Genomic DNA, 144,179 nt, shown 5'->3' with positions numbered 1-144,179 from the left:
TCGACACCTGTAACCTCGAAAACAAACTCTGACCAAGGACTTTCGTTTCATGAAACAAACAAAGAACTGCCTCTAAATCAGACATCGACACCTGTACACAAAAGACTATGTGATGGAAATTTGACACGAAATGACATAACATATGAACAAGGGTTACAGAATCAAATGCTGTTGAAGGAAATAAAAAGTCAAATTCATTTGTTGCAGCAAGTGAGTTTAAACCTACAGGGACAAGTGGAACAATGCAACTTGAAAATAGACTCTTTGATCGAGAAATCTGCTACTATGCCTCAAATTGGATGTGCTCACAATATATCGGATACGACAGAAGGAGAAAACTCCGAACTTGGAAAAAAAACAAAACTTATAGTCAGATCTTGACAGGGAACGAAACCTGCTTGCAAAATAACCAACAGCAAAACACAACTCAGCGAAAGAATAATGGAAGCAAAACTGTTAAATTGACACAGAAAATACAAACGGCGGAAAAACCGTCTTTGAAAATGGCCACTAATCACAATCAGGCACGCAAAATTGAAGTGGTGATTAATAGACCAAGCTCCGACCCTGGAACATGTTACCATGACCTGCCGCCTGTGTGTGATGAAACCGCACCTACAAGACGACACGACCAATTCAGAAGTCCTACACGAGACCACTCTCAATCACCAAATAAAAAGATTCTTTTAATGGGTGATTCAATTTTCAACAGAATAAATATGAAGGGTTTACATTCCTACGTACACAAACATTCTGTTTCAGGAGCCACTGTGAAAACATTACTTAGAGATATTGAATTATTCGATATTATGAACTTTGAATGCATTCTCATTTACATCGGAGGAAACGATATATCTGGAAATGCGGATCACGATCTTCTAGAAGAACAGTATGATCAACTGATAGCCATGATTAAATCTCGAAATCCAAATATCAAAGTTATTCTTTCAAAGTTGGCACCGCGAGGGGATGTTGACGTTACAGCTGTCAACATGACCATCGAACGGTTAACATTACATCATGGAATCGAATATGTGGATAATTTTAGGTCGTTTTACGATAGAAACGGACAACTCATTATGCGTTTCTATAATTTCACTGACCATATTCTTCCGTCAAATTCGGGGATCAAACGGATTCTGGGAACAATCAATGAAGTCATTAACATAGTTTATGACTTTACGAAATGTGTATATCCACCACGTGCGGCAAATAACTACCGTGGTAATCGAAATGTTAGGCGAACTGGCAGTACAAGAATGGACGATGATCGATGTTTAAATTGTTTTGAAAGCAACCACCAGACTCACGAATGCAGACACAAACAACCAATAACGTGCTGGTATTGCGGTCTGATTGGCCATAAATCTGACAAATGTTGGAATTAGGAATTCGGCAAAGAAGCCGTTTCCTGTGGCATAGAAAGTGCAAATTATTTCGCAACTCTGCAAAACATTTGTGACACATGCAATGGAAATAACTGTAACTGTGACTTATTTTCCCAGAGTAAAAGCTGTTTAAATGATAATATGAATACATGTATATATAATATAAACGATGACAATGACGTTCAAAACTCTAACGCTACTATCTTAAATATTTCGGAACACATAAATTTAACTAATTTAGGATTAAATAATAAAAAAGGTTTAACCATCGGTCATTTAAACGTAGCTGGACTGTCTTCTAAATTTGATGAATTACAATTAATGCTAACATCTAAGAAAAACAAAATAGATATAATGGGTATAAGTGAAACGAAATTCAATGAAAACCATAAAACTGAAACATTTCATATAGATGGATATCAAGTACCTTTTCGTCGCGACCGTTTATTCAATGGCGGTGGAGGTTTGGCAGTATATGTAAAACAAAACGTAAATTGCATACGACGATTAGATTTAGAAGGAGATGATATAGAAATAATTTGGTTAGAAATTATGCCAACAAAATGTAAATCTTTTTAATTGGTTCACTTTATAGGCATCCAGAATCTAAAGTTGCATGGAAAGAAATATTTGACACTCATATAGAAAATGTTCAACTTGAAGAAAAAGAAATTATAATTTTAGGCGATATAAATCGAGATTTATTAAATTCCAAAATAAATGATGAATGGTCTAGCTATATTTTATCACTAGGATTAAAACAGTTAATTAAGCAGCCGACGCGTGAATGTTCAACTTCAAAAACTTTAATTGACCACATTTATACTAATTGTGATCAAAATATATGTAATGTAAGCGTGCCCAAAATAGGAATTAGCGATCATTATCCGATCCTATGTACAAGAAAGTTAAATTATAAAGAAAAAATCAATTCACATAATTTTATAAAATACAGATCATTTAGGTCATTTTCAGAGGAGTCATTTTTATCAGATCTTATCAGAATCCCCTGGGGTAATCTAAACAACACTGATACTAATGAAGTACTTCACACTTGGGTATCTAAATTTTCAAGTGTTGTAGATAATCACGTCCCAATTAGAATTCACAGAGTTAAACACATAAAACAACCAGATTGGTTTACACCTGATATTTTAGATGAAATTAAAAAACGTGATAAATTTAAGGCTAAAAATGATATGGATAACTACAGAGTTTCAAGAAATAAAGTTTGTACATTGATAGATAATTCTAAAAAAGAATCTTATAAAAGAAAAATTGAGGAAGGAAAATCAGACCCTAAAACAGTTTGGAAAATATTTAAAGAACATGGTGCGTCTACAAAAAAGACAAACAACTGTAATTTAATAAAAAACATTCATAAAGATGGAATAGATATTACTGATAACCAAGATATTGCAAATACTTTTAATAACTTTTTTGTAAACGTAGCAGCTAACTTAAAAGAACCTATTCCAACTTCAAATTTTAATAAAGTAAATGATTTTGTAAAAACAAAAGTTCCTGATCATATATATTTTCACATTCCTCTGATTACGGAATCCCAAACGCGTAAAATGTTAAATAATTTAGATGTATCCAAAGCTACAGGACTTGACCAAATAGGGCCAACACTTTTAAAATTATCAGCCGATGTTATATCAAATAGTCTTACGTACGTTATAAATTGTAGTATAAAACAAGGTGTTTTCCCAGATGAATGGAAATGCGCCAAAGTTAATCCTTTATTTAAAAAAGGTTCATTAAATGATGTAAATAACTATAGGCCAATATCAATTTTACCTACTCTTTCAAAATTGATTGAAAAACATGTGCATGATTCATTTGTTAATTACCTTAATCATTATAAATTATTATGTAAATCCCAAAGTGGATTTAGAAAAAAACATAGCTGCGAAACCGCATTAGTATGTATGATAGATAAATGGTTAACAGCTTTAAATGATGGAGAATTTGTAGGCGTTGTTATGTTAGATTTTTCTAAAGCATTCGATTTATGTTCCCACGAAATACTATTAAAAAAATTACAAATTTACAAATGTGGAGATAATACTATTAAATGGTTCAAGTCTTATCTTACAAATAGAACTCAAGCGGTGAACTTAAACGGTGTTCTCTCTGATAAGCAAATTACGACATGCGGGGTCCCGCAAGGGTCTATTCTAGGGCCTCTTTTATTTATTTTATTCATAAATGACTTGCCTATGTATGTACAGGATAATGTTTCAAACGTTGATATGTATGCAGATGATACTACAATATATGACACAAATAAATCTAAATTTGAAGTTGAAATGAATTTACAAGCTGCTTTGAATAACGTCAGTACATGGTGTCTAAACAATGGTATGGTATTAAATGCTTCAAAAACAAAAGTAATATTGATAACGACACCCCAAAAGCGGACAAAATTAGTTAATCAACCTCTATATTTGAAATATAAAGACTTAAATCTGGAAATCACAACAGGTGATAAAATTCTTGGCATATATATAAATGAAAACCTTAAATGGGATACGCATATAAAATTTCTTAGGAAGAAAATATCTAGTAATTTGTGGCTATTATCAAGAATTAAAGTATTTATTCCTGTTAATTATAGAATAATGTTTTACAAAGCCTATGTCCAACCACATCTTGACTATTGTAGTATCATTTGGGGTAGTACAAAACAATCAAATATCCAGGTTTTAGTGCGATTACAACGAAGAGCATGTCGTATCATTCTAGGTGAACAATATACCACTTTAAGCGAGGCTTTGAATATAATTAATTCTCTTAATATTGAACAGAGGGTTTCACTTCATAAAGCCAAATTTATGTACAGGGTATCGCAAAATGCAGTCCCGTCATATATTCTAAATATGTTCAATTACAATGTCAGGCGTCCAAATCATTTACGTTCTTCAAATAAATCGGATTTTTTAATACCCAAACCAAATATAGAACTTTTTAAAGGGAGTATGTCGTACTCTGGGGTAAAAGTATGGAATAACATTCCAAATGAAATAAGACAGAGCGAAAGTATTAAAAGTTTTACAGTAAATTATACTAAGTGGATAAATTCGAATCAACAGTCATAAAGCTAAAATTGTAAATATGGCCATATGTAAGTCTGTAAGTTAAACCTCTGCCGCCATATGTATGTATTATGTTGTTGTGTAACATTGTTATCATGTTGATCATGTTTATGAATAATGCTAACTTTGAATTTGTTATGCTGATTGTTATATTGCTATATAATTATGTATTTGTATGTATGTAAATATTGCTTTAGAGGGCCCCAAGGAAGATTAGTTTACACTAATTGGGTTACCCTCTGTAAATAAAGACTTTCATTCATTCATTCATTCATTCATTCATTCATTCATTCATTCATTCATTCATTCATCATTCATTCATTCATTCATTCATTCATTCATTCATTCATTCATTTATTCATTCATTCATTCATTCATATTCATTCATTCATTCATTCATTCATTCATTCATTCATTCATTCATTCATTCATTCATTCATTCATTCATTCATTCATTCATTCATTCATTCATTCATTCATTCATTCATTCATTCATTCATTCATTCATTCATTCATTCATTCATTCATTCATTCATTCATTCATTCATTCATTCATTCATTCATTCATTCATTCATTCATTCATTCATTCATTCATTCATTCATTCATTCATTCATTCATTCATTCATTCATTCATTCATTCATTCATTCATTCATTCATTCATTCATTCATTCATTCATTCATTCATTCATTCATTCATTCATTCATTCATTCATTCATTCATTCATTCATTCATTCATTCATTCATTCATTCATTCATTCATTCATTCATTCATTCATTCATTCATTCATTCATTCATTCATTCATTCATTCATTCATTCATTCATTCATTCATTCATTCATTCATTCATTCATTCATTCATTCATTCATTCATTCATTCATTCATTCATTCATTCATTCATTTCATTCATTCATTCATTCATTCATTCATTCATTCATTCATTCATTCATTCATTCATTCATTCATTCATTCATTCATTCATTCATTCATTCATTCATTCATTCATTCATTCATTCATTCATTCATTCATTCATTCATTCATTTTTCATTCTATATTTTTAACTAATAATTGAATCAATGCACAGTACAATCATACTTATTATTCTGTGTCTTGTGTATGAGAAAAAAAAACGTAGAGACATGTACGAATATATGCCATTGTGATGCGCATATCGTCTGTTTGTGTTGTTTGTTTTTGTGTCTAGCTTACTGTTCTTTGAACCGTTACCGTGTGCCTCTTAACAGGGTTATTCTTAATGTTTGAGTACTTGACTTGTCCCTGTATTTTCCATAGCATTATCGAAGAACATTTTAACGGGAGAACAAGGAATATCAAAATGAACGCTTGAAAACGCCAAAAAGAAGATGGGGACTTACAAAATACTTTCTCTTGTGATATCCAGAATGTCAACCCTTTTTGAATATAAAAACCGATAACACTAACCTATAGTTCCTGTCTCTGATGATTATATATCAGTTCGAAGATTATAGTAAGTAGTGAATTCAGCAGCTTAAATACATATGTGGTGTCTGTATTTCATCTAAATAACAATCTTAACCTGCTTAACAAATCAAATATATTCATTTAAGAAGCATGAAGTATTTTCTAAAAGGCGTGTGAAGTGTATTACTGATACTAATAAACTATAAATTCCTTCTGAAATTGTGAGGATCTTATATTTTATATTCGATTTTATTTCATATTTGGTACTTCCTGACCCCATAGTCAGTTTTTAAGGAAAATCATGATAGCATAAATGGCTCTGTTACTTATTTTTATTTCGGTATATAATAATGTATATAGTCCTAACATATTGCATCAAATCCTTATATTTTATTTCCTCGATTGTGTTTTTATCTTCAATATTGCCTAAATCTGTCCCATATTAAAATTTTAAAAATATAATGAAATTATGACCATAAGATGATTTCTCCTTACGAATAGAGCTTTTTTGAAATATGCCTTTAGGGGGTTCCCTTTAAATCAACGTTTGTGGAAAATGAAAAATACAAATCTAACAAGCGTTTCGAGCTGCACTATAAACGAACTTAAAGAATATAAGACTGACTCTACAGTTTTTGTTCTATAAGCTTTGTCTTCCCAATAACCCTTTGAAATGAAAGTTTATTTCAACCCACATACTGATACTGGATTTACAAAGACAATACGTCATGCTTAGGGCAAATATACGTTATAGAATTAGATAAAGTGACACTCTTTTTCAAAATCAATACATACACATGTATAACAAACATCATTTTACACTGATAAACCTTTAACTACTTATTAAATTATGCATTTATAGGAAATATTAATTATTAATAACAAGATTGCTACTGTGTATTTAATAGCAGAAAGCGCAAAAATATTAAATCATTTGTGAATGCTAAAAGCTTTACTGTGGTCTACTATAGTCTCATAAGGTAGAAACACCGTGTTGTATGCTTATTTCCTACAAATTAAACTCGGTATTCTTTATAAGTACCTTTGTTTTCGAAAGTTTTTCATCCTTTTTGGAATATTAAAACAGTATTATTAATTGTGGTAAATCTTATCTGGACGTGCATTTTTTAATTTCTGTTTTTTATTCCAATATAATGAGGCTAGTTATTTCTGTATTATGTTCGTCCACCACCTAGTATTTGGAACTTAGATTTGCATGTAAGTAATAAGCTCTACTAAAAAATGAGAATAGTCCATCGTGTAATGAATGTAAAAGTATGTTAATGCGCAAAAGGTTAATATTATTCTGCATCATGGCAAAGCATACGCTACACTGATCGTTCAGTCGGTCTAAATTCAATTTTAGTTTCAATTCAGTTTCCAAGATCCTCCTAGCTCTTCTGTAACGAATGATGATTACATTAGTTATTATTGAAATCCAATTCAATTTCATGTAGCTGATTTTGAGAGGTTAATAAAAGACATGTGATGTTATTTGATTTGTTTGGAAACGTACTCAGGTGAATTGTATTGATATTATAATTGTTGTACAAATGTATTGCCATGCGAACTAAAAATACACCTGGAAGGAATCGAAGAGGAATGGTACACCATCACTTCACGTTCACTCCTTCATAATCTGTTTCATGTTCTTTATGACATTCCTATTCTGATATTTGTTCGTTGCGTACTTGAAATTAATTAACAATTAATATATATTGTCTGGCTCAGTTAAAACTTACACGTTAAAATATTTTCTTTAAGACAAATATTTAAATACACTGTGCATTTTTTCTCTGTATTGCCTTATGGCATTTTACTGCTCTCCTTAGTGTCGGTTTGGCCTCAATTTAAAAGGCATTGATTTGAACCTACAGTATTTCTCATCTTAGTTTCCATTGCTTCATGTACTTGTATTGTACACTTACCGTTTAAAACTACAATAAATACACGTATGACTCACATAGAACCTCAACCATACTACAAGCTTTCGTAATGTTGAACAAATAAACAACTCGAATAAACATTATACTAGGTGCATAAACAGTTTGTTCTTTAAGCACTTGAAAACTTTTAAAATCAGATCCAATTCCAAATAGCCTATAAACTAGCTTTCCATCTTTAGCATGATGCAATTTGACACGCTGCAAATGCCGCAAACAATGGAATTGATGAAATCATATGCGCCAATAGGGTATCAAACAGAACTGACACATTACTTCTTGACCCGACTATGGACAGCGTATACTAAATTGAGCTGGTTTGTAAGACTTCAGTATCAGAATGTATGTTAGATATACAGTTTAAACACAAAATCAGCTTAGGCACGATATGTGAAATAAATAATCTGACAAGAGAAACAAAGATGTAGGAGCAAAGCTTGGAATTGTTTTTACTTTCTTTCAGAACTTAAATGGCATTTTAAATATACATGAACATTGACAGGCAAACGTAGATTTATGTCAGGAAAATGACAACATAGATCCGATAAATGACGAAATTCACAAACCATTGAATAAGGATAAAAATTTAAATGCTGCCAAGGCGCTTAAATGCAAATAAGAAACTAGTATTGACAGCATTGTCAATGAATATATAAAATGTATTTAAGTATAAATATAAACGGTTAATACTTATCACGAAGAATATCAAATATTAAAAATGAAGTATTTAGCTGGTGAAGCTCCGAAGGCCATTGTTTCTATACTTAGATAGAAAAACAACTTACACTACCAATTGAAATCGATATTGATATCATTTAAATCGAGAAAATGTTTTAAATGAATAAGAAATTAAGTCATTACTGTCTTAGAAAGGGTCTTATTGGTTGTTATTAATGTATATTTTAAACCAAAAAGGACTATGCCATATACATATACATGGTTTACGGAGAAATTGGCATTCAATATTTATTGGTAGATATTAAAACAAGAACCGTTGCCTAAATAGCTCGAATGATTGGAAACAAAGACAATTGTCGAATAATGAAGCTCAATCACTATTATAAAGAAATAGTGAAATAGTTACGCTAATAATTTATATTAAAATCGATATGTTAATAAACGTGTCAACCCCATTCTCTACGGAAACAAGTCCAGTAGTCGAAAGTTTGAAACATTAACAGAAAAAAATCACCAAACCAGAAACATGGATCAAGAACACAAAACTCCGCAAACGAGACACTACATCGATTAAATATTAAACCACGTGTGAACAAATTCACGAACGAAGAATCTTTTGTCATAAAATAATAAACCTTTTTCAAGGAACCATGGTGTAATCCTTAATTGTCTACATTGTGTAACAGAATTATTCAGTTTTAAGTATTAACGATAAAAAAACAAACACTCATCAATCATAATAAACTCTAACACATATGTGAAAAACTACAGAAACAAGCTCAGTAGCCAAACTTTTAAACATTAACCCTGTTTAATGGCACAGGGTAAACGCCAAAGACATAGAACACAAAAACAAAAAATCACAAACAATCAAATAGAACAACAGCACAAAACTCCACAAACAGCACATATTATATATATTATATAAAAAACTAGGTATGTTTATCAAGGATTGTTAAGTACCGCCTTGGAACAGTCAGTCTTAGACTTGATTAATCTACCAATCAATTAAAATAGGTGCGACGATATCATAAATATTAAGAACTTTCAAATTAGCAATTTTCAATATACCATTGCTATGAACGTTATTTTACCACTCTTAAGTGAATATATTGTTTAAATGTCAACTTTTGTACAATTATATAAATATATTGTGGTACGATTATGTATTTGCTATATAGCTGAAAGTCGATGATACCATCACAGTATTAATTATTTAATCTACGTATGCATGTATTACCTTAAAGACGACAATAATATATATACAATAAAAACAACAAAATGTATAACTAATAGATGTTCATATACAATAAGTAAAATGTATATATGTATTTTTATATGTAAAAAGCAAATGGGTTGGACACAAGTTCTAGCAACATTAGTAACGTTTTCCCCATGAGCACATAAACTCGATAAGTATTAAATATAAATAAGATAAGAAAAAGGTAAGGAAATGAATAAGTGAAAGAAATGTTAGTAAAAGACAGGAAGCAAAAGGAAAAGAAGAATCATTCTGACTCACTGCTACACCGGTGATATGTGGTAAACTGTTCAATAAAACAACCTGGTTCAGTTTTAGTTAAAGAAGGGGCTAATCCTTAAACCGTTTAGAGTGTTTTATAAATAAGTGTACATAATGGAATAATACAATATTTTCATCGTCGAAGAGTAAGGGTTTTCCAAATAATAACGACGTAATGCTAAGTGGATGAAACGCACGTGTTCCACGAAACATGGTAATACGTTCCTGAGTATAAAGATTACACCTAAAGAAATAATGCTCTGCATTTTCAACTGGGTAACCACACTGGCATCTAGTGCTATTAAGCAAATGGTTATTATAGAGGTCACAGTTAAGATTACTACAATGCTTCCTTATACGAGCATGCATTACGGAGTATACAGGTTCTCCTAACAGAAATTACTTGGGAACCACAGGACCTTTGAATTGTTCAATTAAATTTGCTTTAAATGCCGAAATTAAAGGAGAAGCTGTAATGTTATGTTCTAAATTATTATATAAATCTATTGCTGATATAATAAAAGACTTTGAGAATATCTCTGTTCTGCGAGGAATAGTAATGAAATTGCTATTATTTCGGAGATTATAATTTTTTGTTGTAGAGATCACAGGCGGTATTATTTCTTGCAAATAAACTGGTAGTGTGCCACTTTTAGCTTGATACACGAGAGTTAACTTTTGATTTTTCGTCTGTCTGCAAGCGAAACCCAACCTATTTCTTTCATTAGATTATCAATCGATACAGATCGTGTTAAGCCTGTGACTATACGCGCGGCTTCATATTAAAGTTTTTCAAAGTTTTCCTTTTCATACACTGTGCATCAATCCCATACCACAGCGGCATATTCTAGAAGAGGTCGCATATATGAAATATATATATTGTTGAGAGTTTTTCTGCTAACTCTGAATTTGATCATCCTCATTTAGTTCAATACCTTTGATGCTGAATTTGTAATTTGAATGATGTGTTCATGCCATTTGCAATCATCGCTGAGTGTAAGACCTAAGTGCTTGTGGTGCTTAACAAAAGTTATTTCGACGTTGTTGAATTGTATATTTGGTAATCTTTGAAAACGGTTGGAAAATATCATTTCTTCAGTTGTACTTGCATTAAAATTTACAAGCCATTGTTTAGACCAATCTGTTATAACTTCCATATCATTGTTTAGGACACGTTCAATTTCATTTAAATCAGTAGACGTAACTGATAGTGAACTGTCGTCCGCAAATAGACGTGTTATGCTTCCAATATTTTCAGCAATATCATTTACATATATCAAAATAATAAGGTACCCAGTACTGACACTTGAGGTACACCTGCATTTGTTCGCAATAATGACGAAGCGGTATTTCCATCTCTAACTTGTTGTTTTCTATGACTTAGATAATTTTCTAACCACATTAAAGGTGTTTCTGTTATACCACATTGTCGCAATTTGAATACTAGACCAGCGTGCCAAACTCTATCAAATGCTTTAGAATTATCACAGAATATTATACATGTTGTTTCCTTATTGTCAGCTGCATAACAAATTTGGTGATATATGTCTATTAGTTGATACACGGTAGAATGCCCTGGAAGAAATCCCGATTCATTTTTAAATATAAGTTCGTTTCTTACTAAATGGTTATAAATATACTTAAATACTATCCTTTCCAAAACCTTTCCCAAACAGCTTATTAAGGATATTGGTCTGTAGTTAGATGCCTTTGATTTGTCTCCTTTTTTATAAAGTGGAATAATATTTGCTAATTTCCATTTGCTTGGGAACTGACTATTTGACAGTGACTTATTAAAAAGTTGACATAATGGTTTGCAGATTGAACTCGAAGTATTTATATGTATGGAATATATCAAATCCCAAATGATACTTTTGAACACGTGGCGTACTATTATGCAACAGCTTAATCAATCATATACAGTATAAAATTAGTTTGCATTGAAAATGTGTATATATTTTGTGTATAATATTTTTCTTATCCGTTTGATCTCGTTATCACAAAAAGCCAGATGAAAATGGTTATAATTATATCACTGATTTAGAATGATGTATATAATACAATATTAGTGTCACGTATCATAGTTACAAATATAGTTGGTTTTTAATATCAATATGAAAATAGTCTTTCCTTCTCGGTTTCCTTTTCTTATTTGAAATACAATTTAGAAGTATGAATAGTTTATAAATGGAGGTGTGAAGATGACTGTTAACTTTCAGTGACCATCAGTTACGCTGATTACAGGCTATGTTTTTGAGTGTTTTTTAAATCAGCGAATCAGTTAAAATAGAAAATTCCTGTTGATCTGAAGAGCATTCCTTTCTGTACACAAGGTATACCCTACAAAGTGACCAACTTATTATACAAATAAACCTACGCTTTTTATAAAAATGAAGACTACTTTACCTTGATTCTTTTATTGATAATACTGATATAAATAAGTACTTCAATACTTTTCAGCAACTTATGTAAACTAACATTACAAGCTAAGATACAACATTTCACCTATACAAATGTTCGCAACAATTATTAATGACTCGGCGCCCATTTCCTAACTATATTGGAAACTGTATAAAGTTAAACACACAGTGAATACTTTAACCGCACCAATGTGGTTTCCACAACATAACCCAAAGACGAAATTGCGTTATTTTTGTAACGTGTATTGCGTCTTATGGGGTTGTGCGTTTCCTTTTTAGTATTATCTGGTACTTGGTTTAATTGTAGGCCTTTGGGTTTGTCCTTGTAATTTCACTGTTTCCTTATAAGGTCAATAAATTATTTAAGACATTTTAAAACAGTAAATTACTTTAACATGAAAATTAGTATCTTGCATACTAATATTGGTATGATCTATTGTACGATTTTATTGATAGTGTTTTTGTCATGTGACGTATTGGCGATAACGCGGTGTAAGCCGTAACGCAATTTATCATGTTTTTCAAATATCTGTGAAAATGGTTTGTTTTCAAGTGGTTTTGCTGGCCTTGATGAGGATTATGTTTTTAATTTTTAAAATAATGTATAATTGATGGGACAATCCAGAGTGTATGCCAATTTAAACAAGTTAAGGATCCCAGGAGAATCATGTTCCATGAACATGTGTTTCACTAATCGTTCCATGGCGGTTAAGCCATCATTTATCGGTCAATATTGTGATGCGTATCTGTTTTTGGTTTTTGTATTTGTGTATGTGGCGTTAATACGTTTGTGTCTCTATTTCACTGTCGTTAGTCTCAATGCCTTCTGTCTCCAAACAGGTTTTTTTTTATACAGGCATGAATTTGCCAGACAACATCTGCAAGGGGTCACGTTGTTTGCTTCTGTATTATTTATATTTTATTCTATCTCTCAAGAAACAAGTGTGCGCTATGATGGGACGACCTCGTAAATCTAATGAATGACAACAGCAAATTGAAACAATTTGATTGAAAATGTTTAATTGAATTAACGCGAGAGTGAAATGCTCTTCGTCCCTACAACCGGCTTAAAACAACTTTTATGTTCATCAATTTGGAATTGATGTTTCATTAAACACTACGTCATTAAGATAATCGGATCTGCTTCTAGAATTGTAAGACCTAAGGAAAGTCCCTTGAAGAAATGCAGCGACTGATAAATGTACGTATATGACACTTTATGTAAAGCAGAAATATATTGAGAAAACAGAGGGTGAAATTCACTGTGTTTTGTCAGTTTAAACATGAATTTACCGCTGTGCGGTAGTAATACATGAACATAGGGCATCAATATGAACAGTACACAAGTCCCGAACACCTACTATTTACAAATGTAACACCTTTACTTCATGCGGTGAATATTTCGTGTATAAAGTTCAATATAGACAATCGCCTTAACACCTAATGTGTTTCGTCTTGTTTCCTAACACATAAACAGGTATATGTACTTTAACGGGGTTAGCTTCTGGCAGGTCATTACCAATGACGATTAAAAAATAAAACACTAATCTGTGTCTACATCATATTTTAAGAAAGTGTTCGAGATCTGTGCATACATAGCGTAAATAGAAGGGTGATTTTTTGGCCATAATATAAACGACTGTAAATAGTCTCCTGCCAATTTCCCTGAACAATATACAAAGATGTTCAGAGCTTGAGAATCATAACGTTCACCACACGTACTTGTACGAAGGAGAAAAATAGTCAGTTTGGCCATTATGGAGTTGGGTTTAAAATAGTAGTATAAGGACATGTCATGAGTCGTCATTTGAAACAAGAAATATTATTTCGCCAAATGTGGTATTCTAACTTGGTATATGTTCATTGTGTGCAGCGCACAATTTATCTCGTTTTGCCGTTCAATAGTCGTGTTCCTTTTTTACTACCATCATGATTTTAAATAAACCAAGAACTAGTCACAGGATGACCCCAAAAGTTTCATATTGGGTCATTAAATAATATTGTACAAATTTCGGGTCTAGATTCTTAATCTAATTAATAAATGAAACAGTTCCCATAAATTGATCACTGTAAACGGGTGGTCGGCGTGATATATATTTTATTCTCTGCCATTGGCGTTTTCAGTGAACGGGGTTTATGTTGAGAGTTTTGACTTCTGGATATGTTTCTGCAATTTGATATTTATCAGTAATATAAAGTGATGTTTATGCAGGCATTTCGATGAGGTATATTGTCGCTAGTATGTTATGCGAACAAAAATCGAGAAAACACCACATCCCATGATAAAGCCCGTTTTTACTGATCGACACCTGTAAACGGTCCTATGATATAGCCCGTTTTTTACTAATCGACACCAATAAACGGTCCCATGATAAAGCTCGTTTTTACTAATCGACACCGGAAAACGGTCCTAAAGCCCGTTTTTACTGATCGACACCGGTAACCGGTCCTATGATTAAGCCCGTTTTTACTGATCTACACCGGTAAACGGTCCCATGACAAAGACTGTTATTACTGATCGACACCGGTAACCGGTTCTATGATTAAGTCCGTTTTTACTGATCGATACCGATAAACGGTCCCATGGTAAAACCCGTTTTTACTGATCGACACCGGTAACCGGTCCTATGATTAAGCCCGTTATTACTGATCGACACCGGTGAACGGTCCCATGATAAAACCCGTTATTACTGATCGACACCGATAAACGGTCCAATGATATAACTCGTTTTTACTGATCGACACCGGTAACCGATCCTATGATTTAGCCCGTCTTTACTGATCGACACCAATAAACGGTAATATACCGAAGCCGATTACAAAGATCTAGATAACACCGATACTTGTCTCTGCTATTTCGTTCTGATAGTGCTTGTGAAATAGATGGCAGTAAACGTAACCACCTTTTTACCCTCTATTTTCGTTCGCAGCTACCATTGACGTAGTCGTAAACATTATCTCAAGTAAATCTGTCCAAACCAGGCCCTTGGCCAAGTTATAAAATTACAAGTCTGAGATCACACCGCCGGCGGTATAATATCATGAGTGCCAGTATGTTGCTGCCAACACCAACAGACAATTTTAACGTCGGTGAGATTATGGTTGCATCGACAGCGTAATTGTTTCTGACGTTTATTGTCTCATTTGTGAAATCCATTGGTGTTGATGTTGGACACTTGCATGACCCTTTGTAGAAAATGAAAAAGAAGCTGGTGTAATAAAATGATTTATTTACTTAGTTGCAGTAGGACGAAACATATTGCGGTCGTCTTATTTCCTCTACATTGTTTCTATCTCATTTTGTATATTTACACCGGCAATTATTAGCCCGAACAATGAATTTAGACCATACCATTATACTTTTAACTTGGTAATGAAATCCAAACATTATTCGGAATTTTCAGTCGGCCTATTCCAAAAACTGTTACTGTTTTTACTTCCGGTTTTTTCATAAGCATGCACTTAGAACAGTTTGCCATTCATAATTCATATTCAACAAAAACTTCTCTCAAGAACTTCAATTGAAGGAAACACATATCCGATGATCTGATCATTTTTTTATGTTTAAGTGTCTGTAAAATCAAACAAATGCGTTTTTTAAGTTATCGGAAACAGAAATTTATGTTATGTGTTTGTAAACATACTGACACACTTATAGCATGTTTATGTCTTCCTAACAAAATATTCTATTGGATCCTCCGCCAAATGAATATTTTAAAAACTGCCGTCCAGCTCTTGCAAATTTAATTTATATCTTGTGGTAGTAAATAAGCAATAAAGGCATTTAATTTTTGAATGGTCTCAACAATTGGCTATGATATAAACTGACAAACTCTCCCTCCCTTTGTCCTGTTATGAGGCCCGTGTAAGTACAATACTTGAAGAGATTTGTAGATACCGGTGCAATTCATTCGAAGGACGGGCTGACATAAATTTAGACATTAGAGAAAGTTTCAATATCCATTATCCTTGTGAAATACATTTGTTACGTCGAAACAACTGTTTTGAAATCCATAAATCTCTTCATATATCGCTACCTGGAGGAAGTTGGGTGTTTTTAATTGTTTTTATTTCGAAGCAACTCGTAAATTTAACTCCTGTAGGGCATTTGTAAACAAATTTACAAATAACACAATTATTTATGCATTTTGAGGTAGGATTTACAAGGGATAACGTTAAATACTTTGAAACATAAACGTTTGTATCGTTAATAGTTTATGTTTATTGCTTAGCTCGACTGTGACGAAATATGAAACCCTTTACAACCATTTACGAGTCCCTTTCCTAAATAGGAACAAGAACCGGTGTCCAATTTTAGAGGCCATAATAAAGCACCCATAGTTAGGATCGAACCCACAAATTCATGGGTTAGAGATGGTCGTCTATATCACTTAACTAATCTAACATCACGGCATTAGTTTGGTACAAAATACAATGAAATACAAAAAAGTATAAATATGTTTCTAGCTGGATAAACGAATTCGATAGGCTCACAAGTGTTTATTGATTGAATTAAATTGCTTATGTTATGTTTAAGATTTAAAGCGAAAACATATTACAAATTAAAACTAATACCATATCAACTACATTGACAAAAACATAGAAAAACCCATTAGCCTAAATGTTACCAAAGGCACAGTGATCAAGGCAAAATAACGAGGGATAAACAACGTCTCGAGACAACACGCAGTAGGTTCGGGTTCGAGATAATATAAGGAAAGGTAGCGTTAGAGACAGGAAGTGTTAGGGTTAAAGTTAAAGTAATGCTGAAACATGTATGGTCCACCCATTTCGTCACGGTTGCAGATTTTTGTTTGTTACCGTTATTGTTTGATGGATGTGGTAAAAGATGAATGTATGAAGAAGAAGGTTTCAAAATACACTGGAAGTATGGAAAAGGCCAAAGAGAGATAAACGCGAAGAAGCAGGAAGACGAGGCAGGGCATGGTTAGGTCAGATCATTTGTAGAATCAGGTTTGTTCTTATTATCTTAAGGAGATCAAACGCGTTTAGTTTGGCGAATGTAGTGTTGAACGTGATTGAACATCGTTGAGTTGGTCCGTTTTGGGGGCTGTTTTTAATTCAATATAGTACTTGAAATGGCAAAGGCCTGGTTGTTTATGAAGGATAGCAGAGATGTAGACGGAAGAACAGTTTCCGGAAGTGCAAACCATTTTATTTTTATTTCCGATCGTGCCGATAAGAGGGACGAAAAAACACGATGAAATTGAAATCGAATCAGATCAGTTTTTGGTACGACGTTATTCATTGGTCGGTGAAAGGTAATTGATACCAATCATTGACGTCACGTGGAAACGTGACGTCAGTTTGGGATAAGTCTCAATGTTGTACAATCGAGCATCACGTGATCAAAATGGACGAGCCAAATTATTATTGTAGAATTAAACTACAAAATGTGTTTGATAAAAAAACGTTAACAAACAAACAATTGCATAAACTAATTAAAAAAAGAAACATCAAAGTACAAAAAACGTATGTCTTATACCGTTATTACAAACCTTTGGGCACATTAAACGGGTGTTGAATAACTTGCCCCGAAACTCGTAGGCTACGGGTTTTTAACAGCTTGGTTTACGAATCTTCAGTACCGATTCATCAAAGCTCAGAAAAATATTTCGGAGGTTGTTTTGCTTATTTAGAATTATCGGATTTTTAATAAATTGGTTAACTTAAAACGTCAATGACCAAACATTACATATAACACATTTAATGATAAAATGCTGGATGTGTACGTAACTAACAATTACATAGGCTTAAAGATAACCGTCAGTCAATCAAATCGCAAGAATGTCAGTTAAGATACTTCCGGTTTGAGTGTACCCACGAAATAAACGTTGCGTGCGGTTGGTGCGGCTGGGGTTCATACCCTATTGTGTTGGAGGGATGTATAACATATACCAACAAATTAATATTCTTACACAGTGGTAGGTGCTGATATTGCCAGAAAAGTAGCCGGGCAGGGGTTTGGGTAGTTATTTGTGAGTAGGAATTGACCTTATCATTGGAGAAACCATGCTTTTCTACGGTACTGTTTCTGATATTATCAGCAAAATCTAGTATTATTTAGTTACATGATAAATACATTACCTCCTCTTGACCGTACAGCCAGATAAAGAACTAGTTGATGTCATCATTGTGTTCAGTGCTCAATTCCATCTTACTTTTTGTAATTGTATACATAAATATAATAAGGAACTACTTTTGTGAATACTTGCTCCAATATGTGTACCTATTATAAACTATATGCTTTTACTTCCAGGTCATTAGCTCATTGTCCGACTTTATTTTTTGTTATTATCTCTTGTATCTTGTACATTTGTATGTTTGTGAATAAATTGCTCGTAAATCTGATTGATTTGAAGTGATATTTACTAAAAAAAGAGATGTATAGATATGTATACATGTGTGTTTAGTAAAAGTCCATTTAGTCCATTAAATTATCAATGATTTGATTCTTAGATTATTTCTCACATTGGAGTAAAAATATAGATATACATTATTACCCAGTGGCGAGTCGCTGAAAATCCGATTTTGTTCAATAACTGAAGAATGCTTGCATCCACGTACCTCAAACTTTGTATCCTGATTTAATCTATCTGCTTCCTTCTAGTCATATTTCAAAAACATTCGCGACATATTTGATGCTTTGCATCAAAATTAGTCTTGTAAGGCTTCTAGCATACATGATACTTTGCGACAAGATGACTTCCTATTCCTAATGACAGATAGAACATATCATCACTGTACATATTACTGTCAATTATTCGGGTTCTCGTTCGGTGAGCAATTCAATTTTGTGTAATGACTTTTACTGTATGGTACCGTAAGGTAAGTTGAATCGGCATCAATGCTATACATCAGTTATTTATAAATTAAAAAGAACTAAACGATGTAATACACTGACATTTAACTTTAAGATATAATGATAGTGCTCAGATAACCGAAACGGTTGAATATTGCCGAGATTTGAAAACTGAAAAAGTTATAGAACGGTTTATAATAATCATCCGCCATCGAGCAATATACCTACTTGGCCGTTTCACTCCAAGTGAGAAAGTGACTCTATTGGCAAAGTATTGCCGAGATTTGAAGATCGAAAAAAAGTTATACAACTGTCTGTTTATAATGTTCATCGGCAATCGCGCAAAATACCTACTTGCTCGTTTCACTCCAAGTGGGAAAGTCACTCTATTGGCAAAGTATATGTGCAAGAATTGTACGGATAAAGGGCTTTATTCGCCACAACATTAAAGCTGAGCGTAACGATGGGTAGCTGGTTACATATATAATACCCACTGTGCATGGGTACCATTTATGTAAAAAATCGCCTGGCAAGTGACCCTCTTGCAAAGCGTGAAAACGAAGCGGTGCTTGTGCACACGGGATTCACAGCAACAAAGAGAGCCCATGGGGGGGGGGTAACATATTGCAGATTTCCGATGTATGTTTTTCATGAAAAAGCCATTACAATCAATATCGTTACCTATATGTTGTATTCATTCATTTTACCTAGTGGTACATAAAACATGAGTCCATTAAAATAGAGGCTAGTTTAATGTTTGCTTATCGGTATATTTTGTGTGTATGTATATGATGATGTTTTTATACATACGAAGATATACATATATTTAACATATTTCATTATGATGATAGTCAATACAGGCGTTTCATTTTAAAAGCTTACATTTTATGGACTGATCTTCTAAGCCTGTATATATCAATGTTATGATTTAACTGCAAAATTGCCTTTTCTTGGGTCATTTTTAGTCGTTCTGTGTTTTAATTTAATAATGTTCAATATTGAACAGTGTGGGTTAAACTGTGTCCAAAGATGGCTCGGAAATCACGTAGAACAACGAAGAAGGGATTATACCGCAATATGAATATAAGCTTGAATAATAAGGTACTCCAGTGGTTGCAACCCGGATTCATCATGGAGGCGGTCGAACATGTGTGGCCCTCATCAGCAAATAGTATACAATTGTCAAGAAGATTCGAACTGTACCGATCCCAATAGTCATATGTTTAAACTACAAAGTATATTAACAACACCATAACGTCCGGAAGCCCATGGTGTTTATTGAAACCTTTGATGCCAAATGTTTTTGTTTCTTTAAATATTCCGAACCTTTAATGTATGGCATTAAGGATAAACAATTTCGTAAGTGAAAACTGCTGATTATCTGTTTTCTCCAAGGAAGAAACGGACATTTGGAGATCTTTGGAAGCTTTTGGCGGCTTCCATCCGGAATATTTACTAAGGGAATATATGGAACTGACTGAAATATTTAAGAAAAGCAGTTTCCCTTTTAGCATCGTTCATGAAATAATTACAGAAAAAAACATGTTTTGGAGTTAAAGAAGGCCAGCAATTATTACTTTGAACAGGACATGAAAGAGTGTACCCATTTGCTTTGTCACCCAAACTACCGTCATGCGACGGAAAGTCCATCATAGTACATTTATTACGGTATATTCATACGAAATTGTTCAAATGTAACCATTTAACTGTATAAGTAGTGAAATCAAATTATGCCAGTCATCTGAGTAGCGTGACTTACCAAGACCGATTTTACAATGTTCGAGTGCGCAAGGGGTGAGTGAAAATATTAATTAGCGAAAAAAGAAATGTTCAGCCCATCTTCCTTCTTGTTGTTCGCACATATTTATGGACCAATGACCTTCGATTATTAACTCCATTTACTGTAGCTCCATATCATGTAGATCAAATTTGACGGTGAATACGAACATTAACTTTACGTAGGAAGCATGTTGTCGGTTTACATGACTTAGTAAGAAATCTATATGATAACTCCGTCTGTTTTCCATTGTTCGCTGTTCCCTCTGCACATGTGCGAAGTAACTATGATTGACAGCTAAGGGTGCCGTTGTCTGGAGGAAGTTGAAGCTTACGTCACGAACCCGAATTTAAAATAGATGCTACCGAATAGTATTTAAAACTTTTCAGTAAATAAATATAAAATATTTATCTTAAAAAAATCAAAAACAAATTAAGCATTGACATAAGATGTGCCACTTATTTCTTTCTTTCTAATATATAATCAAGCATGCACAAATCAGTAAAACGTGTGTTCACATTAATTTCATGCAAAAATAGAACAAAAAAAAAGAGTAAAAATAGCACAAGATTTTTATGAATGACAAAGTTATCGATGTCTTCCCAGTAAGTGTACTATGCAAACGTACTGGGGTTATTATAATAGATCAAATATCTACAATGTGTTGATTTTTAACGAAAGATACCCTTGAAGTTTATTTTTTCGGTAATTTTACTTTTTTATACACGCAACAATTAATTGTATCAGCTATTATGAAATAAACACAAGGGCGGTGCAAGTAAGTCAAATACGTGTGAACAAAAATACATTTTCCGCTCAAAGATATACTTATTTCTGATATTCAGTTTCATATAATATGTTCATTCAGTAAATGTGGTGTTTAAGCCTAGGCCGTTTTCCGAAATTCTTCCGAAGGAGACTATGTAAAGATAACAGCATAAAAAGCATCAGTCAGAGACGGTGAAAACATGTTTTGATTTAGGAATTAAATTAAAATACTAATTATGTAGTCCCTAAGGCCACACCAAATTGATGTATTGTTCCGCCAATTTACCGCGGTTGTTTTTTGAAAATCTTAAAACGAACGAATGCGCGACCGCACCAATATGAAGCGAACCGTTCAAGGCTCTGTATTGACGTCATTTACTTTGATCACAAAATGGCGTCTCCTGCTAAAAATGTTTTAAAATTTTCGAACTGAGGTGAAATGTTGTTTTCCCATCGAAATGAAAACTTGACTTCGAAGATTTTTTTTCCAAAGGCAACCATTCTTTTAAAAAAATGCATTAAATTTAATTGTGAAATAGTTGTCGCTTATCATTGTATTTGTTTTTTTCGTTTTTAGAGTCTGTTTTGCTCAAAAGGCTATTGTCTGCTTCAAGTCAGATAATTACGGCTAGAAATTAACCCGATGACGTCAGCGATGTAAAACAAAGCCTTAACCCCCAGGAATGTTTCATTGTTTGATCTGAAATAATGATTGAAAGTAATACTCAGACGATCACACCAATTTCGGACAAATATCTGGTCACAAATATCGATTCGTTTAGAAAGGAACACTAGTGTGGACAAACCGAAAATGGGTAAGCCTACTTTGAAATCTTTTTTCTTTGATGGATAAAACTACTCCTTGAAATTGTTGAATTCTGACCTTAATGTTCATTTTGGTAAGCACATCTCATTGTCTTTACACATATTTTCAACATGAAATTAAAGCAAGAAGTGTATGAAGAGTCCAAAATTGTTTGCAGCGACTCTTTAATACATGCTTACCTTTCATGTTAAAAATTCATATCTTAAATATCAATCAAAACAAGTGCCTTGTTATAGTACTAATACTCTCTTAAATAAAGTTAAAGAAACTCAGATAAAAAAAATCAAACCTTTTCCTAAAAGCAAGGTTATTATTTATTATGAATAATATGAACATTTTTCTGAAATTTAGTTATAATTATCTTAGCAAATTAGCCTATCCATTTCTCTGCCAACTAAAAACTATTGAGTATATGGTAAGTATTAAAACTTGTTCCATTTCCCAATAAAGAATTAGTTCAAGAATGTTTTCAAATAGAAAAAAGGGCAGTATGTTGAAAAAACACTTGATTGATTATCAGAACCATTTTTTCGCATTCTGCTCGCTTTCTTGTTCGTTTTTTAAAAAAATGAAAATATTGTGCTTTTTCACTCGTTATCGTCCTATTTTTAGTTATTAATTTATGGAACAAAACAAAGGGCTGTGGTCTAACTGAATGATAAACAGTACATTGAAAGACCATCTATATTGATTGGTATAACTGATTCATAACATTGGAACATCAGCCTGTAATCATGGAATCTGCAAGCATTCGTACTATGGTGTTTAAAGGTTTAGCTTAAGTTTATACGTGAGGCTAACGTATGGCTCGGGGCAACACGCATAGCGATGAACATTGCGAGTGACATTTCCTGACAAAAACTTCCTGCTTGAGAAAGAGCCCTCAAACTCGTAATTGGTGGCCACTTCATCCATTGTGTTTATCAAGTTAAGTTCGAACCCATTGTAAGTCCATGAATAGAATTTAACGTTGCATTCAACATTCGCTGCTGTCTGAAATAAAACATAGGTAATTATGATAAAACTATAAAAAACAGAATGAAATATTCCCGTTAATTTATTTGAAGAACTTAAAAGAAGTGTATTTCTTTATTTAAAATGACAAATTTGTCACAGATACGGATGTCCCCACTTCGGACCAACATAATGATTCAGTGTTGAGCTTTAATATAATAAATGTGGTGCTAAAAACTTAGGTAAAGTTCAATCAGAGAATAATCCATATTTTCACAAACAGCGATTATGGTCAATATCATATAAGGTGATATATACTTTTCATAAACCGGCCGTCATTGAAATAGCCATGGGGTCATTTATAGACAGTAAACGTGTTAATTGACCGTAGGAGATTACGAATACATACCCTACACCCATACGCGTAGATCAGTTTTGACTGGTAGTAAACAATGCTGCCGTCTGCGTTGATTATGACGTTACTTGTTGGTTGTGAAGCCCTCGGGTATTCGGCCGCACTAAATAAAATTAAAAAAACACGGATAAAACGATGATGTTTAGTTCAATGTCCTATAATCTCACGCTTGGCCATTCATTCTGGCATTGTGTAAAGGTAAACTCTTTCGTACATACTTTGCTATAACTTGTTGTGTGTAAAGTGATTGAGCAAATATCACGAAGGAAGAATTAGTTAACATTTTGATAAAATACGCTTGCACCAAATGCAAAAGAGGTACCTCATAATATATAAACTCATAATGCTGAGGGGTTTTTTTGTTGATGATATATTTTCAAATACGTAAGATAATAAAAAGTATAATACCTGTTGACTACAACAATGTCAGGTGTCCATATGACGTCACTAGGCACGTGCAGCAGCGTTACGTTAGAGTAGGCAATTGGATTCCAGACCAAACGATCGTCAGTCCATTCTTGGTTGTCCCAAATGTCCAACCCAACCACATAATTGAACTGATGGATATTTAATTGTAAAACTATCAAATAAATATGATAAGTCAACAATGACAGTTTAAAGAGGTTTGTTTAGTATTTTCTACGCAATGGGTATGGTAAACGGCGTGGAGAACTTACTAAAGGTCGGTCAGTTCGAGGTAGTTTAATTTAGGCGAATATGGCTAGAAATTGGGTACGTTATTATATTGGAGATTACACCATAAGTTATAGTACATTGAAGATCTTTTACAACAAATTTCGATTATCAGTAATTGTGTTATTCATTTTCAGTACATTTTAAAATGCACACAATGCACTGTACAGGTCTGAAGATGATATGCGAAAGTAACATACAATTTCTGTTCATTATTTATTCAGTCATGTAGTGTTCATAACGCATCTCAGTAAACAATATCAGTCATTCTAAATAAAATATTTACACAAAAATGGTGTTGACCACGGCTTTTGGTTGATAATTATCTGAGGGTATTTTTGTTCACTGGGGCAATTTTCAACCGAAAGCCATTTTTGCTTGTCTTTTTAATGACAGTTTCTTACTGTCGATCTATGTGTAAGGCATTCTGATATTAATGGTATTGATTGACGTAAAGCAGAACATTTCAGATCCGTTTAACCCGTACATCAATCACTTTATTCACCAGACCTTAGTAGTTGCATAATGATTTTGGAACCATTCAGGCTTATATTTGCTCAGAGCATGAGATACGAAAACTAAAATATAATGAAATATCTAATTAGTTTTATTAGTGACAATTGTAGGAGTTCTATTTCAACAATGTGTAAAAGAAAATAATAATAAGAAACATTTTTCGCCTTTTTGCATTAAGATGTCAAACATTTCCATTCTTCAACAGTTATATTTCCAATATTTTTTTCATACTCAAACTAGTGTCTCGACTGTCTGCATTCAAGTCCTACCTATGACACTTTGTGTTTAATATGGAATCTTAAGTACAATGCTTAGCAGCTTAACCCACTTAAAGTGTTAAGTTGTGTATTCCGAAGCACTGGGGTCTTTATTCTCATTGACGGAGATGAATGCCACGGCTGTAACTAGCACAGGTCACAGTTGATAAACTCTCCTTGCATGTTAGCTCAATTCCTGGATAAGCTGATTTGCGAGCATGGGTCGCGAGTTCAATACCTGGCCCCAATTTCCCGAAACTTCTTAAGTCCCTTATTTTAGTATTAAGATAAGCTCAATATTTTTGTTTTTCTATAGTATGCGTTATATTTACTTCTTTAAGAGTGTTGAGACTTTTATAGGAAATATCTTTATGATAATCACAATAAACCAATTTTCATTTATCAAAATCGATTTTAAGTATGCATTTTTGCTTACTGAAATAAGCCACTTAACCCTGTTAAGCTTAAGAAGTTTCGTGAAATTAGGGACAGGACTGGTTGCAGTATTTATGATCTTGTGACGCAAGGGAATTCAGTTTTTATTCTTAATTCAGAATCGATATGTCAGTTATAGAAAGTATGGACAATCTTTAACTAATTAAAAAACACAACCATTACCGAATACAATCCGACGATTCTTCTCAACTCGATAAAGTGCGACACATTAAGAGGTGAACCCTGCGGTCGAACCAGCTTGTTGTATCGGTTGAAAAGTTTCTTGAGAAGTTTCTGCTCGCCAGTCAATTTACTAGGCTTTTGAGATTCTTCTCCAAGAGCCGCTGAAGTTAAAATCTCATTGTAAAACAAGAAAAAAAATATTCATACATCAAGTCGGCGCGATTAGAATAGGAAATAGAGCATGCAATAAGACCACAAAACAGTTTTTATTTACTTCAGTCACAACATGTTATATTAACATATGGTCGAAATAAAATTTTGTTGATTGTAGCGTAACAATTGTATTTTTTTGAGCACACTTAACTATTATGAGTAATTTGAACGTGGATAAACAATACTATTTATTATAAGGGATTAATCTAATTAAAAACTCGCTTTGTCGACGCTCGACAATGAACATGCGTAAAAGATTTAGAAACATTCTGGAATGTGTTATAGTATCGTGTAACCATCGTCTATTCGGGGAAAAGTTGCTATTTAAAATCAATATTTCGAACAACAACAAAATTAAATTCGGAACCGTTATAATTTAAGAATTCGTTATCAATTAATGTAAACCTTTTAATAAAGACACTGTACCTCACATTTTATAGTGCAACGTGGAAAATATCAAAAGCTTAGTTCTGCAATTTATGAACTGGCTCCTTAGATACATTTTGGATAATATCAAGTAAAAATGATATAGCCGACTAAAAACTGTGCATCAAAACGCACGTTAACTTTTTTCGGTCAAATGTAGACCTGTTTTTACTTTAAAGCTGCACTCTCACTGATTGAACGATTTGACAACATTTTTTTTTATTTTTTGTCTTGGAACGAGCCACTTTTGCGAAAAGCCATGGAAACCAGTGACTGCTGACAAAAATAGATCGCAGATTTTTATATTTAAGTTCAAAAATTGATGTTTTATGCATTTTCCTTAAACCGTTAGTTTAAGCCCCATAAAGCATTAATTTTCGAACGGAAATATGAAAAACTACGATCTGAGTTTTTGTCAGCAATCTTATAACATTGGTTGGAAGATCTTTACGCAAAAATTTGCTCTTTCCAAGACAAAAAATGAAAAAGTTGTAAAAATGGAATGTCTGTAAGAGTGCAGCTTTAAAACCTGCATCATGCGTTAATGGAAACAACAAACCTTCTTTAAATCGATTACATGTGCTGCAAAGATCACATTAATGAAACCGTATTTTAGATTTAAGTATCAAGTAAAATAAAAATACCTGCCAAGCGCATGAAAGCGAATATGAAAATAGTCCATTTTATATAATCCATAGTAACGTGTGCAATGAAACTTCGATGATAACAATTTTATTCACGTTATATTCATGAAGTTATACGAAACGAATGCTAGGCGGTGTAACGGCCCTGCAAGTAGCTGTTGTTTTGAATGACCCAGTAGACACATATATCCTGAACCACTTAATTATTTTATTGTATTGAAGTTCATGACATGAGGTTCATCTTTTAAGCCCCTTAACAATTACTAATAATATGAAAACAAAGGAAACAAGTCAAGTGGTCGAGAATTTTAACATAAACCCAGTTTAATGGCACAAGGTCAACGATAATAACAGATAACACAAAAACAATCAATCACAAACCAGAAACATGGAACATCAATACAAAACGCATACTTCTTGATCACTTTTTGGATGTTTGCAAACCCTATAAAAGTATGTTATACGTTTAAGAGACCTTACACTGACATGTCCGAGATCTTGCATTCAATCAGATATATTGATTTATTATACCTCAATTGCATTCTCAATGCCCATACCGTATTGGTAAATATAATGTTGTCAAAAATAACTAACATCCGAAATTAGAAATTTTACTGTCAAAACATATTGTCACCATGTCCGGATATACACGGAGATTACCAATGACCGCTTGCATGCGCATTCATTGATATTGTATTTCCGATGTGAATGAACAAAATTATGGCTAGGTCAACGATGTTGCACTGTATATGAAGCCATTTAATTATTCTAGATGACGAAAAACATTCAAATAATATAAAACGTGCAGTACAGTAGGGGGTAAAGCTTTTCAAGGAGGGCTTGGATGAAAACCAGTTGGTGTTAAGTGATATGGTTGAAACTCCGGGCTTTTTTAAAATTGTGAACTGCGATATTTCTGATCTTCTGTAGCAATGGTGAAACGCTGCGGAGAAAACCAATTGAAGGTCTGAAGTATTGAATTTCGAAACAGCTGATGGAAACGTACAAAATTGACATAAGAGAGGATATTGTCATCTAGCAATGTCACTTACACATCGAAGGTTTATTTGCATGTTCTTGAAGTTAGGTGACAAAAGATCTAGTTCACGGTGAAATTCTATCGTTAACAGTGATAACTTGATAATTGAAAGTTTTTCTTGGTTTTAAATTACAACAATCTACTGATACCCTTAAATCGTTCCCGTATAATACAATAAATAATAGACATCTGATGGGGTGATCGTAAAATTGTCAACTTCGGGTTGAATTACCTGATCTTAATGTCAGTATACATTGTTTGAAGACAACTTTAAAAAATGTGCTATTTTAAGTTCTCTACCGCTCGATTGCGAGTTTTATGCTGCGAGAGAGAGAACAGTGCCTTCATAATACAAACTGCAAAGATGTTTAACTTACTTATCAAAACGTTTGCCAAGCATAACATTAGGTTTCATACTCATATCTTCACCGATGAAAACATATTTTGTGAAAATTCAGACTAAACTGATAGTTACTTTGTAACAATATGTCATTTGTTCCTTTCACCAAGGGCTACAACTTGATTTGTTTTGATTTTTTTTAAATGTATCGGTTCAGTCCTCTTTTAATCCGAACAATAGTTCCTATTTAAGGAAAATTGGTATAAGTAAATTTTCGAATGAACTCACTAAAATTAACATAATAAAATTCATCTTAAGTCTTTTTTTAAGTTTCGATATGTTTATATTGCCATCTTGTGCCGTTTTAAAAAATTGTTGACGCTAACTCACGTCACTTTCGTTTCTCACCAGTACAAGTGCATGACATTTTTCGTATGCATTTTGCATTATCATAATGTAATCGGGACCATAGTCTCTTTCCGGCTTTTATAAGCATCTCTTAATTTTCTGTATTACACATGTGATGTATAAATATCACTATGCACGTTTGTAAGCAATTTGATCGGAAAATAACTAGTTATTTGGTTGAATTCCAGCAGGTTGTTTTTTAGTTTATTTCTTATTCTGTTTTATCATCAAAATTTATTTGAATACATAAGTTTGTTTTCCATTTAAATCGTCAGAGGAAAAGTTGATATTTTCATTTTTTATAATAAAAAGCATTCCCAAAACGTTTGTTACTTTCCGTACATAAATCGGAAATGACGTCATGAGCATATGACATAATAATACGTTCTTTTGCCAGGCGTAACGTCACAAATTATAATAAAGGTAATTTTGAGTTGAATATAGTGTTTATATTGTTATTACTGGATATCATCTCAGTATTCATTCTTATTTTGAGCGGAATTAAAACGATTGGATTTATATTTTATTTTTAATCATTCCGGGTACTACATTTCTGCAATGCATGTTGGCTCGGGAAGGTTTGTTGTATTCGGCTCATTAGGTCTTTTAATTTTTTTACCGGAAAAAAACAGAACTAAACACTCGTCGTCATATCATACATAATTTCATTCAACTCGTCCAAGAAAAACATAGTAAGCGAACCTTTTATTTCCTGAACGCGTTGAACGAAATTGTGTACTTAGTGACGCCTCGTAACATATCGTATATATTTAAATCAAAGAAACAATAATAAAGACATATGAAGCTAAACAAACATTTATTCAAACAACGTATATAATCACATCTAGACAGATATGGCACATTATTGCCAGAAGCAATATTTGATATTGGTCTGAGTAACGAAATTTCGAATGAGTAGCTGATAAGAGTACATACTGGTATTTAATATGGTGTTACTCGGCCGTATAATTGAAACAATGTTTTTGTTGAAACACTCGACTCCACCGTATATAAAGTTAAGTGTTATCAATTTACATAGACTAACAAACAAAAAAACACACATACAAAATTGTCTACATAAACTTACAAGCAAGAAAACACACATACAAAATTGCCTACATAAACTTACAAGCATGAAAACCTATATACAAAATTACCTTAAGCCTGACACTTACACGAATAATTATTTGACTTATGATATTAGAATAGTTCAGATACTTAATTGAAGAGGAAAACCTATAGAATCCATTAAAAGTACCACACAAACAGAAACGACAATCTTTTGCGAACAAGTACACAAGCGTATATCAATAATATTATCTAACTAAGTAAGACGTCAATTTATGCTCTGTTAAAACCGATTCTCGTAACCCGTGACGCATTTCTTTGTCCAGATTACTTTGGAGACCCATTTTGTGCAGCAATCCGTCTGGCAACGTCCCCAGAAGTTTCGGCTACAGCAATAGGACGAGGCGCATACAGATGAAACAACACGTTCCCAGCGACAGCATGTTGAATAATTGCTTTGGCGCTTCGTTCGGCCTTTGCCTGTAGTGAGGGGTAATTTAAGCTAGACAACGTTCAAACGGGTATTAATGTTCTATACCGAATACGCGATATAATTAAGCATTTTGAAGACTCTTATACATATTATAAGCATATTAGAATGTTTTAAATAAGAGTGGAGGAGTATTGTTTAAAAAAAATATGCTCAGGAATTCTGTCAATTAAAAAAAGAAAACATTTCATTTCGGCTGTTTTATAGCGTGTTTCAGCGGATTTTTTTGCATTATTTCGATTTATATAGTGCAATTTGATTCCAGAATTTAGATTAACCGTCAAAAATATGAAATGGCCATCATTACCATTGCCTTGGTCGTTTTCCGAGTCATCATCACACTCAGTAGCGTTCAGGAGGAGGATTCCCCGTGTATCGCAATGAGGTTGTATTGCGGGAGGAGGCTCAAAATTCAACAGATGTTCATCGAAGCAAGTGTTTGTATCGTTGATCTGAAATGACCGAGTAACATATATACTCAGGTATTATACGCTCTGGCCTTATATGATAGAATTCAAGAACTTGTCGTCCCTTGGTAATGATAAATAATAATTTATCATTTGCTACAGATAAATTAAACTTCTTACTTCATATAATTAACATGGTTAAATATATGACGCGTAAAGCTGACTTCTTACGATAAAATGTTGTAAAAATGATTTCATATTTATTTCATATTTATGTTTAGCCCCAATCTATATTTCCATCTAGTATTATGTTATAAATGAATATGTCAAAACGACTTTGACTTGACTTGAATGAAAGATACAGGGACATGCGATGGGACTTGTCTAATAATTATTGGAAAAACCTAAACCCAGTTCCTACATGTTTCATATTTCTTATGTTGCCACATTGACTTTGTGCTAATTTACTATACTAGTGAGCTTGCATAGTATAATTAAAACATTCATGCATTTCTTTTCTAAATGAAACCATTACTATAATTACCTTTCTTATCAGACAGACATTTCGTTTCTTTGGCTTCACGACTTCATATCCCTGAAAGGTAACAAACGTGTGATTGATATTGGAAACTGTACTATCAAATCATATACATTAACATAATCTGAATCTTTCAAAAATGATAAGCTAGTTTTTATACAACAGGTAAAAACTAAATACCAACATGTGCCGTGTTTTACATGTTTGATATAATTCTGTTTAGCTATATTAAGAAGGGGCGAAACAAACGCAAAATTGAGTATTGAAAGAAAATACCTTATGCTCAAAAATGATGTTCTCAGACCAAGCATTCCCGCTTTCGTCACTGATTTCCACATCAACTTCATCGTCCGTCTGATTGATAGTTTTCCTCTGCCATTTATCATCCTTGAATGTGATAATATTACTTAACTTAAATTACTAAGCATTCCTTTGTGTTTTTCAATTTGTTTTGTATGTTTTTAAGTACAGATCTACGTTTAGCCTATCATTGTCCTTTAAACTCGCGGTACGTACGAGGCAAAGTGAAGTCAAACCTCTTTCATTCACTCAAACCACTATGCTTGGCAAATGAGTTATACAATACATTTTTCATGGCCAAGCCCTAAATAATGTTTCGGAAAGTGAATATTATACATATTGAAAACAACTTAAAACTTTTATTTCATGTTTCATTTTTCTTCTGATTGTAAGTATATGAACACGGTACGTGAACAAACAAGGCATATTTAAACCAGTCTTACTGTGAACCGGTCATTTATCATATTAAAAGAAAACATTACTCAAGTTAATTGCATAAGTCTTTTCATTATGTACCCAGAGCATAATTCATTTTGACGTGTACAGGTCAACGTTAACAGCAATATCATGTATACATGACATAGCAAAAGCAGTTATAAACATTTCGATACATCATTCTTACAAAAAACGTTTGCTTTGATATCCTGCATGCTGTTATCTTGTTTTGTTTCATTTTATGTTTTTTATACTGTATAGGCAAGATTTACAACTCAAATTGTCTAAAATGTCTTAAAACTGGGTCTGGTTTCATATCGCTAAACAATTTTTTTCACATTGTGATTAAAGGTAGCATTGAACAAAAACTGTTTAACATATTTAATATAATATATTCAAAGTTAATTTAAATTTAAATGATAAGGCGAAATCTTAAAAACCTTATATATACCCGTACACTATATGAATCACAACAACACTGTAGGTTTTGATTATATGCAATATTATGGATAACTATTAATATCATCATAGTTATCGTAAATATTGCTATAAGTATTCATTTATGTTACTTACCTTCAAGCAATGAACCGCTGCAAGTAAGCCTAGAAATATGATCACTTTCATATTCATTGGAACTACGTTGATCTGAAAAGACGATATCAACACAATTTAGAAATTAAATTTTATCAATATGAAAATATTCCAACCTAATACAGAGTATTCACGTACATCAAGAAATGTGAGTTCTTTACCTGTTTAGACGTTAGACAGCCAGGCATTCCTTCACAAGGGTATGGATCACGCAAACGCCGCTTTGTCTTTTATACCTAACTTTTCATTGAAAAGACATGAAGGAAGTTTTTAATGAACCAATCGTCAGCAACCAAGACTGATTTTATTCGGATTTATTCATTGTATTGACTAGTTAACGAGTACTTAACCGAACACTTGTCCCGACATTTATCATTAATATTATAGAACAAGAGCGCCGCAGAAAAAGACTTTTGTGTTTTAACCAAGGTTATTTTTTGCTTTCCGACGCCAACAAAAGGGCCGATATCACCAATGCTATTATCATATCTCGTCTCTTTTCTTAAAGAAAACCATAAGTGCAAACCATAAAAAACCACAACATTTTTTTTGCATTCACGCCAAAAAGTATTCGGTCAATTATTGAAAAGAACCTGTTTTAAGATAACAATGACCCATTCAATGCGGACTTAGCGGATTTTAAGAAGGGAGTATGGAATTTTGTGTTTGTTCTATTTTGTTTAGATATCTCACAAACATTTGTTTTCTTTTAAACGTGCGTAATGAAAAAACACTGTGTCTATAAATTCGTATCAATGGGTTTCTTTTAAATACAAAATTCAATGAGAAAACCATTTAGCCATGCAATAACATTGCTATGATTGATCCTGTTAAGCAGATTTAGCAGTCATGTACCTTCACAAGCCAGGCGCTTTCGTCAGACATGATGTGAGTTTTTATTTTATTTAAAAAAATATTCGATTTGATTTTGTTTTTTATAAACACATTGAATTCTTTTTCCTAACGCCATGATTCGGTTTATATCAAGACTCTGTAATGTTATTTAACATGAAAGTTATCGTTGAAAATCGCTTCATAAATAATAATTAATAGTACAGTTATGTAAAAGCTTTCTGATACTCATCTGATCTAGTATTGGCGCCTTTCTCACTTGTTTTTTTTAGTTTTAATCCGGTTCGGACGTGTGACGTGTGACGTTCCCTGTGACCTTATTTGGCGGACATTCATAAATAAACGTGAAAGAAACACATGCTGTAAAAGATACACAAAAATTGTGAACTTACATTTCAGACGGTGCACCGACGGTACGTTCCTGTTATTTTTCAAACTCGTTATTTTTTAATATCGTTAATTCAGAAAATTTTAATTAGATTTTAATGATTTTCAAATGATTTGGACGGAACATATGTAAAAAGTCCAAGTGATTGTGGATCACCCCCTGTAGATTGTGTTTCAGCCTGGCTTGTAGCAACGAGCAGTTATTTGTTATTTGGCTTTGTATGGTTCGCCTGAGATCCTTTGACCAAGACTTTAAGATCACATGTGTTCTTAGATATAATGAAGGGCCCTTTTTGTGCAGACATGTGGTGTACGAGCGATACAATATCACCAAGTAATCTTCAAGCTGTAAGGTCATAAGGTATTGTTAGATTCTATATCAGGTCGTTTTAGTTGTTTTTCATGACTTGGCTTGCTGTGCAGGGGCGGCTTCTAATTGGTTGCACAGGTCCTCCTCCAAATAAATCACAGGAGTGTTGACATTTTGATCAACTTATATCAGGGATGAAAGTGCTTTCGCACTCGACTTCAAACAGTTTAGATGACGCACCATATCAACAACCTTTTAACCGCCTTTTTATCATAATTTGTGTTATTTTACAAAGGTTCATTAGGACCAAAATGTATGTGGCTCAACTCTATGAGTGAACAGCATCCGGATTAAGTTTGCAAAAATGTTTTTTATTTTTGTATTTTTAAAATGTGTTAGGTAATACTAATTAGAGATATTTTTTGTTTCCTGAAATTTAATTTAGAAATATGTTTTTTTGGCATTTAAAGTCAACTTTTCCAATGGGAAATGTTCTGATTGTTTAAAAATTGTGCCCTGAAGCCTTGCATGTGCCCTTCATGTATATATCGCTATGTTTTGACAGCAAGAAATGAAAAAAAACACGTCAAACTCATAATTATTCGTAGGATATGACATTTTTATGTATGGAACTGATATAAAATAATATATAATATAATCTGGTAATATTTCTTGTTTTATGATATTTTTGAGATGTTAAATGCTTTAACCCGGAATCCCGATCGGAATAACTACCCACTTTTGATACTAAACAATTTGTACGTGAAGGATTTGCCATATCAAAAAACGTAAAAAAAAACGTAAACATACAATTCTTTGGTCTACTAAGATTTAGCTGGGTTGGCTGGACCGAAAGTAAAAGTCCCGGCTATTCCCCGAACCTTGAGGGGGGGGGGGCATGGTTACAATTGACTGGTGCATTATTGTAGCAAGGGGGGATAGAGATGGCGCATTTCCCACTAAAATCGTGTAAGAATTTACTTATTTAATAATTTAATATAGTTGACTAAAGAGTATTAAACTGGTTCAAAATGAGCTATTTCAGACAAAGTCTCTGCTATCCCCCGCACCTAAAACAAGGAAAGCTGTTTTATTTTTTGTTAGGCATTTGTAATAACAGCATTGAGGAACAACGTTTAAGTAATATCTTTACTAAGCTTTTAAGGTTTTTTAAACTGCATGTATATTTAAAGGTAGAATACCCCTTATGGGCATCATTTCAAACTATGACCAGCTTGATAATTTCTTATTATTATGTGTATCATTTCCTGGTTTTAAAATTTAGAAGAATTTTACTGCCAAATCAACAAATATAATCAAACTGTACTTAAATAGTAATTAAAATTTTAAGACAATGTTTTGACAGCATAAAAAATGGGTCCTTGTGAATGTCATTTTACAGCGATATCAACAAGTTCAAAAAGTACTCATGACCTGTTCCTTATCAATATGAAATATCTTTAACCTTTTTGGAACATTATGCAAAAAAAAACAGTATGTTTTACCTTCGGTATAAGAAAATAACTATTTTTTAATAAAACTACTGTTGAAAAATGTAAGCTAATGAAATGGAAAATAAAAAGATGCTTCTGGGTTGCTTTGAAGTTGAACTGCTCACATGAACCCACAAAAGACGTGTAGGTATGTGCTTAACAATTAAGGATAAAGCATTAAAATGAAGCATTTCAAGTGGAGGTTTTCATTAGGGTAGTGCTACCTTAAACACACACTTTACAATTATTTTTTCTCTTTTTTAATCTATTTTCTTTAACCAATGGACTATACAAACAGTAGGGTCAGTCCCGGTATACAGGACAATTATTCAATAAAATGTTTATCCTTTTGATATCATAATTGTTAAAAAAAAATATCAAAATGTAAAGAAAAAATAACAGAGACCGGGTTCAAACTGTGGTCGCCAAAATTGGAGTCCAGTGTTGTATCCACTGCTACGAAAGTTTACACTTGTCTATTTAATTTAATATATACCTAGCTTGGTAACATTAAGTGATAACATCGATAATTTAATGGAAAAAAAATGTGAAAAATCAATTAATTGTAAACTATGTGGTACTTCAGTTAGTTAGTTTCAATGCATTGTACACATTGATACCAAGTTCATGTCAGTTTTCGACAATTTTCTCTTCTTTCGCTATTTCATCATACGGTGTATAGCCCCTGAATAAAGTTTCACTCTGTTTCATTGAGTATATTTCTTAAAAATCCTTTCTTTGTTCTAATCTGCTAAAAGGTCAAAATGTCACAGTCATGTGAGCATCTTTGAGGCCTCTCAGTTACTATAACCAATGCACCAGTCAATTGTAACCACGCCCACCCCCCAGGTCCGGGGGTATACCGGGAATAGTCGGGGAAATGGGCCGTGTTTTTACTTTCTATGTGGCCACGCAGGGCCGGGTGACCGCGGTGGTTTTGTCTTTGAGCCAAATTTAGCCGAGATTGGGCCTTATATAGAGTCTCTGGTATGCGGGGGCATTTGGCGGGGGTTTTACCATCAGTTCGTCCCCGCAGGGGAGGGGGATTAGACCCAGGGTTGGCTGGACCGAAAGTCAAAGTCCCCGCTATTCCCCGGACCTGGGGGCGCTGTGGTTACAATTGACTGGTGCACAACATATAAGATATTTATAAAATAAATACAAGTACAGTTAATCAATATATTTTAATTTTAATGTGGTAAATTAACAAAGAATTATATAGATGCTTTATGCAAAATCTCACAAAGATGTAAAAAAAAATACTAAAGAGTTCGGTTTTGCTAGTTTGTAAAAATATTTCATGGAATCATGGTAAATTGTTATATTATGTCCAATGACAGCCCATACATTTTTAACTACCTGAACCTTTCTTGTTATAATTCTTATTATTTATTTTTTTAGTTGATGTGTGATGCTGATAATACAGAGACAGCTAGAGTGACAGAGTTTGATGAATAAACTTAAATTAAAAAACAGTGAGTACAATAATCCATTTTAACATGTCTTGTGTGTAAAGTGTGATTCCGAAGCAGTAAATATATATATCTTTAAGTTTTGAATCACAAATTTAGATCAAAGATCTATTATCACACAAAACTTAAAGAATATATATGAAAAGTCATGTGAATGGTGCAAGTCATATAATATAAAATTTATATTGATCAAGTCAAGCCATGCCATGTAAAAAAAAACTGACATCATATCAAAGATTGTATGAATCATTCTCAGAGCTATTGAAAATATTTAATTGGTTGTAAGCGGACCATGCACGGTAATTTTGAGTAACCCCATCAGCCAATACAAAATGGCTATTAAGAAAGGCTTTGATAATATGTTTTATCTAATGTTTATCTTTCCTAAAATATTTATATTTATAAATCTATTTACCGGTATAAATCTGTATTTATTTATTAATTAATGCATGTATTTGCTCACTAATATATACAATACACATATCGTTGTATATTGTCTAGCTAATACATGTATACAAATATGCATAATATGCATAATTATGGGAGGGGGGGGGGGTCGTAATTACCTATGGTGTACTGTCTTGTTCTTACGAATATATGATTTTGACTAAAATCCTTACTGAAAAAGCAGTGCAGACTGGCCTGTTTAAATAATTAATTAAATCTTAATGGGTTTAAATGTATTCTATTTTATTTTTAAAGATATTTTAGAGTTTAAAAGGAAGAGAGTCTGTTTTAAAGACTAAATAATTATATAGTCAGGATAAAAAATAATTATTTTTCAAAACCAAGTTCAAATAATTTTCCAATATTTGGCAAATGGAAAAAAGCTTTATATATTAAGAATGTTTTATTCGATAGAAAGTAGGCCCAGTATCTTTTGCATTGCAACACTAAGAAAGTAAATATTTATTTTTTGTCTACCAATTCCATCAAAGTCTGTGAGTGGCTTATGATGCTAGGCCTGCCAATTTAATGGTTTTCGAAATCATAAATTGAGACAACTTATAACTTTTGTATAAAATCTTCAAAGCTTTCAATAACTTAACATGTCATCCACTTTATTGTCTCAATTTTCACTCAACAACTTACTTATAAATCAGGATAATAGTTTGATAATGACTATCACTATTATTCTGTAAGATAATGTACTGGTACATAAATTTAATCCCCAATATATCAGATGAGTGTGATAGTATATGTATATGCTCTTAATAGTTGTAGCCCGGAATTATACTTAGGAAACAATAGAGTCATTGGACTGTTACACGAGTTTCAATGGCTCGAAATTCACCTTTTATTTGTACCGGCATGGGAAAACCCTGTTATATTAATACATATAGCCTGGAATTAACATAACTGGGTTTTCCCATGCCGGTAACAAATGAAAGGTGAATTTCGAGCTATTGAAATTCATGTAACAGTCCAATGACTTTATTGTTTCTGAATTAACGTGCGTATATTACAACGGTTTAATTTTTTTTGTACCGTAGGATTAGGTTGGGAAAACCAGAATAGCTATAATTCCGGGCTACAACTATTCCGGCCTATTTGTATTAATATATATATATATATATAAATGCACGAAATCAATGTGGGATTTTCATTAAGTTTTGGTTAAACCATCTTTGTAACAAATTACAGTTACTTCCAAATTACATCTTATTCTACATAATACAAACTGGAGGACAGTTATTTTTATTTGGTAATGTTAAGAGACATGAAGACAAAAAAAATGTTTAAATTCAGAAAACCTTACACAAAGTAAAAACCTTCTATTAATGTCATTATCTTGAAAAAAAATGAACAATTGCCTTTGAGCAATTGTATCAATCTGTGAAAATCTACATTTTGCCTTCGACATGTTATACAATTTAAGGATATTTACATGGAAATTAAGCTCAATTCTAAATTGACAGTCATGTATTTCTTCCAAAATTTTCATAGTATAAGGAACATGAATTTATTATGAATTTAAGTGCATAACTGCAGATAATGATCATTATCTTAAATCAGTTACAAGCCAATTCATAGTCATGCATATAGCCCCCTTTTCAAAATATGATTGTGATTGTCTCAAATGACCAGTCTTTCTCTGTGGGGGGTGGGGGCTGTCAGTCACAAGGAAACCTTTAAAAGGCATATTCATTCAGCCAATCAGATGTAAGGTTCAGTGAAAGGGGCGATGTCAGGTCAAGTAAAAGGGGTGGAGCTAAAACAAATACTGACATTCAATGTAGGTGGATCCCCCTTTGGCCTCACAAATATGTTTCAGTCACACTAGGGGGGGTGACAGGGTCAAGCCATAATGGAGCCATAGCCAAGCAGACTTTTATTAACCCAACAACAACAACAGGTGTAATTCTTACCAACTGAGGAAAAAACTTTAAAGGTTTTATTATTTCTCATTTTCTTATATATCTAAATTAAATATCTAACAATGACAAATATAAAATATGATAATTCAAGCATAATATTGACACCAAACATGACACATCTTGCAAATGGTCTTGAATAAAATTCCTACACTTCTTATATGATAATACATGGGACCAAGATCAAAACCATTATCCTGTTAAATAGGACAATGGATTTGATATTGGTAATTCGCAGACAATACAATGTAATTAAGTAAAAAAAAATACACAGTATGCACACCTGGCTTCACACAAAAAATTGTTGCTTAGGCCAAAAAAAAGTATTCATAGTTTCCATTTAAATATAAAAGAGGTAGGCATACGGTAACTGGTTTTTTTTTGAGGACCATGTTTCTTAAGCAAACTGACCTATATCAGGGTATTATTAAGGTCTTTACTAAAAAAGCACATATTGATCAAAACACCAAAAACAAAAAAAGGATCAGAAGGATAAAAATAGGGTCAGTTGGGCGGAAACAAAGATTTTTTAATCCTTATTTTGTCAATGATGTCATGTCAGTGATCAAAATGATAACAACCTTTTAACCGCCTTTTTATCATAATTTGTGTTATTTTACAAAGCTTCATTAGGACCAAAATGTATGTGGCTCAACTCTATGAGTCTCTGTAATGAAAAACACAACACACTCAGCAATTAGAGATTTGGCTGTTTCACAAACACAAACAGGTACAAATAGAAGAGAACAACTGCTACAAGTTGAAGACAACGAAAGGTTCTCTACCATATACTAGTAAAGTAAGAAAAGTAATGAAATGTCGCCTGTCAATAGTATGCAATAAGCAAAATATGTGAATTATTATTAAACCCAAATACAGAGAAAATGAATCAATACGATATAACGCTATGTAATGCATCATCCTGTCAAAATCGCATATCTAGTTTTCTTCTCATTTAGTACATTTATTACATTTTTTCATGTATTTTCATTTTAAACAATGACACCGATTTACCGACACAAATTGTTTGTTTTAGGTAATTTTAAAACGTCTTTAAATATCTTGCTCATTATGTATCAATATCTCTTAACGATAAATACAGAAGTTTTTGGTTACTGTTTTTCTAATTGAATTTCAAAATCACATGTTTGAATGGCATACACAAAATTCAGTGTATGTCGTTGTCATCACACCTGAATAGAGAAAACACTTACGCTCCGTTAAGGACTTAACGGACTATTAAAGTAACGTAGCGTTATATTTAACAGAGGTTTTAAGCAAACGGCCCCTGTCATTAATTTCGCCATCATCAAGATGCTGAACATGAGGCGTATGTCTATATATTGACGTTGTTTCCTAACATTTGGTAAAAATATACCTGCCATGATAAATATGCCGTTCACTTTAATCGAGGTTCTTATCTCAATTAACTTTAAACGGTCAGTTTCACTGTTAACTCCATCGTTAAAACTTAACATTTCTTTGAGCAACAGAAAATTAACGCCATGTTGAAATTTTACGGACCGTTTGCTGTTTAACGGTCCATTAAGTCTAACGGAGGTTTTGAGTAACCGGCCCCAGGACGTTATATCGTCTTCAAAACTAAATGGTAGATCATTTATTGTATTTTAAATTGGAAAATATTTCAAATGATTTTACCAGCTGTCCATATACTTCATTATCGGCAGAATTGCTTGCCCAAAAAATGGCTTCGATGGCATGACTCGTTCTTATTCAATGGTTGCTAAACTCTGATTATATGACTCGTTCTTTAATCATTATCGTAATTCTTTCTTACGCCCTTATTCCGTAACGTTGTTCTTAAACTCTAATACCAAAGAGTTTTAACAAACTAAAACAACCCAACTTCATAATTTCTTTACACTTTCCTTCTGGGCAAATATCGTTTAAACGGTTTGGATGACTACATCGTATCTTTGAAAAGTATTTGCATTAGGTGCTCTGAATTGTTTCCCTCCGCCTGCAGATAGAGTTGGGATCTCTAATCATTGAAGCGGCGGATCTTTTTTTTAAAATGTCATTAAAAACTGAAAGCTAAATGCTAAACACATCTTGTCTGAACAGTGTCTTCGTTGGAAATATAGCTTGACCATTATGGCGAATTGATTGTACAGCAAAGAAGTATTAGCCAATAGAAATACAGAATAGCGATAAACAAATTGTGACCTTAACTTGACCCGGGTAAGATCCAACTAATATTCAATCTGCCTATAACGTCGGTTACTCTGGGAGAATAAGCAGTGTTAGGAGTAAAATTTAATATACAATCGTTTATTTAAAGCTGCACTCTCACAGATTGAACGTTTTGATAGCTTTATTTATTGTTCATCTTGGAATGAGCCAATTTATGCGAAAAAGGATGGAAACCAGTGATATAAGACTACTGACAAAAAGTCAGATCGCAGATTTTCATATTAAGGTTCAAAAATTGATGTTATATGCATTTTTCTTGAGTAACGCCTATAGCCATAAAGCATTAATTTTCGAACGGAAATATGACAATCTTCGATCTGATCTTTTGACAGCAGTCTTACATCATTGGTTTGCAGATATTTACGCAAAAATGGCTCATTCCGAGACAAAAAATATTAAAGTTGTCAAAACGGTAAATCTGTGAGAGTGTAACTTTAAAAGCGATTTTGGGGCCGTGGAAATGTTTGGAAAAACAGACCAAGAAGCGGTCGTTCGAAATTCATCAATTAATTTGGGAAGCGAAAACTTTCTTGGATTCTTAAACATGACATTTGTCAACTGGAAAAGATTGCTTCTTTCGATAAGCCCAACTTTGAGCTATATTCCATGCGTTGTTTTGCAAAGGAACTTGCATTGTCTGGGCTTCAAGAGGTTAGTTGAGAGAAAAACTATCCATACCTCATTATACAACAGAGGAAAGAGGGTGGTTGTGTGAATACGAACCTTAAAGAATATGGTCTGGGCTGCATCTGTTATTCTATGGTAGGGATGCCTACCTTTATTGATGAAATTATGAACACTCAGAAATACCTCCAGGCATTAGAAGAATATTTATGGCCATTAGTAGGTAACATTTAGATAATAACTCGTGGATATTCCAAGAATATGGTCTGGGGCTGCATCTGTTATTCTGTGGTAGGGATGCCTACCTTCATTGATGGCAGTATGAATACTCGAAATACATTAAGACTTTAGATGAATATTTATGGCCATCAGAAACATTTCGATAATGATTTGTGGATATTCCAAGGAGACAAAGGTTATTCCAAGAGTATATGTTGCCTTATGTCAATACATTGACGAAATACATTGTTCGCAATTTACTAACTGAATATTTGATAGGTAGAAAGTGTAAACACAACAAATGTGGATCAACACTGGATATAAAACAATATTCAATGTTTTAGAGTTTGTTGCATTGTTATAAATTGTTTTACGCTACATAGATATTAATTCACCTTCACTGTCAGAGATCCTTCTGATTCGCTTACAGACGAGTCGTTCCCAAGATTGAGTGAATACCACTCTTCGTTGTTCAGATTTGACGTGTTGTTGGTTTTTTTAGTGAATCAAGTGCATCAATTTAGTGACAGAATATTTTGATCGTGTTTATAAGAACGCCATTTTCTCATGTTATGTAGGTTAATACCTGTCTAATAGTGTTTCGATTTCGTGACAGGCGTATGTGTCTAAAGTACAATAAAGTACCATTTTATTTGTGTATTTATACCTGATTGATATTTCATTCTTGAAGAGCTATTTTATTTATTTAAAGTACATCCAACAAGTATCGCCAATCTAGAAGTTTAACAATTTTAAAGATATTTAAATTGTTCCCGCCTTTTTAATATTTATGTAAATATTATGCATGCTATTTACCAATCAATAATACGTATATGTGTCCCTGTGCCGTTGAGGCAGTAGCCTGAAACAGGCGTTGGTTTATACAATATCTATTTCAACAAAATACTTTCAAATACAAAGATTGAACACAATCAATAGATTAACAATGGTATTAATAAATGAAAAGGAGACAAGCGATATATGCATAAAAAAAGAATACAGCAGAATATAAACAGAAGGTTTCAAGCTTAACTATGTCTGACTTGTGCCATTATGACAAACTGCTAATAATTTAGTGTAAAGGCTGTTGTGATTTGTCGCATAAGAATATTACTGGTTGATACGTTGACAGTCTAGACTGACTGCCAGTAGGTAAGAATTGATTGAACCACTGGATCATTTACACACACGATCATATCTGCTAACAATAACTGTAAATACATTAAACATGTAGACATTGCATTTTAATAATATATACCAATCGTTTTGTGTTTAAAGACTAATCTTCAGAAGGATAGCAGATCAGTTCAGTTGTTATGAAAACAAAATGGAGTTTATTTACTCAACGAAAATAATATCTTATCGAGACTTGAACGTTGAGCGTTCCCTTCATGAAAGGTATGGCTTTTGCAACGCTGCTTTGTCTTTTATGTAGTATGCACGCAACACAAAAACATAATTAAATTCAACCGACCGTAATCAGCCAAACATGTCTTTAATGCGATCGAAATCATAAAAAATAAAAAGTTAACCAACTTCAAATTACCCCAAAATGTTTGTTGTTAAAATCTGTATTTGGACAAAACATAAAAGTTAAGCGTCCCATAAAATTTTACTTTTTTCGAACAACAATTACACCTTCCAGCTTTTCAATTTAAGGGTCCGCCCGCTTACATTATACATGTATGCAAGAACACTACAAGCCCAAAGTTTCTTTAGATACCCTATTTTATTGATAAATTCATATCTTAAACGAAATAAGACTTATAAACTTATTTCAGAATAATAAGAGAAATGAGCTCCACAAGCGGGCTTGTGAACCAAATACTTTCAACTATTTTCTTAGGTGAGCTAAATTGTCTCACATTATGTTTATGGTGTCTCTGTCAATGATTATTTGAAAAAAACCTTGCTACTTTTATTTGTTTGTATCGTAACGTTGTGACACCTAAGCTGTTCTCTTCACTCATGCATGTTATTTAATTTTCATGGATATAATGATCAGAGAGGTATAAGATGAGAGCCAATTTTAATGCACAGAACCCATTCCCCGCCAACGTGCTATATTTAAATTCACTTTTCCTATAAAATGCACACCCTTTTCTTTGTTATGAAGTTATTACGCCTAATTAAACTGAGATGCTTTGATAAAACTCAAGTTATCACTGAATGTGATTAATACCCCCGAATGCTGCCCTAAAAGGAAATGACAATTAACTATTTTGAAATCCTACCTAAAAATTACAATGCTGTGGAGGGCTTTTTGTTATGATTATGGATTGTGTGTTTTAAAAAAAAATAAGAAAATAAAGTTTTTTAAATATTGTGCATTGCACAAGCTTGCATGGCAATGTATAAATGTTAAAAGTTCTCGTGTTATGCTGAATGTCAAAATTTTGATTGATGAGAAATAAACAAATGTCAATGAAATACAATCAAACGTCATTTACCTGGAACCCTTGTTTCTACCTTTGTGTGGTTGTAATATGGTCGAGAGTCGAATAAAGTTTTATGTTACAGAGACTATCATTACAATCAACCACATGTAATTATTTGATTGTGCAATGAATTTAAACGTTATTAAACGCAAAAACATCGCACCCCGCTGATGCGCACATATTCATACTTTCGATAGTTAGTATTTCTTCATTCATGCAAAAGATCTAGCTGAAGATAGCATTGTTTTCTGGAATATGAAATCCAAAATTTCAAAATTAGTGAACAAACGTATATTCGCCTCAGTAATACCAGAAGGAGCGATAACACAGAACTTATTGCGCAACTTGCACAAGCTTGTTATCGCCCTTTGCTATTGACACAATGCATGTAGCCGTTTATATAGATATATATGGTAATCGATATAAAATCGGAAGTAACCTATTGCTAAAATACTGTTTCCGAACATAAACGTGCAACAAGTATAAATTCTGTAAATTCCTATAATTTGATTAGTTCTTAGCATTATATTCTGATAAAATTCAGTTATTTTACAAAATCATTAAACACGAATGTGCCCCGATCGAACGCTCAGTGTAGACGCCATGCCACGAAATATTATGACGCTTATATACTCTCACAGACACACTGCCTATTCTATGCTTGGCAGACCTCTAGTGCCACTCAAAAGGATGACATTGCCCAGAGAAAAAATGGCAGTGCAAAGCAAATATCACACAACAAGAAGTATACACTTTAGTTAAAATGAGTATTGAATTACTTCTTGAAGTCGTGGAAATTAATAAAGGGCCGAACATTCACTATTTTTTCAGTGCCATGTGGTGTAAAGTCTACAGTAAATTGTACTTTTGGTAAAAATAGTTAAGTGTTAACATTTCTGTATTTAGTTAATACGCTTGTGCAAAGTTGCTTCCAGTATGATTCTGAGTAGATGGAATGAAAAATGACAGATGTTGCCGGCTATGGTATATGCGGCTTCTCATATTGTGAGACAAACCAAAACATGACCATTATTAACTTGGTTGTTTCTTGCGAAAGATCGTTTAACTGTCTGTAAACAAGATTAAACAAGGAAACTCTTGCATACACCTGCCCCACCTGATAGGAAGATTTCGAAAGGTTGGGCTTTTACCAGTGTGAGTAAGTTCAATTGTTGCACAGTGTGCAATAAACCGATGTTATTTATACTGGCGGAAATTCAAGTGCATGATCATATCAATCTGTTTATCATCAACTGTCGAAAACATATCTGTAGTTTCACTGAAATCTATTTTCTTTTTTGTACTAGGATTGTTTGCCTTTTGTACTATTTACCGGTGTTCAACTCTTGTCAGCGAGCTCCTGTGGATATTGTCTTCTGGCAAAACTGTATTTTTTACTTTTACTTAGTCAGGTTGATATTTTCCTGCCCTTGTCCTTGTTGTCTACATTCCAGTTTTCAACTTTTGTAATTAAACTCCCGCGCAATTATGAGGCAACTTCTATTTACCAAACCTGATTGTTTCAGATTCAAAATGTGTCATAACAACTTTTTGTTACCTTCTTCATCACTCTTCCTTTTTGTTTCGGTTTTGGACAAAAGATTCACATGTATTTGGTGACGTGCCATAGCTGATTGGTGAAAGTGTTCTTGTCCCTTAGTAATAGTGTATTTAGCAATAATGTTTCAAATTCGGTTTGTTTGGTCTGATATTTCTTTTGATATAGAGTAAATATTTGAGTTTGATCCATAATAAATCTGAGTAAGTTTCTGAATGTTTCATTTACACTGTGATTTGTACTGAACATTGGAGTGTCAGGAACAGAATGCCACTGATTACTTATTTCTTGGAATATTTGACTTCACCATTTAAGAAAATTTTGTCGTAAGTGTTGTTTGGCCTCTGATATGTCCATAAATTCTGGACCGATACAAAGGTAACAGGAGAAAGCAAAAGACATTACACCGATCCAATGGCACATAATATTGTTAGGCTACTTCACTGTACATAACATAACATATCCCTTTTCTCCATGCACAAATTAAGGCTGTGGAATCAATTGTTTATAATGAACCGGGGACATTTATGACTAATTGGCTTTATTAGATTGTTGATAATAGCAGTAACCCAATGTCCAGGTTAATGGTGAACTTTTATCTAGCAGAGTATGTGTGATTACAGATGATGTCGTCGGGATCCTCAGTAATTCTGTTTCGGACCATATTTGTAATCAGTACAGAGTAATATAGGACAAGATGGATCTATCCCATGCCTGAAAAAAATTATAACAAATATTACTGCTGGGAGGTTTGGTAATCTAATGACTTGTTTAGTTTATCGTGGCACTGTAAAATGTACTGTTATGTATTATGCTTCAAACTGAAGTAATCCAAATGAACATGCATAAACGAGACAAATAGCATGAGAATCTTGTTCAACCTTTGAAATTAAACATTATAAACAAGCATAAGCAACGTTGTAAAGTACATAAACAGTTTTAGATGAAGCATTCTGCAAAAGTGAGACAAAATACATTGTTCACAATCATTATCAGTGATAAAAACTTATTTCAATTGTAGCAAAATACATAAACGACATTTTTTTAAAGCCTGGGCGAAGAGTTTTCATTTTTCATTAATTTTGGTTAACAATAGCTGTACAAATAAACAGCAAGCTCAACTTATCATGGTAAAAACAGGTACCATTGTAAGAAATAAATTTGATGAAGTACATCCTGTGTAATTATTGAGTTTTAATAAGTTAGGTTAGGTGATATCCAGGGATAACCCAGAGAGAGATTTGCAATGAAAAGTTAAAACAAGGCATCGCGGTGATGTCAAAGTGGGTCAATAATTTTTGAAAAGTGGAGAACAAATGTATTAACTATCAATAAAATGTTATAATGAAAGGGAAAATGTTAAAGATGACCAGTAGAATAAATATAAACATGACAAAAGCAGCATAATAATACTATCAAAGTCCTAAAACATTGGTACTACAGTCGATTGGTACTAGGGTTTAATAATGAAAGCATTACTGTTTGCTAGAATAAAATGAACCAATAAGATATTTATAAAATAATATTTATGAAACAAAGAGCATCTCACACAGTCTGCCTTAGCAAATAAAAGGTTTAAGACTATGTGATTATAGAGCTTCATAATAAAAAGCATCATTGTACTAAAACTGTTAACAAACAAAGAAAACATTATTAAAAATAAAAACGACATGTATTGCTAAACTTTTTTTTCCCGAATGCTTACATATTTAAAGTAAAACTTTAAACGAAAGAGACGTCACACGCTGAAACATTCCTAGCCAGCCAGCTGATAAGCACTGATGATGGGGTTGAACGCTTTGCATATGCAGCAAAGTTCCTCCGCGGCCATCTCTTCAGAATCATCACTATCACTTAAAATGACACTCTTATTCAAATCAATACATATACATGTATAACAAGCATCAATTGTGAGTGATAAATCTTTCACAACTTACTAAGAAATGCGTTTATAGAAACTATTAATTACTGATAACAAGATTGTAACCGTGTATTTACTAGCTAAAAACGCAAAAATATTAAATGATTGGTGAGTGCAATAAGATTTACTGTGATCTACTATCGATTCATAAGGTAGAAATGCCGTGTTTTCTTTCAAATTTAACTCGGTATCCTTCATAAGTACCATTGTTTTCGACATTTATTCATCATTTTTGGTACATAAAACAATTGTTTTAATTGTGGTAAATTTGATATGGGAGTAAAAGAGCATTTTTAAAGGTATGGGACAGTTCTCACTAGAAGTACAGAGTATGGGTTCAAATACAGTCCCCTTGGCCTTTTCAGCACGGGGGTATCAGTAACCAGATGTGGAGCTTGAGACAACACTACTTGTTTGCTAGGGGTTTCCTTGGATCGTTGGTGGCGATTTTCTTTTTTTAGCTGAAGCTTGATTAATGGATGTGATTTTTCTTTGATCTAAGAAACGTTCAGATTTTGCAGGTGTATTTTTTATATATTTCTGGTGGTGCTGTTGTTGTTCCTGATTTCTGTGACCGGTTCATGTGATAGATTCCAGCCTTTCTAAAAGATGAGAACATATTATGTGCCGTAACCCCCTTGTCGTAGGCCTTTCCCGATATTGCTGCAACATTAAATCGGTACAGCTGCATCCCAGGATTCTTCCTCATTTATATTTGGCATTTTAAATAATACAAGATTTTTAGCGAGCCAAAGCAGCCATCATCAAGGGGTTGTATGGTACACAGGAATAAGTCAATAGTATTTAAGAGTAAAGTAACGGCGGTTTTCAAACAACAATCGGTTGTTTGATTTACGAGTCGTTACACGCTGCTGATGAATGATTTGTAAATGAATGATGCTATTTAATATAAATATATATGTCTGGCTCCATGGTCCAAGACATGGACAATCTGCTTTTCGGAGCATGTGACATGTGTAAATCAGTTTATTTTCAAATAAAAGAAACGAAAATACATTTTGTTACGAATTAAGATCACATAATCATGACTGAATATGATCTGATCCGACAATTCTTCTCAACTTGAAAGAGTGTGACACATTAAGGGAGTACCCTGAGGTCGAGTCAACTTGTTGTAACGACGGAATAGTTTCTTGCTACTCGCCACTCAAATAGCTAAGCGTGTTGTATAACTCTCCATGGATATGCCCAGGGTATGTTTTTTGGGGGCTAAATGTAGACCTTTGTCTTTTTATGACCAAGTGTATGTATAGTTCCTGGACCAATTGTTGATCTTATGAGGGTCATGTATTTTGTAAACCGTAAATCTGTTCAGACAATAAAGAGTTAATACTTCGTTATCACATTGTGGTTATTAAGCAAGTTTCGTAAACCCCATCAAACGGTGTTATACATTTAAGGGGTATCGCAAAGGTCTGCCCGAGCTCATGCATTCAATCAGAAACATAAGAACAACGCTTACAGTTAGCTTTAAACTTGTCCCGTCTTGATGTTAGAAATCTTTATATTCATTTTTCGAAAACAACTTCAGAGAGATGTGTTTGGATAGGAAATTAGCTTAAAATTAGCAAACAAAAAGGGACTTTACTGCTTGAGTGTGTGATTTTAGGTAATATAGACAGTACCGTGCCTTTATCATGCGACGTTAAAGGTGTTCAACTCATCTACTTGTGAAGTATCACCTTAGTGTAGGTAGCATGTTCATGTCCTCACCGGAGCAAATACATTTTTATAAAAAATAAGACTACTCTGATTTTCTTTCTTTTTAAAGTATGTCATTTGTCTTTTACAAAGGGCTACAAACCTACAATGTTTCGAAACTTTTATATGTTTCGATTCAGCTATTTTTTCATCCGCCCAATGGTTGCTTTTTTGTGGTATTTTGTATAATTAATATTTCTGACTAAGATCATTTAACTGATCAAAATAAAGGGAGCCTCGAATTTTTATTTCAGTTCCGATATGTTTATATTGCACTCTTGTGCCGTTTTAAGTAATTGTTGACGCAGACGCCTGCGCATTATATTCTTACGAGTAAAGATGCATGGCCTTTTTCATACGAATGTTGCGTTATAATAATGTAACCGGGACCATAGAATGAGTTACCAGCGTATTTTCCTGATACTTCCTAATTGTGTATCCCTATCTAATGCATACCGAAGGGTTAAGATGAGAAACTGATAGAGACATTGGTAGATAAGCATTCATTTATTCACACAACGTATAGAAGTACATCTCAAACAAATGCGGCACTTTTTTGTCAGAAACGTTATTTGATATTGGTCTCAGTACCGACATTTCAAAAGAGTAGCTGATTAGCGTTAACAATGGAATTGTTTAATAATTTTAAAATATGATGTAAGTCATATATACCAACAAAATACGATCTCCAGGGTAACAGTCACTCCCAATTTATTTAAAATACTTTTCCGTACTTTCGACCATATTTGAAACAAAGTTATCAATCTGCATACATGTACTCACAGGAAAAACACTCATACAATTGCCTTAATCCTCAAAACTGAAATAAACATATTTTGACTACAACAAGTCTCTGTAAAAGAGACCGGTAAAAAAATTAAGTTATCCTGGACATTTTCAGTCACAAAAAATGCTGCGGGTCGTTGTACGAACCTTCCGTCTATTTGGCTTAAAATATTGTTTTCAACACTACAAAACAGTTTTCTTTATGAGTTTTGTGGAGTATAGCAACAAAAGATAAAAAGAACTGAAAAGGGACAACCGGATATAACAAAGACATATAATGGATCGTAAGTACTAGGGTCAGCCTGGTTAATTGGAACACATCATTTTAGAACGCCTAAGTAGTGTTATGGCCATAATGATATTCAGTTAAAGAATAAAAAATCGAAAAAGTATTAAAAGTATGACACAAATTGAAACGACCTTTTTGCAATTAAGTGTACGCACGTATATAGCTAATGATACCAAACAAACTAAGACCTCAATTCATGCTCTGGTAACTTTGACGTTTAAAACTAATCGCACGAGTTGATTATTTTGTCGACCCAGCGACTGCAGCGTTCCTCCTTGCACTTTCCCCAAATGTTTCGCCGAACGCAGTACTTCCAAGTGCAACCGGAGACTACAATCTTTGAACATTTGGATTTTGAAATGCTTCGTTTGCCCTTCTGTAGCCCTTCGTCTGTAGTAAAATTAGTAGTTTAAGCTTGACAACATCCAACTATTATAAAGAGTACTCGATAAAATTGATAAATATTTAGACTTTTGAATTTTATAAGTGATATTATTTTCATTTGATCGTATTTTATAAGAGTCAATCTAGGGACAAACGCTGTTTTACAAGTAACATGTCGTTACCTATTGTCAACGTGTTCTTTAGTGTTAATGTTACTCGTTTTCGATTATTGAATACGTTTTTTTTTCGAAATTAAGGTTAACCAACATTAATATTAAAAGGCTAGTATTGCTATTGCCTTGGTCGTCGTCTGAGCCATCGTCACACTCAGTAGCTTTCAGGACGATGATTGGTCTCTCATCGCAACGGGTCTGTATTGTGGAGGAAGGCTCAAAGGTCAACGGTTGTTCATCGAAACAAGCATTCGAATCACTGATCTGGAAGAACGAGTTATGTTAAAAACATAATGATAACATAAGGAACAAGCAAAACAAAATTGCCTGGTAATAGGAAGCTATGCATTTGTCATGTTGACAATTTGGCTTTTTGCCATTTTACTATACATCTAATTAAAGTTACCTGTTTTATCAGACAGACATTGCGATTGTTCGGCTTGACCACCTCATATCCCTGAAAGCAAACAGACATGTGATGGATATTTTCATATTATGGTCCTTCAGGTGTACTGAATGTTTTAATATAATAATCTTACTACCATTTGCAACGTTTTTCTAGTTTGATTTAATTTATTTCAGCTGACCCTGGTGTGTTTGAAACAAACGCGAAATGGAGTAATTAAGAATTTACATCTTGCTCAAAGATGGCATTCTCGGACACAGGATATCCGTTTTTGTCACTGATTACCACATCCACTTCATCTTCCGTCTGTAGGACAGTTTTCCTCTGCGATTCACCACCCTTGAATGTGATGATATAACTATTAAAATCAACACTTACATATCTTCCTAGAACCTTCCATTAAAAAACAGAACATGTTTGTACTTTAAACTCGTTATACGTACAAGGCAAAGTCAAGTGAAAAAACGTTTATTCACTCAAACCATTATTCATGGCAAATTAGGTTATATATCATATATTTTCGTGGCGAGAGTCATGCCATACATGACGTTTAGAATTATAAATGTTGAGTATCGAAGAGCCATTCATCATAATTAATATAAATGAATATTATTTATATTGAAGTCCAGTTAAACATTCGAGTCATGGTTCAGTATTATTGTTGAATACCAAACTATCATTCCTCATAAGCAGACAATAAAAGCTTTGTTTTGAATTTTCGAAAAATGGTTCTTGAACTTCATACAAGTTTAAAGTTTGTTTTGCAATCCTACCATTACCTTGTATATATTGGTTAAAATTGTTTTTGGTTTTTGTTTTTGTATTAAAGTTTATACCTCAACGGGATTCATTTTTGCAGACGATGTTACATATATAAAACAAATGAGTTAATGAACACGGTACGTGAAAAAACACAACATACAATTCTTACGGTGACTCAATCATTTATCATAACAAAAGAAAACATAACTTAAGTTTGATTTCATTAGTATTTACAATATATATCCAGAGCATGAATAATTTCAATGTGTACAGGTCATCGTTATATCAATACCATGTAATTATGTTTCTAACCTGGAAGATAAAACAATGAGCCGCTGAGACCAAGCATAGAAAGATGACCACTTTCATTTTCATTCAAAATGTGTGAATCTGAAAAGACAATATAAATACAATTTAAACTATGTCTATATAAGAAATGATTGTTACATATATAAGTATACACGTTACTCAAGAAATGTGAGTTCTTTACCTGTTTGAATGTTGAATATCCAGGTATTCCTTCACAAGGGTATGGATCTCGCAAATGCCGCTTTGTCTTTTATACCTGCCCTTTCATTGAAAAACCATGGAGGAAGTTTTTGATGAACCAATCGTCAGCAACCACGACTGTCTTTATTCGGATTGCATCCATAAACAATTCAATCAATCAAAACGTGTCAAAATGTAGTTCCACCCGTTGTTTTTACACGGAATTTGTGGGGGGGGGGGGCTATTTGAATGCGTCATTGTAGTGACTAGTTTACGAGTACTTAGCCGAACACTTGTTCCGACATGTATCAACAATATAATAGAACAAGAGTGCCGCAGAAAAAAGACTATTGTGTATTAAAAAGGTTAGTTTTTGCATTACGACGCCAACAATGGGGCCGATATCACCAATGTTATTAGGCCTTTTTTTAATAAATTGGTTAACGGATCCGCCGCCCAATTATTTCGAAAACTCTAACAACAAAAAAATGAACAAAAAAGAATTTTTTTTTGGTAATTTGTTGTTGTTTTTTCAATATAGAAAAAAGTAAAACAGCTGTGTTTTTTTTGCCCACACGAAATGATGTAAAACCTGTTGTCTGTTCCTTTGCAACATAAGGATGCAGTTTTAAAAGTTGTTTTCAAAAATGGCGGCCTGAATTGAGCTGAGATTATACAAAAAAAATATTCTCATTTTCAACATACCATCTGCATATTAACTATTTGTTTTGGTATAACTGACATCAAGGCTGATACATCTGTATCAATGGTAACAAATATTTATCACATATAAACCAGAGTAATTGATAAAATATATTGTCCTGTGTTTGTCCCAGGGGGGCATTAATTGTTAAACAAATTATATGGAGACTACTATTCAAGTAATCAAAATCTGGGCTAACTTAAATTTTGTTATAGCTGCAGAGAAATATCTTAACTTCAAAGAATTCATTACTGAATATAAAGTCATTTTTATTATTTACATTTCCATATTCCATTTAAAAAATAACTGAGTCAGTGAAATTTGTTACATTGTGCTTTTTCTGTTGAGAAGAAGTAGTGTCCAGCAATAAGGAGACACAGGCATATTCATTGTAATGTTGATTTGTGAAAATAGTGTTGAAAATAGGATACTCTAGTCAGGATGTGCTTCAAAAAACATCAACTAAAAGTGACATTAAAACTGAAAGTTTGTAATTATATTGACTTAAAGCTGCACTCTCACAGATATACCATTTTTACAACTTTTTTTTTTATTTTTTGTCTTGGAAAAAGCAAATTTTAGCATAAGTATCTGCAAACCAATGATATATGATTGCTGACAAAAAATCAGATCGTAGATTTTCATATTTCCGTTCCAGAAGTAATGTTTTATGGCTTAAACCGTTACTAACGGTTTAGAAAAAATGCATAAAACATCAGTTTTTGAACAGAAATATAAAAATCTGCGATCTATTTTTTTGTCAGCAGTCTTATATAACTGGTTTCCATGGGTTTTCGCAAAAATTGGCTCGTTCCAAGACAAAAAATAAAAAAAATTGTCAAAACGTTCAATCTGTGAGAGTGCAGCTTTAAAATGTGACATTATTTTAAGGTGGAAGTGTATAAAATGATTATTTAATGATTACATTAATTTGAATTTGAAATTGGTAGGAGAGAAAATTGGACTGTAAAGCCAAACATATGTGTATGACAAAGTGAGCATTTGAACATATCAATATTCATTATACTATTGAGGCATTGTGTTGCATAGAAATCAAAACAAACTTAAGCATTTCAAATGCCATTCATATGTATCTATGAACATGTCTTTCCTGTTTGTTGTTATTTTGATCTTTTGGTTTTGGGTTTCGCCACAAACGCTATGAAAAATACATGTATATGTATTGTAAAAAAAATAGAATGAGTATGAAATCCTTTTTCCTTTTTTTTCGCACCACCCGTCCAACATTTTTCCAAAAAAATCCGTTAACCAATTAATAGAAAATAAAATGGCCTTATCATATCTCGTCTCTTTTCTTATACAAAAACAAAAGTGCAACCAATCTTAAACATACATAACATCATATTTACTGTTTTTGTTCGGCTTAGAAATGTTGGCTATTATTTTAAATACTAAAAGTCTGACTTTTGGAGAAATACTTGAGAAGCATATGTCGCACAAGTATCATTCCATGAAAAGTCCATTTATGAATACTCGTACAATGTTTGCATGTGCAGCAAGGAAAGCACATGTTACACTAGTCCAACATCAGAAGGAAGAAGGAAGTTGTGTTTGCAGTTCTAACATTGTACGTCCTAAAAAACGTCTCTAAAATGCACCCTCCGGGAGCCGCCCTCTGTTTCACATAAAAGTTGAACATGTACCGTACAATTGTTCACATTCTTTTGACAAAATCACACCGAACCTAAACAGGAATATAAAGTTGCATTACTGCGGAAGAAAAAAAGCATTTTTTTACGTTCAAGACAAAAAGTATTCGTTCAATGATTGAAAAGAGCCTGTCTTAAGATAACAATGACTCATTCTATGCTGATCAAGCAGATTTTAGAAGGAAGTATGGATTTTTGTGTTTGTTCTATTATGTTTAGATACCTCACTCAATTTTTTTTTTTAAACGCACGTAATGAGTAGACACTGTGTCAATAGATTCGTATCAACGGGTTTCTTTTAAATACGAAATTTAATGAGACAACCATTTAGCCATGCAATGATGATGTTTGCAATATCACATTTATATGATAACGATATTTCACAATTATTTTTCCGTCTCAGATAATATTAAGTGGTATCTTCATACGCATACATTCGATCATTTTAAAAATGGTATTCACAAAACAGTGGCATTATGCATGTTTGGTCTATCTGTGGTTATACGTTGTACGTTCTCGTTTAGTGACAATAACCTTGTGCATTAAAACAGGGTATTTGTTTGGGGGGGGGGGGTTATAGCCAATGACGAGCATTTACATACCCAGGGAAACTTTACCAACTGCATATTTTCAATGTAGAGGAAAAGTTGTTTCTTGTTTGGGTCACAAACCCATGGCCGCCATGGACACTAGCTAAAAAAAATTGCCCGGTGTGCGTCTCGCCATGTCTCTCAAAATTCGTGACTGTCTGGAATCATCGGTTTTCAACCGCTGCATATCTAAATCAAAACCCCCTTACTCTTGGCTAAAAATGTGTATAATATTTGTATATTTTTTTTTACAGTGACATTTCTGCTGGAGGAATCTCAAATATGTCATTTGTTAAAGTCAAATACTAAGACCTTAAAATTCGCCCAGGCATGGAAATAAGGGACATTACACAGTCAACAACAACATGTTACTAAGAATCATTACCTGCATTACATTGCTATGATGGTTCCTGTTCCGGATTTGGCAGTCATGTACCTCCACAAGCCAGGCGCTTTTGTCAAAGATGATGTGAGTTTTTATATTTTTTAAAAAATATTCTATTTTATTTTGGGGGTTTTATAAACACATTTAATTCAGTTACCGTGATTCGGTTTATATAAAGACTGTGTAATTTTATTAAACATGTAAGCTATCATTGAAAATCGCTTCATAAATAATAATTAATAATACAGTTATGTAAAAGCTGAGTCTTTCTGGTACTTATCTGATCTGGTATTGAAGCATCCATCTAGGAGCTGGGTCAGCAACGGGCAGTATCAGAACAAACCCCTTTTGGGGATTGAGCCCCAATACATCTAGTTCGAGGATGGCATTGGGTTTTGACATGTTTCAAATTTAGCCTGACAAGGCGGGGACAAACTTATACTGAATTGTAACTGAGACAGTAGCGGGTCACGGTATGACCTAAGTGTTGGAGCGGGTGTTACTAAGAGTTCGGATCTAGATCAGTTTATCGTTATAAATAGTTTATTGCATCATCGTTCCGAAACTCCAAGTAATTAAGAATATAAGCTCATGGATCGTTCGTTTTAGGGTTAAATTAACCCGGGACCGAGGTTTGATTACTTCTAAGCATTCATACAATCCAGAGGTGCGTCCAGTGCACCATCTTCCCATACATTCCATGGCTATCTGCAACTCAGCATTTTTCACGGATGTGTGACGGAGGTGCAGGGACATCTTGAAAATACAAAAAAAATAGTTATTGGCAGTGCGGACTCTGTGAGGACATGTTGTGAAGGTAATGAGTCCGGACACGGCGGTGCTGTTCTTGGTATACCGGTATGTCTTCTTCGTGCTCATACATCAGGGAAGACCATCACGCATGACTGGGGCTGTTTAATGGGAAAATGGACTAAGTCTAGCCTTTTAGCATATAATGTTGAGACTTGGTGAAAGATAACATAGTAATGTATTTCTATAGACTATTGCACTGTGGACTTTGTCACAACGCAGGTTGGCTTCAGCGGGTCGAAAGACAAATCGTGATAAAAAACGTCCATATTAAGTAAGTGCAAGCTTTAAAGAATTTATCAAACATTTACAGATTTACGCCACAAGAGCTGTAATAAAATATTACGTTTACGAGGGTTCATGTTTATGAAATCATAGTTAAATTATGTCAATTCCTACTGCATTCTCTATATAAGTATGTATATTGGAAAGTAATGTGTGACTTGTTATACGGGTCTAACTGATCCCAATGGAACAAAAGTCGTACAGATCTCACCAAACTATTGGTTGATCAAGAATTACGTCTACCTTTTTAGTAATTCAAATAGTATAGCACAAAGAACATTCAACCTTTACATACAAAACGTATAATATATCTGCTATAATTCCTGTAAATTGCAGAAGAATACATAAAATTTTCGCTCAATTACATTTCAATAAATACATATGGTTGGACCCGACCGGCGTAGTCCAATTACATCAATGACGTTGCGCTAATAAAGCGTCATATTTTTTTTCCAACCAACACTGACTACTTTTTATTTCTCTTAATCCACTTCTTATAAACATCCGAATACCACTAAACACGTGAAGATCGCGTTATGCACTTTTACTTGAAGTCCATGAATAACAATTATCTAACACATTTTTAAAAAATATTGCACACTTCCGACGACGCTAGCTACATCCTAGACTACCAAACGGCAATCACCCTCAATGCCGTTTTTTACCGATGTGACCAACGACGTGCCTCTCCTCGGCTTCCGTCCTCTCCCTTTACCATCTACTATGGATTCCCGCCCTTCTCTAAGACGTTAACGCCAGTAAGATGCTAATGAACGGCACACAGGTTGCTTCATTTTCATCTCGGCCGTCATTTTCATAGCCTGTGTCGGTATTTTTCATAAACATTCACAAACTTGTATCCCCTCTCGTGCTTCATCAAAGTCCGATGACGCCATGTTTTATCCAAGTCTGTGTCTGTGATCAAGTTAAAAAAATAAAGCCTTTTAATCGGAAATGTTACAAATTTTGAGAAAATTTAATAAATATTAAGGGCGGGAACTCTTTCTCATTGCCGAAGGTTCAGTTGTCTGCCCTTATTATTTTGGCGCCTTTCTCACTTGTTTTTTTAAGTTTTAATCCGATTCGGACGTGTGACATATGACGTACCCTGTGACTTTATTTGGCGGGCTTTCATAAATAACCGTGAAAGAAACACATGATGTTAAAGATACACAAACAATTTGTGAACTTATATTTCAGACGGTGCACCGACGGTATTTTCCTGTTATTTTTCAAACTCGTTATTTTTTAATATCGTTAATTCAGAACATTTTTAGTTATATTTTCATGATTTTCAAATGATTTGGACGGAACATATGTAAAAAGTCGGAGCGATTCTGGATCAACCCCTGTTGATTGTGTTTCAGCCTGGCTTGTATCAACGAGCAGTTATTTGTTATTTGGCTTTGTATGGTTCGCCTGAGATCCTTTGACCAAGACTTTAAGATCACATGTGTTCTTAGATATAATGAAAGGCCCTTTTTGTTCAGACATGTGGTGTATGAGCTATACAATTTCATCGATTTAAACGTTATCTTTGAAGCTGTAAGGTCATATGGTCTTGTTAGATTCTATGCCAGGTCATTTGTTTGTTGTTGTTTTTTTATTGTTTGGCTTGCTGTGGAGGGGATGGCTTATTATTTGCTGCAAAAGTCCTCCTCCAAATAACTCACAGGAGAGATGGCAATTTTGGTCAACCAATATTAGGGATAAAAGGAAGCGCAACAAAACACTGAAGGGGCAACACAATTTCATGCATTTCATTAGATGCCCAGCATTGCGTCACATATCTGAAACATGTTCTCATTTTCGGAAGGGTTGTGTTGTAGTATAAGTGTGCTTTCGCACTCGACTTCAAACAGTTTAGATGAAGCACCATTTCCAATATCAACAACCTTTTAACCGCCTTTTAATTATAATTTGTGTTATTTTACAAAGTTTCAGTAGGACCTAAATGTATGTGGCTCAACTCTATGAGTAATGGAAAACACAACACACTCAGCAAATAGAGATTTGGCTGTTTCACAAACACAAACAGGTACGAAAGAGAAGAGAACAAGTGCTACAAATTGAAGACAATGGAAGGTCTTCTACCCTATACTAGTAAAGTAAGAAAAGTAAAGACATGTCGCCTGTCAATAGTATGCAATAAGCAAAATATGTGAATTATTATTAAACCCAAATTCAGAGAAAATGAATCAATACGATATAACGCTATGTAATGCATTATCCTGTCAAAATCGCATATCTACATGTAGTTTACTTCTTACTTAGTACATGTGTTCATGTAATTTCATTTTAAACAATGACACCGATTCACCGACACATTTTTTTTTTTGTTTTAGGTAATTTTAAAACGTCTTTAAATAACTTGCTCATCATGTATGAATATCTATTAACAATAAATACAACAGTTTTGGGTTACTGTTTTACGAATTGTATTTCAAAATCACAGGTGTGCATGGCATACACCTGAATTGAGAAAACGCCAATTATAGAAAATGTCATAATTGTCGATTCATAGAGTAAATATATAATAGTAACGACTAGTGTAAAAGGTGTTATTTATTCTTCCTGTTATCACGAATGTAAATGGGCGCTACCAGGAATAAGGAATTAAAGTTGATAGAGGAAAAACTTAGGAGCACACCTTTTTAACGCGCGCCTTTGAAAGGAAATTAATACGGTTTTATAAATATTGAAAGGGGTTGGCGGGTATTCCACCAAAAAATGTTTAGCTATTTCTGATCTAATGGTGCATTTTTGCGTGTTTTAGTACTTTAATATCCATCGCATTCACAAGGAAATAAACTTAAGACGATTTAAGCCAGCAAACTGGTCGGAAGGCGTGGGCACCGCCCTATGTGCCACCCTTTCCCCCTCCGCTAGCCTTAAAATACAGATTTTCAAAGCTGTTATTCTTATTTCATTTTGTTCGCCGTATCAACCAAGTTAGTTTTCACACAGGGCCGAATTGCCTTAGGTCCATAATGATTCGTGACTTGTCCACCCGCATACATATTGGTTATCGTAAAATTGTATGTCGAGCGTGATAGTTTTATGAAGCTTTGAATCAAGATGAAGCATATTTTGCGTTCCAAATGAAGACAAAATGTAAACAGGTTTAGAGGTACTAAAATACGCCACAATGAACCAAGATCGAAAAGGCTTAAGATAATATGGGGAGTGGGGCTAACCAGCAATCCCCTCGTTCAACGTTTAAAACCAAATGATTTTTTGTGTCAATGGGTACCTAAAAGGTAGGTTAGCAATGTTGTGCCCAGATCTTTGGACACAAGAGACATTAATTTAAAGTTTAAATTGTTATTGTTATTTACATTACTTTATATAATAATCACTCAGCAAACATATAACTTATTTGACTTTGTATACATTAAAGATTTATAAGTATTTTCAGTTCAGTTTTGATAAAATTGATAAAGGCCTACAGTATTGTTCAGAACGTGTATACGTATTGAAGTTATAAAGCACAGACAACTGTACGAATTAAGCAAGTATGGTGATTTTATGTGCGTTATCTCGCTTAGATTGCCATTACCAGAACAATATTAAAATCGCGTTGTACTGCAGAAATCACACCGCTAGATTCATGAATGATATAACAAATAAATGATATTATATGTAAAAGGTATTTTCGGAACGTGCGCACCAGCGAAAACATAGTGACCTTTAATAAATATTATGATTTAAATACATAATATATCCGTATGAACATTTGTACCCAGTTCGAGAGATATTTCACCTTTATAATGCAATAAAACTGTTATAAACTGTTTTCAATACGTGGCTGAAATTGGTACGAACTACAGAATGTCTACGTTGTATCAGAGTTGAGTCGGTCACTTGAGAGCCAGGCTGAGCTTGTTAGCACGGCCCACAAGAAGTTGAGGCGAAGTTGTGATATACATTTGAGTCAAGTACATTCACTAGCGTGAAACTAGGGTGAGCCCCCTACAGTAATGACGAGCAGATGAACTCTATTGATTCTTAGCTCAGAGAACCAATGTAATGCTAACCTATTGCTAAAATGTTTCCGATCAGTAAAGGTCCTTATACCTCAAACTTTATATGCAGTTTGATTAGAACCAGCAGATGAATCCAATGAATATTTTATGCATTAGGTCAAAGATCAAGGTGACCTCGAGTTTAACATAACAAAACATGCGTTTCCGAACGCAGAATATTAATGATTAGCAGCTGAAGGCTAGTTATTTTGAAGTCATGAGTACAATGGTCAGGGGCATGATTTCAAGTTAAACCATCCGTTTTCTTCATAGAAACATAGACCCTTAACTTTGTAGGCAGTTTGGTAATGACCAGCAGATGAGACTTGATTTCGCGATCGCTCTACCTTACAGTGACTAATGAGTTCATTGTATATACTTTGCTCTTGTCACGTTCCTGTGACAACTTTGTTATAATTTTATTATATTTTAGTTGTGTTTTTCATCCTGGTGTGTACAATGATACTTCCATTATATGACTATAAGGTTTTAATCCTTGCTAAGGCAAGCTATGTCACATGGCTCACTTTAAATGTCCCTATAGTACCTTATAAGAGCCAGCACTGTTGGACCGGCTTGAGCCATTCGTTTCCATGTGATGTTTGCATTCGATCGTTAAGAAATTAAAATTACTTAATCAGCGTATGTTATATTTCACTTTTCATCGTTTTGAAGTTGATGCCTGCTCTGATAAGGCTTATTTTATTTTTGATACATGCTTGGATACGTGTGAGGTTATGGTCATGCAAACTAGTTTAAGCCCAAAGCAAATTTTAAGTGTTTTCTTCGACCGTTCCAATGCGGTACTAGATATATGTCAATAAACTACTTCTTTTCTGTTGTATGTGGTTTGTTCTTCTGTCTTCTGTTCTTTGTTTATTGCCATTAACTCGTTCTTGAAATACTTTGTGGATTTATTTTGTTTATGTGTAAGGTTTTTGCCATATAAACTAGTTTAAGCGCCAAGTCAACTTGTGCACCAGTAAACCTTTGTAACACTGAAGTGGTAGTCCTATGATTAATCGGTATTTTGGTGCGTCTGTTAGTGGTGTTTCTATTTGAGTTTGTGCTGCTTATACGTTTGTGTCATTTGTTTATTGCCGTTCGGGCCCTGGCCTTGTGCCTTTTAACAGGGTTTTATTTTGCTGGTTTGCTAGTTTTTTTGACTGGTGGGAATGTTCTTGTAGTTTTCAAGGTAGTATTCAAATAGTAGTACTGTTACAGTCTAGGTTAACATTTTCCTGTGTTCTTTTCTCTTAATGTGTCTTAACCTGTTTATCCATCATTTGAAAGACTGATAAGGAGAAAAAAACAGTGAAAACTATTACTTTTTTCCGTCATAAAGTCAGTTATTCGCCTGGTCTTCTATTAGTTCATGACGATATTGATACGTATACAGCCTAATTCTCAGCGAAAGCATTGTCGTTATGCAAGGAAACGATACCAAATTTACTTGTTACAATATGGACATTTCAGCCTCCATGTATACATAATACCATCAGAAAACTCATCCGCATTCGAAAACAATGACAAAAACATATGACAAAAAAGCTCACTCACACCCAATCAGAATGGAATACATACAGTCACACCCAGAAAATCAAGAAATCCAGCAAAACAGTCAATTTATCCTACACAATCACAACATAAAGAACACATCGTCAATAAAATCAATGACTGTTACACAAATACGTACTCATGGAAATTACTGGAAAAAAATAAAATAAAAATAGGACATTAAACTCTGGCATGACTCATACAAGGCTTATCTTTTAGATAATGATGAAAACAATCAATTTCCAAAAGGATCACAAATAGAAATTTGGGTCACCATAGTTTAGTAACAATTATTTTGTTGAGTTTTTTGTTTATTTATTTGTTAAACATACCTTAAAACTTCCATTAAATCAGACTAATTTTCAGTGTTTAAGAAATAGGTATCTGTAAACACGATTATTTATACTAACACGCATTAAAAACAGAATGTCCGTTATGACATATGCAATAAACAAACATGACGCATGGCAATCAAAATGTTCATACAGCCTTATTTGTTGACATCTTTATAAAATTCAAAAACCTCCTTTGTACGATATTTGGCGTTATTTTTAAAAAGATTTTTTCAATAAAGAAAACTACTGTGACGAACATTAGTCTCAATTTTTATATGACTTTTGTATTTGATCAAAACGAATAATTATAATTTAAGAATATGAAAGAATTGAAAAAAGTAGCAAAACATCTAGTTTTTTTTCAACTCATAAATTTATTAATTCACTGATTCATTCAATCGATCAAGCAATTCATCATTGTATCAACATTCAATCCACTTTCCATATTCATGCAACCAAAATGCAAAAAAGTCAGAATACAGCTTTATATTCAGCTGACATTCACTCCTCGTATACTGCGGTGGAACACATCTTAAATACCTTATTCATTATCCCCAACCAAGCTAGTCCTCGTTCGTACTCAAACATCCCTCATGGTACCACCTCTCACACCCATCACAGCCATACAATGCCATAAGTGCACCTTGCTAAGTTAGACGTCCGTTTCGGCAAGCTCAAACATTTATCATCAAACCTGATGTGAATATTTAAAACACCATAGTGTTCTAGCTGAAATTATATGTTTGTCACGGTGGTTTCACAGAATGTGAGTTATCTATAACTGTTATTTCACATGGCGGCACTGACTTGCTGGCGATCCCAGGTTCAATACTCGGATTGGCTTACCTTTTTTAACCTTTTACATGTAGAAACATATACAGATATAATCTTAGTTATGGAATTTTATGGAAAGATATAAAATCATTCATATACTTGGGCAATTAAACAATTAGTTGTGTGTCACCCTATAAGCCGTTAGTGTCTCCTAAACATTGTTTATTATTTTATATAATGATTTCACTAGATTTCTTAACGTTACGCGCCTAAACCAATGATATTGTTCATAGCTATTCTCATATATTTTTCGGCGTGGTCGATTGCCTCGCCAAACTTCGTAGATTTTTATGAACCTCCTCTTCCTATCCAATGTGATTTTATTATGCAGTATTCTTTTTTCATGTAATTTACATTTTCTTGCTGTTACAGATTTTTACGGTTAACATCTTTGGTATATCTCTTGTCCATATACTTCATACATGGTTGTTAATTCATTTAAAACCATTTTAATGTTCTTTTACAATGTTAAGCTTCTATTTCCTTTATTAATTATATGTAGTTGCCGCTTTTATCCACCCAGATATGATCTCTCGGAAAAAAACTACATGAATATATATAATGGGTTTATTACACTTTTATGGCATTTTGAATAATGGCCCCTAGTTCATTCAATCAACGACTTTGTTTTTCCTTCGTCCAAACTAGTTCGCCTTTGACTGATTTTGTTCTACCTGTCCTTGGACAATATAAAAATATAAGTAATTCGCAATTATAGAATGTTGTATCCGTCACCTTACCCGCACTTTACAGAAATCATATTTAGTTAAAACATATATATTTTACAACGATTGTGAAACAAGTAACTCACATGCGCCTAACACGGGTCGCCTAGGTGAAAAGCGAGTGTGTTAACCACTGCGCTAACCGGACAACCATATGCCTCGTGCCCGCGCGAGAATAAATCTTCCATGTTTAAACATGTCCAGTATTTTGCTTATCAACATTTTTTACTATATGTACATCAGTAGCAATGACCCATCGACCATGTATGCCTTTTGCCTTCTTCTACCACTTACTTCTCTCCCTTACCCGTTTTTATCTATCTTTAGAATACAACCTACATGTTCCGGCTTAATCATTAGGCTCAAGACCACAGTTATCTGCCCCCCGTTGACCAAGATCCGGATGTGAATACAGAAACAAAGAGTGCTTGTGTTCAAGTATCAATATTTTATTAAAATTGAATGAAAAAGAAGCAAAAAATGTTCTTTTTGCAGAGAACTTGACTGAATTTGACACTCTATTGCAGAAATTGATAGTTTTCAATGTAAATATTGGAAAAATCATAGCTTGTGGAAGTCTGAAAATTAGTTGTTTGTAGCCGATTGACTCCCTGGCGGAAGGGTTATGTATTTGAACTCAATTTTGACAGTCGGGTCAATGGTCAACATGGTGTTTTCTTGTGATTATATTTTGTGTCTTGAATTGTTCTAGAGATGCCATGTCCTTGTTTTTCAATTGGGGTGTGTATAAAGTCAAAAGCCAGGTTAGTGTCTATATGAAACATATAGTAAAAATAACTGTGGTCTCACGCCTGATATAGAGGAAGCTTTTGGAGGGGTGGCCTATTTTAAATTGTTATAAATTCTTAATTTATACAGCTATCTGGTTGAAATTTGGCCAGTTGACAGTGCTTAGCCATAGAATATTGGTGTTTGAGTATGAAATGTGAAAATCTTATATTACATAATATAAATTAATAATATATAATTTTCTTATATATTTTTGACATTTTTAAAAAAAACTACTTTCACTTTCAATTTAATGTTTGAAAATAGTTCCAAATGATGGTAACTAATGAATGAAAGCCTCACTTTCAATTCCAAAGTATAAATGGAGGGATTTTTTTAACATAGGAAGCAGACCCAGGAGGAACTGTCTGTTGAAGAACCCCCCCCCCCCCACCACCAAGCTGCCCACCAGAGGCCAAGCTGTACTTGGTGTTTGCCAACATGCTGTAATTTGTAAGTACTTCAAGATAATATATTAGAAAATGGTATCCAAACTGAAGTACAAAGTGAGACAGTTTGGTCATAAAAGCCCACTGAGACTGTTTGTTCCATTCCTAAATGAATTTCTTTCATGTTGTCAATCATTTCTGATGTGGCTTTGATAATAATATTATTTTCTAATGAAACTGCTGACTTGTATCAGTCTTTGGTCTGTATTGTGCATCTATTCACACATTTTGTTTGCTCTTTTAAGCAAACATTACAATAATTGCAAATTCTATAAGCAATTAAACAAAACTTACTGCACATAGGATGCAGAATGATGTTTTATTTAGTGTGCATATGATTATCAGCTTATGGACAAGAAAACATATACTTTAACAATCACAGCAACACAATGAGATCCCAATTTTAAAGAAATAATGCCACCTTTCATTAATTCATTCTATCAATCATTCATATATATTCATTAATTCATTCATTTATTCAGTTTATTCATTGAAAAACTTGACATTTCTCAAGGCAAAATAAATAAAAAGTGAGCAGATTTCATAAAGAATGGAGCCTTTTCCCTTAATGCATTAAAAACACAACCTTAATACAGTATAAATTTTTAAAAACCCTAATTTATTGCTTATTTTAATAGCCAGCCTGGTTGCTGTAGCCACAGAGGAATTTTCAAGGACAAGAACCAGTGCTGGTAAAACTGTGGTCTCGTGTGGTTTTCCATACCGGCTCTCGGCGAGGATTTTTAAGAAAGGAATACCATCTCCAAGTAAGAAGAAATTCTAAGCATGTCTGGTTTGAATGCTTGCAAAATGCATCTGGGTACTCAATAAGATGACATTTACCTTTGAGTTGTTAAAAACTGATTGCAAAATGTCCAAAAGACTATATATTCTATTAAATTTGTCCTGAAAATCTTTGAATTCATGAACTTTTCTGCATATTTATCACATTTATGACTATATTAAAGGTTGTGTATGCCTCAAATGAGTGTTTACAGGTCTTTTTCAAACTTTAACAGTAGTGGCAGATAGTTTTATTTGTGTAAAACATTGCTTTTGTGTCTTGCTTGCAGATCATGATGTGCCAATAAGCTCCAGTTAGCTGCGGCCTTTTCCCCAGGCGGTAGTCCTGCAATCTGAATCCAGGAGATGCAGCTCTGAATCCAATATTTCAGAAGAATGAAGATGTTAGTCAACTCTGTAGTGCTTGTTTGTGTGTAAATGATTCCAATGAGTGAGATTTATAGCAAATCAGGTGTAAATAAGCATCTTATAGACAATAGTGAAGTGCTGTACTCTGAATTTAATGCCAAATCTAGCCTTCAAAACAGATTCTTAAAGTAATTTTTTTTTAAAAATGGGCATAATAATGCTATCTCTGCATTTTCTACATCATGTAGCCACCTCATACATGAAAACACTAGCAGTTGTCATGAATCTTTAAGTTTTGGTGTGTTTTTTGCCATTTCCTTTGTTGCGCCATTTGTCCCGGAAGCCAACAATTTGGCATATAGTGTTGTTTAGACTGTCTATTAACACATTATCACTAAATTTCTTGTGTTAAACTGAACAGTTCTGTTACCTTTGTATATAAGTGGACCAGAAAAGCAAAATTTTGACAAGTTGAGGCATTTCTGTTGGGCTCTGTCATTTTTTATATAAAACACTAAGCCGATGAAGTGGAAAAACCTTATTTTGCTTAGAAAAAAATCTTAAAAGAGTAGGCAGGCCAGTTTTGTGGTGCTGTTCTATAGACACCATTAAAAGCTACAAGGAAAACTTTACTTGGTCAAATTATTCCAATGCATAAGGAAATAATGGCTCTTCAAAGGTTTGCGGCTTAACATTTGAGGGAAATGGCTGTTTCTGCTTTTTATGAAAATACCACAGGTGCTAATACTTGTCTCATTCATTTAGTATTTGATATATCATTGCCAAACTTTCAGTATGTGTTGCATATAGCCTGAAGCTGAACTATAGGAGTTTTGAAGTCTTTTTCTGAAAAAATGTTGCTTAAATAGGCTCAAGACCACAGTTATCTGCCCCCCGTTGACCAAGATCCGGATGTGAATACAGAAACAAAGAGTGCTTGTGTTCAAGTATCAATATTTTATTAAAATTGAATGAAAAAGAAGCAAAAAATGTTCTTTTTGCAGAGAACTTGACTGAATTTGACACTCTATTGCAGAAATTGATAGTTTTCAATGTAAATATTGGAAAAATCATAGCTTGTGGAAGTCTGAAAATTAGTTGTTTGTAGCCGATTGACTCCCTGGCGGAAGGGTTATGTATTTGAACTCAATTTTGACAGTCGGGTCAATGGTCAACATGGTGTTTTCTTGTGATTATATTTTGTGTCTTGAATTGTTCTAGAGATGCCATGTCCTTGTTTTTCAATTGGGGTGTGTATAAAGTCAAAAGCCAGGTTAGTGTCTATATGAAACATATAGTAAAAATAACTGTGGTCTCACGCCTGATATAGAGGAAGCTTTTGGAGGGGTGGCCTATTTTAAATTGTTATAAATTCTTAATTTATACAGCTATCTGGTTGAAATTTGGCCAGTTGACAGTGCTTAGCCATAGAATATTGGTGTTTGAGTATGAAATGTGAAAATCTTATATTACATAATATAAATTAATAATATATAATTTTCTTATATATTTTTGACATTTTTAAAAAAAACTACTTTCACTTTCAATTTAATGTTTGAAAATAGTTCCAAATGATGGTAACTAATGAATGAAAGCCTCACTTTCAATTCCAAAGTATAAATGGAGGGATTTTTTTAACATAGGAAGCAGACCCAGGAGGAACTGTCTGTTGAAGAACCCCCCCCCCCCCCACCACCAAGCTGCCCACCAGAGGCCAAGCTGTACTTGGTGTTTGCCAACATGCTGTAATTTGTAAGTACTTCAAGATAATATATTAGAAAATGGTATCCAAACTGAAGTACAAAGTGAGACAGTTTGGTCATAAAAGCCCACTGAGACTGTTTGTTCCATTCCTAAATGAATTTCTTTCATGTTGTCAATCATTTCTGATGTGGCTTTGATAATAATATTATTTTCTAATGAAACTGCTGACTTGTATCAGTCTTTGGTCTGTATTGTGCATCTATTCACACATTTTGTTTGCTCTTTTAAGCAAACATTACAATAATTGCAAATTCTATAAGCAATTAAACAAAACTTACTGCACATAGGATGCAGAATGATGTTTTATTTAGTGTGCATATGATTATCAGCTTATGGACAAGAAAACATATACTTTAACAATCACAGCAACACAATGAGATCCCAATTTTAAAGAAATAATGCCACCTTTCATTAATTCATTCTATCAATCATTCATATATATTCATTAATTCATTCATTTATTCAGTTTATTCATTGAAAAACTTGACATTTCTCAAGGCAAAATAAATAAAAAGTGAGCAGATTTCATAAAGAATGGAGCCTTTTCCCTTAATGCATTAAAAACACAACCTTAATACAGTATAAATTTTTAAAAACCCTAATTTATTGCTTATTTTAATAGCCAGCCTGGTTGCTGTAGCCACAGAGGAATTTTCAAGGACAAGAACCAGTGCTGGTAAAACTGTGGTCTCGTGTGGTTTTCCATACCGGCTCTCGGCGAGGATTTTTAAGAAAGGAATACCATCTCCAAGTAAGAAGAAATTCTAAGCATGTCTGGTTTGAATGCTTGCAAAATGCATCTGGGTACTCAATAAGATGACATTTACCTTTGAGTTGTTAAAAACTGATTGCAAAATGTCCAAAAGACTATATATTCTATTAAATTTGTCCTGAAAATCTTTGAATTCATGAACTTTTCTGCATATTTATCACATTTATGACTATATTAAAGGTTGTGTATGCCTCAAATGAGTGTTTACAGGTCTTTTTCAAACTTTAACAGTAGTGGCAGATAGTTTTATTTGTGTAAAACATTGCTTTTGTGTCTTGCTTGCAGATCATGATGTGCCAATAAGCTCCAGTTAGCTGCGGCCTTTTCCCCAGGCGGTAGTCCTGCAATCTGAATCCAGGAGATGCAGCTCTGAATCCAATATTTCAGAAGAATGAAGATGTTAGTCAACTCTGTAGTGCTTGTTTGTGTGTAAATGATTCCAATGAGTGAGATTTATAGCAAATCAGGTGTAAATAAGCATCTTATAGACAATAGTGAAGTGCTGTACTCTGAATTTAATGCCAAATCTAGCCTTCAAAACAGATTCTTAAAGTAATTTTTTTTTAAAAATGGGCATAATAATGCTATCTCTGCATTTTCTACATCATGTAGCCACCTCATACATGAAAACACTAGCAGTTGTCATGAATCTTTAAGTTTTGGTGTGTTTTTTGCCATTTCCTTTGTTGCGCCATTTGTCCCGGAAGCCAACAATTTGGCATATAGTGTTGTTTAGACTGTCTATTAACACATTATCACTAAATTTCTTGTGTTAAACTGAACAGTTCTGTTACCTTTGTATATAAGTGGACCAGAAAAGCAAAATTTTGACAAGTTGAGGCATTTCTGTTGGGCTCTGTCATTTTTTATATAAAACACTAAGCCGATGAAGTGGAAAAACCTTATTTTGCTTAGAAAAAAATCTTAAAAGAGTAGGCAGGCCAGTTTTGTGGTGCTGTTCTATAGACACCATTAAAAGCTACAAGGAAAACTTTACTTGGTCAAATTATTCCAATGCATAAGGAAATAATGGCTCTTCAAAGGTTTGCGGCTTAACATTTGAGGGAAATGGCTGTTTCTGCTTTTTATGAAAATACCACAGGTGCTAATACTTGTCTCATTCATTTAGTATTTGATATATCATTGCCAAACTTTCAGTATGTGTTGCATATAGCCTGAAGCTGAACTATAGGAGTTTTGAAGTCTTTTTCTGAAAAAATGTTGCTTAAATAGGCTCAAGACCACAGTTATCTGCCCCCCGTTGACCAAGATCCGGATGTGAATACAGAAACAAAGAGTGCTTGTGTTCAAGTATCAATATTTTATTAAAATTGAATGAAAAAGAAGCAAAAAATGTTCTTTTTGCAGAGAACTTGACTGAATTTGACACTCTATTGCAGAAATTGATAGTTTTCAATGTAAATATTGGGAAAATCATAGCTTGTGGAAGTCTGAAAATTAGTTGTTTGTAGCCGATTGACTCCCTGGCGGAAGGGTTATGTATTTGAACTCAATTTTGACAGTCGGGTCAATGGTCAACATGGTGTTTTCTTGTGATTATATTTTGTGTCTTGAATTGTTCTAGAGATGCCATGTCCTTGTTTTTCAATTGGGGTGTGTATAAAGTCAAAAGCCAGGTTAGTGTCTATATGAAACATATAGTAAAAATAACTGTGGTCTCACGCCATTAAGAATTTTAACCTTCGCTGTTGTTAAAACGTCCGCCTGATTCGATATATACTTCCTGTGTCAGATTCTGCGTTGACAATGCGGTAGCCAATCAGGAAGTATTCCAAGATAAGTTAGATGCCCTTAAGTAACATTTTAAGGATTAAAATAGGCTTAAATGATTAAGATTTAACATCTTGTCATCTAATTATTACTAATTATAAGTTAGATGACATAAAAAGGTATTTTTCATGATTAAGAGTGGACACAGTGAGCGTAGCGAACGAATCCTTCCTATTCATTAAGATATAACCTTAGGTCATCTAATTGACTTCGAAAATAACTACATTGGCTTTCACATTGTCAACGCAAAGTAGACCCAGGGATTGTGTTTTGAATGAGAGACAGTAGGCGGACTTAATGATAAAGCCTAATACTGTACTTAATGTTTGCCTGTTTGCAATTTCATTGGCTAAAATGTAGGTTGAATTTATAAAGTTCTTGCTAACAAACTACATTACACATGCATATTTTTTTTCTGTATAGTAGAACGTCCCTCTTGGAAGACGGTTAGTGTGTTTAGTGGTGAGGCCTGAATACTACCTGTAATTGCCACGTGCCACTAGACCACAGATCCGCCACATTCAGTTAATAGTCGTATGTTTAACATTCATACATTCAAATTCAATCATTCGATAGGCGTTATCAAAACATTTTATTTCCATGCAGAAAAATGTTGAACTTAATAAACATGTATATATTTAAACATCCTTTGTACACATGCTTATAACAATAACAACGTTCTTCGGCATTTTAGTTTTTCTATAGTTTGTAAAATTGGGCTTTGGTGTTGGGGGGAAGGATATATTGTGTAAGCCAAACAATGTCCGCAAAGGAGTCCGCGTCCGCTTCATACGCTTACAATACGAATTAAGTGGACACGGAATGCATGCGGATGTGGGCACATGATATAGACCTAGTTCGGTTTAACCGTATGCGGACAGCGGACGCAGACAGTGCGCACTTATATCGACCCGACACATATATACATGTGTGTTATTTATTCTATTTATGTAATAGGATGCAAAACGAATCAATGTTTTTTTTTACCTTGACATAGTGGTAGATTAAGTGCTTCTTACCTTAAGTGGGTGTATTTTACTGCCTGTCTAGCATACAATATATTTATCGACCTTAGCAACTCAGCATACTATCAAAAAGATGTTTTTGTGCAATGAAATTGTAAACAAATTGTTGTTTTGAAATTAGCATGTGCTTGATGCTGACCTTATCCGACCAAATATAAGGAAATAAACCATTAATCCCTTACGACAATTGTACATACTGAGACTTTAATCTTTTTGATCGCTTAGATAATACGTATACGTTACGGCCTCAAAAATCTTTTTAATGGTAGTTTGACTGAAAATGAAACCCCATCTTTGCAAAAGATATTGTTTTGTTATACTTTATTCATGTCTTACTTAAGGGCATTCTAATATTCTAATAAAGGTTTGGGGGGGGGGCTAGAAGTTATTTAAATAAAACGTGTTTGTGGGATGTTTAATGAATTCGAATAAATAGGGCAAAACTGAATACAAATATATAGGGCAAAACTGAATACAAATATAGATATATATATATATATATATAGGGCAAAACTGAATACAAATATATATATAGAGAGCAAACTGAATACAAATAGATAGGGCAAAACTGAATACAAATATATACAGTTCAGGGCAAAACTGAATACAAATATTTAGGACAAAACTGAATACAAATCTATAAGGCAAAACTGAATACAACGTAAATACTACAAAAAAACAGTTTATTGTGCCAATACAGTTGTACCTGAACTTAATTTCCTTGGGCAACACTCTTATTTGTAGATGGATGATATTCATTGATTTCTATCACTGCGCTATTTTCTTCCTTGTCTATGGTGGCATATAACTTCCGTAAGTTAACCTGTTAACGTTCGCGAATCGTTTCGTGATAACCACTTAATATTCCCCATACTTTTTTGGTAAGATAAATACCATGAGACTAAAAACAGGCTTGTAATTACCAGAACTGCCACCTTATACCTTTTTTAGCTTTACAACACTAACAGGTTAGCTAATTATTATTATTCCACTTAATAAGTAACATAATAACTTGTTAGCTAGATAGGATATGTGTAACAAGTTATCTTAACAATTATATATACAACTGGTTATCTACTTATGATTTGCGAATTTCACTTAGTCAGTTGTCTTATCGAGTTAACCAGTTAGTATGTTACTCATAACGTGTATTTCGAGAACCATAACTAGATAACCTGTAAGCGCCTAAATCTGGAATGCATTAATAGGTTACTGGTAAAATCGCGAATATGAACTAGATAGCTAGATAGAAATCGCGTAAATTAAAGGGGCTGTACTCCGTATGACAAAATAGCGGGAAAAAAGGAAAATTGTCGAAAAATGACATAAACATGGCATCGATGTGTACAAAGCATTGAAACTTACTAACTCAAGTACCACATAGTTTAAAATTTATTTAAGTTTAGCAGTTATTTCGTATTTTTCCATATAAAAAGATTTCTGGGTATGTATACCCTGTAGAATTCATTCCTTATGTGTGATTGGCTAGTGGGTGTCATCACGTGATATTACCGAGGTAGGTGTATAGCTTAATTATGTCAGAGTAAGCCGTCGTAGCTCAATGGATACGACGCTGGACTCCAATTTTGGCGACACGGGTTCGAACCCGGTCTCCGACATTTTTTTAACATTTTGGTACTTTTTTACATTTAGGATATCAAAGCGTAACACAATCTATTAGATAATTGTCCTGAGATTCATTACAGAAAAATAACTTTTTTGATGCCAATCTGGTGTACAGTCCCTGTAAGTGGTTAGCACAAAAAAAATAGCAATCGCCATCAGGTTATCTTTTTTCCCTTTTTCATAAAATTTATTCATATAAAAAAAAATGAGGGTGGGGTGTAAAGAGCCCTACCCAACATGCATCAATGAAATACATTAACAAAACTAACTGAAAACTATATATACAGGTCCAAATATGTTTTAGAAAAGAAAAAACATGAAAGTCACATATTTAAACTGATGACATCAGGTTATCTTACGGCAGTTATATGCCACCATATTTGTCAAACAAACACATGCTGACCTGTCGTGCAAAAGCACATAAACATGCAAGATTAAATTTAAACTTTTTATATCATTTCTGTCCGTCATGTGTCTAGTAGTTTCATAAAGGGGTTCGAACAAAATGCGGATTTATCTATTAATTATAATTTCGCTTTCTTGTGCAAAGGCAGGTAATGTGAATAATTATACCACCGTGCAATTGCACTTCATTACAGTTTATTTGAAACTTTAAGTTAATGCTTTTCGCTTATTTTTGAAACCTTACGTTGGATTATATCGTGGTTTATGCCCCGTTTGATTCAGTAGGTTTGACGCAACATAATTTCACTGTTGTTTTAACCCGTTTCTCTAAACGCAAAACAAATGTAAAGGAACATAGAGCTGGAGATATAAGTATATTATCCTGTATGACGTGTTTTGGCTCAAACATGGCGTGATTTAACAGTCAAATTTCAATTATTTGAAAGTGTGTATATATGACTTTAAAGCATGCAATAAAAATGAAATATGTTTGATTAAGTGAAAGATAGCAATTGGTGTACATATTGCTGTATTACTTTGAATCAAATGCCTTGTATGTTAAGCACATTTCATTTCTGCAAACATATTGTTAACAGGTTATGGAAATTTACCAATACTTTTAAGAGTTCAAATAATCAAAACTTTTCTCCTACCTCAGATTAGTAGATCCAAAAATGTAACCATGCTGGAAATTCTTACCATGCACACGGACAAAGATAAAACATTAATTTGACTTCCAGCGAAAAAAAAAACAGTTTTACTTTATTTTGTTTATCTGAGGTGGAAAAAAAAGCATCTCCCATTGTCAGGAGTGAAAGATGCAAAAATGCAATAGCTAAAATAGGTATAAAAATGTTACACTTTGAGTAAAACACAGTTTCAAGTCCCGCAATTTTCTATTTTCACTTTGTTAACAAGCGATCGTTCAGCTTATACCTTCAATAACATTTTTAAGGCCTCTATTATCATAAGATTAAAAACAATTGAGAGAAGCTAACACTTGTGGCCTAAGGGAAGCGTATTTATACTGCGAGACAACTGATATAACTTACCAGGTCAAAATATCCTCCCAAAACACCAAAATCCTTTCGAAATCGCCATTTTGTTCCGAATCCAACATTTCCCTCACTTAAGTTTCGGCAAACACAAAATACGTTTGACCCCTTGTTTAAAGTCTTATTTGTTTATACTAATCTATTTACCTCGAGTGTGACGAAAGCTGATAAATCACTCTCGAGACCGCGTCCTTGGCCAAACCAGTACTGTGGCATTGAGACGCCATGATAAAGTACCCCTGATTAGATATGGAACCCACAACCTCCTTTGCTGGAGGCGGACGCCTATGCTACAACACCACCCCTACTCAGACTAATTGATAGGCGCACTTATTCGCGATATTGTATCTTAATTTGAAAACAAGATCTGTATTGCTTTTACGGGTGTATGCAGTGTGTTGAATTGTGTGGTAACATGAGATGTGCTAAACATGTATTGTGTATGGTTAAGAGAATACATTTGAATTACAATATGTGATGACCTAAAGATGTATTATCAAATATTAACGATTGTTTTGTTTTGTCAGTGGACATTGGCTCTGCGTGTAATGAAGACGACGAGTGTATTTCTTCTGGCGCCAAATGCACAGGCGGTGTGTGTTCATGTACAAAACTATATGACAGAAAAAGCAACAGATGCGACACAAGTACGATCTAACACAAGTTAAATTGAAACAAAATAAAGATCTTTATCAATGATAAGTGTTATTTACAGCAGTGGAAATTATATGTCCCTTTTACCCAATAACATCTTCAGCCAGAGGTACAAACTCAATCCTACCAAGTGCAACTCCCCTTTCTATATATGAATTTATTTAAGGGTTCATGTTGCTAATGTAAATCGTCTGGAATATAATACTTATTGATTTCCCGTTATTACTTTTATTTTTTAATTTACAGTGTACATGTCAAAGTTTGGTGAAAAAGAAGGCGACACGAAACTGGAGAACAGAGATGATGTTTGCAGTAATGCAGTTGATTTTCCTCTGGGAATACCTATATTCGGGGATATTTACAAGCAAGTATATGTAAGTGACGTTTTATTTATCTGTGTTATGACTAAACCAAGTAAACAAGTCTTGTTCGAAATTTGATGCAAACGTTGTTAAAGATGCACTCTTACTCCCAAGTAAAATGAACCACAATAAATAAAATTGATTTAATTTACCAAAAAGGATAAATAAATATCGCAAACAATGCTTCTTTTGAAGGATTCCGTCTTAATTGAACGATAGGTGCAGAAAACACGGTATTTCTACCTTATGAGACGATCGTCGATCGCTATAAATCTTTTAGGACCCACCAGTCGTTTAGTATTTGTGCGTTTTCAGCTATTAAATACACGGTTATAATCTTCTTAACAGTAATTAATATTCTCTATAAATGCATTATTTTGTAAGTAGTTTTAGGTTTATTTCTCAAAGTTTATGCTTGTCATACATGTGTATGTATTGATTTAACTACGAGTGTCAATTTAAATATCGATTAGGAAATTCTTGACTTAGTTATATACCTTCATTCAGGTATGTTCTAATGGTTTAGTAAGTTTCGGGAAGAAGTACACAAGACCATCGGTTAACACCTCTGATGGAATAAAAGGCCAGTCCTTACTTGCAACTTATTACGGAGACATCAAAGAATTCACAAGGTCCGATGCTGGGATTTATTTTAGAGCGTATGATTTAATTAATGGCTCTTCAGGCATAGCATCGGACACTGTAAAAGACATAGAGCGTCTTGTTGAAAGTGTTAATGGACTGAATCAATTTACCTTTCAAACGAGTTCAATTATTTTTGTTACTTGGTCGAAAGCACAACCTAGGCAACGAGTATTTGATCAAAACAAGGTTTGTCTACATATTCATTATATCAAACTATTTTTTTAGAACTCAGAAGTACAATTGTTGTTTTCTTGTGTGTTTGTTTTTCCTTTTGTTGGTAATAAAATAAGTGAGAGCAACGGAGAAAGGAAACTACTATTTCATAATGTTTTACGCAATTACGTTTTCCAGAAAGCAAGTTTTCAATTAGTTTTGGTATCAAGCGGGACAAAAACCTATGCTTTTAACATTTATGGACATTCTTTAATGCAATGGTCTACAAATGTGATGAATCCAGACATCTTTATAGGATACTCATTTGGCAGCAGACTCCAAACAAATGTTTTATCATTTACACGATTGGCTCTTCGTTTTGATGAATATGCATCGACAGGCGGTAATATCGAATATGTTGTTTATTCCATTTGAAAAACAGATACAGGTCAGTTGGAAACAAATATTTATATAAATGATGGCATTTTAATGGTTGGTTTGCGCATAATTGACATTTCAGGAATCTCTGGACTAATTCTCCAAAAACTATTCGATGATGAAAACCCAGTAGAGAATCCAGCTGTTGAATGCATAAGGTGGTACCAAAAATATGTGCATCTTAAAGACAGATTTTATGACTCGTTTTCTTCAATGCCTCTTTGTCCTTGCGATTTGGCGAGTTTAAAATTCGATCCGCTTTTGAGTCCTAGCGAAACCAAACATAACGGTACAGTGTGTTATGATATGTGGCATAGGGAGGCGCAAGGCGCATATGGCAAAGTAAGACATTCTTAAAACTAGATTAGTTTTGATTAAATAATAATAAGAAGAAGAAGAAGAAGAAGAAGAAGAAGAAGAAGAAGAAGACGAAGAAGAATAATAAGAATGATAATAATAATAATAATAATAATAATAATAATAATAATGATAATAATAATAATATAGATATGCATTTGAAACTACAGGGACAAACCCATTAGCCAACAAATAAAACAACATAAAGTCCAGTACACGTTTCTCTTTCGACTTTGATTGCAGAGTTGCTGTTACAATGAAGAAACAACGTTGTTTAACGAAGATATGCCTACAGCTGGTGGGTTTATGATTTCACACCCGCAAGTCTCAGTGCGCAATTATACAAAGAATGATATCAAACCTAAGGAATGGTGCTGTTCTAAGTCTGATTTCTGTGACAAATACTATGAGCTTCATCCAACGGGGAAATGCAAATTATCACCGGTATATGATCTTGGTAAGACACCATTTCTACTGTTATCTATGACACCCTCGTTAACCTAAATCCGACGTTTAAGGTAGATTCCCATCAGGGGCTCTTTCTTATGACCTCTCGAAATGGACACCAGTATTTCTACCCAGGAAACGTACTCGAGAGAGATTCTAAATGCATTCTTCACAATCGAATTAAAAGAAATAGTCTTATCTAAACCAAATGGTGTTGTGTGAGTTTAAAATTTACGTTTATTGTTTTCATTCACATATTATTTAAGTTGACGGCATAATTTAATGTAATCTTACGCACTCAATTTCAACACAGGGATGTGTTGGGGCGATCCTCACATTAGAACGTTGGACAACTTTAATTTTACATTCAATGGGCTTGGAGAATTTACTCTTTTTCGCCTGAGGACAGAGAATATAACCTTCGATATGCAAGGGAGAACAGCACGACCTGTCAAAGCAGATGGAAAACTTTCCTCAGCAACTGTTTTCACTGCATTTGCTGCATTCGAAAAGGAGACAAACGCAAGCGTTCATGTCGAACTAAACGATGAAAGAGATGGTGTGTTTCTATTTATAAAACTTAAAAATCAGTAAAGTATTTTTTCATTGAAAATGTGCATAAGATGTACAGTTCATTGTATTGATTTTGAACGCATATCATCTATACGCGTTTACGAAATGTCAATTGATTTATTCCCAAACTTAACATGTTAATTTATGGTCAAAGGTTCTTTTTTCTACAAATTACTTTAACCTTTACAAAGGATTGCTTTAAACAGAAAAAATGTATTTGAACATTTAGTTCTGTTAAGAAGTATTGACATACGATGACGCCGCGAACAAAACCTTCCTCTGTCGTTATTACTAATACTGTGCAACTGTGTGCACTGTTACATTTCCTTTCTTATTGTAGGTGTTTCAATTTATGGCAACAAAGAAGACTTAACTAAAAAGTATAAACAACAACCGAACAACTTCACCTATATAGGTGGACATATTATAATTCAAAAAGCGAACTCATCTGTAACTGTTCTTTTCTCGCGGATTGGTATGTTAACCCCTGTACTTATTTGTCTCTGTATGTTTTCAACAGATATGTTATTTCCTGTTTTAATTTATGGACATGTACTTCTTCCTCTAATTGTTTAATTGAATATGCTGTGTAGTTTCAACATCGCAGTCTTTGTGAGGATTTCATGAAACACATCAATTGAGTTTCCAAAAATAATAATATTGTTTACCATGAAGCAATTCTACTCACATTAAATCATATATTTAAATTCAAGGTATATATATGAATATCACAGTCGCTGCTAAATTACTGTCAATAAACGTGATGGTTTCAAAAGTATTGAAAGGTAAGCCGCTCGGTTTGCTTGGAAATTATGACGAGGATCCATACAATGACTTTGTTTATCCAAACGGAACGGGTTTTCCTTTTAACGCAAGTGAACGAGAAATATTTTCGTATTCCAGTCTGTGTAAGTCATGTCACTGTGTATCCTATTAGTTCGTATATAATTGATGTTGATTAGTGTTTCTTTTGTCTTTCCCCTTCGTGTATCCCTCATTTAGTATTTGTTAGGCAGTACCTTTGTTTTAATTCTTGCTCTAGGGATTTGCAATGAAGTTTACATTAATTTGTTATATTTACTAAACTTGTCTAAAATGCAATTAGTTTTATTCCTTGCGATGTACTTGTGACTTCTGTTTCCTACTAAAGTGAATAGGCTAAGGAGACAAAAATGAACTTCTTGTTTACAACTTTATTTAATGTTTGTGAGTGTAGGGGAAATCGACGGGAGCTCTTCTGCTTTTGTGTACAGACTTGGAAAAAAACATTCTGATTTCCACAATGCCATCTATATTCCATCCTTTTTGGATGAATTTCATAATGAAACACTTAAAGCACAAGCTGTAAGTATATGCGGAGGGCATGAAAATGTGCCATGTGTATATGACTTTGTATTTACGGATGAATGGATAGCAAAACAGACTTTAGCTTTCGACAAGGATCAACAGGAACACAAAACAGAAATTGGTAACCTTCTGCCTTATTTATCATTTATTACGATGATGACAAATAGAACAAGTGTTGTCAGATACTCGCTAATACCAATCATTATTGTTTGCTTTTCCGTTCAGCAAAAAAATAACTTGACAATTACTTTGTAAGAACCGGCTGCTTCTTACTTTTGAAACAATTGCTTAGGTCATTTATGACAACTTTAGGTTCGCTATGAATGCATTGGTCAGGAATAAATTAAAACTGAGGTTTCACCCTTTATGTGAAAAAACTACAGAAACAAGCTCAGTGGCAAATCGTTTAAACATAAAGCTGGTTTAATGGCACTGGGTAAACGCCAAACATCACATAGAAGAAACATGGAAGAACAGCACAAAACTCCACAAACAGCACATTGCATACATACTATATATAAAAAAACTAGGTATGTTTATCAAGGATTGTTAGGTACCGCATTGGAACGGTCAGTAAAATGAAAATTTACTGGGGTTTTAAACCAGTTTGTGTGCACAACCTCACTCTTATCCCAACAATCCCGAATAAATCAATAATGTAAACGTTTGAACGTCATCATAATTATTTCAAGGTATTTCATCCAACATTTGTCTCTCAATTTATTGGCATAATATCGTTTAAATAAGTAATTCTTATACTTTCTTTTAAAATATTAATACGCTAGGTGTGTTTATCAAGGATTGTTTGGAACCGCCTTGAAACATTACTTAAAATGTGGTAAACTTAAGTCTTCTTTTTCTTGTAGAAAAAGTGACACCAGAACTGAACGGTTGTTGTGGACTAATATTTGTGACTCTTGGTACACCTGTTACATGTACGGTGGAGGTAAGCGAAGACCCGTCAGTTATAGTTCAATTTGAAGATATTCCCGACTCAGTTTATGCTTCATTGCCGACGACTGGAAGAATAAGAGACGTCGTTCTTATCATAGATGCGCCTGACCCGTTAATTTTGAGGTAAAGCTAATGTTATATTTACAGCTACTAGTATTCAACAAGTTCAGTCATCTGCATAACCTCTTCAACGTTAACGTAAGCGTGCATTTAAAGAAGGTAAATGATAATGAACATTTTATCTTTAGCTAATCAAAATTATTCACGAAATTAGAATTATAGCCACAAACGTCGAAACAAACAAAACGAAGGGTTTAACTGTCACGATACTCCTATGCACAAAATGCCATGGTCATGGCGAATGTATTGAAGAAACGAGGTTCGACGAGAGAGCGACAAGCACATTTAAGTACGCTCAATGCATTTGCGATGATCAGCACGAAGGTACGTACATTATTAGACTGTGGGCCACAAATACCCTCCTCCCACAGGGTGAATTTCGTGAAGTACGATTTTTAAAGACACAAACAAATGATAATAGAAATCATTTACACTGTAGCATATTGTAACGTCCGTTACCTATCGAGTATGGTTGCTGTAATAAAATATGTCATATTCCAATCTGACAATGAAGTAAATAAATTATCCATTAAAAAGGTAATATCAAGTAAAACTTAGCATGAAATATCTTATCCTGATTTATGTTATCTCAAATTGCGCGTTTATTATTAGAAGGAAGATTCTTTTGCGGAAAAGATCTAACTATTGTCTATAAAGACCCGTTTACAGGTTTTACATTGGCAATATCATATATTAGCAAAGAGTCTTATTTTCTCATCTTGTTAGATCTTTTGCTGGGTATTTATTATTGTTACAAGTATTTGATTCACACTTCAAACGAAATTCATTAATTAATGATGATTAACGTTAAATGCTTAAAATATAAAAATGTGTTGTACTATACATTCTAAACGCCTTAACGCCTTAAGTGGCAGAACTGGGTATAAGATTCATTAAAAATAGCATTTTTCAGAAACTATAGGCGTAGTAAATTCCCTCACGGGTGAATTTTCACCATGTGGCATGTAGCCTATACATTTTATATTCAATCAGTTTAAACATAACAGTATTTACGACAAATTGTCATTGGTGTTTGTTTACCTGGCGTGCAGCGTACGATTATTATAGTCACGTAGATAACATGTTAATATCTTTAGATAAGTAACATTTAAAGAATAGTAACACATATAAGTACTATTCTTGTTCTGTTGGTATGCATGCAGATATGGTCATTTTTGTAACAACAATTTTTGCAATGATTCTTATAAATATTTTGTGTATTCTGATATAGGTGCCGATTGTGAGCATGTGAAGGATGGATGCAGTGAAGATCTTTGCCTACGAGGTCAGGAGAGTATCTGTTTAAACGTTTCGGAACAAATAGCACTAAACACGTCATATATGTGTGGTCCATGCCCCGATGGATTTAGCGAAGAGAATGACAAATGTGTTGGTTAGTTTATTTGTTGGCTATAATTAATAAGTACTTCATTATAGTAGTAAGATACAATTGTGCGCTTCACATAGTTCATTCTACCATTTTCATTGTATTACTGTTCATTGCTCAAACTTGCCTTTCGTGTAATACCAGGTTGATCCTGTACACTTATACAAGTTACAAGAACCCAATTTGTTTTGACCTTGTGCCTTTGACTAGGATTATCGATATTTGTTTGGGCTACTGGATGTGTCCCCGTAGTTTGCATAGTAGTGTAAAATAAACCACGTAGACTTAACATTTAAAAATATTTCGGTTGACCAAGATTATTTTTCTAGAACTTTTAAACGCAAACAAATACATATGAAATGAACAAGTTACCATTTTACAAGTCCATACATGGGTAAATATATATACACACTGGTTGTAATAAAATACTGAACAAAAGGTTAGGACTGTTTAATCGTATGTTGTTGTCCTTTTAGATATTGACGAATGCAGCGAGGAAAGCTCATGTCAGGACGCGTGCAACAACGTAGAAGGAAGATTTGTTTGCAGTTGTACCATTGGCTACCGCGTTGACGTATCCGATCAAACTGCTTGTACAGGTGACTTGAATGTTTTGAAAAGCTCATGTAAATTACATAAAAAAACACTTAGCATCGAAATGAAGATGTGATTGATTGGAAAGAATAAATGCATAAGCACTCTCATGACAAAAATGAATGTCAACGATTGAAAATAGACACAATTGTTTTAATTCATTTCAGAAATTTCATGTCCATACATGTTTATTTTTTTTTCAAACAGACATTAACGAGTGTGACGAAGGTCTAGATATCTGTCCACAGCAGTGCATGAACACGGACGGTGGTTACAACTGCTCTTGTTTCCATGGCTTTACGTACAACGATACCATTGACAGTTGTATTGCTGGTACGTCTTATTGGCAATATTTAACATGCTTTATTGCTGTTTACATTACTTTGTTTCTTCTGTATTTCGTACAATAAATTTATAGTGTACGTGTTTACTGACTCATTACAGACGCTGTTCAAGAATGTGAGATGTCGTCTTGTCCGGCCCGGTCTGTGTGTTATTCAAACAAATATGGTAACCCAGATTGTCTTTGTGATAAAGGATTTGATTTCAATAATTCAGCACAGACCTGCGAAGGTAAGTTACATTTAAGAAATGCATTTATATTTTATAACATGTTTTAATTGTTCGTAATGTTTCAAGATTTACTAAATGAGATAAATGACTATAATTTGCATCTATTCTTAGAGTCCAGCTTCAATAATGTTAAAGATTTATTTATAAGAGCTACGATGTCATACGTGCCACAAATAGTAGATGTTTTGGTGCGTTTCGCTATCCATAATTCACTTGATACTAAACCTAACAATCTGTATATTTCTGACACCAATTAGACATAGACGAATGTAAACAAGGAGTCTGTACCCAGATTTGTCGTAATAATAATGGTGGATACGAATGCTCGTGTCATCCTGGATATACACTTCTTGCTGACAGAACTTGTCAAGGTAACGTTCTAGAAAGATAGGTACATATTTTTTGGTTTTGACCTTTTAGTGGATCATATCCTTACACCAATGTTTTGTTGTTGTTGGTTTGTTTGTTTTTATTTTATATTTTTAAGAATGCGCATACGGAACATGGGGAAACAATTGTTCCAAAATGTGTCGTTGTTCGGGTGAAGGAACATACAGATGTGACAGAGTAAAAGGGTGCATTTGCAATGAGGGTTATCAAGGTGATGCTTGTTCAGAGGATATCGACGAGTGTTTTCTGAATCCAACAATTTGCAACGATACAAGAAAAATATGCTTTAATACGATTGGCTCTTATAGGTGTGAATGTCCGGTCGGACTGAAGTTAACGAATGGAATATGCATAGGTAATAATTGTTCATGACTTTTTTCTTTCCTTTTGAGCTTCCTCAACAAGGCGCCAAAGGTAAGATATGTTATCGCCCGTGGGTAATACCAATAATCCTCACCCGCTGTTATCCGTTACCATCTTCAATAATTGTTGTAAACGACTGCCTTTGGATGATAGTTATTTTAAATAATTGTATTGTAAATCACTTAATAGTTTGCTGAGTCAGCAATATACAGTGATTCATTTTGTTTCGTATCCCGAAACATAGTCTCTTTTTTTCTGAGGAACCATCATTCTTAAAACATGCACATCTGCAGAATGCATACTTTTAAAGTAATCTTTGCACGAAACTGTGTCAATGGATTTGAAATAACAGCGTCACGCATATTACTTAAGCAGATTTCCAAATGAGTCACTGAATATATTAATAGCGTTTTGGTTACCATTGCAGACATTGATGAATGTTCCAATCCTTTGAAAAACGACTGTGAACAAACATGTACCAATACTTTCGGCGGTTTTACTTGTTCTTGTCCGGCTGGCTTTACGCAACAGGGAAGAAATTCGTGCCAAGGTAAATATGTGTTTGACTAAATAGGTTGATATTTGGCTATGCAATGTTGACTGTTTACTTTGTTTGCATTTTATATTTTTCTTTCTTATGCATTTATTTTCAGATATAGATGAATGTACAAACGTGCAAGGTGACTGTGCTCATATCTGCGCTAACACGCATGGTTTTTATCAATGCTTTTGCAATTTCGGCTATAAACTTTTGGACGATCGTACCAACTGCGAAGAAAGTTTGTAACGTGAATTTTTTGGCGTTTTCTTTCACTTTTAGAAATAGTTTTGAATTGAAAGACCATGACCGTTGCGATTACCAATAATTAATTAAACATGCAGTCTTGTGTTCCAGTTCAAATCCATTTTTGACACTTTGCGGACCGTATGCTTGTGTTGAATTCCCATTTGAAATAAATGAACATAGTTGGCATTGTTTTCAGTTGAAAACCCATGCAGGCAAATCAGCCATCACAAATGCCAGCACTTCTGCGTCATTGATAGAAGCACAGAAGAAGCGAAGTGTCAGTGTAGAGCCGGGTTTGTGCTTGCAAATGATGGAGAGAGTTGCAACGGTAGGAGAAAGATTTTTCAGGGAATATCCGTTTAGAGTGATAAAGTTATAGTTTGGGATGATGAACAAAGATCTAATGAAAGCAGAAAGTAGTTTGAAAAACTGCATTCTTTGGGTTTTGTTTTTTTGTAATGCTCATGTTTTGTTGTTGTTGTCTGCACTTTGACATCAAACTAGTTTTCATTTAAAGAACAGGCACAACGTTTTGATCTAACTTGTTACCTAGCTTGTCAAGATATTGCGTTAGATCTTTGTTTTGAACATGTCGTTACTAGCAATTGATTAGCTATATCATTGCATTGTAATATACATATATTTATTATATTTTCGTTACAAAATTATTTCATTCCTTTGTGATGTCAGTCACAGAAGTGAATAACTTTCTCCGCATGGAGTCATAATACATAGATCTGTTTTAACTTTAGATATTGATGAATGTTATGACCTTGATTTAAACGACTGCAGCAAATCTTCGGTCTGTTACAATACAAAAGGATCATATCAGTGTAAATGTCCTGAGGGTATGAAGCTAGAAAATGACCTAAGAACATGCTCAGGTAAGTGTTTGCTAAAATATGAAACATAATTTCGATCACGATATATATAAATAAGTCGATACCATACAACGCATGTCAGCTGAATTAACGAGATAAGAGTAGCATGTTCAACGTTATATACTGTAATGAAAGTTTAAAACATATTATTGGACGATTGCATTTTCTAATCTAAAGGCTAATAAGAATAACGTTTTTTATTAAGCATGCGATGAGTACCATTACGGAGCTAATTGCGCAAACCAGTGTCAATGTATTCATGGAAAATGTGATCCAGTCAAAGGTAAACATTTAAATGTTAACAAATATATATAATTAAATAAGCTTAAGTTGATGAAAGACATTACCATGGTCAGATAAAAGCACAAACCGATTTTTAAAGAAATCATCGTGAGGATATTGTAAACATATAACGTTTGTTATAATATTACTATTAAGTTTTGATTCTACAAAATTAACTTTTACAGGATGTATATGTGTGAATGGTTGGTTCGGAGAAGACTGTGACCATGAATTTAATGAATGCGAACAATCTCTGCCTGTATGTCCGGATGAAAACATTACATGTGTAAATACACCTGGAAGCTTTGAATGCAGATGTTCGCCTGGATATTTGAATACATCTGGTGTATGCTTAGGTATATAAAATTCTTTCAGTGTGATACAATAAAACACAATTAAAATGTTTCGTTTCCTTTTGCGTTCTCTCCAGTTTGGGATATAAGAATAGCGGTATTAATATTTGGGGGAGCCAGAGACATGTATTTGTAAACAAACGTGAATTGAAGATTATCAGAAATTACCTGTGAATTGAGTTTTTATTAAATCTTTATAAGTTTATAGAAGTTCGGCTAATAAACGTTGTATTCTATTCATTGGTACTTATTCGTATGCAGACATTGACGAATGTGCTGATAGCAGCAAACCTGTATGTGAACAGATGTGTCGAAATACACCAGGAAGCTACATTTGTGAGTGCAGTGAGGGATTTAAACCTGACAAATCATCATGTGTGGGTATGCCAAACTTTTTTAGGTTTTCTAAACTTTGACCTTTTGCAATGAGACATACAGTTGTTGTGTTTTACTAAAGTGTCAATACATGCTCCTTTTCCTCGTTACTCTCAAATTACTTCAGATGTAAATGAGTGTGCGGCTGTGTCACAATGCGACCATAACTGTATAAACACCATCGGTAGCTACAGGTGTACCTGCAAGTTTGGCTTTCAACTCGATTTGTCGGACAGACGGAAATGTTTGCGTAAGCTTAACAATTGTTGTTGTCCTAAAATGGTGCTAAATATAAGAATAAACACCGTTTTATCCAAACATGTCATGTCTTTCTGGATTAGTGGTAGTCCAGCTACGCAGCTGACTTCGTACACTGGTGTATGTTTAGGACAAATATTACATACACACTCTGTTCACATCCCACCATACATTTCGCAATTATTCCAATAATACAATGAAAAACACATTGTCAAGTCTAGTACTTAAAATAGTAGTATAATGTACATACCTCCTTGAACGGCATATTAAGAAAACATGAGCACACCTAAGATTGTTTTATTCCTCGCAGATTTATCTACTTTAATATAATGAGGCATTCGTAATTATATCGTTAATATTTAATTCTAGTTGACTTTGAAGTTTATCTTTTATCGATGCCAGACAGTTGTTTAGCAATTCTATAATATAAAACGTTTACATGTAATTTAAATACTTGTTTGTTGTTGCTGTTGTTTTTCAAAAAAATGCATACTCGTTTTAACTATTGCTTTTAGCATCCCCTGAGTGTCACCAGTTTAGTATCACCGAATGTGAGAACTTTAACGCAACATGCATGATGTTCAAGGGAGTTGCTAAGTGTCTATGCAGAAAAGGTTTTGAGGAAAACAGAAACAATGTTTGTAAAGGTATGTTGTAGGATGTCCTATAAGCAAAAATGAGGTTTGATAATTGTCGTCTTTGATTTTTTTGTAAAAATGACATTTTCCCAATCTGTTGAAAATTAGATATCGACGAATGCGACAGAAACCCATGTGACCAAGAATGCGAGAATACAAATGGCTCCTTTACCTGCAAATGCGGGGAAGGTTTCTTTCTTGAAAACGACGGTATAAGTTGCTCAGGTATCATTGAACTTGTTGTGTCTTTACTACATGTTAAAAAAATAACTAATTTGCAATGACCATCATGTTTGTTTAAATAGTTTATTTTGTTGGCTCGTCCTTAAATTTTGTATTGGAATAAATTCATACACAGAACTTGCTCCAATATGTACAATTTATTATCTTTTAGATTGCAAAGCCGGTACGTATGGACTGAATTGTGCAGAACAATGCAAATGCATTCCCGAAAACACAGAATTGTGTGACAGATTAAGTGGAACCTGTACATGTATGCGAGGTTGGAAGGGCGACCAATGCTCGGTGGATATAAATGAATGTAAGGTGGTTTCGTGCCCAGCCAATTCCTACTGCGTAAATACGAATGGTTCATACACTTGTGATTGTGACAGGGGGTTTGCAAAGGCCGGACAGACATGCAAGGGTATGTGTAACCTGACAGCCTTTACCGACTGTATAATAATGACGCTGTCCAGCTGTGGACGGTTTTGTAAAATGTGTTTACCGTATGAGGCATGTCTGCGTTTTATTGACAATGTGAAATGATATTTCTTTGTAGCTTGTGAAGTGTTTCAATTTGGTGTGGATTGCACGTCTGCGTGTGACAACTGTAATAAAAGTAATGCCATATCCTGTAACAATGATGATGGTGCCTGCATCTGTTCAGCGGTATGTTATATTAGGTTAAATTTTACACATTGAAATAGTTTCCATTACGGTTTTTATAATTTCGCAATTTGATATGAATACCATGGACGTCTCAAAAGTGCATATATTAAAGTATAAACGATAGTTAATACCGTACTTCTAAAATACTTTATATGAAATGAAATATAACATGTAGCTATTTATACTGTAACACACTTAGGGTTGGATGGGTGAAAACTGTACATCCGATGTAAATGAGTGTACATATGAATCTACATTCTGTTTGGACAAACCAAACACGATGTGTGTAAACAAGCCTGGATCATATGTGTGCCAGTGTCAGACGGGGTATTACGAAGTTGACGGTGTTTGTGAAGGTAACTGATAAATCCGGTTTAATGCCATCATGTGCCTATTACAGGCGTGCACGTTAGTGTCGTATCCCTTAAATATATTCAGTGTTTAATAGATCACAGATTTTGAGAGAGAGATGGGGAGATAGTGCTTGAGCAAGAGAGAGAGAGAGAGAGAGAGAGAGAGAGAGAGAGAGAGAGAGAGAGAGAAAGTGTGTGTGAGAGAGAGAGAGAGAGATGGAGGGAGAGAGAGAGAGGGGAAGGGAGGGTGAGAGAATGCTTTAAAATATGAAATCAGCAATATCGGTATATTTGAGACTGTAAATTAATTGATATTAGTTATAGAACATATTAAATGTGTATGAAATATGTCGTTGTTGTATTGTGAGGTTGTATGTGTCTCATTGTGCCGATAAATAGAATTATTGTTAGATGTTATCACGTGTACTTGGTGTGTCCCTCTTGTTTCAATAGCATTATTGTGGGAAGTAATTAGTTACTCCACAAATACAAAACAGTGTCCACAGGCAAGGTTTTTATTAAGATCAATTATGAATATATTCTTTCAGACATTAACGAGTGCACATTTCTGAAAGATCACGGATGTTTACACTTTTGCATAAACACGGAAGGCTCTTATTACTGTTCATGTAAGGCAGGGCAGTCCGGGGAGGGCAATAACTGTACACGTAAGTTAAGGTTTTATGACTGTCGCTGAATAGAAATTATGAATATAAATACGTTTTCAATTTCAAACGTTAAAAGTATGTGGTATGTTTTCCTTGGTGCCGACCTTCTGTACTGGCACGAATCAATGTTTGTATACGGACCGTTGTTATATTCAACATTTATTTTTTCCGTAATTAGACGAGTATGCCATTATCGTTTATCAATATATATTTCAAATCGTTGACTTACTTTTTACTTTACCTACACATTAGGAAGGTATATTAATAAAAAATGCATATTATATTTATATTATAAATGCATTTCAGATTTAGGCGCTAACAGGTTGTGGTCCGCAAATTCCACTTCATAAGTAACATACCAACTGGTTAACTAGATAAAACTCGTATTATCACTTACTAGAGTCATTCGCACATCATAAGTAGATAACCAGTTGTATAAATATATTAATAAATAACTTGTAACACGAATCTTATTACTTTTTTGGTAAGATAACGACCATAAGACTAAAAACAGGTTTAAAAGCGACCAGAACTGCCACCTGTTACCGTATTTAGCTATACAACACTAACAGGTTTGATAAAAAAAATCCATTTAATAGATAACATAATAACTGGTTTCCCTGATTTGTGTAACAAGTTATCTTTAAATATATTTATACAACTGATTATCTCCTTATGATTTGCGAATTTCACTAAGTAAGTAGTAACACGAATCTTATCTAGTTAACCAGTTAGTGTGTTACTTATAACGTGGATTTCTTAAATCATATCTAGAAATCCTGTAAGCGCCTGAATCTGGAATGCATTTATAGCTAAGTGGTAACACGAATCTTATCCAGCTAACCAGTTAGTATGTTACTCAATACGCGGAATTCGCAAATCATATCTAGAAGATCTGTTAGCGCCTGAATCTCCAATTCTTTATAACTAAGTGGAAAAAATCGCGAATATAAACTAGATAGCTAGATAAATATCGCGTAAATTAAATGGTTAACACGAAGCAATTCTCGATCGCCATCAGGTTATCTTAATTTTTCCTTTTTCATAAAATGTATTCATATAAAACAAACATGAGTGTGGGGTGTAGAGTGCCCAACCAAACATGCATCAAGAAAACACATGAACAAGACTTACTGAAAACTATATTTACAGGTACAAAATATGTTTAAGGAAAGATAAAACATGAAAGTCACAAATTTAAACTGATGTAATCAGGTTATCTTAAGGCAGTTATATGCCACCTTGTAAAACAAACACATGCTGACCTGTCATTCTTAAACGCCCGTAAATATGCAAGATAAAATATAAATACTTTCATATCAATTCATTTCCGTCATGTATCTAGTAGTCTAAGAAAGGTCTTCGAGCAAAATGCGGATTTATCTATTAATTATAATTTCGCTTTCTTGTGCAAAGGCAGGTAATGCGAATTATTATACCACCGTGCAACAGCACTTCATTACGGTATATTTGAAACGTTAATTATTTTCGGTGATTAATTGAAACCTTACGGTGGATTAAATCCTGGATTAAATACCGTTTGACTCAGTGGGTTTGACGAAATATAATTTCATAGTTTCTCTTATTTAAAACCGTTTCTCTAAAAGCAAAACAAAGGTAAAGCAACACAGAGCAGGGAATATAAATTAATAACGTCATATCCTAAATGACGAATTTTGGCTAAAACATGGCGTGATCTAACAATCAAATTTATGTATTAATGAATTTAAAGCATGAAATAAACATGAAATGTGTTTGATTCAGTGTAAGATTGCAATTGGCGAAATATATTGGTAACAGGTTATGCAATTTTAGTAATACCTTTTAAGAGTTCAACTGATCAAAACTTTTCTCCTACCTCAGATAAGTAGATCAAAAAAAATGACCATGCTGGAAATTCTTATCTTGCCCACGGGCAAATATAAAACAAGTACCCGTATGGAACTCCTTTTTATAAACCTCGTTTCCCCCAGACATCCTACGCTCGGGTTGAGATGAACCCATCTTACACTCTCGGCCATGGCAGATACTTATAATCTTCATAGCAAGTAAAAGTTTGCAAAAAGGGGTTTAACATGACGTACAAATACTATACAGTTGCTATTACAAAATGATTCTTAACACTTAAATTTCACGTGCATATTTGCTAGAAGACTGTAACAGTGCTGCTTTTTATCATTACTGTACATTTCCGTACTTCGCATGCACTTGATGATTTTACAGGATTCCTACTCCAGAATGTATTAATAGTAACCATCATTCATTCAAATCTTTAATGCATTTGTAGATTTGCCTCAAACAGACTTTCTTCTTGTTGCTGACATACACGGCTTTAGTGTGATCAATCTCGTGAACGGCGACCTTGGTGACCATGTCTTCCACAATCTTTCCGGCGACGTCAGCAACATCATTGCAATTGATTTTGACGTTGTGAAAAAAAGAGTTTATTTTTCCGATGTAACCACCAAACGTATTCTCAGCTCCACCATAGACGGGGAAGACGTACGTGTTGAAATAATCAACAATGAAATAGGTCAGGAAAAGCATAGAATTATGTCGTAAACACTTGTTTACTTAAGTTCCGTTCTATATTTGGCTGCAATTGTTATTTAAAAAAACATTATTAGACAAATATATTCAGCAGTCTCAGAATTCTCGAAAAATCTTAAGTGTAATGCATTACAGAATATTGTTTCATTTGACCAATACCCTGTTTAAACTACACTTTTATTTTTTATCGTAAATATCCTTATCATAATTTCCGTTTCAAATCCTTCAACTCTTTAAAAGGAAAACATGACTCAATTTATACCGAAACCAAAATAGTTTGCTAAGCTTAATCCTGTTATACTGTGGCCTGTTTCTTTATACGTTTTAGCTACTGTTGATGGCCTTGCAATTGACAGCCACGCACAATTGTTGTTTTATACTGATACTGGAAACGACATCATTAGAAAACTAAACATGATTGACTACGACGATTATGAAGATGTCATCTCAACAAAAATGTCTGACCCTCGAACCATTGTTTTGGATATAACGGAAAGGTACAGTCGCCGATGAGTTGTTTTTTAATAGTATTCTTCGAGGAACTGGTATTTAAAGAATATATCAAGTAAGAACGACAAGACCTACAGCGAATAGTCTAGTACCAAAGTATTACTGTTCACTTGGAGAAAACAAATGCACACATTACGATACTGTCCACAACAATGTCGTTAAAAACCGTTTGCCAATGCTGTTGGGTTTTTTGTTATTATTGAACGGTCTTCAAAAAGAAGATTTCAAATGGACTAATTAAGATTTAATTGCTGTTTGATTAAAAAAACAATTCAGGATGATTTACTGGACTGACTGGGGAGAGATAACCATTGAGAGAGCCACATATGAAGGAACAGAGAGGGAAATCTTATTAACCGAATCACATTTGTTTTTACCAAATGGTCTGGCCATAGACTTCCAAGGTGAGCTTGATAAAAAAAAGGCTGCAACATATAGGGGAGAACTTAAAACAAGGTCAAAATAAGATTAAAATATTAAAATCAGTTTTCGGTTCTTTGAGAAACATGGATAACTATACTTGGATTTCGAAAAGTAGCATACATAATATATTAACATCTTACATACCATATCATATTTATGGGTTTTCATGTTCTAACATATGCCATACTGTCAACTACTCACATTAATCAGCTTTAACTTATGTTGCTCAACTCGAACATATTTTGTAGAAAGACGTCTATACTGGGTGGATGCAGGATATAACCACATAGTTTCCGCAAACTTAGATGGAACGAATGTAACAGAGGTTGCTTCGCTTCGTTATATGCATACTTTTGGCATGGCACTATACAAGGATATGTACATTATATCAGATGTGGATACTAGGTAAGGGCATTTGCATCATAATACTTAGGAGGACATGCCAATGTCTTAATGGGGCCTGCCCTCGGTTAAATTTAGTATTTTCAAAACATTTATAAGTTGTAAATAAAGGGCATGCATCTACAGGCCTTTAAATGTGTAATATGTCATGTCTTATTGACGTATGTATTGCTCAACGCGTTCATTTTGATTATGAAAGCATTTTCTCGATCCAAAGTAGTTGAGTAATTAAATTGGGAATTCCCATCTGGCATATAGCGTATAACCCAAAGCGAAGATTTCAACAAAACCCTGCTCTGAAAAAGCTTATGTTGTTAGGTAAAAAGAGCCCTGCCTTTTTCGCGTAAAGCTTAAACAATGCACGGCATCACTTTAAATAATGCAAAATCAAGACTGCTTAATGAGTTTAACAAATGCACTTTAGGACGGTGTTCCCAATCTGGAAAAATTTATCAGTCGGAAACATTCAGGCTGGGTTTGAAAGACCATGTGATATTCACGTTTATCAAGGTATGTATGTTGCTTATAAAGCAATACATATTTGAAATGATTTTTCGTAAATCTAGTATTAAGTACCACACAATCTTTTGAAAATCCTAACCTAAATACACACCCTTTATCAGGCATTTTCTCTCGACTTTAAATAAATTCAACGGAATCTTAGTGTTTTAGTTTCGAATCGCCGTTCCGCTCATCTATGTCAATTAAATTGTTTTTAATAAGTCATTGAAACTACACTTATGTAAATATGTGTATTATTTACAAAATGTGTAAAGTTGGTGCCGCCTTTGTTTCATTTTAAATACGATTAATTTAAAATTAAAACAGACTATGAGTTGTAAATAACTTCTTATCTGCTTATTACACATCCAGATCATTTACAATATAAATGTCAACATATCGGGGTCGGATTTTACTCCGTGCTCTATAGCCATATTGAATTGCCCTATTGCATGCTTTAAAATGCAAGTCTACACATATATTGTAGCTGCAGTTATAAAAGGAGATACACTCAGACAGAGTTAATATTTAAGACATTATCTATTATTGACTTTTAAGTCAGTCACTATATATTAATGAGCGGAATAAGTTCCATTTGTTTAAGATATAAAAACAACAATATTGTATACACGATTATTTGATATGTGTGCATTATTGTTTCACAATTTCTTTATATTCATTCTTAAAAATTATTTTGAAAAAAAATAGTAAAACAGTGTTTGTTTTAACATCAATTGTCGCTTTTCAGAATGTCCACTTTTGCCCGCTCCAACGAATGGATCAGTCAATTATTCCAATTCGATTCAATATGGCTCAACGGCATATTTTAACTGCGACAACAACTTCTATTTACTTGGAAAAAGGGTATTGATTTGCCAAACAGACGGTTCTTGGAGTGGCCCTTTACCAGAATGCAAGAAAATAGGTAAATAAAATCGTATTCATACCATTTCAGAAGTTTTTCATGCAATCCCAGACCCAGGGATTGTGTTTTGAATGAGAGGCAGTAGGCGGACTTAATGATAAAGCCTAATACTGTATTTAATGGTTGCCTATTTGCAATTCCATTGGCTGAAAATGTTGGTTGGGTTTTATTACGTTCTTGCTGATAAACTACATAACATAAGCATAACTTATTATCTGTATAAAAGAACGTCCCTCTTTGAAGACGGTCATTACATTTACTGGTGAGGCCGAAATACTAACCTGTAATTGCCACGTGCCACTTGTTCACAGAGCCGCCACTTTCAGTAAATAGTCGTGTGTTTTACATTCAATTTCAATCATTCGATAGGCGTTATCAAAATGTTTTATTTTCGTGTAAAAAAATGTTGAAGTTTAAAAACATGTTTATGTTTGAACGTTGTTTTTTTGTACAATAGCAACGTTCTCCTGTATTTTAGGTTATCAATAGTTCGCAAAGTTGGGCTTATGCGGGTTTTTTTTTATATTTTGCAAGCCAACACATTGTCCACTAATGAGTCCGCGTCCGGTTAAAACACTTACTGCATGGAATAAGCGGACACGGTTTGCATGCGTATGTGGACACATGAAATAGAACTAGTTCGGTTGTGAACGCAGACGGTGCGCACATAGAATATTATTTATATTTACAAAAAGCATGTATTTTTACCTTGACTTTACCTTAACATACTGCATAAATTTAGTGCTCCCAACCTTAAATGAGTGTAAATAAAACATATGTGTTTATTTTCCTGTCTAGCAAACATTTTATTTTACCACCGTATTAAGTCAGCATACTATCGTCAAAATGTTTTCGTGCAAAGATCTTGTAAACAAATTGTTTTTTTCAAAACAGCATGTGCTACTTATGCTGACCTTATTCAACAAAGAAGGAAATAAACCCCGACCTTATTCAACAAAGAAGGAAATAAACCCTGACGACCAATGTACAAACTGATAATTTTATCTATTAGATCGCTTTGATAATATACTATCCGTTACAGCCTCAAAATATCGTTTTAATGGTAGTTTGACTGAAAATAAAATATCTTCTTTGCAACAGATATTGTTTTTTTTTACTTTATTCATTTCTTACTTTATAACTGGTAACATTTAAATGGCAGTGCATGCTATTTTTTTGAAACGCTTCGAAATCTAAAATTATTGCATTCACTGCACTAAGAGTATTCTAATAAAGCAATGGTAGTGGGGGGATTGGTGGGGGGCTAAAGGTACGAAATTTAAATATAACGTGTATGTGTGATATTTATTTTTTTCTTTGTAACTATATAAGTTTTAAAAACACAGCGTGTCTGTGTGTTTTATAGATTAAGAATTCTAATATATGGGGCAAAATTGAATACAACTTAAATACTACAAAAACTATTTGTGCCAATACATGTGAACTTTAACTGAGTATAACTGACCTAATTTCGTTGTGCAACATTCGTCCTTGTAGATAGATTGCATTGATTGCTTGCTATTTTTCTTCCTTGTCAAACAAATACATAATGACCTGTTATTTTCAAAAGCCCGTATATATGCAATATAAAATAAATACTTTCATATCAATTCATTTCCGTCATTTCTCTAGTTGTTTAAGAAAGGTCTTCGAGAAAAATGCGGATTTATCTATTAATTATAATTTCGCTTTCTTGTGCAAAGGCAGGTAATGTGAATTATTATTAACATATGCAATTGCACTTAATTACAATATATATGAACGTTTAACTTAATGCTTTTCGGTTGTTAATTAAAACCTTACGGTGGATTATATCCTGGCTTATATATCGCTTGACTCAGTGGGTTTAACGAAATACAATTTCACTATTCCTCTTATTTTAACCCCTTTCTCTAAAAGCCAAACAAACGTGAACAAACACAGAACAGGGAATATAAGTAAATGCCTACAACTCCTGTACGACGTTTTTGGCTTAAATATGGCGTGATTTAGCAATTGAATTTCAATTATTTGAAAGTATTTTTGAATTTAAAGCATAAAATAAAAAAGAAATATGTTTGATTCAGTGTAAGATTGCAATTGTTGTAATATATTGATGTCTTATTTTGAAACAAATACCTTGTATGTTAAGCGCATTTAATTTCTGCAAATATATTGTTAACAGGTTATGCAAATTTAGCAGTACTTTATATGAGTACAACTGATTAAAACGCATCTTCACAAAACGAGTAATATGTATGCAGTATGCACATCATATGCTCTTTTGTTTGTAACATTAAGATTGGGATTTGGATTATCATGCAAAAGCAAGACGGCAAAAGCGGCTAAACATGGCGACCAAATAATATTGAGTTGCTATGACAAAATGTTTCCCAAATATTAGATACCATGTGCACCGTTGCTATGAGACTGCAACAGTGATGATCATATCATTGCTGTAAATGTACGTACTTTGCATGCACTTTATAATTCTACAGGATTCCTACCCCAGAATGTATCAACAGTAACCATCATTCATTTAAATCTTTAATCTTCATTTGTAGATCTGCCCCAAACAGACTTTCTTCTTGTTGCTGACATACATGGCTTTGATGTGATCAATCTCGTGAACGGCGACCTTGGTAATCATGTCTTCCACAACCTATCCGACGACGTCAGCAACATGATTGCAATTGATTTCGACGTTGTGAAAAAAAGAGTTTACTTTTCCGATGTAACCACCAAACGTATTCTCAGCTCCACCATAGACGGGGAAGACGTTCGTATTGAAATAATCAACAATGAAACAGGTAAGGAAATCATAGAAAAATGTCGTGCATTAACACTTGTTTACTAATGCTCCGTTCTCTATTTTGCTGCGATTGCTATTTTTAAAAAACATTATAAGACAAAAATATTCAGCAGATTCAGAATTCCCGAGAATCCGTATTAGAGCGTAATACATTACAATATATTGTTTTATTTGACCAATGACCTGTTTAAACTACACTTTCATTTTATCGTGATTATCCTTATCATAATTAAAATCCTTCAACTCTTTAAAAAACATGACTAAATTTATACCAACATATTTTGCTCAGCTTAATTCTGTTATGCTTAACCAGTTTCTTTATACATTTTAGCAACCGTGGATGGCCTTGCAATTGACAGCCACGCACGATTGCTGTTCTATACCGATACCGGAAATGATATCATTAGAAAACTTAACATGAATGACTACGACGATTATGAAGATGTCATCTCAACAAATATGTCTGAGCCTCGTACCATTGTGTTGGATACAACGGAAAGGTACAGTTGCCGATGAGGGTTTTTTTAATTGCATTCTGCGTGAACTGATATTTATAAAATAAATCACCAATATCAGAAAACATTAGATACGACTACTCCTAGCAAATGTGGGGTTGAAAAATCAGGGAAAAGTCTACAGCTCAAGCCCTACTGTACGCCTCGAGAAAAAAAATGCACGCAATAAGATACTGTCCTCAACAATGTCGTCAAAAACCGTTTGCCAATAGTTGTTGGGGTAATTTTTTATTATACGGTCGACAAAAAGAAGATTGGACGAATTGAAATTTAATTGTTGTTTATTTAAACAAAACTTCAGGATGATTTACTGGACTGACTGGGGACTGAGAACCATTGAGAGAGCCACATACGAAGGAACAGAAAGGGAAACTTTATTTACCGAAAAGCATTTGTATTTCCCAAATGGCCTGGCAATTGACTTCCAAGGTGAGCTTGATAAACATTACAAGGCTACAACATATAGAGGAGAGCTATTTACAACTGCCAAAATAAGGTTAACATTTTTAAAATCAGTTTCAGTTCCTTTGAGAAGCATGGATAATTTTACTTGAATCCCCAAAAGTAGAAAACATAATATATTTACATCAAACATACCAGGATATATTTTAGAGGTTTGTGTTCTCACCTATGCCATACTGTTAACCAATCATATTAAAAAGCTTAATTTCATGCTGTTTAACTCGAACTTATGTTTTAGTTGGTCGTCTATACTGGGTAGATGCAGGATATGACTACATAGGTTCAGCAAACTTAGATGGAACGAATGTAACAGGGGTTGCTACTCTTGGTAGTATGCATACTTTTGGCATTGCACTATACAAGGATATGTACATAATATCAGATTGGGATACCAAGTAAGAACATCTGAGTCATAATACGGAGGAAATACAAGGACACGCCAATAATCTTAAATGGGCTTGCCCTCGTTTTTTAATATTTCAAACAAATATATATAAGTTGTTAATTAAGAACATGCATCCACAGGACATTGACTATGTTATGTATAATTGAAGTACGTATTGCTAACCGCATTCGTTACGATTATGAGAGCATTTCATCAAACCAAAGTAGTTGAATCGGGACTTCCCGACTGGCATATAGCGCATACCGTATAACGAAGGTTTTAACAAAACACTGCGCTCAAAAAGCTAACATTGTGAGGTAAAGGTAGAGCCCAGCCGTTTTCGCGACAAGTTTAAATCCTCCACGGCAACACTTTAAATGACTTCAAGTTTATAACTTGATATATTTTCCTATTTATAATTTATTGATATTTATGTGTTCATATCTAATGTTGTGTTAAGAGTTTTGGATCTCTCGTTTAATTTATGTTTTGCCATAACCTTGTGACCCTCAGCGGTGTCATGGTTACGATGTTCGACTACTGGGCCTGTCCTTGTTGTTTCCATTGTATTATTAGAAAAACCTTACCACTGTTTTACCGTTTCAAAACATAGTTGTTTTGAGAAATGATCATTATTGTTAAGATATGAACAATGATAATATATATATAAAAATTACAGAAATAAGCTCTATAATAAAACCAATTCATGCTACATTTAAATAACTTTAAGTTTAAAGTATTATATTGTTATACGTATGTTTGAATGAACATTGTCTTGAGATGACTTGAATGTATGTGTTCGAAATGCATAATCAAGATTGCTTCATGTTAATGAGTCTACCATATTCACTTCAGGACGGTGATCCCAATCTGGAAGAATTTATCAGTCGGAAACACTCAAACTGGGTTTGAAAGACCATGTGATATTCACGTTTATCTTTGGGAAGGTATGTATACTGCTGATGAGGCATAAGATATTTGAAATGCGTATTTAACAAAATTGATTGATTCCAACTATTTAGTACCACACAATCTTTTGAAAATCCTAAACTAAATGCACACTCCTTATGATGATTTGAGGTTTAGATAAAGAATGTTATTTTCTTCCGACTTCAACGGAATCTTAGTGTTAAAGGTTCGAATCTCTCTTTCGCCCATCTATGTCAACTAAACCATTTTAAATAAGTAAATGAATGAACCGACAACTTTGTCCGTATGTGTATTATTTACAAAATGAGTAAAGTTAAGCCGCCTTTGATTCATTTTAAAACAAACCGAATTATTCAAAATGAAAACAGATATGAGATGTAATTAACTTCTTATCTGCTTATTACATATCCTGATCATTAACAATATAAATGTCAACAGATCGAAGACGGATCTTATCTGGTGCTCTTTAGCCATATTGGAGTGCCTTCTTGATTGCTTTTAAATGCAAGCCTACACATATAGTATAGCTGCAGTTGTGTTCTTATATATAAGCATGCAAAAGGCAAAGGCACTTCACTTTATAATGCAGTGTATTCATAAAACGACACATGTATAAAGGAGACACCCAGCAGAGTTAATATTTTTAGACATAATCTATTATTGACTTTTGAGACAGTCACTGTATATTGATGAGCGAAATAAGTTCCATATGTTACAGATATAAAACAACAATAGTGTAAACACGAGTATTTGATTTTTGTGCATTATTGTTTCACATATTCTTTTATTCATTCTTAAATATCATTTTGAAAATAAAACTAGTAGAATAGAGTTTATTTGACATTAAATTTCGATTTTCAGAATGTCCACTATTGTCCGCTCCAACGAATGGATCAGTCAGTTATTCAAATTCAAATCAAATTGGCTCAACAGCATATTTTAACTGCGACAACAACTACTACTTACTTGGAAATAGTGTATCGATTTGCCAAACAGACGGTTTTTGGAATGGCTCTTTGCCAGAATGCAAGAAAATAGGTAAATAAATTCGTATTTATGCAATTTCAGAAATTGTTCATGCAATATCAGACCCAGGCATTGTGTTTTGAATGAGAGACAGTAGGCGGACTTAAATATAATGCCTAATACTGTACGTACTGATTGCCTGTTTGCAATTCAATTGGCTGAAAATGTAGGTTGATTTCTATAAAGTTCTTGCTGATAAACTACATATCATAAGCATAACTTATTATCTGTATAGTAGAACGTCCCCCTTGGAAGACGATTAGTATGTTAAGTGGTGAGGCCGGAATACTAACCTGCAATTGCCAATTACCACTAGATCACAGATCCGCCTCATTCAGTAAATAGTCGTGTGCTTGACATCAATACCTTCAATTTCAATTATTCAATAGGTGTTATCAAAATCGTTTATTTCTTTAAAGAGAAATGATGAACTTTAGAAACATGTATATATTTAAACGTTCCTTTGTACACATGCTGATAACAATAAAAACGTGTTTCGGCATTAGTTTATATCAATAGTTCGTAAAATTGGGTTTTTGTGTGTGTGGGGGGGGGGGTATATTTTGCAAGCCAAACAATGTCCACTAATGAATACGCGTCCGCTTTAACGCTTACATCACGAATTAAGCGGACACGGAATGCATGCGAATGTGCACACATGAAATAGACCTAGTTCGGTTAAAACGTATACGGACGCACACAGTGCGCACATGGAATATCCGCCTGATTGTACTCTATTGCTTGCTTTTAAATGCAAGTATACACATTTATATTAGCTGCAGTTTTGTTCTTATATACAAGCATGTATGAGGAAAAGGCGCTTAAGAGTAAGTATGTACAAAGGAGACAGAGTCAATATTCTTTTCTTTCTGGACATACTCTATTATTGAAGTATGATTCTGTCACCGTAAATTGGGCGCAATACTTCAATGTGTTAACATTTTGTAAACTATTGTATATACGATGTTTTCATATTTGTTCATTCTTGTTTTACAATTTCTTTCTGTTCATTTTTAAATATTTTTTTGAAAATAAATAGTAGCACAGTGCTTGTTTTTACAGCCATTGTCGATTTTCAGATTGTCCACTATTGCCCGCTCCAACGAATGGATCAGTCAGTTATTCAAATTCAAATCAATATGGCTCAACGGCATATTTTAACTGCGACAACAACTACTACTTACTTGGAAATAGTGTATCGATTTGCCAAACAGACGGTTCTTGGAATGGCTCTTTGCCAGAATGCAAGGAAAAGGGTAAATAAAATCGCACTTATACAATATCAGAAACTGTTCACGTATAATTATGCCCCCCTTCGAAGAAAGGTTTAGTTCACAGTGACCTTGAATGGTAAAAGGTTGTCCGAGTGATAACTCGACAATGCCTACACCCATGGCCCTCATACCTGACTTGGAGGTTGGACCTGACCAGAAGATGACCCCTATTGTTTTTGGGGGGTCATTGGGCCAAAGGTCAAGGTCACAGTGACCTTGAATGGTAAAAGGATGTGCGAGTGATAACTCAACACTGCCTGCACCCATGGCCCTCAAACTTCACTTGAAGGTTGGGCCTGACCAGTAGATGACCCCTCTTGACTTTCGGGGTCACCAGGCCAAGGTTAAGGTCACAGTAACCTTTAACACAAAAAAGTTAACAAATCTTCTCGCAGTGATATCTCAACAATGCCTGAACCTATGATCATCAAACTTGACATGGAAGTTTGGCCTGACCAGTAGGTGACCCTTATTGATCTTAGGAGTCATTGGGTCATAGGTCAAGTTCACAGTGACCTTGAATGCGAAATTGTTTCCACTGATAACTCGACAATGTCTGCACCCATGGTCCTCAAACTTGACTTGGAGTTGCGTCTGACCTGTAGATAGCCCCTTATGGTTTTAGGAGTCATCGGGTCAAAGATCAAGGTCACAGTGACCTTGAACGAAAAAAACTTGTCTGTGTAAAAACTTGTCAATGCCTGCACCCATGGCCCTCAAACTTGACATTTAGATTTTTGGTGACCACCAAATGACTCTTATGGATTTTGAGGTTAAAGGTCATAGTCATAACACACTCTATCCTCACACTTTGAATGGTTATAATCTTAAAACTGCCTCAAAGGCATCCACTGTCAGTGACAAATCACCTGTCATTTCGGTCCATGCATATTTCATTCAACTGTCCATATAATCCTGACAACATGGCGCTCAGGGGGGGGGGGGGTGTTATGTTTGACAAACATCTCTTGTTGAATTTATATCTTAATCAGAAAACTAAATATGTATTGCTTTTACAGAGAAAAGTAGTATATTGAAGTGTGGTGTTACATGAAATGTGCTAACCATTTATAGTATATGGTTAAGCGAATACATTTGAAATTACAATATTTGATGGCATAACATGTATTATTAAATATTAACGATTGTGTTGTTGTTGTTTTTTGTCAGTGGACCTTGGCTCTGCGTGTAATAAAGACGATGAGTGTCTTTCTTCTGGCGCAAAATGCACAGGCGGTGTGTGTTTATGTACAAAACTCTATGACAGTGCAATCGACAGATGCGACACAAGTACGATCTAACACAAAATAAGATTGAAACACAATAAAGATCTTTATCAATAATAAGTGTTATTGATTTAACACATGCATTTACAGCAATGGAAAATATATGTCCCTTTTACCCAATAACATCTTCAGCCAGAATTACAAACTCGATCCTACCAAGTGCAACAACTTTTTAAAGTTGTATTTTCTTAATGGTTCAGGTTGCTAATGTAAATCCTGTGGATTAAAATACTTATTGAGTTCCCATAATTATATTTATTTTCAATTAACAGTGTACATGTCTAAGTTTGGTGAAATAGAAGGCGACACGAAACTGGAGAACAGAGATGATGTTTGCAGTAATGCAGTTGATTTTCCTCTAGGAATACCTATATTTGGGGATATTTACAAGGAAGTATATGTAAGTGACGTTTAATTTATCTTTGTTATGGCTAAACCAGGTAACTATTCTTGTTCAAAATCGATGCACTCATACTCCCAGGTAAAATGTACCACAATTAATACAATTGTTTTAATTTACCGAAAAGGATAAACAAATATCGGAAACAATGTTTTTATGAAGGATTCTGTGTTTAATTTGAACGAAAGGTGACGAAAACACGGTATTTCTACCTTATGAGATAATAGTTGATCGCTATAAATCTTGTAACGGTCCGCTGTAGCGGATATGCGTTCATAGTATAACATTCCGTTATAGACGGAAGTTCGTCCATAGTACGTTGATGTACTTGTTTGGTAATATGCAATTTTGCAAAGCCCGGGCTCCGTGTGAATTGAGAATGTACTGTATATAAAGACCAGTGGATCCAGTCAGAGTCGAGCATGCTTTCTCTGAAGGGATCTGTTGGACTTATTAGTCTCGCACGTTTGAATCTTTTAGGACCCGCCAGTCGTTTTGTTCCTTTTCAGCTTTTTAATACACGGTTACAATCTTATTAACAGTAATTAATATTTACAATAAATGCAAATAGTATGTAGTTTTAGGTTTATCTCTCAAAATGTATGTTTGTTATAAATGTGTATGTATTGATTCTAAATACGAGCGTCATTCTAAAAATCAATACGGAAATAATTGAGATAGTTATATACCTCCATTCAGGTATGTTCTAACGGTTTAGTAAGTTTCGGGAGGAAGTACACAAGGCCATCGGTTCACGCCTCAGATGGAATAAAAGGCCAGTCCTTACTTGCAACTTATTACGGAGACATCAAAGAATTCACAAGGTCCGATGCTGGGATTTATTATAGAGCGTATGATATACTTAATGGCTCTTCAGACATAGCATCGGACACTGTCAAAGACATAGAGCGTCTTGTTGAACGTGTAAATGGACTGGATCAATTTTCTTTTCAAACGAGTTCAATTCTTTTTGTTACTTGGTCGAAAGCACAACCTGGGCAACGAGTATTTGATCAAAACAAGGTTTGTCTACATATTAATTATATCAAACTATTTTCTTAGAACTCAGAAGTACATGTGTTGCTTTCTTGTTTGTTGCTTTCCTTTTGTTGTATTAAAATAAGTGAGAGCAATCGGGAAAAAGAATCTACTGTATAAGAACGTTTTACGAATATTATGTTTTTCAGGAAGCAAGTTTTCAACTAGTGTTGGTATCAAGCGGGACTGAAACCTATGCTTTAAACATTTATGGACATTCTTTAATGCAATGGTCTGCCAATGTGAATCCAGACATTTTTATAGGATACTCATTTGGCAATAGACTCCAAACAAATATTTTATCTTTTACACGATTGGCTCTTCGTATTGACGAATATGCATCGACAAACGGTAATATCGAATATATTGTTTATTCCAATAGAAAATCAGATACAGGTCAGCTGTTAACAAACATTTAAGTATAGGATGGCATTTTAATGGTTGTTTTACGTGTAATGGACATTTCAGGAATCTCTGGATTAGTTCTCCAAAAACTATTTGATGATGAAAAACCAGTAGAGAATCGAGCTGTTGAATGCATAAGATGGTACCAAAAACATGTGCATCATAAAGACAGATTTTATGATTCGTTTTCGTCAATGCCTCTTTGTCCCTGCGATTTGGCGAGTTTAAAAAACGATCCGTTTTTGAGTCCTAGCGAAACAAAACAAAATGGTACTGTGTGTTATGATATGTGGCATAGGGAGGCGCAAGGAACATATGGCAAAGTAGGACATTCTTAAAACTATATAATAATAATAATAATAATAATAATAATAATAATAATAATAATAATAATAATAATAATACATTAGAAACTACAGGGACAAGCCCATAAGCCAAGAACTAAAACCACATAAAGTCCAGTACATGTTTCTCTTTCGTTTTTGATTGCAGAGTTGCTGTTACAATGAAGAAACAACGTTGTTTAACGAAGATATGCCTACAGCTGGCGGTTTTATGATTTCGCACCCGCAAGTCTCAGTGCGCGATAATACAAAGAATGATATCAAACCTAAGGAATGGTGCTGTTCTAAGTCTGATTTCTGTGACAAATACTATGAGCTTCATCCAACGGGGAAATGCAAATTATTACCGGTATTTGATCTTGGTAAGACACCAATTCTAGTGGTAGTCCATGTTCAATTTTTTCATTAATATATTTTTTAGGTTGATGGCATGAATTCAATGTAACCTTACACACCTGCACTCAATTTCATTACAGGCATTTGTTGGGGCGATCCACACATCAGAACGTTGGACAACTTTAATTTCACATTCAATGGGCTGGGAGAGTTTACCCTTTTTCGCCTGAGGACAGAGAATATTACCTTCGATATGCAAGGGAGAACAGCACGACCGGTCAAAGCAGATGGAAAACTTTCCTCAGCAACTGTTTTCACTGCATTTGCTGCATTCGAAAAGGAGACAAACGCAAGCGTTCATGTCGAACTAAATGATGAAAGAGATGGTGTGTTTCTATTAATAAGAAGTTTTTGTTCATTGAAAATCTGCATAAGATGCACAGTTCATTTTATTGATTTTAAACGCATAGCATCTATACGCATGTATGAAATGTCAATTGATTTGTCCCCAAACTTGACATGTTAGTATATGGTCAAAAGTTATTTTTTCTACAAATAACTTTAACTGTTACCTAGAATTGCGCTATGCAGAAAAAAAATCCATTTGAACATCAATTTCTGTTAAAAAAATGTTACACGATGGCCCCGCTAACAAAACCTTCCTCTGCCGCTATGTGCACTGTTAAATTTCCTTTCTTATTGTAGATATTTCAATTTATGGCAACAAAGAAGACTTATCTAAAAAGTTTAAACTGCAACCCAGCAACTTTACCTATAAAGATGGAAATATTATCATTCAAAAAGCGAACACATCTGTAACTGTTCTTTTCTCGCGGATTGGTATGTAAACACCTGTACTTATTTGTCTCTGTATGTTTTCGACTGATAAGTTATTTCTTGTTTTAAATTATAATAACGTATTTCTCTAATTGTTTCATTGAATATGCTGTGTAGTTTCAACATCGCAGTTTGTGTGAGGATTTCATAAAAATATTGTTTATCATGAAGCAATTGCACTCATATTAAATCATATTTAAATTTAAGGTATATTTATGAATATCACAGTCGCTGCTAAATTACTTTCAATAAACGTAATGGTTCCAAAAGTACTGAAAGGTAAGCCGCTCGGTTTGCTTGGAAATTATGACGAGGATCCATACAATGACTTTGTTTATCCAAACGGAACGGGTTTTCCATTTAACGCAAGTGAACGAGAAATATTTTCGTATTCCAGTCTATGTAAGTCATGTAACTGTTTATCATATCATTCGTATATATTTGATATTGATTACTTTTCTTTTTTGTTTTTCCACGTCGTGTTTCCCTCATTTAGTATTTGTTAGGTATGAACCTTGTTTTTATTCTTGCTGTTGGAATTTGCAGTGAAGTTAATTTGTATACTAACTAAATTTGTCTAAAATGCAATTGGTTTTATTCCTTACGATATATATGTGTGTTTTCTGTTTGCTTTAAAGTGAATAGGCTAAGAAGCCCAAAAATGAACTTCTTGTTCACAACTTTAATTTATGTTTGTGCGTGTAGGGGAAATCGACGGGAGCTCTTCTGCATTTGTGTACAGACTTGGAAAAAACCATTCCGATTTCCACAATTCCAGCTATATTCCATACTTTTTGGATGAATTTCATAATGAAACACTTAAAGCACAAGCTGTAAGTACATGCGGTGGCCCTGAAAATGTGCAATGTGTATATGACTTTGTATTTACGGATGAATTGATCGCACAACAAACGTTAGCTGACGACAAGGATCAACAGGAACAAAAAACAGAAATTGGTAACTTTCTGCCTTAATTATCATTTATTACATTGATGACAAATAAAACAAGTGTTTTCGGATACTCGCAAATACCAAGTAGTATAGTTTGCTTTTACTTTGTAAGAACCAGGTGCTTATCGCGTTTAAAACAATTGTTATTTAGGCAATTTATGACAAAGATACTTTAGGTTCGCTTTGAATGCATTGGTCAGAAATAATCTAAAACTGAGGTTGCGCCCTATACTTGAAATGTTGTTTACTAACTTTGAGTCTTGTTGTGTTTTTTTCTCAGAAAAAGTGACACCAGAACTGAACGGTTGTAGTGGACTAATATTTGTGAGTCTTGGTACACCTGCTACATGTACGGTGGAGGTAAGCGAAGATCCGTCAGTGTCAGTTCAATTTAAAGATATTGCCGACTCTGTGTATGCCTCATTGCCGACGACTGGAAGAATAAGAGACGTCGTTCTTACCATAGATGCACCTGACCCGTTTAATTTGAGGTAAAGCAAGTGTCACAATTACAGCTACTATTATTAAACACATTTAGTCATCTGCATAGCCTCTTGAACGTTATTGTAAGCGTGTATGTAAAGAAGATGGGTGATAACGACCATTTTATCTTTTGCTGATCGAAATTGCACTTGTTTACGAATTTAGAATTACAGCAACAAACGTCGAAACAAACAAAACGAAGGGTTTAACGGTCACGATACTCCTATGCACAAAATGCCATGGTCATGGTGAATGTATTGAAGAAACGAGGGTCGACGAGAGAGCGACAAGCACATTTAAGTACGCCCAATGCATTTGCGATGATCAGCACGAAGGTACGTAAATAACTAATCTGTGGGCCAAAAATGCCCACCTCTCCCTGGTGAATTTTCGTGAAGTATGATTTTCTAACGGCACAAAAAAATGATAATTAAATCATTTACGCTGCAGCATAATGTAAGGTCCGGTACATATTGAGTATTCAATGGGTATTGCCATGAAATATGTCATATTCCAATCTGATAATGAAGTAAATAAATGATTTATTACATACTAAAATAATATCAAGTTAAAGAAAGTATGGAATATCAGAAACCTAATGTAAGTTATCTCAAAATGCCCCTTTACTATTAAAAAATGAACAAGATCTAACTGTGCAATTTATGTCTTAAAGAGACCCGTTTACAAAACTCTATATTAGCAATATTAGTTTTTGTTCAAATTGAGATATTTTGCTTAATTTTATGAGAAAAACAAACAAACAACAACTGACAGATGAAGCCCTAAAAAAACGGCACAAAACCTTTCCAGCAGAATAGAACTTTATTCTTTCATCGTATTTGAACTTTTGCTGATGTTTTTACATTGTTACAAGTATTGAATTCACATTTCAAACGAAACTCTTTTTTTCGTTGTCTAAACCTATAAAAGTGAATAAGTTATTAAACGAAGCATCTTTATTTAAAAACATTTACATATTTACACTAAGTACTCTATGATAATGATACCTTCATAATGATGAACGCGAAATGCTTTAATCATCAAAGGTGTTGTATGATACATTCTAAACGCCTTAACGCAGTGATTGGCAGAACTCGGTATAATATTCATTAAAATAGCATTTACAGAAACTATAAGCGTGGTAAATTTCCTCGCGGGTGAATATTCATCTTCTGGCATATAGCCTAAACATTTTATATTCAATCAGTTTAAACATAGCAGTATTTATGACTTATTGTCATTGATGTTTGTTTACCAAGCGTGCAGCGTACGAGTATATGGTCACGTAGATGACATGTTTATATCTTAATATAAGAAACATTTAGCGAATAGTTACACAGAAAAGTACAATTCTTGTTCTGTTGGTATGCATGCAAATAAGCTTATTTTTGAAACAACATATTTGCAATGATTTGTATTAATAATTTTATCTGTATCCCGCTGTAGGTGCCGATTGTGAGCATGTTAAGGATGGATGCAGTGCTGATCCTTGTCTACGAGGTCAGGAGTGTATTCGTTTAAACGTTTCCGAGCAAATAGCATTAAACACGTCATATATGTGTGGTGCATGTCCCGATGGATTTAGCGAAGAGAATGACAAATGTGTTGGTTAGTTTACTTCAGGATAGTATTAAGATATAATTGTGCGCTTCACATAGTTTATTCTATCATATTCATTGTATTCCTCTTCATTGCTCAAACTTGCTTTTCGTGTAATACCAGGTTGATTCTGTACACTTATACAACTTACAAGTGCCCAATTTGTTTTGACCTTGTGCTTTTGACTAGGGTCATCCTTATTTGTTTTGCTACTGGATATGTCCCCGTAGTTTGCTGCATAGTATTGTAAAACAAACATGTAGACTTAACATTTAAAAATATTCCAGTTGACCCAGACTTTTGCTGGCGCTTACGTAACAAAATACATGTGAAATGAACAAGTTAACATTTTACAAATCCATACATATGTATACACACTGGCTGTAATAGAATACTATACAAAAAGTCAGGAATGTATCATCGTGTCTTTATTCAGATATTGACGAATGCAGCGAGGGCAGCCCATGTGAGGACCTGTGCAACAATGTAGAAGGAAGTTTTGTTTGCAGTTGTAACATTGGATACCGCATTGACGTATCAAATCTAACTGCTTGTACAGGTGACTTGAACGTTTTGAAAAAGTTATGTAAATAAAAACACTCAGCATCGAAATGAAGATGTGATTGATTGAAAAGAATAAATGCATAAGCACTCTGACCAAAATGAATGACAACGATTAAAAATAGAAGCAATTGTTTAAATTCATTTCTGAAATTTTATTTCCATACATTTTATTTCAAACAGACATTAACGAGTGTGACGAAGGTCTAGATAACTGTCCACAGCAGTGCATTAACACGGACGGTGGTTACAACTGCTCTTGTTTCCAGGGCTTTACGTACAACGATACCACTGACCGTTGTATTGCTGGTACGTTTTATTGACAATATTTAACATGCTTTATTGCTGTTGTACAATACTTTGTTTCATCTGTATTCCGTACAATATAATTATAGTATACGTGTTTACGGACTCATTACAGACGCTGTTCAAGAATGTGAGAAGTTGGCTTGTCCGGACTCGTCTGTGTGTTATTTAAACAAAGATGGTAACCCAGATTGTCTTTGTGATAAAGGATTTGATTTCAATAATTCATCACATAGCTGCGAAGGCAAGTTTTACTTAAGAAATGCATTTATTACATGGTTGTATTGTTGTTATATTTGTTCTTATCTTTAAGGTTTTTTTTCTTTATGTTTCAAGATTTATGACATAGGTATAATTTGCATCTTTTCTTTGAGTTCAGCTTCGATAAATTGTAGAAGTTTAGGTGCGTTTTGCTATCCCGAGCCATAATTCACTTGATACTAAAGTTAACAATGTGTCTTTTTCTGACACCAATTAGACATAGACGAATGTAAACAAGGGATATGTACCCAGATTTGTCGCAATTATAATGGCGGATACAATTGCTCGTGTCATCCTGGATATTCACTTCTTGCTGACAGAACTTGTCAAGGTAAGACTCTAGAAAGATAGTTTTGGGATTTTTATTTCGTTTTGTCCTTTCAGTGGGTCATACCCTTACACCAATGTTTTGTTGTTGTTGGTTCGTTGTTGTTTTTTATTCTATCTTTTTAAGAATGCGCATACGGAACATGGGGAAACAATTGTTCGGAAATGTGTCGTTGTTCGGGTGAAGGAACATCCGAATGTGACAGAGTGAAAGGGTGCATTTGCAATGAGGGTTACCAAGGTGATGCCTGTTCAGAAGATATCGACGAGTGTATTCTGAATCCAACAATTTGCAACGATGCAAGAAAAATATGCTTTAACACGATTGGCTCTTATAGGTGCGAATGTCCTGTCGGACTGAGGTTAACGAATGGAATATGCGTAGGTAATAATTGTTCATTACGTTATTCTTTTCTTAAGTGCTTCCTGAAGAAGAGGCGCCAAAGGAAATATATGTAAACGCCCGTAGGAATACCAATTATCAATAACTGCTACGACTATTTTGGATGACAAGTTGTTTTAAATAATTGTATTGTAGAACACTTAATAGCTTACTGAGTCAGCAATATACAGTGATTCATTTTATTTTGTATCCTGAAACAAATTCTCTTTTTTGCTGAGGAACATTAATCTTAAAACATGCGCATCTGCAGAATGCATACTTTTTGAGTAATCTTTGCACGAAACTTTGGCTGATTCCATATTTTTTGCAATGGATCAATGGTTTTAATATAACAGAGTCACGATATGACTTTTAAGCAGATTTCCAAATAAGTAACTAAATATAAAAATATCGTTTCGGTTGCCATTGCAGACATTGATGAGTGTTCCAATCCTTTGTATAACGACTGTGAACAAACATGTACCAATACTTTCGGCGGTTTTACTTGTTCTTGTCCGACTGGGTTTACGCAACAAGGAAGAAATTCGTGCCAAGGTAAATATGTGTAAATGCAGTATGACTAAATAGGTTAATATTTGGTTATACAATGTTGACTGTTTACTTTGTCTGCATTTGATATTTTTCTTCCTTATGTCTTTATTTTCAGATATAGATGAATGTACAAACGTGCAAGGTGACTGTGCTCATATCTGCGCTAACACGAATGGTTTCTATCAATGCTTTTGCAATTTCGGCTATAAACTTTTGGACGATCGGACCAACTGCGCAGAAAGTATGTAACGTGAATTTAAGGCGTTTTCTTTCACTTTTATAAATGGTTTTGAATTAAAAGTCCATGACCGTTGCGATTATCAATAATTAATTTAACATGCAGTCTTGTGTTCCAGTTCTAACCCATTTTTGATACTTTTCAGGCCGTATGCTTGTGTTGTATTCCCAAATAAATAAATGAACATTGTTGACATTGTTTCCAGTTGAAAACCCATGCAGGCAAATCAGCCACCTTAAATGCCAGCACTTCTGCGTCATTGATAGAAGCACGGAAGAAGCGAAGTGTCAGTGTAGAGCTGGGTATGTGCTTGCAAATGATGGAGAGAGCTGCGACGGTAGGAGAAACATTTTCAGATAATAACCATTATTTGTGATTACATTATACCTAAATTATACTTTAGGTTTGGGGTTCTAATGAAAGCAAAATATATTTTGAATAACTGCATTTTTGGAGTTTTGTTTTTTGAAACACTGATTGTTTTCTTGTTGTTGCTGTCTGAAACCTGAGCTCGAACTGGTTAAGTTTCCATTTGAAGATCACATGCAACGGTTTGATCTAGTTTGTTACTTAGCGTGTCAAGTTATTGCATTGAATCTTTTTTTGAACATGTCATAATTGTTTAACTCTATCACTGGATTGTAATGCATTGTAATTTACTTAAGAGTATTTGATTTATATATGATGTTGGTCACAAAGGTGTATAACTGTCTTTGCATGGTTATAAAATCATAATACATGGACCTGTTTTAATGGTGGTCACAAAGGTGTATAACTATCTTCACATGGTTATAAAATCATAATACATAGACCTGTTTTGGCTTTAGATATTGATGAATGTTCTGACCCAACCGCAAACGACTGCAGTAAATCTTCGGTCTGTTACAATACCAAAGGATCATATCAGTGTAAATGTCCTGAGGGTATGAAGCTAGAAAATGACCTAAGAACATGCTCAGGTAAGTGTTTGCTTTAAAAGATAAACATTATTTCTATCACAATATATATAATATATTAATCTATTAGTATCAAATAACGCCTTTGACCTCAATTGGCGACACAAGAGTAGCATGTCCAAAGTCATACACTTCTCTGTAAAATCAAAACATATCATTTGGCTACTACATTTGCTAATCCAATGCTTATACGAATAACGTTTCTTATTAAGCATGCGATGAATACCATTACGGAGCTAATTGCGGAAACCAGTGTCAATGTTTTCATGGAAATTGTGATCCAGTTAAAGGTAAACATTAAAATGTGAACAAATAAATAAAATTTAAATTGACTTAAGTTGTTGAAAGACATTTCGATGATCACATAAAAGCACAAACGAAGGTAAAATAAATCATCGTGTGGATTCTTGTTAGCATATGTGTCCAAATTGATGCGCTAACAACGTTTGTTATAATCTTACTTTTAAGTTTTGATTTCACTTAATTAAATTTAACAGGATGTATATGTGAGAACGGTTGGTTCGGAGATGACTGTGACCTTGATCTTAATGAATGCGAACGATCTCTGCCTGTATGTCCCGATGGAAACATTACATGTGTAAATACACCTGGAAGCTTTGAATGCAGATGTTCTCCTGGATATTCGAATACATCTGGTGTATGCTTAGGTATATAACACTCTTTGGGTGTGATACTATATAACACGATTAAAATGTTTCGTTTTCTTTCGCCTTTTCTCTCCTGTTGGGGTATGAGAATAGCAGTATTGATATTTGTGGGAGTCAGAGACCTGCATTTGTAAACAAACGTGTATTGCAGACTATCAGAAATTACTTGTGAATTGTATTTTATTAGATCTTTAGAAGACTATGGCATTTTGGTAAATAAACGTTCTATTCTATACATTGGTACTTATTCGTGTGCAGACATTGACGAATGTGCTGATAGCGGTAAACCTGCATGTGAACAGACGTGTCGAAATACCCCAGGAAGCTACATTTGTGAGTGCAGTGAGGGATTTAAACCTGACAATTCAGCATGTGTTGGTATGCCAATTTCCTCAACTTTGACTTTTTGCAATGATACAGTTTTTGTTATTTTACTAGAGTGTCAGTACATGTTCCTTTTCCTCGTTACTCTCAGTATACGTTTACTAAAACTTGTATTTACTTCAGATGTGGACGAGTGTGCGGCTGTGTCACAATGCGACCATAACTGTATAAACACCATCGGTAGCTACAGGTGTACCTGCAAATTTGGCTTCAAACTGGATTTATCGGACAGACGGAAATGTTTGCGTAAGCTTAACAGTTGTTGTTTTTTTTCTAAATGGTGCCTTAGAATATGAATATACACCGTTTGAACCTACGTACGTCCTCTTATTCTGGAATTTCTGATGTCCAGCTACGCAGCTAATCGTTGGTTGTTTCATGAAACTCCATACAATGATGATATGTTAAGGACAAATATTATAAACACACTTTGTGCACATCCCACCATACCTATCGCAATTATTCCAATAATACAATGAAATCTACATCGCCAAACCCAGTACCTAAAATAGTAGTATAATGTACAAACCACATTCTTGAATGGAATATTAAGAAAACATGAGCACACCTAAGATTGTTTTATTTCTTGAAAATCTATCTATTTTAATATAATATGGCATGCGTAATTGTATCGTAAATACTTACTTTTAGTTCACTTAGACGTTTATCTTTTGATGCCGGTTGTTTGATGTACAGTTGTTTAGTACTTCTTTAAAGTAAAACGTGAATATATGATTTATATACTTGTTTAAAGAAAAATACATAAATATATTGTTGCTTTAAGCATCACCTGAATGTCACGAATTCAATATCACCGAATGTGAGAACTATAACGCAACTTGTATGATGTTCGAGGGAGTTGCTAAGTGTTTATGCAGAAAAGGTTTTGAGGAAGACAGAAACAATATTTGTAAAGGTATGTTGTCGAATGTCCTGTAACCACACGTGAGGTTGAATAAATGTCTTCTTTGATTTTTTTTTAAAAATGAAATTGACCCTCTATGTTTGAAACCAGATATTGACGAATGTGGCAGAAACCCATGTGACCAGGACTGCGAGAATACACATGGCTCTTTTACCTGCATATGCGAGGAAGGTTTCTTTCTTGAAAACGACGGTATAAGTTGCTCAGGTATTAATTAACTTTTGTCTTATTTCATATGTTAAACCAATTTACAATGGCCATCATGTGTGTTTAAATACAATAGTTTATTTCATTGGCTCTTCCTTAATTTTTGTATTAGAATAAATTCATACACAGAGTTTTAGCTCGAAAATGTACAATTTACTATCTTTTAGATTGCAAACCCGGTACGTATGGACTGAATTGTGCAGAACAATGCAAATGTATTTCTGAAAACACGGAATTGTGTGACAGAATAAATGGAACCTGTACATGTATGCGAGGTTGGAAGGGAGACCAATGTTCGGTGGATATAAATGAATGTGAGGTGGTTTCGTGCCCCGTCAATTCCTACTGCGTAAATACGAATGGTTCATACACTTGTGATTGTGACAGGGGGTTTGCAAAGGCCGGACAGACATGCAAAGGTATGCGTAACCTGATAGCCTTTAACGACTGTATAATAATACTGTTGTCCAGCTGTGGACAGTTATACATAATGTGCTTACCGAGGTATGTCTGCGTTTTAATGACAATGTGAAATGATGTTTCTTTGTAGCTTGTGAAGGATTTCAGTTTGGTGTGGATTGCACGTCTGCGTGTGACAACTGTAATAAAAGTAATGCCATATCCTGTAACAATGTTAATGGTGCCTGCATCTGTTCGGCGGTACGTTAACATTTATTATCAAACAAATCTACACATATAAGGTAAAGTTATGCACATTGAAATAGTTTCCATTACAATTTTTATTACTCCGCAATTTGGATTAAATAGTATGGAAGTTACAAAAGTGCATAGAAAAAGGAATAAACGGTAGTTTATACTATACTTCTAAAAAACTTTATATGTAATGAAAGAAACCTGTAGCTAATAATACTGTACCGCTCTTAGGGATGGATGGGTGAAAACTGTACATCCGATGTAAATGAGTGTACAGATGGCAGTACACTCTGCCTGGACAAACCAAATGCGATGTGTGTAAACAAGCCTGGATCATATGTGTGCCAGTGTCCGACGGGGTATTACGAAGTTGACGGTGTTTGTGAAGGTAACTAATAAATCCGGTTTAATTCCATCATGTGCCTATTCCAAGCGTGCGTGTACATTGCTGTCGTATCTCTGTGAGAGAGAGAGGGGGGAGAGAGAGAGAGAGGGGGGGGGGGGGGGGGGGAGAGAGAGAGAGGGGGGGGCTGAGAATACATAAACATATGAAAACAGCAGTATCGTTGTAATTGAGACTATAAATAAATTGGTAATACATATTGAACATATTAAATGTATATGTAACCTGTCACTGTTGTATTGTGAGGTTGCATGTGTCCCATTGTGCAGTTAAATATGATTATCGTGTAATGTTCGACTGCAAGTGTACTGTGTGTGTCCCTTTAGTTTCAATAACATAATTGTGGGAAGTAATTATTCTCTAGCGGATCCAGGGGGGCGCCGGGTTGGTGGAACACCTGGCGTCCCCCTTAGAATTGTCTATGTTTATTTTTAATTTAAATATAGCAGGAAGAAAAGAGAAAATACGCCAAAAGTGTATCATTTCGGACTTAAAAGTTAAGATGTCTCTAAACCCCCGTGTCAACATCTTACACCATATACATTTCGGTTCTGAGCGAGGGGCGCACGTCAAAAGTTTTCTCCCTTAAGATACGCCCCTTTAACATCAGACCCTGTTAGTTACTCCGCAAAAGCAAAATAGTGTTTAAAGGCAATGTTCTTATTCATTATGAATATTTTCTTTCAGACATTAACGAGTGCACGGTTTTAAAAGATCACGGTTGTTTACACATCTGCATGAACACGGAAGGATCGTATTACTGTTCCTGTAAAGCAGGACAGTTCGGGGATGGCAATAACTGTACACGTAAGTTAAAGCTTTATGGCAGCCGTTGAATAGAAATGATGGATATTAATACGGTTTGAATTTTAAACGTTAAAAGTTCATATTTGGCGCTTAATGTTAAATGGTATGTTTTTCTTTAGTGCTGACCTTTTTCTACTGACACAAATGAATGTTTGTATATGGACCGTTGTTATATTAAACATTCAATTTTATCATAATTAGACGAGTACGCCACGATCATTTATCGGTAGATATTTCAAACCATTAATGTAATATTTACCATTCTTTATGTCGCTATATTAATAACCTAATAATATGCAAACCAAACTCCTTTTTATAACATTAGCTTGCAACGATTATACGTATGGTATAAACTGCACAAATGGCTGCCAATGCAACGCAAACAACACCGCTAGACCATGTGACAAAGCTACCGGAGAATGTTCTTGCAAAGAAGGATGGACGGGGGAGACCTGTGATGAAGACATAAATGAATGTAGCCATGGAAACAACTGCAACCTCCGTGCAAACACTGGCTGTCATAATACAGTTGGTTCTTATGAATGCAGTTGTTTTCGAGGCTTTGTACTGGACGGCCAGAATTGTGTTATCGGTAAATTATGTTAAGGTCTATATGTTTAATGAACTCCTTAACAACATCTTGGTGATGAAGATAAGATTCGCTACCATGACAATTAAAGAAATGCTTGTTAATACGAATTTACTGTAAAGTGTAGCTAAATGTTCACAATAGCATATTATTTTTCTTTTTTGTCTGCATAGATTCGTCGGAAACCACAACCAAAGCAGGCTCCCTCGGTAAGCTTAACAATCTGACCAGTTTATGAATGGCATTATGTGACTTGTCCAGATGCTTTGAATGATCCAAATAGTTCTGCTAGATTGGCAGTAACTCTAGATGTATCGTTCCAGATAATATGTCGCAAAGCGGCACGATGAGCGTTACTCTTCAGTTAGAGCTTCCAAATGAAACCAATTTAAACGTCTCTATGACATATAACATTGTTGAAAGAAAGGTGTGGACAGCGGTGAGTACTTTTTATTTGTTTGTTCTTTTTTTTGTAGAACGATACTAAATTATATTATCTATTCTTATTGAAACACTACCCACAAAGTAACTTATGTTAATTTTAGTGTTGAATTCGGACTTTCTTTCCAGCTCACTCTGTTCTATAACGAGTACACATCAAAGAATTTCTCGGTGTATATACAGGATATAAGGTATGACAACAAATATTAAGAAATGGTTAAAGGTTATTAGTATGAAAATTTCCTTAAAGAAATTGGTATGGACTGTCACAGACACCCCGCTTATTACTATGGTAAAAGCATGTTTATAACCTTGTTGGATATCATATTTTGTTACCAGGCCCAGCCTCTGTTTAAATCTCCCAATTCACCTGATAAAAATCAATAACAGCTGACTTCTGATGTACAGAATGTTTGCACAATACTGCCGTTGCATGGGATTGAATATAATTTCGTACACTAAATAATGTTATTAGGCTTTGATATTGATTTCTGGTGTTAAAAGATGCAATATTCATTTACTTGGACAGGATTGGTAGCATCATCTGCGATTATTATCTGCTGTATGATACCATGGATGCGGCCGAGTTCCAAAAAGTAGTTGTGCAATCAACCTTAGATCTTGCAGCGGGTAAAGAAGTTACCTTCGACGGAAACAATATCTCTGCACGTGCAGGTTAGAAGTAGATTTTGATTATTATCAAGGCAAATTTCATTGTATTTCTTGATGTCAATTCAAATTATTTTCTTACAACTGACAAATACCAGAATCGTTTAATGGATGCATTTCGTTTAGATTGTCATACAAACGATTTCGCACCTTGTTTTAGATCTAACGTTATTCAAGTATGTATCACATTCTTTTCCAGACTTTCTCGGAGCAAACCCAACGAGATGTAATGTTTATGAGGCGTTGTACGGCAAGTGTCTACACGGATGTGTCGTCGAAGATGATGATACGTCTTGCAGGTACCTGAGACATTTGGTTTAATTATGGAAGTAAAACACACAAATGTTGGACATAATTTCAATGTCAATGAAATCAACATTACCCGTCATCAAAATCCAGTTGTTTTGTAATGATCTCCATATTACATCGCACGCATACTAGTATTGAACCCTCGACCTTTCCAGTTGCAGAAAATCTGCTGCATATTGTTAATATCGTATGCTTTTATCTAGTGGCTAACGTTAACACATTATTAGCAACCTTATAAGTTCATTATATTGGCGTTTACATAGTAATAGTAATGACATATTTCTTTCTTTTTTTCAGGATGCAGGGTAAGTATCGAATGATTTGATAAGTAACATAACATATGTATAAATGGACATAATGTTTGTAAGTTTTGCGCTATGATATGCTGTGTTTGGTCTTATTAATTCTATTGCAAAATTGTTACACCATACGTTCATGATATTTTGGTGCATTTGATGTGTCTCCCAATATGCTACAGATGAGCCCAACAGCACTACTGGTGTCGTCGTCGGGATAGTGCTCGGGATTTTAGCTCTGCTTGTGGTTGCTGTTGTCATGTGGCGTCTACGAAAACGTAAAAGACAAACGTTTTCAATTCAAAAAGGGTAGGAGGTTTTCTTCTTCCGTTCTTTACTAAACAGACAATTAAGGATTGCACAATACCTTATGTCTTGTGACAAAGATTTTTGATAATTCAGTCAGAAACTTACCAATTAATTCTGTATAAATTATGACAATAAATATATAAAAAAGAAAGCGCTGACACTTAAATCATAGTATCGTTTATATTTAAATCAAATGGCAAACGAGAAGGACTTTAAGCTATGTAGAAGGTATAAACAAACATAACTTGGTAATCCAGTCAATTATCGGTAAATCTATTTTGATAAGTGTGTGGTCAATCTGTTGTGTTTGTGTTTGTGTATCGAGGGGTGAATGCAAAAAGGTTCTAAGTGACATTGAATATAGAAGAAGATAGAACCTTTTCGCTTTCACCCCTCGGTATGTGGAATTTATACATTTGTTTCAAGTTCATTGTCGTTCTTGTCCTTGCTTAGTGTCTCTTAACAGGGTTTATTTTCGAATTATCGTCTGCTGGGCTTGTCCCTGTAGTTTTCATTGTATTATTGGTGTTTTACAGAATACAGAATATTGCGCTCGAAGATAAGGACTATGATTCTTCTAAAGAATCAGACAAACAGTCATGTTTGGAATCTGAACTCGATAGTACATACAACGACCTTGACAAGGGGAAGCTTACGGCGGATACATCGTCCGATGAAGATGGTGAGGCTGCATTTTTGAAGTGCATGTTTTGATAAGTTCATGCAATCCTATGGTCAAGACAATATGTAACAAGTCACTAAAAAAAATGTAAGAAATATTATACAAGCGCTCTCTCAAAGCTACGCTTAACGTAATCGCTACACCATCAGTATTCGTAAAATATATGTATACGTTATCTCGATATCATTTGTATATTATGCATGTATTCTGAATTATATCAGATCGTGTGGGGTTTAATACGTGATAGTATGGTGTTTTTTCTAAGATATAAACCTGCACAACTACACTACAAAGTAGTCCTTTCCATTTATTCGATCCTTATCAATTTTGCAGATGAAAAGCCAAACAAAACAATGCAGCCGCGATACACAAAAATGGTGTTCAACAAATTCGGCTTCGAATCGTTTGAGGTATCTTACCTTATTGTATTCAATTAAGAAACAGGCTTACTTTTTTCAATCTATGCTTGTTATATATAATCAGTCATTGTCATAAAAATATTTAAACTGATTATATCAAATTAATGTATTCCACTTAACCATGGAAACTACAGGAACAAGCCCAGCAGCCTGAACAGATATTACGAGTTTGTTTCCATGTACCTGTGATTAAATACCTAACAAACAGTAAAACACGATTCTGTTTCAATATACAATGTCCAATACCTAACAAACAGTTACCACGATTCTGTTACAATATACAAGAACCAATACCTAACAAACTGTAACCACGATCCTGTTTCAATATACAAGGTCCAATACCTAACAAACTGTAACCACGATCCTGTTTCAATATACAAGGTCCAATACCTAACAAACTGTAACCACGATCCTGTTACAATATACAAGGTCCAATACCTAACAAACTGTAACCACGATCCTGTTTCAATATACAAGGTCCAATACCTAACAAACTGTAACCACGATCCTGTTTCAATATACAAGGTCCAATACCTAACAAACTGTAACCACGATCCTGTTACAATATACAAGGTCCAATACCTAACAAACTGTAACCACGATCCTGTTTCAATATACAAGGTCCAATACCTAACAAACTGTAACCACGATCCTGTTTTAATACACATGGTCCAATACCTAACAAAAAGTAAACCACGATCCGGTGTCAATACACATAGTCCAATACCAAACAAACAGTAAACCACGATTCTTTTTTCAATACAAACGATCAAATACCAAACAAACAGTAACCACGATTCTGTTTCAATGTAAAGGGTTCAATACCTAACAAACAGTAATCACGATTCTGTTTCAATGTACAAGGTTCAATACCTAACAAACAGTAACCACGATACAAGGTTCAATACCTAACAAACAGTAACCACGATCCTGTTTCAATGTACAGCGTTCAATACCTAACAAACAGTTACCACGATTCTGTTTAAATGTACAGCGTTCAATACCTAACAAACAGTAACCACGATTCTGTTTCAATGTACAGGGTGCAATACCTAACAAACAGTTACCACGATTTTGTTTCAATTTACAATGTCCAATACCTAACAACAGTTACCACGATTCTGTTTCAATATACAAGGTCCAATACCTAACAAACAGTCACAACGATTCTGTTTTAATACACAGGGTTCACTACCTAACAAACAATTGCCACGATTCTGTTTCAATATACAGGGTTCAATACCTAACAAACAGTTACCACGATTCTGTTTCAATGTACAGGGTTCAATACCCAACAAACAGTTACCACGATTCTGTTTCAATGTACAGGGTTTAATACCTAACAAACAGTAACCACGATTCTGTTTCAATGTACAGGGTTTAATACCTAACAAACAGTAACCACGATTCTGTTTCAATATACAACGTCCAATACCTAACAAACAGTTTCCACGATTCTGTTTCAATGTACAGGGTTTAATACCTAACAAACAGTAACCACGATTCTGTTTCAATGTACAGGGTTAAATACCTAACAAACAGTAACCACGATTCTGTTTCAATGTACAGGGTTCAATACCCAACAAACAGTTACCACGATTCTGTTTCAATGTACAGGGTTTAATACCTAACAAACAGTAACCACGATTCTGTTTCAATGTACAGGGTTTAATACCTAACAAACAGTAACCACGATTCTGTTTCAATATACAACGTCCAATACCTAACAAACAGTTTCCACGATTCTGTTTCAATGTACAGGGTTTAATACCTAACAAACAGTTTCCACGATTCTGTTTCAATATACAATGTCCAATACCTAACAAACAGTAACCACGATTCTGTTTCAATATACAACGTCCAATACCTAACAAACAGTAACCACGATTCTGTTTCAATATACAATGTCCAATACCTAACAAACAGTAACCACGATTCTGTTTCAATATACAATGTCCAATACCCAACAAACAGTAACCACGATTCTGTTTCAATATACAATGTCCAATACCCAACAAACAGTTTCCACGATTCTGTTTCAATGTACAGGGTTTAATACCTAACAAACAGTTTCCACGATTCTGTTTCAATATACAATGTCCAATACCTAACAAACAGTAACCACGATTCTGTTTCAATATACAATGTCCAATACCTAACAAACAGTAACCACGATTCTGTTTCAATATACAATGTCCAATACCCAACAAACAGTAACCACGATTCTGTTTCATTGTACAAGGTTCTATGTTTCAAAGAGATACCTATACATGTACAATTTTACTTTTACACAGGACTTCAGGCGTTCTGTTCACCTGCCGAGCATCCATCTTCCAAAGTTCGGGGGAGATCATCCGCATGAAACTCTTTGAAGTGGAACTTCTTGTTGCAAAATTTATAATGCTTGGTTGGAGATAATCGCCCTTGCATTTATGAAGTGACTGTTTATGATATAGTTTTACACTTATGATTTGTATTTCGTGCTGACATATTTGATTTTATACTTATGATATCGTCTACAAATATAGCCTTTTGGAGGTCGTCAAGTGATTGATAAAAATGAGATGAATACAAGTAACTTAAACAAGTAATTGGATAATAAAGAAACTGATTACAATATACATAATAAAATACAGATGTAACAGATGTCAGAAGCTGTTCAAAATAGCTGTGATTACACGCTTATAAGGAACAATTTTGCACATAAAATAATCATGTTACATTATCCACTAAAGGACTTCTCGCCGACGGCGTTACAAATGTTTGTGTGTTTTATGATTAACAAATTCGTTCATTCAAGAAACCGTAAATAATGATATAAATCCTTCGTTTGATGCCCAATTAAGGCTAAAACTTGGTAGAGATTTTAATATCCCACAAATATCTTATAAATAAAAAGTAACTTTTCGTAAATTGTAATTTTTAAATTAACATAATTCCACTTTTAATATTGTCAAGGATCTAGTTTAATAAAGTACATAGTTTATAATTTCATCATTGCATGTATTGAAGTATGGACATCGTATAGTGTTGTATATTGTTTAGATAATCCATGCAAGAAATGTTAACATGCACATAATAGCGTAACGGATGTAATAAGTATATGCTTAATTCATAAATCATAGACTTAAATAAATATTAATCACAGCATTGACAGTTGTAAAATGGGTTCAGCATCCTTAATAATGTACTTCCTTCTACAATATATGACTGACCAGGGCAGCAACTAGCTATAAACCGCTTAATGTGGTAATGGGGTTTTGTTTCATCCTCTCCCGTAAAAAGTGGCTCTTATGTCTGAAATGCTGCACCATATGTGTGCATTTTAATTTTTTTAAGCACTAAAGAGTAAGACGGGTTTGCCATCAACCCCTCCAAGAATTTGGCGCGTTACAGGGGCGCTACAGTTATATCGTATAATGTAAGACGGGGTGATACTTTTCCAAGAACATTTGCGATGTTTTAATCTAAAATGGTGCATTCTCAAAGTGTATTCATGATCAAATTAGACATTAAGAAGTTAACTTGGTGCACCAGTCCCTCTTATGCGCTTTTGCTGACTTTTGATTTTTTCTGGTCAACTAATGTTAACAACGCTTCTCCTATTAGTTCATTTTATTCAGTCAAGGAATCTGTTTAACAGTTATTTTTCAGACATACTTTTTATTGTTAGTACCCGCTTCACCCAGTCTGAAAAGGAAACAATAGTATTACTAAAATGCGTTTCTTCATAACCAACGTACTATTTTCAATGTGCTTTTTTTATATTATTTAGTTATGCCAAACTTGATTATCTGTTGTGTTAGGATGAATAGAAATGAATAAACGCCTTTGAGCAGTTGTGATAATTTACAACTTCCTTTGATGGATTTATAAACAAGATACGAGTATGAGTTTGTAATATTTAACATTGTCGCATATTATAGAAACATTTCCATTAACCATTATTTATTTTACAATGATTGCGAAGGAAGCTATGATTATACTAAGAACTATACTATATACTATGAAACTTATACTAAGTCACTCTCGTTGGTACGATGTTGCGCGAGAGTGTGGTAACATGTTATTATACTTGATAATAAATAACTGGCTTATTCATTGGACAACTACGAAATAAAATACAAGCATTTTATACGTACCAGTGTACTTAAACCTGTCCCCGACCCCACAGTCTTCCATCATATCGTCCACATCCTCCTTGGAGAGCGGGTCACTTCCGTTCTCGATCAACAGCTGGTACAGCTGCGTCCGCGACACGTAACCGCTCCCGTCCACGTCCTCAGTCTGGAACGCCTGGGTCATGGGATACAATGGATAATACAGTTTAAATAAAATGAGATTACTTGTGGATCAATAATTTATAAATTGGTCTAGTTAAACGCCACAAGGGCCATACGGGCCGATCAAGTTCAACGTCTGGAACGTATGGATACAGTAGAGTATAAAACAATAATGTCGGATAAAGGTATAAGGGATGATTAAGTCTCAAGTCTGTCCGGTGTGAATGTGCATGGACCTTCTACTTCTGCTATCAACAACGCCTGGTCCACGTAATGTAGCTCAGTTTTATAACAATTCAATTGGTGACAGGTATCAAAATATTGAACAACGTCGGTCTAGTTGTTTGGGACCGTGGCTATCATATGATAGTATCTACAACGTCTGTGCCAAGTATAAAACGAAAATGTGACAGTGCGACAAGTATTGATGGGAGACAAACGTGAACAAAACGCTGAAGAAAGTCGATGAATTATCGTTATGCTAAATGTATTCAGTATTTGAATTTTAACATGTTCCTATGTAAAAACTTTTTCCCCCACAATAATCAATGCAAAGTGCAAACATTGTACACATGTATCACCTTTAAAAGTGCGTCCTCGTCAATCATTCCCGATCTCGGCAGATTCTCCAGCATCTCACAGAACTCCTCAAAGTTGAGACTCTCACTGCCTGGTAATGTAGGAAAAACAACAACATTATTATCATTCAGAATCGCATGCGTCTATGCAATGTGATTCAAATGAGTGATAGTTTTGACGAAATATCAAAAGTGAGTTGCAAGCTTTACAACTCAAAAACAATCCTTTGCAACACAAAGATGAGAACAGTTGGGGCTATTTTGATATTCAGGTAACTGACATTAAATTAGCTCATATATGTGCGTTGAAAACATGAGTCTTCAATAAATGACAGAAGAACAAGAAAAAATAAACGACAAACCACAGTGTTTCTTATCCTTCAGAGTTATTTCGTCAAAGTACAAAGATACGAATAAAGGCATCAAACAGGCAGATGTCCGCCAACACAAAACACACACCAGTGAACTTAACAATAAAAAAGACAATGCTACAGTACCCTTCAACATTGAAATGATGGCTTATCAGAGCCCTCAAACGAATCGTTGTATTTACGAATAAAGGCATCAAAAATACAGTTGTCCACAAGCACAAAACGTACACTAGTAAACGTAACAATAAAAAGGCAATGTTATCCTTCAACGTTGGAAAGATATCAATCGAATCGTTGTATTTACGAGAAGTTTTACGAGCAATTCTGCTTCATGGTAGTTACCGTCGCTTTTCACTTCCATTAGCGCACCAAGTAGTTCCCTGGTGGGGTTACACTCGGAGAAGACGACGTTAGGTAGCTCTGAGATAGGGATCTCGCCACTCTCATCCTTGGACCGCGAGTGTTCACGCCATAGATCAAGGTACTGGGCTATGAGAAATGGTAAACCAATCTGAATCTTGTTTGTTAACATCACAGTGAATAAGAAGCTTAAAATTTATTGGTTCTGTCGACATAATCCAGTGTTCTTAAATATGTATTTCATAAACATCGAACCTGACAATGCTGATAGAAATAAAGTTGTTGTTTTTTCAGACCTTTGTATCTCCTTCTCCTTTCTTCCGGCTCAAGCGGAGCCTGTAATGGCATTGTAATAACATTTTAGTTATTGTACAAACAAGATGCAGGCGATAGTCTCGGACCATCATTTTGCTCTAAAAACTACCACGAGTAACCCTTATACAGATACATGGTATACGTTGTTTTTTTAAGTAAAGAGCTATGCGCAATTTGTTCAGTAAAAATTTAAAATGTTCAAAATAATGTTAACATGTATAATACCTGGTTTGCAAGTTCAAGAATGAGTTTCTCTTTTGCGTTGACGAATGATTCATGGTTCATCGTCGACTGTGCTGAAAACGAAACAGTATTTTATAGTACATAAAACCCTTTTATCGTACATGTACATCCACTAGCGGATCTAGGGGAGCCCCCCCCCCCCCTTAAAATCGCCAAAGTTTACTTTTTATTTCAATATAGGAGAAAAAGAGTAAAGAAAAAAGCCAAAATGCACCATTTGGACTGGAAATCGTTAACAAAAATAGGGGAATACTCCCAAACCTCTCTGTCAACACTTTTCACCCAATTTATTTTGGTTCTGAGAGAGGGGCGTTAGTCAAAAGGTACGCCCCTAAATTATGCCCCCTCTAACATCAAATCCTGGAACCCCTCTGACATCTACCATGAAGTTGAGTTTTTAAGCATTATAATGTACATGTCAGACACAATGAGTGTATTTTACCAAATACCGAAACTGATGGCAATTGAAAATTGTCGGCTAAACCTACGCGTTTCGCCGTCCGAGACGATACGAAGAATGGTAAAATTGGAGACGTAAATGCCGTTTTGTCTAATGACCCTGCCCAGCTCCGTGACAGACACGTGCCCGTGTTCGTCTGTCTCCAGATCCGTCCAAAGAAAACAACCAATCACGCGCTCTACATCGCTGCCTGCAAAAGTGTGTTAACACCTGAATTGCGTGTGTTGTGTATCCATAATAACTCATTTATGACAAGTGGACAGAATTCATCCTCGGCACCCCAGCGTATCATAATCTATATCATATATGACTTTATTATATATCTTCGATACATTTGGTGTGTTATATGGTTAAATATGTAATCATTGCAGTATTAAGCTAACATGAAGAGTTGACTTACTCATTCCGTCCATGTTGGCGTTATGCAGTTGCGGGTCAGCCTGTCACAGTGATGAAAATGTGGAAATGGGTACAAAAAGTAAATATTCAAAACAATTAATGATTTAATACTGCATTACTTTTCAGTATTAAACTACAAATTGGCTTTATTATTTCTTCAAACCGCACAAAACGTACTTGCACATATAAGTGCAAAAATGGTGCGGCTCAAGTTTCTCATGGTTTTGATTATTTTGATAACCACATCAAAAACAAACGTTTGTCCCATTAATCCGCAAAGTAATGATAATAAAAATAAAATAAATAACCCTTCTTTTAAAGTTTAAAGAAAAGGTTAATGAAAAAAGTAATTTGTCTTGCAAGATATTAAATGATTTTGTAACTTCCCAGATTCGTACCTAAACGATAAAATAATACGTTTATTTATACACTAATAATGATTAAATTTAACATAAAAACTTACTTCATTAATTTATTAAGGTCCTATTTCTCACGTTATTACGTTAACATGCAATACTGTAGCTATATTGAGCATTCCGTTCAGTGAGAATTGTCAAACGAAAGTATCCATTACATTGTATTTATTATTTGTTTTAAAACAAAGAAACATGTAATTTAAAAGATTGAATATACCATAGTCAAATGTAATTTGAGAGTTCAATCGTAAGAGTCATATTGGAGATATTCTATTTCAATTACTGAAGATTGTCAGTATACATGTAGAGCCTCTTGTTTTAACTTGGATATGAAGGGGATATTTCATTGATTGGGCTAGCAATATAATGTGTGTCGGTTTGTAAATAAATGTTTTACTTCAACTGTTTTCCCATTAAGAAAACCCAAAGGTGGCGGATTTTTCTGTGAAATCCAATTTAATGTGAAACTATTTGGAAAATCGTGAAAAAAGTATTTGAAAACTAATATATTTATGCAATGAGCGCATATAGCGCGTTATAAATTTATATTAACTTAAAACGTCTATAATAAATGATTAGACAAAAATTGTACGCAAAGGAATGATAGAGGCTCGAGTTTAAAATCACATATTAGATGTACTGGCGCACATTGGCCCGTTTGTTGGGAACTTTTATAAAGTTAATAATGTTGTTAACGTCAACTTTGTTAACTTTCCAATCGATACTGGGCTGGAAGTTTAAAGCTGCACTCTCACAGATATACCATTTTTACAACATTTTTTTATTTTTTGTCTTGGAAAGAGCAAATTTTTGGGTAAACATTTTCAAACCAGTGATAAAAGATTGCTGACAAAAGTCAGATCGTTGTTTTTCATATTACCGTTCGAAAAGTAATGTTTTATGGCTTAAACCGTTACTAAGAAATCTATCTAATTTTTTTTGTCAGCACTCTTATATAATTTTTATCTGGTTTCCATGGATTTTCGCAAAAATTTGCTCGTTCCAAGACAAAAAATAAAAAAAAAGTTGTCAAAACGTTCAATCTGTGAGAGGGCAGCTTTAAGGGATACACTTAAGTGATCCACTGTATTTCTTACAGGATATGAGACAACTGTTTCAGCTGTAGTTGTTAATATTCAAATTTGTGAGCACATCATCAAATAGTTAACGTTCACAAGTTAACAACGATGCCGTTAATCATGTTGTTAACGTTAACAAAGATCTGTACAATCGGTCCATTGTTGCTCATAATCAAATCGCTAGCCGAAGAGTTGAAATGGAGTGCAATGTAGGGCACATTAAATATATAAGAAAGCCATAAATCATTTCATGTATATTTGTCACAAAATTTAATCAATCATTGTACAACACTATGACAAACATAGAAAGTATTTCAAGAAAACAATAAAAACTACAATGTTGATTAAGTATTACAAATGATTTAACATACTCTTAAACTTTGTACTATAATTTATTGCTACTATTGTGCAATCAAAGTAATCTGTTTTAAAAAGGCACTGTAACATGATAGGTGATAATCTTTTCAATCTTACTGACAAAGTCAAAAGGCTGGGAAAGAATGCATACAATGCAAGAAAATAAATCAAATTTTAATAATCAAACACATCGCAACAAAAATCGCAGGAATAATGCATTACTGATTTGAACGTCTGTGGCTAGTTCATAAATGCCAATGGAATACCATTCATCATGGTAATTGTTTTGTAACGAGCAACAATATAATTTACGTCAGATTCTCTCGTTTAAGAAGACATTTGAGTTTATTTCAAGTGTCAAAATAAATAAGGGGCGAGTGTAGGAATTACTAAAACAAGTAAGCTTACTTTAGCGTGCTTGTTAAATGAGTGATAGTCAATTTATCTCGGCAAGAACGTGGCAGATGACATTTGTTTGTCAAAAAATCATTTCTAAAACATTAAATTGTCATTTTTCGACCATGAAATATCAATTAGTAAACCTGTTACTATCAATACGTATCCTAGTAACGTTCAATCAATCTTCAATTAACTACAATTACTGCGTATTGGTTCGATTAATTAAAGCAGTTGGTATAATGGTGTTCTTCCTCGTTCGTTGTTAATAATCAATAACTGTCTTGCAGTTCAAAATTTATTGTTTTTGCAATATCACTTTTTTCACTTTAGAAATGAATTTTGTGCAAAAATAAAGCATCTCATTAGCATTCCATATATAGAACGGATGTTTGGATTTGTATGAAATCAAAGTCAACAGCCTCGTTTGAAATGTTGATAAAATACATTTATGCAGACGTTTCGACAGGTCGTTTCGATGCAATGCATTAAATGATAATAATCATTAAACCTTCAGGTAAAAACATACAGTTAAAACAATTAGACATTTGTTTTTTGAAGAAAAAACGCTTAATTTGAATGTCATTTAAGAGTGAAATTTATTAATAAAGTATATTTATTTACTGTACTGCAATAGTAATAAAAATGATGTTAAAATATTTGATGAAATAACCTATTTAACCCAAAAGCAATGTTTACACATAACGTTCTTTAAAAGTTTTACTGGACAGTACTTATTCTATAAGGAAAAAATGTAAAGTTTAAGTGGAATAAAATTTGCTATGCTATGGTGTTCCATCTTCTTAAAACTAATTTAATAAAAACAAAACATAAAAGAATATAGACTTAATAACAATGTGCATTTATCAAATTTTATGTTAACATCCATCTTGTATTTAATGCATTCCACATATTAGCAATGTCCTTGACAATACCAAAGTGGGTCCGGAAAACCAAAAATTAAAACGTTTCAAAATATCATGTTTTGTTAGTTATGAGGTACAATATTTTGCAAAAGTAAATGAAGCAACCTCAGATACATGTTTTGATGTAATAAGGAGCGAGCTGCGCCAAATTTTACGAAGGGGTAGTTTTTCAGAGATGTGACAGAAGTATTCACAATAGAGTCGCAGGACTGTGCTGATTGAGTACATGTGGTGACACACATCATGGCACCTGTGTCATTCATAATATTGTCACACTTTTGCGTTATAATGCTTCTTTTTTATAAAATCCTCTTTCGTAAATTTGCCTAGCTCTCAAAGCACCTTTACATGTATGAAATGACGCATGTATTATTCTCGATAAGAACATAAAAAACATACAATTTGACTTTTTTTTTGAAGATTTTATGTTTTTGGCCCTTAAAACCAAATTTCCATTATGGAAGTGCATTAATTAGTTGTAACTTGTGTTACAACAGTCGGTCCATTTAATTAAAAGCTGTCGGCAACAGTGCACCATGGTCGGATGACCACTGACATGACGCCATTTCTGGTTGTGAGAACGTCATTTCCGGTCCAGGAGGGAGGGTGCTCGAGAGAATCCCAGCGTAAAGCCGCGTCCGCATCGGCCATTTCTGCAATTATAATGATGCATGTTTCAGAAATTACTTCAAAATGAATTTATGACTTAGTAATAACACCGATATGATAAGACAGAGATTCCGGCCCATATTTCTCGAACAATTTTAAAGATGCACTCTTTCTCCCAAATAAGATTTACCATAATTAATGCAAATGTTTTAATTCACCAAACAATGATGAATAAATGTCGAAAACAATGGTTCTTGTGAAGGATATCGAGTTGAATTTGAAATAAAGATGCAGAAATTATGGGTTTTCTACCCTATGAGACGATAATAGATCACAGTAAATCTGATAGCATTCACCAATCTTTTAATATGTTTGCGTGTTCAGCTATTAAATACACGGTAACAATCGTGTTATTAGTAATGAATATTTTCCGTAAGTGCATTACTTAGTAAAAAGTTAAAGGTTTATCATTCAAAATTTATGTTTAAAATGCATGTGTAAAAAATGATTTTGAATAAAGGTGTCACTTGATAAAGTCCCTCATCATGAACAATAGGACATATAAACGGGACTAATTTGGGGAAAGTAATCTACAAAGAAATGTCCCGAGTCTGACTAGAACAGGCAACCGCTGGGACGAACGCGAATACCTCAGTAAGTTTGACATCATTTTAAAGCTAGGTGCATCCGTCACAAGGGTTGCAGATTCGAGATTCATCTAGGTGGGCTGTATCTTTGTATATTTAACACAGTCTCCTGTTGCGTGAAGCTGACAAACTGAGGGTGCTATTGTTGTTTCGATTGCAAGCAATGCACACTAAATAAAGTGTTCCAAAGAAATTGTTTGCTTATATATTGTACTTATATATAGAGGGAATAATGGGTTAGTGCCGTGGATGGAATAAGTTTAAATGGCAAGGAGGCAAATTGAGGAATTTATCTGGTGACCCGAAGGAACAATTGTTTAAATGAGCCATAGAAATATTTCTCAATTTTTTTTATTTTTATTCAAAAGGTTTATAGTCAAAGAATTTGCATTTTAATAATACAATATCAAATCAAATCATAAAGATTTTAAAAGTGCATAAACATGAATCAGTCATGAAACTTTATCTAATGATGTAAAAATAATGTCATGGCTCAAGATCTCGAGTGTTTACAAACAATTGCCACATGTTGAATGGATTTAAATCATGTATTTGTAGACTGATCAAGATATCGAAAGCTATCTATCAAATATTAATAAAGATGGCCACCGCGTTTATGGTCGTCAAAAGCACAGATGAAAAATAACACAAAAAATGCGACACTAACCTTTTTATCCCATCCCATTCAAGTAAGGTTATGGTTTGAACGACTTACGTATCTCGTTATAACGACACAATTTGCCAAACAGAATCGTCTAATAACCATGCATAAGCCGGGTTGAAGAACAACTGATCACCGCCCCCCCCCCCCCCCACTAGGGGCATGCTCTGATGTGGCCGGTTGCGATACTAGCAACAAGTTAATGGGTATCGATTTCCATCCTGCCTGGTTCCCGGAATATAGGATAGGAATCGGGAGTAAAACATTTCATAAATCAAGGTATCACCTATAAAAGAAATAAAAGCGCTTTGCTTTAATAGTGTTGGGTTACTGTAAAAAGCGAGTTCGTGTGTCTATTTTTATGCTATATGCCGTATAAGAGGACTTTTTTTAAAATACCGTCGTATGTCGCAACAAGTTGTATGCTATCATGTTGTAACGACTCGACGGGGATAATAGGTGAAAAAATGAGAATAGGCGAATATGTATATATTGCAGTTGTATGAAAATGCATGAGTGAGTTGATAGATTTGTACCAAAAAATCAGACTTCAATCATTTTAAAATTGAACAAAAACACTGAAACTTTCCGACAATAGATAAAAACAAAAGCTGCTTTCTCATAGAAATGGAAATAATAATAATGTAACATGTGCCTGTCAAAAGCATAAAAAATCAAATTAAAAACGCCGCAATTTGACGAATGTGACCGAAGAACTTCTGTCTTCGTTGAGGGATTCAGTTTCAACTGTTTTTTTTCTATTTTAAGGTACAGTGACATTGACCTTGAAACTAGGTACCCATGGAAGTCCTCTATACATTATTCTTAAATACCAAGTTTTGTCAGCCCTAACTAAACGTTTTCAGTACCAACGTTTTTTTCTCTATTTGAAATAACAGTGACCTTGATCCTAGGGGCCCATAACGCAATCACATGAAAGGTCTGTAAACTCTTCATATATACCAAGTTTGGTCACAATATGTCAACCCTAACTAAAGTTATTCAGAACTTACCATTTTTATATTTTCAGTAACAGTGACCTTGACCATGAGCATGACTCACGGGGCACCACACACAATCCCACGAAAGGACTCAATATGTCGCAATATGTCAACCCAACTAACTAAATTATTCAGTACCAATCATTTTTATATTTTAGTAACCTCGACCTTGACCTTCGGGGCCCCAAACGTGATCCAATGAAAAGGTCTCTATAAACTCTTCCTAAATACCAAGTTTGGTATACCTAAAGTTATTTGATACCATAAGTGATTTTGAAGCCGCCCTTCCGCCGGCCCGCCCGAACAACGACGTACGTCATTCTAATAACCACTGAAAACCTGGTTATAAATGTGTGCCTGTCAAAAGCAATAAAAAAGTAAACAATACATAATAGTCAACCAATGGCAATAATTTGTATTTAGGGTCAATATGGAGTTAACCTAATTAATAACCTAATTGTGTGATGGCAGTAAACAACTGTCTGAAGTAATGCACCAGTCAATTGTAACCACGCCCCCCCCCCCCCACAGGTCCGGGGTATACCGGGGATAACCGGGGAAATGGGTCGTGTTTTTACCTTTCAGGTGGCCCCGCAGTGCCGGGTGAATGCGGTGGTTTTGACTACGCTTTAAATATAGCGGGGAATGGGCCTTACCTAGGGTCCCTGGGGTGGGGGGCATTTGGCGGGAATTTAACCATCCGTTCGTCCCCGCAAGGCGGGGATTTTAGCCGGGGTTGACTGGACCGAAATTCAAAGTCCCCGCTTTTCCCCGGACCTGGGGGAGCCGTGGTTACAATTGACTGGTGTAAAATAAGTCAATTAAATGAAGGGTTCCCCTAAACTTTAACCTAAGTTCCTAAGTCAATCAGGAACCATAAATTGCATTTAGGATGAAGTGGTGGTATGTAACCTAATTGTGAGATGGTCGCCAATAACTTTGTGAAGTGTTAAGTCAAATGAATGAAGAATATAGAATTAATTAGTAAAAATCCCAACTTGCCCGAAATCTTTAACCTAAGTTCCTCAGTCAATCAGGAGCCCGAATTTGTATTTAGGATAATGTTGAGTTAATTAACCCCATTGTGTGATGGTCCTGAACAACTGTGTGAAGTATTATGATAATTGAATTAAGGGTATTTGGAGTTCTAAGTGAGAGTACCAACTTGCCCTTAAAGCTAAATACCTGACGCGTACGCCGACGCCGACGCCGACACCGGGCTGAGTAGCAAAGCCACCTTATTTTTCGAAAAGTCGAGCTAAAAAATTGAGAAACGACGACTTTAGTTCGATTTCATACTATGTTACTTCGACGAATAGACGGCAGTTTTGGTCAGCGGTGCTGAAAGTTTTTACATAATACTTGCAATTATATACATAATAAGAATGTATCTAAGACAGTTTACCCTTGCCGAGTAAACGGTAAAAAAATCAAATCGAAGCAGCACAAACCTGCACTTGCCTATAATGTGTCGTTTACCGGTATTATAAATTGTCGTTTGCCTGGTATATTTATACTAGTAGTTCATCCGGTCCAATAATTATTATACAAGGTATAGTAAAAAAAAAAACACCTTCCACACTATTATCAATACTGATTTCTGCGATTTCCTGCGATAAAATTTCGACGCATTTTCGGCCACGCACTTCCTAATGTATATTTGTCATATTCGCCCTGCCACATGTCATTTTTGCCGCAAAATGGCGAAAACAGTGTTGCTTTCTTGTTCGCATTTTCACCATTCGGTGAGCGTGCAAGAAAAAAGTACCACAGTATTTTCAGATCCGTGCATATATTAACTTTTTTAAAACAAAGAAACATAGGACCAAACATAAATGAAGTGTTATATAATTATATTAGGCGCATTTTTAACACTTGTACATACAAATGTTGAATTAAATGGCTGAATTCGTTCAAACCAATTCGGATATGCGCATGCCTACCATAAGGCGAAATGCAATAAAATCATCCAGCATAGATTTATTTCTTAAATAAGTTATAGAAATGAATGTTTAAAAGAGAAATCGATTTTTTGTAACGTAATGATCCACAAAATCAAAAGCTTCCTGTAAGTATATGCTATGACTATATTTTAGTACAAAGGGTTGAACATGGCTTGGGATAACTTATTATTATGTGTACACAATTATATTAAAAAAGACGCCATCCCTAACTATCCTTCGCTTTCCAAACACCATCATAGGAGGCGAGTTATATATAATGAACTCATTGCAACTCGTAGCTTAAGTCGTGACAGTGTGATACGGGTAAAATCGTCAACCAAACTTGGATTTAGTCATCATTGCGTTGAAAACACTTGTTATTAAAGGGAATTCAAAGTTGAATATTTTAAGATATCGGATATGACACACAATACTGAAATTATTGCACAGTCATTCTGCCATTCCTACACTTGACTCACTTAAACCTTTTAAGTGCAAACATACATTGATATGGGCCGCAACAATGAACTAAACATTCGCTTAATTAATTTAATAATAAATCTGAGGTAAAGACAACAGAAATAGTTAATTATTTAATTAATTAATTAATTAATATGAATTCATAATACGTGAACAAATAAATATCTAAATTAAATGAAATAAATAAATGAAATAAATAAATAAATAAATAAATAAATAAATAAATAAATAAATAAATAAATAAATAAATAAATAAATAAATGAATTAATTAAAAATGAATCCATGAAGGATCGAACGGACGGGCGGACGAACAAATGAACACACGAATTAATTAATAACTGAATTAATTAAATAATAACTTTATAAAGACAATAAAACAAATAAAAATGTCCATTTATTCGTATTTGGCCAACAACGCCGTGTTAAATGTTGATTACTATATATTGCTAACATATTGTTTTGTAAATCAGCGTACAGATATTTTTTGTCATAACCTTTTAAGATCAGTTTATAGTGAATAACGCCTTTAGTTATATTTACACAAAAGAAGTACGTTTTACAAATTGAAACATTACTAATACTTCCTGGTACAAGGAAAAATAACACGGATTTTAATTGAAGAGGATGACACTGTTTATTCAAATAGTGAAAGCTATAAAGACGAAAATACTACTGATGAATATAATAGTATTTTATTAAATGTTTTAGTACCAACTTTTCAATATTTACGAATTATTCGCACTAATACTATTTCTAAAAATGATTTTAAATGTTTGCTACTATATATGTTACTATAAATATTTTCTGCTAGTCATAAAAACATTATGAACCACCTAGCAAATGTTCAATACTGAAAAATGATGATGGGCTATCATAGTCTACTTCATTGATGTATATATGTTCCATGTTGTGTGTGGAAATAAACTTGTGGTCTGTTCTGTTATAATAATAATAATAATAATAATAATAATAATAATAATAATAATAATAATAATAATAATAATATATTAACTTAATAATATTAATAATAATAACGATGATGATGATGATGATGATGATGATGATGATGATGATGATGATGATGCTTATAATAATAATGATAATAATAATAATAATAATTAAAATAATAATAATAATAATAATAATAATAATAATAATAATAATAATAATAATAATAATTATAATGATATTTATAATAAAGATAATTAAAATTACAGTAATAATAATAATAATAACAATAATAATAATAATAATAACAATAATAATAGTAATAATAATAATATTATTAATTATAATAATAATTATAATTATAGTAATAGTTATAATAGTAATAATAATAATAAATGATAAATGATAGAGGTAAAGAAATAAAGGAAACCAACAAATTAATGAAAACTTAAGTCAAGAAATTAAAAAAGTAGATAAATAAAACAATTATACTGTTTGGAGAGAAAATTAGAAAAACAAAAACAACGCGAGTAAAGAATAGAAATAGGAAGGGACAAACATAAAAGACAGAATGTTAAAAAGGTAAGAAAGAGAAGTCGGAGACCTTAATGAATAAAACATCGATGAGGGGGAAAACAGAGGTATAAAATAAAGAACACTCTAAAGAACGAAAGGATGCTATGTGCTATGTACACAGACACGTAATGTGCCTGCTTACCTTGACTGGATGCATGCAGCCGTTCGACGCAAAAATCTGGGAGACGTCACCGTCACTCTGTAGGGCACTCATAAGGTGGGCGATGTACGTGGTTGCCAACACAAGGACATCAAGCTTGGAGAGTTTCGTGTCGGGAGGCACGGCCGGAAGTGTCCGCTGCAGATCCAAGAATGCCGTCCTCAGCGTCTTCACACGTGACCGTTCCCGTGCGGCGTTGTTTGCGACCGGCCTCCCCCGACGCTTAGTCACCCTGAACTGTCCGGTGCCGAGTGGCCGCTGCAGTGAGCAAGAGTTGCGGAAGTCCGTCTCCGGAGTTGTGGAGCAGTAACTTCCTGTTTCGTAGCTATCTAATAGAGTTTCAGGGAAATGAATGTCGCTATACTGCAGATTGTAGCTGCAACCTTCGGAATTCATCGTTAATGTTTACTATCACAGACGTGTCACTTTCTAAACTTCAACCCAAACGCTAGACCTCATTTAAACCGTAGTGTCAGAAAATATGTTTCGAATACAAGCTTCTGCGAGAAATAAGGAATCGAAGGTATATCTGGAAACAACAGAAGAAACTACCGGCCCCCGTCAATGAAGCCAGCACGATCCGTAACAAACCCCTGATATTTTACACCGCCTATTGTTTAGCTAGACCTTCCGAAACATTTCTACGTCTGAGCAAAAACAAACAATCAAAAGTGAAAGACGATCTTTAATAAACAAAGTTGTAGCGATTTTCTGATATACCATTACGGTAACGTGACGTTGCTTCAATAATGAGCCACACACAACAACAGGCGAACAGGCGCGAATAATGGACTGTTCAAGTTATACCATACGTTTCACACTGACTGTGCAAATGTATTGTAAAAAAACAACGGAAAATCTACGTAGCTGCACAGTACTAGTTATTGAAAAGTATATCTCCGAAGGTGGTGATTGGTGGTATAGTGGCACTAGCGGATTCAAGAGGGGACGACCCAAACCCCGCCCCTCCTCCAAAAAAATAAAATCGTCCGAGTTTAATATTTATGTCAATATCGGAGAAACAAAATAATAAAGCACGCTCAGAATGCACCATTTTTTTACCACTGTTAAAACATTATTGGGGATATTCCCCCCAAACCCCTCTGCCAACATTTAAACCATAAAAAGTTTGGTTCTGATAAAGGGGCGCATGTCAAAAAGTTGCGTCCCTAAGTTACGATCCCTCTTACGTTAATTCCTTGACCCGCACCGGCTGATTCGTTGGTCAACGTGTAGTTGCTATACATTCACGAAGAACTGGTTATTATAAGTATTGATAATATATATAAATTTTGAATAAGAGATAAATTTGAGTTCCCATCAGTTGCTGATATTTCTTAAATAAAATAATGTAATTTATGCAAAATTGATAAGGTAATATTTCTCTTTACGCGGTTAAAAGCGCGTGGCAATCAGTATGTATGCGTGATTAATTGATAAAACAAAACCTAAGTTTTATCCGAAATTCTCCCTGACGAAACAATTATCAATCGATCATAATTACAATCGTAGACAGTAATGAACTTAGTGCAATAAAACTCGCACTGGCCGATAGATCATATTTTAAAATGTTCTCTAGTTAGTACTTTCATCTCGGAGTCGCCATGCACTATATTATACAACACCGCGTTGTAGACGTTCATTTTTCACTTTTTTAGCCAATATATGCATGCTGCACGTGTGTTTGGGGCCAACAGAAATATTCAGAATCGCAATAATTGTTACGCACTGGCATCGTTATTTGATATCATTTTTGTTTATCGTGTTTTGATCATGGATAGTTGTAAACGCCATAAAGTTCTAAAATAACTACACTCAGACCAAGGGCGATGGAAAGGCTTCATTTGAATCCTCAAACGTAGTCAACCACGGCGAATTCACGTAAATGAGCAATACACCTTTTTGTAGAGTACGTTAATCATTAATACCTTATACAACTAGTAATGTTTAGTCTGTTTTCCGTATTTTAATATTAATATTTTGCTAACGATATCAATCAACATTATACATATCTCCTTGTCCGGGAATTTGATAACATTCGACAATTTAAGGGCCATATTTTTGGGCGAATGGTGTGGCCAGACTGTTGATTTATCTTGTTCGAGATATTATTCCCTTAAACATTATAAACCGTTTGGTAAAGAATGGTTTATAAGGAATGCTGAAATTGGAGGGCGGGCAAGTGAATGTGGTCAACTTTTGACCAGTCAATGGCCGGAACTCCCGCGTGAATAATGGCATATTACTGTTATTTAAACTCAGTCGAGATATTACATTCATAAACATTTTTAACATGTTCTATAAAGATTTGATAAGAAACTTCGTAAGACAGCGGTTTAAGTAAATTTGGTCTCATTTTGACAAATCAAGGGCCTGAACTCCAGAGTTGATAAGGCGATCTGGTTGTTGTTCGACCCTTGAGAAATTATGTCCATAACCATTGTTACAAATTTTGATACAGATTGAATGCAAAATTCTCAGGTAAGAGATCAGACAAAGTGAATATGGTCGATTTAAGAACCAGAACTTCATAGTTAATATAATGAGATATTGTTGTTGATCGAACTCAGTCGATATTTATGCCAATAAACATTTTAATCAAGTTTGGTAAAGACTGGATAAGAAATGCCCAATTTAAAATCGAACGAAGTGAATATGGTCAAAATGACTATTCAAGGGCCATAACTCTGGGGTTAATAGTGCAGTTTAGATATAAAGTTTGATAAAAAAAATGGATAACCATTGGCAAAGTAAGTGAGCTTACATGAAAGTGTGAACCTGCAGAGGCCATATCTCTATGTGTCTGCCATGCTATGCAGGTGGCATAATTATTTAGCACTGTGAAACAATTTGTTGCTTTTAACCTCAAAAAAATTGTAAAAACTTAAACCCTCAACATGAAAGTAATTATTTTACAGAAGATTGTATTGAACTTTCATTGAATCTTGTCTGCAGAAGAACCATCGAATTTCATCTAAAATGTCGGAATAATTTTAATCTGCAAATAATCAGATTTAACAAGACTTCCAAGTAAACATTTTAATTAACACTAATCTTACAACGGTATACTAAACATAATACTGTAGGACAAAGTTTAAACATGCATAAAAAAATATAGTTTTCACAAATAATTAAACAGATCTTTTTTTGGAAATACCATACACGTTAAGCAATGTAAAGTAAAACATTTTTTTAGATTATTACAAGAAAACGTTCTCACTTTCTAATACTTAATTAAGTACATTTGAATTTTCATGTAATTCATACAATATACCTATTTACAATCGTTTCAAATGCATTCAATAGTAAGGTAATGTTAAACACTTTGTTTCTGTAAAACTTATTTTCATAATAAATTATTGAAATGCAAATCATTGTGAAACCAATTCACTACTTTCCCACATTAGAAATAATATTATATGGAAATAAAACCACATTTACATGTGATTTACTGTGATGAAGAGACAATATAATACACATCCAAAACAAAATGGAAAAGTTTATTGTATTAAGATAATGTACGAGATGAGGGAAATCGGATAGTCATGGATTTCCATGAGAAAATAGTTTGTGGGAACAATTAAAGATACAGTTGTAAAAACCTGACACAACAAAATATGTTACATACACAGCCTCAAATATATTCTTATAAAAACAAATGAAGATCATACAATATTTTGCATGTTTAAGACACTGAAACTGAAAAATTGTCAAAATTCAAAATATTTTTTTGTTCAAAAGTT

The 144,179-nt window shown here is 34.0% G+C and overlaps 6 protein-coding genes and 3 long non-coding RNA genes across 10 annotated transcripts; 5 read left to right on the top strand and 4 right to left on the bottom strand.

Moving 5' to 3' along the window:
- Positions 1-21,557: 21,557 nt before the first annotated feature.
- Positions 21,558-27,555, bottom strand: LOC128213312 (neuronal acetylcholine receptor subunit alpha-10-like). Its single transcript, XM_052918919.1, has 5 exons — positions 27,430-27,555; positions 26,147-26,307; positions 24,471-24,619; positions 24,057-24,165; positions 21,558-23,686 (listed from the first exon to the last, which is right to left on the bottom strand). Exons 1-5 carry the CDS (start codon positions 27,479-27,481, stop codon positions 23,459-23,461), a joined length of 699 nt encoding a protein of 232 aa, XP_052774879.1. The 5' UTR covers positions 27,482-27,555; the 3' UTR covers positions 21,558-23,458.
- A 23,577-nt stretch (positions 27,556-51,132) lies between these two features.
- On the bottom strand, positions 51,133-54,016 carry LOC128215021 (uncharacterized). Its single transcript, XM_052921753.1, has 6 exons — positions 53,921-54,016; positions 53,743-53,820; positions 52,897-53,007; positions 52,669-52,719; positions 52,388-52,526; positions 51,133-52,095 (listed from the first exon to the last, which is right to left on the bottom strand). The coding sequence occupies exons 2-6, from the start codon at positions 53,803-53,805 to the stop codon at positions 51,929-51,931; spliced, it is 531 nt and encodes a 176-aa protein (XP_052777713.1). The 5' UTR covers positions 53,806-53,820; positions 53,921-54,016; the 3' UTR covers positions 51,133-51,928.
- Positions 54,017-67,017: 13,001 nt separating this feature from the next.
- Positions 67,018-69,912, top strand: LOC128213031 (uncharacterized). Its single transcript, XR_008257668.1, has 4 exons — positions 67,018-67,080; positions 67,715-67,843; positions 68,150-68,263; positions 69,872-69,912. It is a non-coding gene; the product is annotated as an uncharacterized LOC128213031 (long non-coding RNA).
- LOC128213032 (uncharacterized) lies at positions 69,906-71,250 on the top strand. The gene is made up of 3 exons (XR_008257669.1): positions 69,906-69,980; positions 70,615-70,743; positions 71,050-71,250. It is a non-coding gene; the product is annotated as an uncharacterized LOC128213032 (long non-coding RNA).
- A 12,807-nt stretch (positions 71,251-84,057) lies between these two features.
- Positions 84,058-85,661, top strand: LOC128215113 (mucin-like protein). Its single transcript, XM_052921835.1, has 5 exons — positions 84,058-84,109; positions 84,580-84,702; positions 84,905-85,030; positions 85,142-85,270; positions 85,528-85,661. The coding sequence occupies exons 1-5, from the start codon at positions 84,058-84,060 to the stop codon at positions 85,659-85,661; spliced, it is 564 nt and encodes a 187-aa protein (XP_052777795.1).
- Positions 85,662-88,217: 2,556 nt separating this feature from the next.
- Positions 88,218-88,906, top strand: LOC128213697 (uncharacterized). Its single transcript, XR_008257783.1, has 3 exons — positions 88,218-88,329; positions 88,588-88,707; positions 88,829-88,906. It is a non-coding gene; the product is annotated as an uncharacterized LOC128213697 (long non-coding RNA).
- Positions 88,907-92,875: 3,969 nt separating this feature from the next.
- On the top strand, positions 92,876-127,362 carry LOC128215112 (uncharacterized). Its single transcript, XM_052921834.1, has 57 exons — positions 92,876-92,929; positions 93,797-94,042; positions 94,388-94,556; positions 94,846-94,973; positions 95,241-95,397; positions 95,819-95,904; positions 96,644-96,820; positions 99,364-99,609; positions 99,943-100,111; positions 100,428-100,555; positions 100,827-100,983; positions 101,829-101,920; positions 102,765-102,941; positions 104,009-104,185; positions 105,374-105,493; positions 105,762-105,889; positions 106,589-106,912; positions 107,077-107,278; positions 107,396-107,655; positions 107,825-108,038; positions 108,153-108,398; positions 108,718-108,852; positions 109,057-109,251; positions 109,555-109,806; positions 110,081-110,291; positions 110,449-110,618; positions 111,730-111,891; positions 112,319-112,441; positions 112,627-112,752; positions 112,865-112,993; positions 113,228-113,341; positions 113,465-113,722; positions 114,152-114,274; positions 114,387-114,512; positions 114,715-114,846; positions 115,337-115,468; positions 115,678-115,755; positions 115,963-116,133; positions 116,392-116,511; positions 116,641-116,763; positions 117,302-117,433; positions 117,533-117,649; positions 117,817-118,068; positions 118,200-118,309; positions 118,535-118,691; positions 119,394-119,513; positions 119,839-120,105; positions 120,276-120,311; positions 120,426-120,541; positions 120,673-120,734; positions 121,073-121,218; positions 121,412-121,511; positions 121,819-121,826; positions 122,000-122,126; positions 122,663-122,808; positions 123,142-123,218; positions 125,522-127,362. The coding sequence occupies exons 1-57, from the start codon at positions 92,881-92,883 to the stop codon at positions 125,597-125,599; spliced, it is 8,583 nt and encodes a 2,860-aa protein (XP_052777794.1). The 5' UTR covers positions 92,876-92,880; the 3' UTR covers positions 125,600-127,362.
- Positions 127,209-130,903, bottom strand: LOC128213696 (uncharacterized). 2 transcript variants are annotated; one of them, XM_052919703.1, is made up of 8 exons: positions 130,870-130,903; positions 130,238-130,277; positions 129,866-130,027; positions 129,360-129,430; positions 129,116-129,155; positions 128,802-128,948; positions 128,092-128,180; positions 127,209-127,523 (listed from the first exon to the last, which is right to left on the bottom strand). In XM_052919703.1, exons 1-8 carry the CDS (start codon positions 130,870-130,872, stop codon positions 127,326-127,328), a joined length of 750 nt encoding a protein of 249 aa, XP_052775663.1. In that variant the 5' UTR covers positions 130,873-130,903; the 3' UTR covers positions 127,209-127,325. The 2 variants fall into 2 exon arrangements, with proteins under 2 accessions (XP_052775663.1, XP_052775664.1); XM_052919704.1 differs by lacking the exon at positions 130,870-130,903 and adding an exon at positions 130,700-130,773.
- A 1,079-nt stretch (positions 130,904-131,982) lies between these two features.
- Positions 131,983-141,063, bottom strand: LOC128214732 (transcription factor 23-like). The gene is made up of 2 exons (XM_052921357.1): positions 140,419-141,063; positions 131,983-134,063 (listed from the first exon to the last, which is right to left on the bottom strand). Exons 1-2 carry the CDS (start codon positions 140,830-140,832, stop codon positions 133,917-133,919), a joined length of 561 nt encoding a protein of 186 aa, XP_052777317.1. The 5' UTR covers positions 140,833-141,063; the 3' UTR covers positions 131,983-133,916.
- Positions 141,064-144,179: the final 3,116 nt, after the last annotated feature.

Source organism: Mya arenaria, chromosome 13 (genome assembly GCF_026914265.1).
Source record: "Mya arenaria isolate MELC-2E11 chromosome 13, ASM2691426v1".
Classification (NCBI taxonomy): Eukaryota; Metazoa; Mollusca; class Bivalvia; order Myida; family Myidae; genus Mya; species Mya arenaria.
This window is presented reverse-complemented; position numbering and strand designations above follow the sequence as displayed.

Excerpts from the sequence above, each read along its gene's own strand:
- LOC128213312 (XM_052918919.1), bottom strand. The coding sequence starts at position 27,481 with ATGGATTATATAAAATGGACTATTTTCATATTCGCTTTCATGCGCTTG. Across the intron at positions 24,166-24,470 it reads GACATTGTTGTAGTCAACAG|TGCGGCCGAATACCCGAGGG; the intron begins GTATTATACTTT and ends AATTTTATTTAG. Across the intron at positions 23,687-24,056 it reads TCTACGCGTATGGGTGTAGG|ACAGCAGCGAATGTTGAATG; the intron begins GTATGTATTCGT and ends GTTTTATTTCAG.
- LOC128215021 (XM_052921753.1), bottom strand. The coding sequence starts at position 53,805 with ATGAAAATGAAAGTGGTCATCTTTCTATGCTTGGTCTCAGCGGCTCAT. Across the intron at positions 52,720-52,896 it reads ATGCCATCTTTGAGCAAGAT|GGATATGAGGTGGTCAAGCC; the intron begins GTAAATTCTTAA and ends GTTTGCTTTCAG. Across the intron at positions 52,096-52,387 it reads TGGCTCAGACGACGACCAAG|ACGAAGGGCTACAGAAGGGC; the intron begins GCAATAGCAATA and ends ATTTTACTACAG.
- LOC128215113 (XM_052921835.1), top strand. The coding sequence starts at position 84,058 with ATGTGTGGTCCATGCCCCGATGGATTTAGCGAAGAGAATGACAAATGT. Across the intron at positions 84,703-84,904 it reads CGATCAAACTGCTTGTACAG|ACATTAACGAGTGTGACGAA; the intron begins GTGACTTGAATG and ends TTTTTCAAACAG. Across the intron at positions 85,031-85,141 it reads CATTGACAGTTGTATTGCTG|ACGCTGTTCAAGAATGTGAG; the intron begins GTACGTCTTATT and ends GACTCATTACAG.
- LOC128215112 (XM_052921834.1), top strand. The coding sequence starts at position 92,881 with ATGCGGATTTATCTATTAATTATAATTTCGCTTTCTTGTGCAAAGGCA. Across the intron at positions 95,905-96,643 it reads TGATATTCACGTTTATCAAG|AATGTCCACTTTTGCCCGCT; the intron begins GTATGTATGTTG and ends GTCGCTTTTCAG. Across the intron at positions 111,892-112,318 it reads AGAGAATGACAAATGTGTTG|ATATTGACGAATGCAGCGAG; the intron begins GTTAGTTTACTT and ends GTCTTTATTCAG.
- LOC128213696 (XM_052919703.1), bottom strand. Across the intron at positions 129,431-129,865 it reads CGTCTCGGACGGCGAAACGC|CACAGTCGACGATGAACCAT; the intron begins GTAGGTTTAGCC and ends TTTCGTTTTCAG. Across the intron at positions 128,949-129,115 it reads AAGGAGAAGGAGATACAAAG|CCCAGTACCTTGATCTATGG; the intron begins GTCTGAAAAAAC and ends CATTTCTCATAG.
- LOC128214732 (XM_052921357.1), bottom strand. The coding sequence starts at position 140,832 with ATGAATTCCGAAGGTTGCAGCTACAATCTGCAGTATAGCGACATTCAT. Across the intron at positions 134,064-140,418 it reads GCTGCATGCATCCAGTCAAG|AAATGGCCGATGCGGACGCG; the intron begins GTAAGCAGGCAC and ends TTATAATTGCAG.